This window comes from Pempheris klunzingeri, chromosome 10 (genome assembly GCF_042242105.1).
Source record: "Pempheris klunzingeri isolate RE-2024b chromosome 10, fPemKlu1.hap1, whole genome shotgun sequence".
Taxonomy (NCBI): domain Eukaryota; kingdom Metazoa; phylum Chordata; class Actinopteri; order Acropomatiformes; family Pempheridae; genus Pempheris; species Pempheris klunzingeri.
This window is the reverse complement of record NC_092021.1, coordinates 12138834-12283012: the sequence shown is the minus strand read 5'-3', so window position 1 is coordinate 12283012 and position 144179 is coordinate 12138834. Positions and strand designations below refer to the sequence as shown.

Sequence of the window (144179 nt, the reverse complement as noted above, 5' to 3'; positions counted from 1 at the left end):
ATTCTCACTACAGTAGGAATGAACCTCAGTTTTCCTGTGCTTCCCAACAAGGACCACTGAATGTACACACACCACACACACACACACACACACACACACACACACACACACACACACACACACTGCATCCAAGTGTCACAGCAAATTCACAATTCAGTAAATGACAAATATTTCTTCATTTTGTTTTAAGAGATTCAACTGTGACACATATTTTGTCATTTGTCTGAATATAATCTGAACATAATGACCTGTTGAGGCTGTGTTTGACTGTAATAATATTGTAATAATAACTACATTGATGTTATAAATTGCATCTAAGAGACATGAGCAGTTTTTCTATGAGATTTTTTTTACTCTTACTCATGTAGTTAATTTTGAGTAACTTTACTCAGTCAGTATTTATACCTGTAAAGTAAAAATACTTACTTCAGTACTGACATCACCATAGGCTGGATTAAATGATAATATGATAAAGTGAACATGACACATCATATTTTTGTGCCATAAAAATTTTACCAATCCTTAGCCAATGTAAACATTTTTGGGAAGGGTTGGGCAACTAAAAAAGTATGATGGAAACATATTGGTTATGCTTGAATAAACAACAAATAAAACTATCAGCTAAACAAATAATAATGAATTGCAGAAATCTTGATGTGAATTGGGATTGGAGCAGTTATGTTTGGAGTGTAACGTCCATCCGCCGGTACACCAACAAATCAAAGTACCACAACTACTTTGATGAGAATGTAGTAGTAGTCAGTATCAGTTGTTTTGATAATTTTTTCGAAAACAACAAAGAACCTTGGTCTTGCCATATACTCTGAATTCGTAAAGCAAGATTGTCCTTGTTTACCGACTGTACATCTTTGTATCCCTGTGGCACACCCTGTAGCTGTACTGCAGGGGTGCCCACACTTTTTCGGCTCACAAGCTACTTTTAAAATGACCAGGTCAAAATGATCTACCTACATTAAAAATGCTAAACATATATTTATTTCTATATATACTGAGTATTCTTTATATATACACAATATATGTTAGCGTACACTGCATAACTGAGACTAATGTAACCCTTGGTATTACACATACAAACTGACAGCAGTAATGCACATAGGTGGCAAACAGTAATGAAACCATCAATATTGCACACAAGTGACAAAAGTAACTGGAACAATAATACATTCATGGTCACTACCTTACTCTGATGACTTGCACTGAATGGAGTCAAATATCCCTTCCTATCCTATTTCCCATCCCAGAGTATCCCTTCTTTAGTAGATATAGATTGGAAGGCTAGCTAGTAGCTAGCGCGTTTGGCCGCACATGTCCCTTCCTGGGACCCGTAGCAGAGAAGAGATCACAGACTGACCACCCTGCACATCAATCAAGTCGCAAACGGGACTTTATTTTATTTTTTTTTAATGTCAGGCCATCTACCGGCACTACCTCCGCGATCGACCGGTCGATCGTGATCGACGTATTGGGCACCCCTGCTGTACTGTATACAGTACATTGAGTTGATATTAATGTAAAACACCAAGAGAAACGTTTCCAGTTGTGTAGCAGCAGAGCAGACTATGACCAAGTGCCACTGAAGTGCATTTGCTGAAATTAGTGTGTTACTCTGTTAAAGGTGAAGGTTAGAAAATAGCCGCTCTTACACTGAAGAATACAGTGTTCCACAAAATTTCTCAAAACAGTTGAACTCAAAAGGGATCTCAGACATCTCAGTAGAAAAGGTAACATTTCTTTAAGCAAATGTGACGTTCTTGCTTTGAATGTCACTTCGCCAGCCCCAATTTTCAGCCTAATCAAAACCAATTGAATATTTTTCAGTTATTATAAATTGATTAGTTAATGCAAAGAGAGCCTTTAGTGAAGTTGAGGTCCTCGCAGAAGGTCAAAAGAACTCTTGCAAACAGCCACCCTTATTTCAAAGAAATTAATTAAGGACTTCACTTTAACTACATTGTGTTAACTCAGTTTCTTCTGTCTTTTAGCTACAATCTGGATTTTAAGTGCTTCTTTCATATGTGTTGCTTGTAAGAAAAGAGTATTGAATGAATATTGAATGTTTTAAACTAAAACTTCAGCTTTATCTTTCACATTGCTCCCTTTGATTGATCACAAATATCTTTAAGATGCACGCTGACGCCTACTGTACAGGAGTCTGTAACATCTCAAATCCATGTACATGTAGAAACATGCACAGAAACATGCACAAGAGTAGCTGCACAAGCTAGCTTTAGCCAGCTCTCTATAACTCTGTAGCTCTGTCATGATGTGCAGCTCTGGGTATTGGGATACCAGCATTGTTAGTGTATGTTAGCATACATTATCTCACTCTGTACATTACCCTGTGATTCACATCACAACAATAAAAGAGAACTAACATGCAGTGTCTATGGAGTAATGGGTTAACAGCAAAAAGCAATGACTGCTTTCTTGTTTACAACCCGACTGTGAGAGTGTCACTATGACAATTAACATTACTGTGTAATAAAATGACCCTATGCTCTAAGCACATGATACACATTTCCTAATTAGCCCCATGAAAGCTGCTGATTGGAGGTTTGAAGTCTCATGTTGAGAGCGTCGTTGAGGGTCAGAGCCATGAAAGAATATAAACAAGTGGTGGTGGAATCGATGTGTAGGCACAGAGCAGAACCTGTTGTCCTCCCACACATTAGGTAGTACAAATCCTTATCTGCAATATTAAATCAACATAAAAACTAGAAACTGTAAAATGTGATGGATAATGTTTCAGTAATTGCTATGTTGACTTTGTCAAGATTTAGTGGGCCGACAAGCTATAGACTCACTGTCTTTGCTCTCACTTTATTGTGTTACTGTGTGATTTGGCTGTTAAATGTGACCATTATTGTGGCAACCATTGTGGATAAAAGCCTTCATGAGCCCATGTACATCTTCCTCTGTAATCTGTGCATCAATGGGCTTTACGGGACTGCAGGCTTTTACCCCAAATTCCTCAATGATCTTCTGTCTGGCATTCATGTCATCTCTCATGCTGGATGTCTTCTGCAGGGGTTTGTGTTGCACTCTGCAGCTTGTGCTGATTTTTCTATTCTTGTGCTGATGGCCTATGACAGGTATGTAGCTATATGTCGACCTCTGGTATACCACTCTGTGATGACTAAGCAAAGGGTTTATGTGCTTGTGTTTTTTGCTTGGCTTCTGCCCTTGTCCTTGATGTCCATGGGCACTATAACGACATCAAGATTCAGGTTATGCAAGTCAGACATATCGAAAATCTACTGTACTAATTTTGCGATTAGTCAACTAGCTTGTTCTCCCTCCATAGAAAGCATCATTATTCCGGCTTTTAACATTACTTTTTATTTTGGCCATTTCATTTTTGTTATTTGGTCTTATGTATATCTGATCAGGACATGTCTAACATCCAAAGAGAACAGGAGTAAATTTATGCAAACATGTCTTCCACATTTGCTCTGTTTAATTACTTTCATTGTGTGTTTGCTTTTTGATTTGTTGTACATTCGCTTTGGCTCAAAACAAATCCCACGAAGTGCCCAACATTTCATGGCAATAGAATTTATCCTTATTCCTCCGATCATTAATCCCCTGATATATGGTTTCAAATTGACACGGATGAAAAACAGAATTATACAGTTTTTGAGTAGGAAACATCTCTAGACTAGTACATCATCATCAGTTATGTGTGTTTGTCACAGTGAAGCTCATTTATGTGATCACAAATTCTATATCATGATCTTCAATACATGTAGACAAATGTATTTCAATATCAACAAATCTACCATAAAAGTTATTTTTGTAGCTTCTTATTATCTAAAACACTGAAACCTGAAAGCACAATTGCTGATTAAAAACTATTCTCTTAGTAAAGATGGTTTCAGATTAGTATCCATCAGCTATTAATGAGTTTCTTATCTACTGTGCATTTCTCAAATAACCTTACAATACAATATGATTGATTTAAGAACAAGTCTTTGAGAGTAATTATCAATGATTTATTCCTGTTTGTTAAGTGGATATTAGACTGAGGCTGGTTGGTACAGTCTGCACTCTCTCATGTATTTCTAAGGCATAATATCTGTTTGAATATTCTAACTAGCAGCAAATGAAGGGTTAAGCATTTAGTTATTTCAAACCCGGGCCTTAGTTTTTTTTTTGTTTGTTTTTTTTTAGTTTTTTGGTGTAGATGACTAGTAGGTTCAAAAACTTTTGGAATATGACCTTTTGTCTCAGATGGCAGCTGCAAAACAGGCTGCAGTGTCTGCTGCGTAATCCCTGAGGGTAACTGTGTCCATCAGAGTATGTCAACTAAAAGTGCTTGTTTTTGCCACTGACAGGCTCAGATCGTTATTCTCAGTATGGCAACATTACAGAAAGGATTCCTACAGAGAAATTTCTGTAAGAAGCTTTTTGTTTAACCAGAAACAGCCGTTATATTGCTCTCTTGAAAAGCACCAGACTTCATTAACAAAACAGTCATTTTACCACACAGGTTATTTTTACTGTTATTTGTATTTGCAATAAAATGAAATATGATATAAAACACAACTCTGTGTTCAAAGTGTTACTTCCTCACCAAGTTTGATCCTATCTCCACCCTCCGCATAATTTTGAAAAATGCAAAAAGTGGACATGAGCCTGTGGGGGAGGCGGCCACAGACTGCCCTTTTGAGGTGGAGGATGTTCCTCCTCCAGACTCCCCTGAAGCAGACATAAGTGTGGTGGAGGACCGTAGGCCCAATCCGTATCAATTTACTGTATTAATTTGAGCTGTGGTTCGAGCACCAGTAATGCCCGAAGCTAATTGGTTAAGTAGCATTGACTCCTGTTAATGATTAGTCTTGATCAGGATGTATCTGGAAATGATTCACAGTGGTGGACGCTCACATAACTTTTATGAGGTTCACAGGTAGATTCTGCCAATAATAGGCTGAGAAAAAAGGGAGATTTTCTCAGGTATCAGATCAGGAATCAGAGGGTTCAAAATATGAAGCCTCCTGTAAAAATTGGGAATGTTGGCAGGTATGATGAGAGTTTGAGGTGATCGAGTCAGGCCAGTTTTTAGTTGGATTGTAGACTTTTTATTTAAGAGAACCATTCAGGTAAAGGTAGGAAATGAAATTTCCAACAGGTATGAAGTTAAAAATTAAACACAGCAGGGCTCTGATTCTGTTCTCTATTTTGACAAATGGCATCTTCGGAAATGATATAGGGAGGTCATTATTTACATTATAATTGAATTATTTGCTTTGTGGAAAACAGGGAAAAACTTAAATCATTTAGTCAAAGAATTGCAAGAAAGGTTCCTGGTTGAAAAAACTAAAGCAATGTTCTTCTCTAGAAAGAAGATTAGATGAAATAATCATTTGAAGCTGAATGGAAATAATTAAGAGACAGCAGAGTCATGTATTTTCTAGGAGTATATTTGGATTCCAGATTGACACGGAGAGGACACACTAAAAGCACTGTGGACAAATTCAGGGATCCAGGTTCAGACTCTCAGGTTGTGTGTAGGACGGGTAAGATCGTCTCCTGTGTGCCCGACAGGGTGAGTCAGGAGAAATGCCACTGTGTTTACGTGTCTGTTAGAAACACAGATGGTAAATCTTGCTTCAAGTTAAGACAAGTGATAAAAGTGCTGATTTAGTATCTGGGTTTTATAGTTCCATATGCAGAACACAGAGGGTAAAATAAGTATTGATCACGTCACCATTTTTCTCAGTAAATATATTTATTTTAGAATTCCTTTTGTAACCAATGCCATCAGTATGTTTTGCAACAATATAAGGTTGTGAAGGTCTTGAGAGAGCTCTTTGCTTTTACCCATCATGAGATGTTTCTTGTGTGACACCTTGGTAATGAGACACCTTTTTATAGGCCATCAGTTGGGACTGAACCAGCTGATATTAATTTGCACTGACAGGGATGGCTTTCTAATTACTGACTGATTTCAGCTGGTGTCTTCGTTTCCATGCCTACCTTTCCTCATGTGTTCAATACTTCTTGTCATTTCACAGTATTACACATAACTTGATTTGTGGATGTCTGTTGTTTGATTTCTTTGCATGTGTGGGTTGCATGGGTTGTTACCAACATCTGGTGAAAATTTCATGTCAATAGCACCTTTAGAAATATATTTACTGAGAGAAATGGTGACGTGTTCAATACTTATTTTACCTGCTGTATAAATATGAGATTCGCCAAAACAGACATCAAACTTCTGAAGTATATATACGATTAAATTATACTCCATTTTGTTGGCTTTACAGTGGGTTTTCAACTGTAATGTTACCATGCACCTTGCAGGAAAAGGCCAGGGTGGGGAGGAGGAGCACAGACAAAGGCTTCACCAGTGCAGGTGTTTATGCCAGAGCATGTCAGGCTGTATTATCTGAGGGACAGTATCTAAGAAGTGCTGCTACGGTGCATTTGGGATGCACCACCACCTAGAACAGATTCGCACAGGAAAAAATGGCAGTGCTGTATGTGTTTCAGGTTACAGGGCTCACAATGGGTGGGGTGCTCTCTTTTGAACAAGAGGCTAGGTTCATAGATTAGCTGCTAAAGGCTGCACACATTTACTGTGAGGTAAACTTACATAATTGTGACAGGTCATATTCGAGCATATCAGGATTTATTGCCAAAGGCCTTTTCACACCGCTGCACATCAACCGTCCTTGACAACTGTCTATCTAAAACAGTGTTGCCCCAAACAAGGCCCAAGGCAGTGATTCTCTCCCTCTCTCCCCCTCCCTCTCCCTCCCCTCCTTTTAAAGATGCAATGTGTAGAAATTAGCCACCTCCTCTAAAAACCACAATTAAATGACAGCTGCAGCCCTTTCATGCTACACACGCATGGAACATGCTGTATATAAGATAATTAAATGTAGATTAGAATTGATCAAATGTAAAATTAATATAATAAGTGTAGTATAATGATATATGGTATAATGATAATAGTATGATAATTCTGCAGTGTATTCTTTTTGAATTTACATCTGGATGAACATAAAAACAGCAACAGGATAGTGATGATAGGGTCTTCACATTAAAACTTTGACAGCTGGTAAACATTGTCCATCAAATATGACTGTTTGAGCGCCAATTATCATCGATGCAAACACAGAGTATTGAATGAATATTGAATGTTTTAAACTAAAACTTCAGCTTTATCTTTCACATTGCTCCCTTTGATTGATCACAAATATCTTTAAGATGCACACTGACGCCTACTGTACAGGAGTCTGTAACATCTCAAATCCATGTACATGTAGAAACATGCACAGAAACATGCACAAGAGTAGCTGCGCAAGCTAGCTTTAGCCAGCTCTCTATAACTCTGTAGCTCTGTCATGATGTGCAGCTCTGGGTATTGGGATACCAGCATTGTTAGTGTATGTTAGCATACATTATCTCACTCTGTACATTACCCTGTGATTCACATCACAACAATAAAAGAGAACTGACATGCAGCGTCTATGGAGTAATGGGTTAACAGCAAAAAGCAATGACTGCTTTCTTGTTTACAACCCGACTGTGAGAGTGTCACTATGACAATTAACATTACTGTGTAATAAAATGACCCTATGCTCTAAGCACATGATACACATTTCCTAATTAGCCCCATGAAAGCTGCTGATTGGAGGTTTGAAGTCTCATGTTGAGAGCGTCGTTGAGGGTCAGAGCCATGAAAGAATATAAACAAGTGGTGGTGGAATCGATGTGTAGGCACAGAGCAGAACCTGTTGTCCTCCCACACATTAGGTAGTACAAATCCTTATCTGCAATATTAAATCAACATAAAAACTAGAAACTGTAAAATGTGATGGATAATGTTTCAATGATTGCTATGTTGACTTTGTCAAGATTTAGTGGGCCGACAAGCTATAGACTCACTGTCTTTGCTCTCACTTTATTGTGTTACTGTGCGATTTGGCTGTTAAATGTGACCATTATTGTGACAACCATTGTGGATAAAAGCCTTCATGAGCCCATGTACATCTTCCTCTGTAATCTGTGCATCAATGGGCTTTACGGGACTGCAGGCTTTTACCCCAAATTCCTCAATGATCTTCTGTCTGGCATTCATGTCATCTCTCATGCTGGATGTCTTCTGCAGGGGTTTGTGTTGCACTCTGCAGCTTGTGCTGATTTTTCTATTCTTGTGCTGATGGCCTATGACAGGTATGTAGCTATATGTCGACCTCTGGTATACCACTCTGTGATGACTAAGCAAAGGGTTTATGTGCTTGTGTTTTTTGCTTGGCTTCTGCCCTTGTCCTTGATGTCCATGGGCACTATAACGACATCAAGATTCAGGTTATGCAAGTCAGACATATCGAAAATCTACTGTACTAATTTTGCGATTAGTCAACTAGCTTGTTCTCCCTCCATAGAAAGCATCATTATTCCGGCTTTTAACATTACTTTTTATTTTGGCCATTTCATTTTTGTTATTTGGTCTTATGTATATCTGATCAGGACATGTCTAACATCCAAAGAGAACAGGAGTAAATTTATGCAAACATGTCTTCCACATTTGCTCTGTTTAATTACTTTCATTGTGTGTTTGCTTTTTGATTTGTTGTACATTCGCTTTGGTTCAAAACAAATCCCACGAAGTGCCCAACATTTCATAGCAATAGAATTTATCCTTATTCCTCCTATCATTAATCCCCTGATATATGGTTTCAAATTGACACGGATGAAAAACAGAATTATACAGTTTTTGAGTAGGAAACATCTCTAGACTAGTACATCATCATCAGTTATGTGTGTTTGTCACAGTGAAGCTCATTTATGTGATCACAAATTCTATATCATGATCTTCAATACATGTAGACAAATGTATTTCAGTATCAACAAATCTACCATAAAAGTTATTTTTGTAGCTTCTTATTATCTAAAACACTGAAACCTGAAAGCACAATTGCTGATTAAAAACTATTCTCTTAGTAAAGATGGTTTCAGATTAGTATCCATCAGCTATTAATGAGTTATATGATTGATTTAAGAACAAGTCTTTGAGAGTAATTATCAATGATTTATTCCTGTTTGTTAAGTGGATATTAGACTGAGGCTGGTTGGTACAGTCTGCACTCTCTCATGTATTTCTAAGGCTTAATATCTGTTTGAATATTCTAACTAGCAGCAAATGAAGGGTTAAGCATTTAGTTATTTCAAACCCGGGCCTTAGTTTTTTGTCTTTTTTTTTTAGTTTTTTGGTGTAGATGACTAGTAGGTTCAAAAACTTTTGGAATATGACCTGTTGTCTGATTGTCTCAGATGGCAGCTGCAAAACAGGCTGCAGTGTCTGCTGCGTAATCCCTGAGGGTAACTGTGTCCATCAGAGTATGTCAACTAAAAGTGCTTGTTTTTGCCACTGACAGGCTCAGATCGTTATTCTCAGTATGGCAACATTACAGAAAGGATTCCTACAGAGAAATTTCTGTAAGAAGCTTTTTGTTTAAACAGAAACAGCCGTTATATTGCTCTCTTGAAAAGCACCAGACTTCATTAACAAAACAGTCATTTTACCACACAGGTTATTTTTACTGTTATTTGTATTTGCAATAAAATGAAATATGATATAAAACACAACTCTGTGTTCAAAGTGTTACTTCCTCACTAAGTTTGATCCTATCTCCACCCTCCGCATAATTTTGAAAAATGCAAAAAGTGGACATGAGGCTGTGGGGGAGGCGGCCACAGACTGCCCTTTTGAGGTGGAGGATGTTCCTCCTCCAGACTCCCCTGAAGCAGACATAAGTGTGGTGGAGGACCGTAGGCCCAAGCCGTATCAATTTACTGTATTAATCTGAGCTGTGGTTCGAGCCCCAGTAATGCCCGAAGCTAATTAGTTAAGTAGCATTGACTCCTGTTAATCATTAGTCTTGATCAGGATCATTCATCATTTAGAATCATTTAGTCAAAGAATTGCAAGAAAGGTTCCTGGTTGAAAAAACTAAAGCAATGTTCTTCTCTAGAAAGAAGATTAGATGAAATAATCATTTGAAGCTGAATGGAAATAATTAAGAGACAGCAGAGTCATGTATTTTCTAGGAGTATATTTGGATTCCAGATTGACACGGAGAGGACACACTAAAAGCACTGTGGACAAATTCAGGGATCCAGGTTCAGACTCTCAGGTTGTGTGTAGGACGGGTAAGATCGTCTCCTGTGTGCCCGACAGGGTGAGTCAGGAGAAATGCCACTGTGTTTACGTGTCTGTTAGAAACACAGATGGTAAATCTTACTTCAAGTTAAGACAAGTGATAAAAGTGCTGATTTAGTATCTGGGTTTTATAGTTCCATATGCAGAACACAGAGGGTAAAATAAGTATTGATCACGTCACCATTTTTCTCAGTAAATATATTTATTTTAGAATTCCTTCTGTAACCAATGCCATCAGTATGTTTTGCAACAATATGAGGTTGTGAAGGTCTTGAGAGAGCTCTTTGCTTTTACCCATCATGAGATGTTTCTTGTGTGACACCTTGGTAATGAGACACCTTTTTATAGGCCATCAGTTGGGACTGAACCAGCTGATATTAATTTGCACTGACAGGGATGGCTTTCTAATTACTGACTGATTTCAGCCGGTGTCTTCGTTTCCATGCCTTCCTTTCCTCATGTGTTCAATACTTCTTGTCATTTCACAGTATTACACATAACTTGATTTGTGGATGTCTGTTGTTTGATTTCTTTGCATGTGTGGGTTGCATGGGTTGTTACCAACATCTGGTGAAAATTTCATGTCAGTAGCACCTTTAGAAATATATTTACTGAGAGAAATGGTGACGTGTTCAATACTTATTTTACCTGCTGTATAAATATGAGATTCGCAAAAACAGACATCAAACTTCTGAAGTATATATACGATTAAATTATACTCCATTTTGTTGGCTTTACAGTGGGTTGAACAAACTAAGTCAAACAAAGTTCTGGTGTATACTGATCCAGTGTCTTTTCTGATCAGTCTTATATCAGGGTTATCCAGGACCTACTCTTTAAAATAATGTTAATACATTCAAGAGTAATTAAACAAGGCACTGAGATCACATTCATTTGATATACTGGTCTTGTTGATGTCATTCTCAATACAGCACGCCCATCAATTGTTTTGAACAAAATAACCTCATTTAATATTAGACCAGAATTTCTCCCCTTTGTTTAGGACATTGAAATCTTCCAGGACATGTGGACTGGCACCAACAGGAACCCTGCTACAAAACTTTGGACCTGATCTGAGTCTGAAGGACTGGGAGTAGAAAACCTACTAAAACCTGACCTGCATACATTAATTAAAGAAATCAAAGACAGTCAGACTTGCCTTAAACAGAGCCAAGGATAATTAGACTGATGCAAAATGAAGCTGACCTGAACAGACTGCAACAGAGGCAGAACACGAGCACTAGCAGCAGCACGATGCCACTCAAGTTAATTAGCGTGTTTCCTTGCACTTCACAGCTGACACTGTTGCTCTCATCTTGAGAAAAAACTTTTCCTCTCCTTGGGTCAACGTCAGTCCTTAAACTTGTATACACACAGGTTTGTATGACTTTTATTAGACCAGGTAATTTGTAATGAAGCTTTAGCCGCGCTGGTGGCGTGACTCTCAGCATGGCAGTGTTGTTTGAGGTTTTGATCCAGAGTGAAATATCTTTACAACTAATTGGATGGCTTTCCATGAAATTTGGTACAAACATTTATGTTCCCCAGAGGATGAATCCTCATGACTTTGATCTTCTGATTATTCAATTTTGTTCGTTATTTAAAGCACTGACATCTCGGCTAAAATTTCCAATTGGCCATAAAGTACTTAAAAATCTGAAAAACTGTCTATGACGACAATTTCTGAATACATTCTCACTCCCCAGAGGATACATGTTGGTGATGTGCAGAGGGAGGAAACTCTCCAGAATACTTAGTCTTATCAATGTGGTTTAGTTAGTGTTAAATCCAGATTAGATCATACACTTGCATTGCATCCATCTATTAAAACAAACTTAAACCAATATAAAATTTGTCTTTTTGGGCTTGTTAATTCTTTTGTTCTGTCCCTGAAACTTAAACCAGACTCAGGATACTCACTGGGTTTAACAGTGTCGCTGTGGTGGCCCAGTGGCACCGTGAACACCCATTCAAGCTCCTTTGATGACTTGAGGTCTGTCATTGTCCTCCTGAGGTGGTTACCTTTGTTGAAGTGCACAGTAGCCGTCTCATTTGTTCTGTTAGTTTCCTTCTCCTGATAACGGCTCTGCATCCCTTTGACTTTGGCTTTCAACACCTTCATTGAATCTTCATTAAGCTCTTTTGCCTCTCGTCTCTGATTCATCATCACTTGGTCCAGCTCTTTATCTTGCTTCTCGCATATGTTCTTCAAGGCTGCTGTTTCTCGCTCTTGTTCTTTCACGTTTTCCTTCCACACCCCGTTTCTTTGCTTCGCAGCTTTAATCATATCATCTTTGAGAGCACATCTTTCAATCAGGCTTGATATCATTCTGTCTTTCTCCATGATTATTTGTTTAAGCTGGTTGTTCTCCCTCTCATACTCCACTAATCTTCTGCCAATCTCCTCTTCATAGTCTTTATTTTTCCTCTTTTCTGTCCCTCTCAGCTGTCACCTTCAGTCTGCTCGTCTTTGCCTTCATCATGTCCTCCACAGTCCTCTCTTTCTCCTCGACTGGTTGCCTCAGGAGATCATTCCTTGTCTTTGCCCTCATGAGCTGTCTTCCAATCTTTTTGGAGCTTTGATCCAGTTTCTTGTTGCATTCTTGGAGTTTTATGAAACAATGCAGTTAGTGTTATCAGCTATCATAACAGCTATCATTCGCCACCTCTGTTTCCTCAATCTTCGCCAGTAGTTCTTGAACCTGAATTCCCCCGTCCTCGTTCGAGTTATCAAAAACATGATACCTACTTCCACATTTCTCCACCAACCACCGAAGGGCAGGCCATCTCTCAATGTGCTGCTCAATGGGAGTGACTCCTAGTCTGTCTCCCCCGGTGAACAGCACGACGGTTCCTCCACTTCCAACCGGTCCGTTTCAGTGAAAGTCTCTTCGCTGCGTACCACCACCAGGACAGCATGGGGAAGGGGAGCACACAGAGATGCACTGTGGATAATCTGCTGTCGTACCTCGCATGGAGTGTCCTCTGAGCAGTATCTCCCATGCCAGCCTGGAGCGAAAACCACTGTGACTCGGTTTTTGTGAACATCACCCTGTCTCTTAGCACACTGTGATGTTGGATGCCCAGCAGGAAAGACTTCCTCACCAAGATTGGTGTTTCCAGCCGAGCTCTTCCCAACCTGCTTTGGTCTGCACATTCATGCTCCTCAGAATCGCCCTCTTTTCTACCTGTTTTTTTCCCTCTCACTTAGTCCAGACACTTCCTCATTTGCAGTCACATAACCAGCTCCTCCTGCATCTATAGTAATGAATGTATGTTTCCTGCAACCATTGCATCAATCTTCTTCAAAAGTTCTGCAACCTGTTTAACATCATCTTTTCCACAAATGCTTCTGTCTAACAGGTGATATCTATGTCCACATCTCTCCAAAACCACTTTGAGAAACCTATGTCTATGTCAATGTAGTCCCCTAATGACGACCCCCTCAGCCTCTCACATCTGGTGAATATTACCATTGTGTTGCTCCACACTGTGTCACTGAGCTGCTCGAGGGGTCCCTCTACTGTCCACTCTCTGCCTTGGTGAGAGCTGATGGGTATGACCATGAGGAAGGTGTGAAGTCTCGGCGGGCACATGGCCACGCAGGCTGCCATGTTGTTCTTCACCAGGTCGGTGTCTTGGACAGAGTACTGGATCCACCTTTCAGGGCTGTTGACAACAATAGCTCTGTGTCCATCGCCAACAACACCCTGTTTCCTCACACACATCTTCACGTCTCTGGTGATGTCAAACATCTGTCGGCCGAGGATGGTGTTTCCTGTCAAAGTCTTCTCCAGCCAGTCATGCCCCAGGAGGACAATCCTTAGCTCCTGAAGACAGCCTTTGTCCCCTGATGGCACACAAGATGATTCAGCAGGCTTTATACATGCTAATTAAAACATTACAACTAAAACACAAGCAAAATAAAGCTTATTAATAAATATACACTGAAATAAAGAGTTATTTAAATGTTATTGAAACATTTTCTGTCAAACTTAGAAGGACCTGTGTTCTCGAGACTGAAATTTCACAGACCTTGGAAACAGTAGTTGATGAGGAAGACACTGATATAAGTGAAAGCTTCACAACAGCCACTAAATGGACTCTGTTGTAAGACTATTTTATTGTTTTTTCAAGATCAACACAGATGAGAAGTCCTTAAAGAAAAAAATGTAAGTTTGGACATCAGTGACTGCATGACAACTCCATCTGCTGAGGAAGACCGTTTGGTGCAACTGAAAGCCCCAGGAGAGCCATTATATGGACCTCGTTGCGAGGTTGTTTAGGCAGATCTGCACTCTTGTTCTCTGCTCTTTGACAACAATAAATTCAATGTCATATAGTTGTCAAAAAGACACGTTACCACTCATCAGGGGCGCCCCCAGAAATTTTTCACAGGGGGGGCCAGATAGGGCCAGTGAAAATCCTGGGATGGCACACCAAAACCAAAAACAATAACAGAATTTCAAGAAGAAAAGTATTGAGGCTAGTCAAGATCAATGTCAATATGAGAGTTAAGGAATCATGTACTCATATACTTTCTAATTTTACAGTTAATGTTACTTAGATGTACATGGACTAATACAGTACAAGCCTGTTTTATTAAGTGTTGGTTTATTTATGAGTTAGGAAAGTCATTGTTCTAATATGGTAGTTGTATTATACAGCTTTACTATTAGGGAGTACATTCATGTAATGAACTAAACAGTTACAGGGACCAAGTCTACTCAAGTTTAAAAGCACCACACAGAGGCCTTTGATTGTTTTCAATACAGCTTTATTCTGCTGTAAACATGTAAACAAAGCATTGTCTTTGACAATAGACATTTTACCATAGCTCAGAGTATTCTAGCCATGCGTGCGCACTGTGCCAGTCTTTCTTGAAGCCTCGTCTTCTGTCCCCTTGAAGAGTACGAGGGAAAAACTTGAGATGCTGCTGTTTGGGCCCTCTGATCCTGACTGGGAAATATCTGTGATGAGACATGAGGAAAATAAGTTGCTCTGAATTTAAAATAGCAGCAGCAAAACCAACAATAATAACATGAGTAGCTGTCCATAGTATTCCCAGATTACAGTTGTATTATGGACCCACAGTCAGTTCTGTTCTGACTGTTCAAACTCATCTACCAGTAAACAGGAATGAGAAGCTTTCTGTTGTTGCACCAGGATTCATAACTCAGTGTTGACACCTTGTTACCACACGTTTATCCAGGTAAAGTTACTCTCTTGCCATTCATTTCCTCATGAGGGACCCTGTTCTCAGCTCACCTGCTGGTCCACCAGTAGGATGAACAGCTGTGTCCTGTCTGACCTGCTGCCTTACTTCTTCCCTGTTCTCTGGACCTGTCGCTGCCTGACCCTGCTCCTCTGCACTGCCCTGCTCTGTCTCTGTCCCTGTCTGTTCATGGGTTTGCTCGGCGGTGTTATCTTGGCCTGCATCATCACACATATGGAAGAGATGTCCGTAGACTTTCTCTTCATTGTCTGCAACTTGCCGTAGCATCACGGCACAGGTACTGGTGATCCAACACTAGCGGCCCTTAACACAAGCTAATGAGATGCTCAGTAACGGAGAGCAGCCAGCATGAGGTTCAGCACAGACACAGTTTACCAAACACATACTATTTGTTCTAAAAGTAAGTACTGTTTGACTGACTTACCTGTTGGTAGTCTGGTTGTCTCAACAGCTGCCGTTGAAAATGACTTCCACTGTCAGTCTCTGAGTTTGGGCAGCAGCTGCTGCAGTGCTGCCTTCACTTGCACTCGGACAACGTACAGGGGGGGGGGGGGGGGGGGGGGGGCAATCATTTTTCAGGGGTGGCCTCTGCCACTCATGCTCAGTTAACTGTTACAAATTTAAAGCAGATGTAGTTACCTTTCAGTGTCTGTGCTCTGCAACCCTCTGAAAGCACCTCCTCCATCTTTTATTCTGTCAAATGTTTTTTCAAAACTGAAACCACTCAGCTGTCTGTGTTACCAAAGGTCGAACTGGTCCTGCCAGTCATATAAATCCTTCCTCTATGGAGAGATTTCAGATGTAATCATCACACACAGTGAAGACATTTGTGGCAGTGTAATTACACTGTACGGCCACTGAATTTAAAGTAAGGGTCTGACATCAGTGTGTGTGTGTGTGTGTGTGTAATGTGCTGTAATGGTGCTGGTTATTAAAGACATTGAAAACACGTTTTCTCAGTCATATCCTTACTATGTGTGACATACTGCACATTACATTACATGTTTTCTGTCAAAGGCGGATCAGTTTTGGTGATTTCAGTAATTCTGTTTTTGTCTGTGCTCCTCACACTGCTCTGTTGGTATCATGTATTTCTGTGCACCAATAAGAGATGAGTATCACCACAGATGGTTTAGAAAAGAGTCTTTTCCTGTATTTCCATCATGTGGGTTATGACTTCGCCCCTCTTCAGGAGATAAGGGACAGGTCCTAAGTCTGTTCAGTCCAATGGGAGAAACAGATTATGACCAATTCTTTGCCCCAAAGTCACCAAAATAAATATTTGACAGTTTTCACAAGTCACATATCTTCAAAACAAGGATCCGAGTCTAAAAGTACATGGGTTATCCTTTATCTTTAAATGTTTCTTATTTAGCAATGAATATTTCATATTTTAAAGAAAACGAAGATATTTGAAAACTAAGTATAACTTTAAGAAGCAAGAATCACACTTATCCACCTTCCTCAGAAAGGCTTTTTATTGAGGTTCAGTTTCAGAGTTAATGCCACAGCTGTTGCATTGCCAGTCTGTAAAAGAGTCCCTGAGTCAGAATTAACTCGATTCAGTGACTGTGCAATAGTGCACATCATGCAAAAAGTAATTGACTACAGTAAGAAACCAGCATTAATTACAAAGTTGGAAAAGTTGGCTTTATAAGCATCATCTGTGACTACAGACGTCTGTCTGTGGCTTTAATTAGAGGAGAGGCATCACTGAAGGTATTTAGAGCTTCAGTTCAAACCTCAGAGGGGAGACAGTGATGAGTATAACCTTTGCGGATGAAATGCACCCCGGAGGCCAGCTCAGTTTAAATCCTCTTCAGTTGTAGCTTTTCTATCAGTGTACATGGTTGGTTGTAGCCTGAATGCATGGCCTGTCATTCAAAAGAGCTATTGCAAAGGAACAGAAGAGCACCTCTGCCATTTCTAAAAGTGAACATCATACTCAGCATTTACATTATGTACATATTTATACATATTTAAACATCCTGTCACAGGTCTTGTGACTGTATATCCAAAATGTCCTCAGGACATTTCATCAACAGTTAGCAGCTGTCATTCAAAATGTCTACTGCGAAAGAACAACTAAGTACATCTCTACAGGTTCTAAAAGTGAATGTGACATTCATCATTAACCTTATGTACATATTTTCAGGCATACTGTCACACTTGTGTGTGACGTTATACTGTATCTTCATGGGAACATGTGGATGTGTCGTGATGAATGGAGGAGGGTGGATGCAAATGTGCCTCTGTGGAAATGGGTCTGGTGGTGGAGAAAAGATGGAAGGAGGAAATGGTTGGAACATGTTTCATGTGGATTCAGCTCCCCCCTGCCCCTGCTATCATGCTGAGCTATTCTCCCTTTATCTGAACAGAGAAACTCACACAAATCCAAATAAGTCAAAAGAGTAAGAGGTGCTTTGTGATTAAATCCTTTAATATTCTCGTGTTTTAATTGAAGAAAACATAAAAATAGCCTTAGAAAACAAAACAAAAGCTGATGCAAGTGGTGGCGCTAACTGAATTGTCTTAGAGAGTTAAAAAAGTCATAAAGTGGGGTCAGTTTGTAAAGTCATTTGATTCCACTGGAGACCTCAGAAAACAAACAACCACAGGTTACAGGTATATTTCTCTACTGAATAAAAAACATCCAGTGTAAAAAGTTTTTTTTTTCTCTCAAATACTTGTTTGAATTCCTCAGCGTCCTTTCTGCTTTGGAATATGACTTTTAAATGAATGACAGGATGAGTTGGACTGCATTCGCATCTGACGTGCATGTAGGGATTAAAGGAAAAACAGAGATCTTAAAGAAAAAGATAACAAGCGAAGATACTAAAACCTTTCACAAATATTTGAGGTAAAGCAACTCAAAGTACCTTCTTGCCAAAAGAAAATGTGAAATGATGACAAACAGAACTCTTCCTACATAAGAGCACACTTAATCCATTCTCATTTCTCTTTGATTCTTCATGGTAAAACCTCAGAGCAAGCTACTTGGCAACTAATTGTAGCTGCTTGCTTGCCTGGACATTTTTTTCTGTGCTGAATCGTTCACTACCACGGGGGTTCAGTTAGCTTCTACGTTTTCACACAAAAATTAAGCAGCACTGTCTATTAAGGCTTGCATGAAATCTGCCTGGGCTGAAATGACTGAAGTACACAACATGTTGCTGCTGAGGAGTGATGATCCCAAAGAAATTAAACCAACAAAACAGAATGTATGATTAATAATACATGTGGCATGGGAGAGGAGTTGTTGCGGGGAGGGGAGGGCAGGACACGAAATATCCCCTCCCTTTTTTTGCTACCATTGTTTTCATTTGGGAACCAGGGAATGTGTCTGGTCACATCCACTCACTCTTGAACTGCAGCAGCCAACGTTTAGTTTTAGATTAGACTGATTCTGAAATGGTGAAGTAAGTGGAACTACAAGTGTCCCCGACAGCGTCTGGGACATCCAGAGAGTTGGAGCTGCCTGCACATGGTGTGTAAGCAGCTTTCTTTAACTACGAACAGTGACCCGGACGCCTTTAACAAACCAACAACTTTCTAGCTGTCCACTTTAAAGATTGAAATAAAAAAAGTTTCTAAATTACTCACTTTGGTAATCAAACCAAATGAATGCAAACTACTCCACCATGCACTGTGATGGGAGGAAGAGGATGAACATACAAACTTAACAATAGAGGTTTTTAAAGGGGTGGCGAATAAGCGATCCCTTGCCTGAGCAAGCTTGATTTAAGGCAAAGGTTGAAACATCACTACTACAGCCTATATCTGGACAGCAAAACAATATGCTAACAGCTGTGAGGCTACATGAAGACGGACGGTGACCTTTTCCTGGAGTCTGGTTCCACTGCCACTCAACAGCAGGGGAGCAGCAGTCACATTAACCCCGACAGTGTGCACTGCACTTCAGCTGACAATACTGGCATCAGAGGGGGAGGGGTGGTAGGCTGAACTGCTTCAGTGTTTTGACTGGGATTGTTGGTTGAATTAACATCACATTAAGGGTCCAGTTAAGCTTTAGAAATGAACGATAACATGTAAGCCAACTCCCATATGTGTAAATAAGTGAAAACAGGAAGAGGAACGGGCAAAACAATGAAACAAATGTGTGAGAATTCATCTGTGAGTGTTAAAAATGAGACCTGTAACAGATGGTAGGTGTCCTTGATAAGGACAGTCTTCATATTTGGAGCCCTTGCTGTAGTTTAACAGACACCAGCCTCTGAAAGCCAATAGGTTAAAGGGTCAGTTCGCAAAGATCGGGAGAAAAATCCTCTTGTGGTGTTTGGCGAGGTGGGGTTTATATTTTGAGATCTTCTGCTTCTGTTGCCAACTCAATACAACGGAGGTGAACAAGAAGCTGCTGCTTGTGCTCGAATCATTTTTAAATAATGGTTTTTAAAAAAAACTCAAGAGCCGTGCCTCTTTCCAGAGACAATGTGCCTACTTCTTGGATAAACCAATGATATAAATGGGGTCAGCTTTCATATTTTTTACATTTGACATATAAATACTGATGAAAACTGTCAGAAATGATCCAGAGTAGCAGAGACAGTGTTTCTGGAAGGACATGCGACTGCAAAGTTTTTCAAAAGGACTTCTACAGCAATTCGAGCACCACGGACAACATTTAATTCACCTAAACTGTATGAGGCTGGCAGTAGAAGTGTCCGTGCCTCAGCACGTGAAACCTCAAAATATCTGTCTGGCTAGATACTTAGGAGTTAAACAAATGTTAATGTTATGTTTTTTGGGTGAACTGACCCTTTAAGATTAAGGAAACCAGGCTGGGCCTCAAGGCACCGGTTCCCATTACAAGTCCCACTTAGTGAAAGAAAAAAAAGACAAAGGGAGGGAGATGTCCTGCATGTTACAGACTGCTGTTGCAGAGATGCACTGCCCCTGGATGAAGGTTTGGATTAAAAAGATCAGATACGGATCGGCATGTGTTCTGTGGGCAAAAAGAATGAGCGCGTCACCACTCCCTGAGTGGCTGATAACTGTGACAGGAAGTGGAGGGAGGTAGAGCAGAACAGGAAATGGGCTGACTCGCTGTCCATGTGACCTCAGACGGGTTAGGAGCTTAGCCTTGGGTGTTACCGGGATTTAATGAGACTTGGATGGGGACAGTGGGTGGCTAGCTGGATTAGAGAGATGCAGCAGAATACAGAAGTGCATCTTCCCCTCCTTATGTTCTGTGTTACACCACAGAGCTTGAACCCCAGACCTTCTGTGCTCGCTCTCTCTCTCTGTCGCTCTCTAGTGCCATTAGTATTTCTAACTCTGGTCTGTATTATGTTTTGACAGCTGGGTCTCCTCCCCGGCCTGCCAACGGACTCAACAGTAGGAGGAGAATGGAGTTGGGTAAGGGTGACACACCGCAGGGTGACTGTACAGGCCGTACACGGAGGGGGGTGACACACTTTAGTTTTGTTTCTTGGCCTCCGGGTTGCCGTAACTGGAGCCTGTTTTCTTCACCTCGGTGACCCCTATGAGGCGGCGGATAGCTATAGAGGCTGTGGACAGAACAAAGGAAAGAAGAAAGATGGGAGTGAATGAGGACAAACATTTTACAACTATCAGCCTTCAACAATTTCAAGAGCTTCAAATTGCAGTACTTTTCTTCCCCCGGGTAGAATCACAAACCCGAATCCTCCGGGTCCATCTCGGAGAGGAAGAGACTGCATAATTGTTTCGTTCTAAGGGCCACTGCTGCAGAGATTACCTACCTATGATGAGGAAGATGATAAAGCCAATGATGAGGAGGGGGGAGCCACTGACAGCCACTCCACAAGCAAAGTTGATGAGAGGCGAAAGCAGCAGCGTGGCCCAAAACAAAAAGTTCAGCAACGTCCATAGCCTGCGTCGGGGGATTATTACGGGTCCGGGGAACTTGCCCTCCTTGTTGTAGCTTTCCTGTAAGGCGTCCTGAGCAGCACAGAAGGAAGACTTGGTTTGCATGGTATTTATTGGTCATGTATAACATTTACCTCATGTGATCTGAGACAACAGTAACCTGCAATGAACATACTGCACAGACCACAATAAGTGATGAAGTGATGCATCAAATCAGAGGATAAACCCCTCAAACAAGGTCTGGCGGACCATTAAGGAAGTTTGGACTTTCATATTATAAAACGATCCAATGCATGCAACAGTTAAGAACACATGACTTAATGTGTCTGATAATCTGTGTTCCCCAAGTTTAATGGAGCAACGACTACTCCATCACTGTAAGAGACATAGAGGTTCCAATCTTGTGTCTTTCTCAATGATTTCTTGTGGTGGGTCCTGTTTTAAATGTTGAGTAGAGATTTAATGTCTGCTTTCCTCAGTTTACCTTCTCCTGGTAGAGCTTGTGCAGCCAATTAGCACACTCTTGCTCATCATCTGGAATATCCTCCACAGGGAAGCGCCTGGTGGGGAAGGAGTAAAAAAACGACTTTAAAATGAAATTAAATAATATCTATTTGTAAGCAAACTACAAATATTAGACACATGACATAACTATTTCAACATACACTGATCTTTTTGTCTTGTCAGTCAGATATGAGCACAAAATGAACTGAGAAAAGACAAAAAAGGACAACATACTGGATGAAGGGTCGTTGTATTGCCAAGCAACAACCAAAATCCTGTGTGAATTTCTTAATCCAATAAAATAGAAATGGATGTCCATCAAAATTATTTGACTTAAGGATTTGTGCTGCATTTTGTGCAGAAACGGTAAAGAAATGAAAAAAAATGCTAAATTTTGATGGTGGAGATGGTGGGCACAGAGAAGCAGGGGATTTCTATTATGCACAGACAGCTGAAGGTGAGCGACCTTCAAAGAAAATGATGTGAACTTCAGGTGAAACCCAAAGATAAAAAAATACATTTTATTCGTGGCACAAGACACAATTTTGCCAGGTTCTCCCCCGTCATCATCTCTCCTGCTCACACGTTATTGTCCGTGGTCATGAGTCCAATTGTTCAAACATCATTTACAGGCACTATAACCTAATATAATCTAACCTAATTAAAAGACTTATGTGTAGGCGACAATATTGTACATTCAGACGTAACCAATGTGGAGACACAGCTTCCTCTGTATGATAGTTTATGACTCTCAAATCATAATAAAATGTACAGTAAGATGACACACAGCTACTTTAAAATTTCCTCTGGTCCTCTCAGAGTACAACAGAAAAGGTTTCATCATTAACTACAGTTCATAATGTACATCACTGAAGGCCTGTTGTGGCGGTTTCCCACCACCAGGGGTCTCCCTCACCTCGCACTCACTGCACCATGACTTCTTGTGCTGAGGGATTTCAGTCTGTAAACCTGCTGGTATGTTTAACCGACTCCTGTCTAATCAAACACATCGTAAAAAAGTGTCCCACAGTGTTCTCCTTTTCCTAGTTTTATTTAAGTAAAATTAATAAAGATCTTTTCTCTAATTCAGTTGTGCTGCCAGGACAGAAAACATGCTTTCACCCATTCTGTTTCCATGTCATGGCCACGGTCCTTCACTCAGTAGGACGGCCCCGGCCATCACAGTTATTGCTCTGAAACCATAAACGTACCGGGAAACCAGCCAACATTTTGAGCGCTCTAACCTTCGCTTTCATTGTTATGGGACAAAAATGCAGTTGGTAGGAGGCCAAAAGGTTTCAAATACATTCATCATTTTCCACTTGAAGCAGCTCAGTGCAGCTGGCAGTGTAATGCATTATGACTGCAATAACTGATGAGTCGAACATAAATGGAGGGTATCAGTGGCACTCACCTTACGCTCATGTCGGCTTTGTATTTCTTGCCGTTGACGATGCCCAGGAGGGTAGGAGTTTGGTTGTCTTGGAAGTTGAGAGTCACATCGTACACAGCAGTTACTGCAAGAGAAAAATGCAGATTAAGCATAAAAGACTCTTATGTGTTTCGAGGATGAGGAACTCTGTGTTTGTAGACACAACCTGTGCCCTTCAGACACTGCAGTGTGGTGGTGAATCCTTTGGTTCGGGGTAGCAGGTGGTATTTGAGCTTGGGCAGGCCTTTACTCTCTGCAACCTGCATACTGATTTGGTGCTTCGTCTCTGTGAAGCGGGTGCCCTCGCAATACAGCAGAAACTGTGGAGGGAGAAGAGTACACACAACACACACCTATTAAAAAAAAAAAGAATCGCACAGACTTGAGGTGACCTCCTTTCTCTTGTCCCATCCACTACCCTACTTCTGCTTGGTTGAATTACAGATCAAGTTTACCTCACTGTAACTCTGGATGACAACTCTAAGAGTGTTAGTTGGTTTGTCTGAACACATAAAAATGCCATTAGCAGTGGCCTGACGCTTGACTTAAGGTGTAATTAGATCAGCTGCTGATCTGGCTAATCTCAGCTAGTAAACTGGTTAACTTATGGTGAAAATCTGTGACACAATGTACTTTACACCTTCAGTAAAGGTGGACAGCAGGACGACATGAATGTTAGCTGCTTGTTTGTTTTAAACAGAAAAGAGCCGTTTTGCCTCTGAGAGCAGCGTAAAAGCCTCCTCAGGCTGTTTATGCACAGTGGAAAGTCCAGTTCATGAGGTTACATTAAGAAAAGAGAAACACCCTCCCGATGAGAGACTGAAATACAGCTGGTGCACTCAAAGAACTTGTGTGTGTATCACTACTGAGACTGATCAACGTAAGAGAGACTGGGTCAAAGGGCAGCATCTGAGTTTCCTCGTATCTTTTCCTCTAAATAACTGATATTAGATGATTAAATAGTTCCTGTTTATCACAATTTGGGTCATCATTTTGTAGTTTTAGCCATTGCTTCTATTGTTAGTAATAAGATCGTCTTCACCAGGATAACAGCTGAGATGAAAACATGAGCTGTCACACAGTCAGACGGGTTTTTAAATCAAACACCCAGGTGAGGAGAGCTTATCTAGAAAAAAAAATGAGGGCAAACAGTAACTTCTCTACCGAAACGGCTCGATGGAAGTAGCTTACAGGCCAACCTCCTTCTTGATCTTTCACCTACTGTACTTGTGCTCACAGCTTTCCTGTGCAAAGAGGAATTATTACTCAACTTCTGGGTGCGCACACATTTGATTTTATCTCAGAATAAATTGGTCTGATAGTCTCACTGCTTGTCTCTTGCCCTGTAGAGCTGCTTTATTAGCAACTGCTCTGTGATCTCTGAGATCTCAGCAATTGACAGGGTGTGCACAGCTTTTTAGGAGTATAATTCAAGCACTTTTCAAGTATTTTCAAGGTTCCTAAACCAAAAACATCCAGACCTTATCATCACATCTAATTTTGAAGAACTGCATTTGTGAAAAATAAAAAAATCCTTTATACCCGCAGTAATCAACGTATTTGTCACTTTGTTTATGGTACCGGCTTTTCATATTAACTTTGACTGTTGATATTTTGATCGTTTTAATCAGGATTATTCTATGCTTTCTGGGGCTCACATGAGTGAGTGTGTCGGTGAAACGAAATAAAAATCAAGCACTTTTCCAAAAATTGAAAACCTGATGGCTAAAAAAAAAATAAATAAAAATAAAAAAATAAAAAAAATAAAAAATCAAGCAAGACCTTGTACAAGCCACGAGTTGACTGGTGAGTAAAGTGATCATAACCAGTAAAAATGATAGACAGACTACAAAAATTAGACTCAAGTTGTGATAAACCAGAATGTTCCTTTAAATAAGCAAATGACTTTATCCACATTATGCATTTATGACCCTGAATGGAAACAGGCACACCTACATTTCACTGACATTTCACAATCTTGATTGTGCAACTGGGCTACAGTTGATGGGCTGCGAAAACACACTATAAAGTATTTGTAAGAGGATATGCAATAGTATGAATATGAAGCAAACTGCTCTATCTCACACACAGCTCACTACTACACTTGTACACTCAGAAGACAGACAGACACAGTATGTGTGACGTGTACCTACCCACATACATTCAGGATAGTCTTTGAGCCTGGTCAGCCCTCTGAAGACAGTCTTTCGGTCCTCCTCCCACTTTCTTTTGCAGAAGACTATTTCTAGGAAATACCAGGTCCAGCCAATCAGAGGAACCTTCAGTAGCTCATGTTTGGCTAGCACTTTTGAACTCTAGAGAGGGAGGACAGGTATATATTTTTAACGATGAAGCTTGGATTTCTCACCATCAGGACTGAAGACCAACCTGGTCATTAAGAGCAGGATGTGATGCTGACAAGCATTCAGTCAAATATGTAAAAGTGACGGGTTGAGCGTTTTGTGAGCCACAAGATTTACAAAGAATCATTGTTTTATTACATTACTGACCCCTAAGATGCCAAATCTTTCACACATGGTCCAGCCACAGAGGAAATCGATCTCAAAGTTGTGGTTGAGGATGACGACGACATGTTCTTTGCCAAACTTGTCCACCGTAGCCTGGTCGGTGTATAGGGTGCATTCTGTGCCCGACCACCACTCCAGCAGCATCACCAGCTCTGCACAGAGACGGAGATGCTGAAAACACTTCATTTATTGTATTGAAAATAAGAACTACCAGTTCAATGCATTTTGCTCTGAATACATTTCTGGTTTGTTACTTAGTTTTGCTGATTAATAGCAATTCACGCTACAAAAAAGACTTGTAGTGACAACAGGCAATTATTAGCAAACCGTATAGCAGCTGTATGTAGTGTTTCAGCTTATTCTACGTGAGTATTTTGGTATAAATGTAATTTGCTCTCATTTACCCACGTAGGCAGCCATTTGAGCAAAGTGCTCTAATAAACCTACTGAAGACTACCTGCCCAGCACCAAACGGCTGACAGACAGAGTTAGTGGGAGGATGGTGACATTGTAGAGGATCTAGCAGCTATCGTCTCAGATTTTTATCTCAGAGCTAAAAGGAGATTGAATATGACACATTATTCAGCAGGTCAAAGTGTGATGGCACACACCCTTGTGCCCGATCTTATTTACGTTTTTTGACATATGAAACTTGGTGTTTGCATTAACAATACAGGAGTATCATCTACTCACGACTCCAGAGGGAGTAGGAGAGCCGGCAGTTGATTCTTCGATACAGCTGCTTGTTGATCGGCCAGAGGATGCAGGTGCAGAGCTGAATGAAGTTTATGATGAGGCCGCTCACCACGAACACAAAGCCCATCAGCAACTGCAGGATGAACAGGCTCTTCAGGTAGGCCAGCAGAGCCATGGCTGAGGAGCCTGGAGAGCTGAGTCGGCTCCTCTCTATACACTACGACCAACCTGGGGGAGGCCGAACACAGAGGAGGCAGCGCCACAGCAAAGAAAACAACTTCAGTGAGAATGAATAAAAATGAATGAAATAAAATTTTTTTTAAAAAGAAAGCAGTGTTTCTTACCACGGTGGATCCGTTTACAAGCCGCGTTTACACGGTCCTTCGGCCAATACTACAGACCTGATGAAGACAGCAGAACGGAGGTTAAGGTAACGGTGGCAGAACTGACATAAAACAAGACTACAGTTATGTGCCATTACAGTTCAATTTAATAAAGTGCCCTGTGCATGTTTTAATTGAAACAGAATTGTGTTCGCTAATGACACAGGAAGGTCAGAGGCTATCACTCTAGTTTTCATTGTCTTATCAACAAGGATGTCCCATGACACAGGGAAGAGACCACAGTAGACCTGTGCTTTTCTTACGTGATCAGTACCAGCAAAATAAAGTCAGATCCATTTCTGATGGTCTCAGCTTCTAAAGTGTGGGAACTTTCTGCTTTTCTCTGTTTAATATCTTTTAGACTGTCGGTTGGTCGAAACAAGCAACACGAGGACGTCACCTTGGAAATTATGATCAGTATTTATTACTGATTACTGGACTAAATGATAAAACTGTATAAATAATTGACTGGTTACTTAATCACACAAATGATCGTTAGGTGCAGCCATAGTGTACCAAACTCCAATGACACTGCCCACAATGATCTGTTGCCGACGTAGAGTTTAAGGCCGCAACAGACTGGGGACCTGTCCCAGGTTGTTTTCGTACAAAGCATGCTGGGATAGGCTCACACTTCCCGTATGCTCAATAAAAATGACCCGGTAATGAGAATGAATGGATGGAAATTAGATTGGCCATAGGCCCCTGCCAAAGACATGTTTTTACACTTTCCGTATGCTGTCAGTGCACAACCAGAAGCCCCTTACATGTTGTTTTGTTAAACAACATCTTACATTACATGATGGACTGGCCAGAGAGCCTTTGCTTGTTTGATCACTGTCACCTTGTTCTCAAAAACAAAGCATTTTTGCTGTGATCATTACTATCAGTAGGTACCCATAAGGATGACCATAGGCTGCCCGGCCTCAGGCTATGGACTGACCCCACATCTGCCCCAAAGCCCATTAAAGTGTGGGTCAAGCCAGCTTAAAGCTGTTCTGAGAACATTTCTAATCTGAGTTGCGCTCTTACAGATCCACTTGAGGCCTGTTGACTAGGCATCCACCTGTTTTGTTATACATGGTAACTTTTTCTCTTTTTTAACTGTTAACATCGGAGTCTATGGCTACAAATCATAGTTAAATACCTGAAATTGCCTGAGCTTGATGTAAAATATAAGAAATAAAATAAATCTAAATATTATTAAACCAAGTCATGAGATCACTGTCTTCTTACCCATCAAATATAAAATAAATGAGTAAAATCAAACTTTTTATTTAACTTTACTGTATATTTGGAGCACCTGGTTTGATTCACCAAAACAATCACTTCAAAAGTAAAGTTTGCTCACGATTATTATACAATTAAATGTACAGCGAGTGCCTGGAACATCAACATATGTACAGTCACCTGCTTTCACTGCTACAACTGTGTCAGCAAACCAGCAAAAAAGAGGCCGTCTGGTGTTTGCTTTATAGAACAACAGCCTGCATGCTAGACAACAAGGGACAGACCAACGCATTGTGTGCCTGCATGTCACTCTGACATAACAGTCTTCAACCACAGACACTACCTTGTTCTCTGGTGCCTGTAATGACTACTTTCTTGTTTTTCCACATATTATTGTCTCTAATATTTCTTTCACATAAAAACAAAACTGGGTGGCAATGAGTAAATTCCAAACGCAGCCAAAAACATGGTAACTTGGGTTGTTTTATCTATCCATCCTGATAAATAAATATTCTTTGAATATAGATAACCAGAAATCCAAGGTGCCTTCATTTGCAAAGCAATCAAAGCATATTTACAGCCATCTTTTACCCCAAGTCTACATCACACTCCATTCAGTACCATCCCCGTGAAGGGCAAATCAAGAAACCTTAAATTAAGCCACATATTTGACATAAGGCCAGTTAATTATGAGCAAATCTAATCCAGTGCAATCAATCTCTCTCAAACACTGTAACACAATACACAGAATAAGAAATGGCCTGAATGTGAAGGAAATTAAATCTTACGTGCACATCCACACGACCTCAGCTCAGTATCTCAGGCAAATGAATATAAAAACGTTTGTACATGTCTGTGACGTGTGTGTGTGTCATCCATCGCCTGATGGATCTGACTATCAGTCCAAACATTGACAGCCGTCTCCACATTATGTTACAGATATAACCTTTGTTCCTACTAGGAGACACTGACTGCGAGGGGCAAAGGTCCACGACTGCACATTTCACTATGGCTCATGTAACATATTTTGGTAGGGTGGTGGGCTAAAACAGGTCAAAAAAGGCAGCAAGTACTAGATCGATGTCAACTGGTTCGTGTGGTTTTGTTTTAGTCAGCATTAAATGATTACCAGAGGTAGGCAAGTGTGTTATGGACAATAACAGTTACTGGACCTGATTGTTCATCTAGATTTGCTGATAATAGCACTTCACATCAAATCAGGCAAAGTTTTGTCACATTCATACACAGATTAATGTATAGTGAAATTCTTAGATGTCTGTTCTAACAACAACCCACAACCTCGCTATAAGTTAAATAAAATAGAATAAAAAGGTGAATCTAACCATAGAAAAAACAAAACAATAAATAATATGATCTGTATGATTTTCAGTGTTGAATATAATCAATATTTATAGATGAACTAGCAGTATAATCTACAGTATAGGCTTAAATCTTTGCCCCAGGAGTACATCACAAGGGGACTCTTCAGAAATGCTCACATCGCCCATACAACTTCAAATTGGACTGCCAAGGTTGCCCCTTGTCATTGATTCTGTTTGTGATATTCATGAACAGCATCTTAAAGGTGCAGCCGAGGTGAGGAGAGCGCCCGGTTTGGGAACCTCAGAATTATGTTTCTGCTCTCTGCTCTTTGTCCTACTGTGACTTCCAGCATGTACTGGGGCAGTTTGAAGTGGAGTGAGGAACAGTAGGGAGGAGAGTCAGCACCTCCAAGTGCGAAGCCAGGGTTCTTTGTTGGAAAACCATGGATTGCTCCCTGCAGGTTATGAGTGAGCTGCTGCCACAAGCGTAGCGGGATGAAGCAGGATCAGCAGTAATGCGGACACTGCACAAGACTGTTGTGATGAAGAGGGAAGGCAAAGCTCTCGATTTACCAGTCAACCATGTTCCACCCCTCATCTGTGGTCATGAGCTTTGGATAGTGACCAAAAGAAAGAGCTCGCAGATACAAGCGGCTGAAATGAGTTTCCTCTGCAGGGACTCAGTCTTAAAGATAGGGTGAGGAGCCTAGCCTTCCGGAGAGAGCTCGGGGTAGAGCTGCTGCTCTTTCGTGTTGAAAGGAGCCAGTTGAGGTGGTTTGGGTATCAGGTCAGGAGGCCTTCTGGACACGTCCCACTGGGGGGCGATCCCAAGGCAGACCCAAAACTCACTGGAAGGATTACATGCCTCATCTGTCCTGGGAACACCTGGGAATCCCCCAGGAGGGACTGGGAAGCGATGCTCAGGAGAAGGACATATAGAGTGCACTGCTTAGCCTGCTATCAATGCAACCCAACTGTTAACGCATTTTCAACAGAGAATTACTGATAAATGTTATAGTAAATGTTACCATTAGCGTTTATTAAAATGTTGTCCCAAAGATGAGGTGAAATTGGTGAATGCTTGGGGTTATTGATTGATTTCAAGTAGTTCTTGGTGACAACAAAAACAAACTTCGATACTTTCATCACACTATTCCCATCAATTATCATTTCACTGGTGTTTTGTTTGCATTTGTTACATTTATGAATTTACTCCAAAAATATTAACCAGATTTGGGAGATCAAAGATATTGCTTCAAGCCAAGTAAGTACCGATTTGGTCAGTATTTTTAGGGCTTATTATTCCCTTTAAAACCTGCTGCTGCTTTCAATTAATACGTCAGTACTGCATGAAAATCGACTTGTGGAGACTTTAAACCTGCTGGACACTGAAAATATTCAACTTTCAGTCTGTTATGAAAATTGTTTGCCATCCAACTTTTGCTGTGGCAACAGGCAGCTTCCCAAACATGCCATGAACTTTCTCTCATTTTCTTCCATATTCTCTTCTTTCTGCCGTCATCACAGGACATTCAGGGAGTCACTGAAGTTGAAACAACCATAAAGTTTCTCTCAACTTGAAATTCAAGTTCACAGTGCCTGGAGCAAAGTATGTCTTACCACGAACTTTGTGTGCAGTTATGTTGCCTCTAACTATATCCAGCTTCACTTTTCAAAATGCAGCTACTTTGCAAAAGTCAACAGACTTGCTAGAAAGAACGTTAATCCAGCCAAATTTTTCTTCACCTTTATGATAACATTCTTATATTCATGCTTTATTCTTCTTTTTTTAAGGGAGCTAAAGATCTGCTTATAAAACACTGACATGTATACAATTTAGAGCTGCCCTTTAAAAGTTGATGATTTGAATGAGTGGTCTTGCTTTTCTTCCCAAATGACTGCTTTTTTCAAAAGTTATCTATCTTAAACATACGAAGGTTTAGAGCAAGATGATACTGTACTTTTGGACCATTATGTTGCGTACATTCATAAAATAAACACATTCAATGAGGCTCCCTTAAATTCAGTTGTGACCAAGATATGCGCTTAGTGGGACAGTTGAAAAACAAACTCGTCAGCGTTCCCTTGTGAGCAAACTATTTAGGGGTGACACTGTTTCTAAATTTTCTCAACATGTTTGACATTTCTGTTCAGCAACTTATTGTTATTATTCAGCTGACATATATACCACGATACTGACGTCACTGCAATAAGCAAATTACCTGCTGATAACAGTGGCCTGTGGTACTAAGTTTGTGCCAGATGGGATCGCTATATGTGAGCATTATGAAAAAAAAAAAAAGGTTTATATTTTGAGTACTATAATGAATACATGCATACAAATAACCAAAGAACCACACCAATGTAAAACCTTCCCTATATCTGACGCCATGTGCAACTGAACGGACCTGTGCTCCATTTGGCTACTGATTAAAACCTATTCTGATCAAAATGTTCACACTTAAACCAAACTCCAGATGTCACCACATTATTGCACTCAAACAAGCAACCCTATCCCTGCATTGTGGTAGTTTAACCAAACTTAAGGTGTTCTCCTGTTAAAATCATAGCCCATTTGTCCTGCATTAAACAGCCCCATTTAGCAAAGATGGCATAAAAGAGGTTCAGAGACACAAACATTTAGTTTGACCATGAAAACATCCAGTGGAGGTCCATCTCCCTGTGGGCGCAGGGGCACACCTGTGAACCCACTCAGCTTGGGGGATAGATTAGAGTCGCTGACTGGGTTAAAGCTGCTTATGGCCGGACAGCTGCTTCTGCTCTGCATCACCTGAATACAGCTTCTTTCTATGACCACAAATGACCACTGTTTGCAAGTCTCTGTTTTGAGAAGACTGTTGAAAAGTACAGTTTAAGACATCAACTACCCTAAATACTGGCAAACTGCAGCACCATTTTGGCAACTAAAGCACCTTTGCCAAGTCAATTTAAACTCTAAAAACTTAATTTGCCTTGCAAAGGTCTACACTCCACCGATGTGTACAGCTGGGTTACGCCCTGAAGTACTACTTATCTCTCTTAAAGCTTCTAATAAATCAATACATCTGGTAGGGCCCAGCCTAGCCTAGCCTAGCCAAACCCCATCTCACTCTTCACTTACCAGTAGACATAGTAGGCCATGGCCATGATCACCAATGCCCCACAGATCCCAGTGAAGATCATCACAGCGCTCTGGTTCAGCATTTTGGCTCCTGATATCTCACCAAATCACAGCCAGAATAAAAATATGTAAAGAAAAGGCCTGCAGAGAGCAGTGTACAGTCACAGGCTGCCCTGCTTCATAGCCATCATAATCCCACAGAAGGAAAGAGGGAGATTATGATGATGACAGCAAGAACGCAGCAAGATCCGAGATCCTGTTGGAAGAACTGACTAATCAGCACAAGAGGAGGCCTGAGGACCAAAGAGTTTCCTTTCACAGAAAAATTACCAAAAACAATGGATCTCCAGTGAGAGCAAGTGCCAAAAAGAGACCCCAAAAACTCCCAAAGGCCCCTTGGGATTCTTATTAGAGTCCACTAATGAATGTCAGAAGACTGAGAGATGGCTCACTTCTGGATGGAGGGAGGCACACGTACTGTAAGCAGAGTCTTACATGCATTCCCATCCTCTAATCCAGTGGATCAGATTAGTGCTGATTAGCAGGCTATGGGCACCCTGGATATGTCACATTTCATTAACATTAACAAAGTAGATGTGTGGGCTCTCCCCAACCAGGGTGGAGTTAGCAGAATGGCATCTGTTACGTTAAAGGAACCAATCACAATGTGAAACTCTCACCTCGCTTTGCCATTGGCCACCTGTTAGTAACACCTAGCATGAGGCAGCCCTGGGAGGAGGAGGAGTGCGTCAATAGCTTTTAAATTGAAGTGTGATTAGGGATGAATTAACCCACAGCCTAGAAATCGGTGATGTCACCCCCCCCATCCTCGCTCTCTCTGCCTTCTTGACAGTACACCTACTGAAAGTTGTTTACAAAGTTATCGGTTTTGCTCAGACACACATAGACAACAAAAGGGACTCGTGGGCAAGCCAACAAAAGCCTTTGGGTTCCTACACAGAGCTAATGTCAAATGTGGTTCAGACAAGCTGGCAGAGAGATGCAGAAATAAACTCAAGCATTTACTGAAGCAAATAGGTCAAAGGTTAGAGTACAGTCCTGAGGCCTTGCCACTGGATGTTAAGCTAAATATAAATAGAGATAAAAATACATTGTGATAGCTGGACAACGAAGGTCATCCATGTTTCAAAGTGCTCTCAATCCAACACATGCTCCTGCACTGCTGAACACCCAATCGTGACTTCAGTTATACAGCTGTTTGATAGGCCAATGTTTGATTGTTTTTAAGCCACACCACTTACTTCTACTACTATAACTAAACGTTACAACATATTGGAAATGCATTCAGTTCCTTAGATAATGAACATGCGCACATGGCCAGAAAGGAAATGGTTAAAAAAAAAAACATGAGCGATTTAATGTGCACTTGACCAGGCTGAATCCCAGTTTTGGCAATATTGATAAGATAAACTAAAAGCCTAAACTGTCATGGCAAAGCCACCACACAAGGTGATGACGGGTGAGACTCAAGGATACATTTTCTCAGCAAAATAAAGGAACTAATGGCAAACCATTGCCAGACTGCTTCAGTATGAACATTAGAAGTTACCAGTTGCAGTTAATCTGATTGTCACAAACATGACCAGAGGGTAATAAAACAATATATTGCTGATGTGGGATTACAGTCCATCAGATAAAGGCTTATCTTTATATATGTGTCTTTAAGTCCTATAGGGCAACACTTTGCCTTGATTAGCTGATAAAGAGTTCAATAGCTTACTACGTGCAAACAGTGTCACTGGACTTTGAGCAATTTCTTCAATTAACATGTGCATTTGTATGATCTCCATGACTCAGTTATACCAACTGCTAAGTTTTGAGGCAGATGCTTCAATTTGGCCAACATTGCAACATGTCTTCTTATACAGTACATTATTTTTTGAACACTCTATTTATGGGGAATCTGTCCATTTATCAGGAAAGACATTATTACCTCAAAGCACATGTAAAGGATCGCATATTAATTCTGCTTGCACTTATGTTATTGAGCCTAAAGGGGTTGCAGGACATTTTAATTAGTTTGAGATTTATGCACAGTCCTGTCTCACACAGACTTTTACAATACTGTGGACTGTGGACTGTGAAGGGATTGTTAAAAAATATTCTCAAGGAGAAACTGAGTCAATGCAGCACAAATACATGTGTGTATACATATAAATGTAAAGTAAATAGATAATGACCCGTGTTGGACAGAAAGATTTCTCACGAGGTCGAAAGCTGAAACTTTTAGCATTTGCAGTTTTCTGTACATTATGGTCATAACTAGAGTTTGATACAAATGCTGTCTGATGTTTTTGAGAAATGGCTATAAGGAGTCACTAAGCAGGATAAAATCATGATTAGCAGCAATAGTGAGAGGATTAGACAGTCGAATGGCAAATCTCTCAACACAAAATTAACAGATTGCAATTTAGATAAGTGGTCATTTATCAGATTTATCAGACCTGAAAGACCTGAAAGACACACACACAAATTCTAACAATAATTACTAGTATTGACCATAGAGCTGAAACAATTAATTGGTTAATTAATTTAGTTATCAACTATTAAATTAATCACCAGCTACTTTTAGTAGTTAGTTTCTTAAGTCGTCTGTGGCAGTAAATTAAATATATTGTGTTACGGACAAAGGAAGACATTTGAGGACGTCAAAACGACACTTGGGCTTTAGGAAAAACACATTTTTAACGTTTTCTGACATTTTCTAGACCAAACCATCAATTAATCAGGAAAATAATCAAGAATGACAACAATCTTTAGTTACCCTGCACTAAAACAGTGCACACATCTCCCTGTCGAGGTCTGTTGCACACAGGAACACCTAACAAGAGGCTCTACTAGAGCTCATGAGTCAATATACCCATCTTATATTCAGTATGTCTGTCAGTGAACTACAGCACCGTACAGTACAGCTGCCTCTTACACAAAGCATCAACAGTCAGTCAACAGCATCACTGTGATCACGGGTAAACATCAAAACATCCCTGAAAAACACTGCTAGCAAAGACTGTCAGGAAATGATCGCGGTAACACTTGCCTGTCCCGTACTGCTCGATCTCTCGTTGGTTTAAATTAAGGCTCAAGCCTAAAGTTAGCGCTGGCTTAAAAAGACCCGCAGACTTGAATGAACTCCAGTAACCTCACGTCTGATGTGTGGTACGACATCAGCACGCAGGTCAACTTGGAGCCAGGCGGCTCACATGACGTGCAGCTTGCAGTAGTTTTTCTATGAACCCACAGACACTTCGCTATCTACCCTGGCATGCCTCTCTGTGTGCTCCCTCGGTGTGTACCCGGCTTAGTTTCGCAACTCCATGGCCCCTGAATACAAAGCACAAGTGAACTATACAATGTGCTGTAGTGCGGCGTGGCTAGCTTAAAATGCTAAACAACCAACTAGCCAGCATGCACCGAGTGTCCAACCAGTCACCGGGCTGATCGTTTGACACATGTCTCGACTGCGGCCGGGGGCGTAAATTAAGCTAGCACCGCGGTGGAGCCAAAGTTACAAACACAGATCAATATATGCATGAGGACATGGGATAAAGCTGTCGTGTGTCGTGCTACTGCCATGACTCACTGCTGTTAAGTTGAGGCTAGCTGACCCGAGTCTAAACCTGACTGCTGGTGGGCAGCACAAGGACAGAGTGAGCAGCTAGCGGCACAGGCTAGCATGCTAAGTTACAACAAAACCGGCGTAGCTGGGGTAATAATTATAAATAGGCAGAGTGATGGAGTCTGGTATTTGGATTGTTCACTTGCTATTCAGAGAAACGTTTCCCACATAGTTTTCAGTAAATAGCCCACTGACCTGTGTCGCTCCCTGCCGTCATGCTAAGCTAGTCAGCAGCAGCTAATGCTAGCAGCCAGTGTCAGTAACGGCACTCTGGGCTCACCTGAAAATGATTCACTTGGGAGTCGGGCGAGTCGCCGGATTTTCTTCTGCTGTTTCGCTGCTTTCTGGCATTCAGGGGCGTAAAGTAACTCTAGTAACCATTGCTTATCACTTCGTCCGCTTCAGGAAACGCTTCTGAAATAAAAATGACTTGAGCTAATGCGATTTGCAGGAGCGCTATTGTTTGTGGTTAAAGCCCCACATTTCCTCAAAGCCCATCTGAAGGTAGCATGCCCTACATCCGGTCCGCCCCCCACTCACCCTCACAGGAATCATTAAAACACACTATCTTTTTAAACTACAGGCCGCTGCAGACACACCGACACCGACCCAACTACTACAGGCTCAAATACAGATAGAAGTAGCAGAAGTGTGTTCACTGTAATGGGCTGTGGCTCTTATAACACATCAGTGTGTAGAGCAGGCTACTGCTTCAACCCCTCAGAATGAATTAAATGATTAAGATTGTAATGGATATCCAGTGTCTAAAACATGTCCAAATACATAATGCACAAGTCACATTTTTTGTATTATCTGAGATATCAGAATCAGCTTTATTATTAAATATGTGAACACATATAAGGAATTTGACTTTTCCACTGATCTCCTGTATTTACACAGAAACAAGACCAACAAAGTTAACACACATTTAACATAAGCAAAGAAATAAACACTTAAGGTCTATGTGCAATGCAAATATGTAAATATATATGTTTATGTATGGATGTAAAAAAAACTATGACAAAGAGTGTAAAGAAGACAGTAGTGTAAAGGATGATGGAATAAATATGGAATGACTGTGTACAGGTTCCCTTATTTACATGAGGTAGGTAGGATATGTGTGTGTGTGTGTGTGTGTGTGTGTGTGTACAGTATAGTATTGGTGTGCTGGACTGCAAAGAATATACTTTAGAGAGAGTAGGTACAGTGTAACAGGGTTATTGCACATGATATGCAATAAGATATGACAGTCACCCATAGTGGCACCTCACAGGAAGTTAGTGGTATGTAGTGACACCTAAACCTAAACCTTACGCTGCTTTTTCCTTCATGCATTTTATGTAATTAATTTTTTGTCCATTTTAAATCAAAACAGAACGGAAATACTTTACTATTATATTATTATATTATAACAATCAACGACAATCATGAAAAATAAATCCTCTGTTTTATAATAGTGGGATTGTGTTTTGTAAACATAAACACAGGTTTAAATATAGGCTAAATGTACTCTTTATCGTATTTTGTGTATTCTTATTTAATTCCTATCCGTCATCTTGTTGACACACATTTAGTACCAGCAGTAATGTTGAGTTGATATTCTGTGACCCTGTGCGAAGTATTCCAGGTTCATGGGGTAGTCATGGTGGTTCAACCCCGAACTGATTTATTCCTTATTGTCCCACAATCAAGTCCTTTACATTATTTGACAAAATCTATAAATAATATTCAACATACATAATAAATAAAAAATGAAATTGTAACAATTGTGAAAATCAAAATGTTTCACGTTTTTATTTTTGTTTTTACGCAGCAGTAAAGTAACAGCTGGCACAGACAGTCAGGTGCTGTAAGTTTTAAAACTGTGAAACTGTAGAAATATATTTACTCTCTCAGTGATGGAGGAAGTATTCTGGTCCTCTACTTAAATAACTGTATTAATGCCACACTGTGAAAACCTTCCACTGCACTAAAAGTAAAAATCGTTCATTTAAGCTATTCTAAAACATTTACCCTTTAATTGCACTTTTCATTTAGTAACCAAAGTCTGAAATCCATTTTTTCCTGACCTTACATGTGTAATGGTGAGTAGGACATAATCTTTTTATACGATGGTTTTCTCTTAAATCTCATTCTGTACACAGCTAGTGTCATTAAAGTAATTTCATGCCCTGAATACTGTGCACTCTGGATCAACTGTAGACCTCTTTAGCCCTCTGCTGGTGTTTTTGCAAAGCTGCAACATAAACTGGGAGTGCAACGAGCTGGGGGATCAGAAACTTGTTGTACACATAAGCCCCGTGACCTTTTGTGCGACGAATCTGCTATGTCTGTTACTAACATATGGCATTTTATCTCGCTGAAGCAGTCACTGTAACAAATGCAGCCCTTCTCTTTTACAGCGAAACGTGGAGTTTCTCATGCAGCTTACTGTGTGGTTAGTGCCCACAGCTATGAGGTCCTAACTTTGCTCACTGTATTCAGGTTGCAGTCGGGTAGACATATTGGCCTGGCTGGTTATTTGGGTTAATGCTGGCTATTCATACCGTGGATTAGTGTTAGAGCTGTCACCTGGCCCTAATCACACAATATAGTAAGTGCTTGGCAGCCGACTTGTTTGTCTCTCCTTTAATTCTTGCTTTTATTTCTGTACTCTTGTCACTTAAAAGCTCCTGATTTCTTAACGATATATGAATGAGATCAAACGTAATCGTATGGATTTTTTGAGATATTCATTAGTATTTATTTTGTATACCTTTTTTAATGAGCCACTTATCCCGTCAACTGCATTCCTGAACTTCATTTCATATTTACAAGAGAATAAAAAGAGAGCTGACATTTTTAGACATAGTAAAATAAACAATTATGTCCTTTATGTGAACTTCCTGTAGATCACTGGCTCTAGTACGCTCAGACTTTATAGAAACCTAAAAGAAAAATGGGATCAGCAAAAAGAAATATCGCATGCTTGGAAGACTTATCTTGAAACCAAGCAATCAATCAATCAAACAATCAATAAATCAAAATCAAAACACAGTTTCAGTAAAAGATAAATAATTTATTATCTCTGTTCCTATATTGCTCTACATCAGAGCAGCAGCTCAAGGTTTGGCACTTGACGTTCTAACATTATGTGTGAGGACATTGGTACGCAAAAACATTCACAACCAATGTTTTTCTTTCTAACCGTGTTAAGGCTATTATACAGCATGGTCTCTCGTACCGACTCTTTTCTTGAGATATGACAACAGTCAAAAATGAAAACAATGATCATTAGTAAATATAATAAAGATTATCTGTGCAAATACCTCAATTTGAGATGTTTAAGACATGGATCTATCATGTTATACATCAGCTAGTTCAAGAAATTGATGCGGAATTAAAAAAAAAAAAAGAGGTGAAAAACATTTTCAGAAAACTGACTAAAAGAACAATTTTAGACATCAACTATTATCATAATTATAATCAAAGTTACAATTTGTTTAAAGGAAAATAGAGTAATGAAATGTTACAGCTAACATATAAATTGCATAAGGCGTTCAACATTTTGTGGGAGTTACAATACACATCTCAGCACTTACGATGCATCCAGTCAGCATTTACAAGGTGTTAGCACTTTACTTAAAAAACACCCAAGTACATTATAAGCACACTGCGTGCATTTAAACATCTTTATTACTATTAACGGTTTCTGAAAACTTTCAATGCAACAACCTGCTTGTGAATAGACATTTTTAGATATATTCCCACCTGAAGCTGTTACTTCTGCTTTATGTTTTAATTCTAGTATACTGCTGTGCTTATAATGCCTCGAGGGTGTAACACACTTACAGTACACATGACTAGTCCTTAGTTACTATCGCAGCCAAAACAAGTAGACGCATGGTCATGCATGCGCCACTGGTTTTGTGTATTTTCTACTCAGCTTAATTGAGATGAGTTGTTTTGTAGTAACATATCATTTTCAGCATGTTAAGGATGATTCAAGTACACTTAAACTACCTGTAAACCTAAACATAGTTGGCTAATACCTTTTTTTTTTCCTCTCTTGAAGGGCAGATGATGTCTACACAGGCCATAGTACAGACACATATGGCAGTGATTCCAGTGTGTGTGTGTGTGTGTGTGTGTGTGTGTGTGTGTGAGCAGAATGTACAAACAAATCCTACTGACCCCTCTCATGAAAACACAGTTGTATTCCCTCAGAGATTCTGTAAGGCAGAGACATGTGACAGTCTTTGATGTGAAAATCCTACATGTGTCTGGCAGGCCGTCCAGATCTGATGCTCATTTGTACCAGCACGATGTGAATGCTCACGAAAACGTTACCGTCTTCAGTGTGAAGACTTGTGTAAAACCTTAGCTTCCAATACAATGGCAGGATTCTCTATGTCGGCTTTGCTCTGGACCATCCTCAGCTCCAGCTGTGCAGGACTAGGCCTTTTCCCAGGGCCAGCCATCTCTGAAAGACAGAGGAGATGGAGAGCAGTTGAAAGACAACACCAGGTTTTTGGACACTGGCTCACCGGTCAGCCCAGCAGTCGAAGGGTCATTATTGTCTCTGTAAACACAAAGGCTGTTAATCCTCTAGTGGCTTTTCACATGTAGTTATAAGAGAACAGTTATGACATTAAGTCGTGTGACTCCTACAGTAACTTACTTTTACTCAACACTTAGCTATGTGTGTGTGTCTCAACAATGGTTATGATAGATAGATAGATTCAGATGCATATATTCCTTTTTACTTACTGTGTACTTATTTTATTTATGCTGCTGTAATGATGCAATTTCCATTTCCAAATTTCCAAAACATACATCTTCTACTAACACATATACACAACAGAAAAAAGGATTACCACATGATTCAAATAACATTTGACATTTTCAAATTCTATTTGAATAGTACTATCGATTGTGTAAATATGGCGTTAACAATAGAAGAGAGCCCACAGTGTTCCTTTATTATGTCCACAAGGCGGCTTCAAGATAAAGAGACCACATGACAAACGGACACAAACCTACCACTGGCATAAGTAATGGTCCTCTTAATGACATGGTGCATGACTGACGCAGTCTTTTCACAGGCGGCCTGTGACAAACAGAAGAGAGTTGGGATTCATTTATCAGATTGTATTACTGTAATTACACAAGAGTTCATCAGCTTTTTGATTGAGAGGTCATGTGCGTTACTGACCTTCAGGTCTTTGGGGTGATGGTGAGTCCAGGCTAACAACATGGCAGCAAACAGGTCTCCTGTCCCCACAAATACAGCATCAACTTTGGGGATGTCCATACAGATTTTCTGACTGCTGTTGGTCCCATCTGGTTTCACTACAGTGAGGACACACAGGTGGAGGTAGTGATGCCAAAACTGCACTAAACAGGAGCATCAAATCATTTGTCAACATGACATGGTGTAATTTTGTGCTTGTCCCCCCATATCAAGTACTGATAGAAAAGTTATGCCAACGGAAAAGACTTAAATGTCTCTTAAACAGCTGGAATTAGACATTCTGTCTGAAGAAAGTTGGTCTGGTACCTATTTTTTGGCTCCCAAGTGCCACCAGGAACTGGCCCCCGAGTTTTGAGGGCAGGTTTGTACTAGTGAGGACGACGGTCTCTGGACCCATTTTATGAAGCAAGTCCATCACCTGGAGAATAGGAAAGGTCCCATTTCCTCAAGCTTCGTACTTTTAGGCGGCATAAATTAAATCAGATTCAGCACAAAGAGAAATATGAAGGATACTCACCTCAACAGCATCTTCCTCTGTGTTGATTTTCCTACCAGTTAATATCCTGTGTAAAATATGGGCAGCAGTCATGGATTTGTCAATTAGAAAAAAGTTAAACACACTCTCTCCATCACTCACATTTATTCAGGGCTTTTATACACATTATGAGGTGCAGCAAATGAAGTTACAGTATTTATCGGCACCAGGTGATGATCCAGGACATGTCTTTAATGTATTGTCCTTATAATGTCAAATCAGTACCATCCCCAATTCATTTTAGTGTTTAATTTTAGTTTTAGTGAACTATTAATTGTGTTTATAATGACTGGAAGTGAACTCACTCTGCTTCAAACTGGTTTGGGGTGAGAATGTCAGCCAAAGGCACCACTTTGTCCCTGTAGACTGGCAGCAGGTTCTCTGGAACGTACTGAAACAGACAGAAAAAACAACTTCTGATCTGATTTCCATGCAGTTGTTAATCTCCTTATATAAGTGATGCCTATTTTTTCCAAATGATGGATTTCCCACAGTGAATACAGATGACAAAAAAGAAGATGCCTTTGCCCTAATTAGCCCTATAGACTGAAAATTATATAAATTAAAGTGTGTTACTGTAGAGTCTTCATCAGTGTGGAAGAAAAACAAGGGGAACTGACTGTAAGAAGCTTACCATAGCACCGTGGTCTCCCATAACAGGATCACAAACTGTGGAAAAGAAAAAGAAACAAAGCTACACTCGCTGAAACCACTGATTATTTTCAATACAGATTAATCTGCTGATTCTTTTATTGATTAACTGTTTGGTCTGTAAGACATCAGAAATTAGTGAAAAGCATCTTCATCATTATCATCCCAAAGCCCAAGGTGATGTAATCCCTTTGTTCATTTGGTCCAACTAACAGTGGAAAACACATCAAGTTCACTGTCACTTAATACAAGAACAGGCGGCTAATTATCTCAACTGAGACGCAGCAACTAGAAAATCTTTGGCATTTTAGCTTGAAACGACTGTTTGACTGTTAAAAAAGCTGCCAATTATTTAATTTTGTCCATTGACTAATCAATTCATCAGAAAACCAATATTGGTGATTCCACTCTGAAATGTGAACAGTGTAACAATGTAGACTCACCATACACCAGGCTGGGATTGGCCTTCTTAAGCTCCTGAATGATGTCAACCACCATTTCCAGGAAGGACGTGTCCCTGCTGTACCCTTAAAGAGGGAAGAGCAATGAAGAGCAAATTACCTCCTTCTGTTTTACTTTACTTTTTCCTCTCCAAGTGCTTTAATAACTAATCAAAGTCTATCACTCCATCTATGGCAGCTCATAGAACCGAAATGGTCAAATTTAGTTGTCAGTTAAAGAAATGCAAATACACGTTCTGGTGTCAACACATCAATGACTTCATTAATTAATTAACAATGACTTCACTACATTAAACTTCTGTTCAGGAGAGTTCAGTATCTCTTCTAGCATAAGGCAAAACAAAGCCATCAAACAACGCAGCTGCTCAGGATCCATGCTTCCAAGACTGGCTTTCATTACTCAATAAGGACACTTAGACTCACCGGTGAGGATGTAGTCATAGTGGTTCACATTATTGAGCTTAATGCCCTCATATAGCACATTCAGTTCCTCTGCTGTCAGCACTTGCCCTTTCCAGTGGGCGTAGCCTAGGATTCAGGTTGGAGAAAGGAGAATAAAATTACATGACATTTTAAAGACACTGACTTTGAGTTAAGAAAAACACTGTAATATTGTCTTAGCCCTGCTGTGAATTGATGTAAAGAATAGACATGGAGGAGTTCTTCTCCCATTGCTCTGTCCTCCCATCCCCCGCTCCCTCCGCTGAGGTCCCCCTCCTCTGTGAGGTGCCCAGGGCCAAACGGGCCTCCACACTCACTGAATGGGATGCCTGTATCCTGGCTGCCAGCTTCCCCCTTTCTTTGTCCCTCCTTTCACCATTAACCTAGAATAAACCCTCAAAAGCTGTTCTGACTGCAAATGATCGGACATGCATTGACACACACACACAAACACACACACACACACACACACACACACACACACACACACAAACACACTTTGGTATATTCTTCACAATGAAGCACAGAGTTCACATGGAGCCCAAACCTGGCTGTGAGCCAGTGAGAGCAGCTCCTGCAGTGAGGACTGAACTCAATGCTGAAGGCAAAGTACAGGCATGCTCAGTGGTTAGAGGGGCAAGTGTTTTTAATTTCTGAATATTAACATTGTTCACTTACTACTAGTATAGACTAAAGTAGGATTATCCATCCATCCATCCATTTGCTCAACACAGACCAGTTTCCTCTAACAGAGGCAAAGATGTTTATGTTGTGGTTTCTGTGAAAAGTCTCCTGCCCCTGTGGTGAAATGACATTCTTCACATACTTTGGCATTTGAAGCCAAATTATAATCCTATTCTGCCTGCAGGTGTTTGAGCCTTAGTTTCATGGTCTTTTCTTTAATGGCTAATAATGGAGCAACATTTTACTGCCCCGCTGGACAAAATAACAATAATGAAGCAAAGGATAATGATAAAGACGTTGATTTGTTTATTAAAAAGAAGACCATTTTTTTGGTTTTTATCAACCTGCTAAATGTGAGCAACAGTAAGAGAAATTACTTCCTCCTACCCAAATGCCACCATTTTCTCCTTACTGACGCTGTGTCTCAAATTCAGGCTACCATACAAATGAAAACAACGCCATAAGTACTGTGAACTAATCTTCATAGTCGAGGAACTGTTATTGATACGGATATGTGTATGTATACACTCCAAATCTGTTCAATTGTTGTGTTCAGTTTTCTAAATGCAACAAGTTATATCTCCAATATTCTAAAACCTGGTTCAAAGCCACCAGACTCCATTGACAAATAGAGGAATTTTAAACAAGAGTTGCTGGTCTACCGCTGTCTTGGTTGGTAAATTTATTTGTGTTGTTGTGTGACTTTGTTGTTTTAAAGGGTTAATTTAGATCCAACATAATATTTGTGTAACAAACAATAAAAAAAAATAACCGATCGAGGGTTAATTTAGACCAGCATCTCCGATGCTCTGTGAGGTAAAAATACTGTTTTTGTCAATGGAGTCTGGTGGGTATGAATAGGGCTATACAACAGCTGTTTTATGGTTAAACAAACCATTATCTGTTGGGATCCTTTCTGTAATGTTGTCAGACACTTTGAATGACAATCTGAGCCTGTGAGTAGCAAAGACTGCACACTTTTAGTGGACATTCTTTGATCTAGTGCCCCAAAGGATTACATTGCAGCCATTGTAGCCCATTCTTGGCAGCAGTTTGAGTTGATCTACTGGACAAGTTGCAAAGGTTTTTGTGCCCACGAGTCATTTAAAACCCTAAATATGCAAAAAGTAGGGCCAAGGTTTACAATACAAAGAAACAAATGAAATGATCTGAATCTTGTATGTTTCTATGCGTCTGTATTATCTGTGTAAGGTTTTATTAGTTTATGCGCTACATATTTATGGATTTCCTTTTGTCAGACTCTGCATGCTGTCATTTATTATTTATGGATTTGGTTGGAAGGTTAATTGTCATTGATTATAATTCATTAAAGCCCCAGTGTGCAGGATGTTTATATGGTTGTTGCACTTTTTAAATGATTCTAATAGCTGACTCTGCATTAATGGAAAAAGATTAAGTACAGTAAAATACAGTATTCCTACTAGGCAATGCACTCCAAGAGATATACCCAATGTAAATGTGGAGTTAACTGAATCAAAGCTAAATTGACTGAAGGTAAATGGTTCTTAGAAAACATTAACTTTTTAACTGAGTTCTGTCCTCTAAACCCGACTGATTACCAAAATGATTGTATTTCACTGAGTCAGATAAGCATGCAGCATCCAAAGGTCTCCACATTAGCAAAGCAAAGTCCAAAAACTCTGGACAGTGATTAACTCCCCACATCACACCTTTGACCCCCAACCTGAGCCACCAGTGGACTGTCTGTCCCCATTTCACATGCTAATTTTTAAATGTTTTGAAACTAGCACGGTCTTTATGGGCTATAGCTTCTGGAGAAAGTCTACACAAAGAACCTTCCAGACATTGTATGACAAAAAAAGAAAAAAAAATTAAAGTTTCATATTTGAATAGAAAGGATGAAAGGACAGAGTTGTAAAGAAAATGGAAAATGACTCAATCTGCTTGATGAAACTGAATTAAAATCACTCGGCCAACCTGTGTGATTGGAGAACTGCACAGAGTTGATTGAGTCCACTTCAAAGCCCAGCACCTGAGAAAAGAGTCACGAAGCAGCTGTTAAAACAGAGCCATGACGGCCGTACACTGAGCTGTGGGAGCAGCACTGTGAACTCAGTAATGTGTCCCACTGTCTCCTGTGATCCCTAAAACGACCAGACCTCAGTTTTGGCCTATTTTAGTACACATTATAATCAGCTTATATTTTTGTTACATACCAGTGTATAATGCTTTAGCTACTGAATGCTCTCTTCTGTACTTAAAACAGCCATTTCTGTGAACTGGCTGGAAATTAACCTGCACAGCTCTGGCTGGAAACTATTTTGAGATGAGGACCATAAAACAAATCATCCTGTCAACTCTTTGCTGTCCCTGCGTGGTTATGGGCCATCGGGGCCCTTCGACTTTGGACAGAGGTGCCTGAGGAGATAAAGCTCACAGAAACAGTGACTTCTTTTAATTCTACTCTTTAAACCCAGTTTTAGAGACTTGCTGTTGTGTGATGTCGCCTTTTATTGCTTAGTTACTTTTTAGTGTGTTTTTATTGCTTTTCTTTTTTTAATGTATACATTTCTATTCACATTTTTTCTTGTATTGTATTTTATCTCTGTTGCTGTTCTTATCTTTCATCATCCTTCAGTCCTCTCTTTAATGTGTTTAATTATATCTTAACTTCTCCTTTATTCTGCCTTGCTTTTGTTTGGCTTCACTATCTGGCTTTCTGCTGTAATGACACTCCCTGAGTATCGAGCTTTGCTTTGTCTATCAAAGCACTTAGTGAGCTCTATTTTTAAAAGGTACTATACAAATAAAGTTTTTAGCATTGTTATTATTATTATCATTAGTAATAGTAATGATAGTATACAGTGCAAATCAATCAGCTCCATGGATGGTGGTGACATAACTTAAATGACACTACACAATGGTTTGCATAACTCGTTAAGCTTGTTGTAGATCTCAGCTGTATGATTTATGTGGAAATGAAAAGACACCAATGGCTGGAGTGGGAAATCAAATCTAAATAATCTTAAAGACTTATTAAAAAAAAAAAAAAATGCAATTTATGAAACGTTGGTATTGTGCTTTAAATGTTTCTTCTGTCTGTGGAAAAACTGCTGGCTTGCAGAACATGACTTCAGATATAATTAAATGACATTAAATGAAATGCACCCAGCAGCAGCACACTTTAACTAGGCTCCGACTACTGCAGCTGGTTTGACCTGCTTGTTGCTTCCTGTGACATTATGGAGTTAAATAACTGGCTACAGGACGGCAAATCATTCTCACATTACAGATGTGAGAGCGGTCGTATTACAGCACAGTGTTCACGGCTACTTTAATGTATTTTAATATGACAGTCCTCGGTTATTAAGCTAGCTTTGGTAAACTGTATAACTGGTGAACGGCCTGTGATGAGCTTCATGGTTCACCGTCACAATGAATGGTCCTCTCATGCACCAGGAGGTCTCGCTCTGTGCCAGTCATGTTTTTCTCAAATATTTCTTCATCTGTTTCTTGCTGTTTTTCTTTTCGCCTTAGCAGGAGACACCTGGTTGTGTTGCACAGTTCTTACCTGCAGCGGGAACGTTGCCGACTTGTTCCCGACGTATCCCCTGACAACATGACTCTGAATGGACAACACACGACACTCCATTACGGCAAGGACACCGGACAGACACAGCAGACGAGAGCAGTCCTACAGCTGCATTAAAGACGTGTCCAGGCTCTGACAGGCGGAAACTTAGCATGTGAGGAGTAACTCCTGCATTGAAGGGCAGATGCGGCTCTGCTGCTAGTGACATTTACAAATTTCCTTCAGGCAACTGTAAGGACACCTAAACTGGTACGTTCAGGGGCTCACTAGGAACGTGGGAGACACCAGTTAACTGCCAGAAAAAAAACAACAAAAACGTTCGCTTCAGCCTTCAGTTAACTAAAGGATAAGTTCACATGTTGTAAAGTTTGTTTTAAAACAGTATTCAGGTGTCTATAAAAACATACGGTCAGTAGTAATAATCATACAACTACTACATAGTTTAGATATCTTAGTAAAAATACAAGCCACCGAAGGAGATGAACTACTTCAGAGCCAGAAAGAACAAAAGGAAAACAGCAAGACTCATGACCCCTGACCATCTGACTTTACAGGTGAAGTGTCGCAGTGTAGCAGTACACCTCTGCACATGTAAATACGTCACAAATAGTAAAATAGTCACATTTTAAGAATTTAGCATTTGATTATGAGAAGATAAAATGTTGTGTCTTGGTTTGTAACAGCTGAAACCAGTTACATCACCTCTAGACTTTTTCACCAACAAATAAAATACTACACTACTACTACTACTACTATTACTAATGAGAATAATATTACACTTAATAATACAGAGTAAGAATAATACTGATGATGATGATACAATCCACATATTGATTTAAATGTATGAAGCCAAATAAAGTACCGCTAAGTCATGTAACCCCTGATCTTTGATCATATTTCAGCCATTGAATAACCTGTTTATCATCCAAATTCAGACTAACTGTGGTAAGTATTTCACTTACCAGCAGAGGGCACAAGAGGGCAGACATTTGATTTGTTCCTGACCAAGTGAAAAAAAAAGAATAACAGGATGAAAAGCACAGTCACGATATATTCCAACAGAGGACAGTCTATACTTATATTTTAAATATAAATCACACAAAATAAGCATATGAAGAAGAACATGTACTCACTTATAAATAGGCCTGTGGGCCTTCGTCCATCTGTATATTGTTGCCCACACAAACCAGCTCAGGAACCAATGTAGAATCATCTCAGGCTTTTAACCCTCAATTCACTCATACAGCAGGAATGGGAAGTCAACATTAAAAACACCCCAACGTTGTACCTGTACTACTCTGCAGACCTGTAAGTGAACAAACAGAGTTTTTTATTCTGCTGCTGATGCTGCTGCCCAGGCCGCATGGGTCAGGGGCTCAGGGGGGTGATGGAGGTCTGAGTGTGATGGGTGAGATCGGGGGCGGCGGGTTTCTGGTGAGGGCTCAAAAAGTTGCAGCTGAAGTATTATCTGAGCAGAGTACAAAGCACAGCGCCCCTGACATCTGGGCGAGGAACACAGAGGCCAGATAGAGAAGAGGCAGAACCAGGTGGACGAGCCGAGAGCTGAGCTCATCATCACCGACACACTCATGAAGCAGCTGCAGACAGACGCAGATGGATTACTATCAATAAAGATGCTTTTTCAGAAGTTTGGTTGAGGTAAAAGTCAATGCACCACTGTGCTTACTTAGATGAATCCTTGAAAAAGTAATGAGGTATGGGTAGGGAAAAAAAAACTTGTAAGATTTTAATCTTACAGGGTTGTAAGATTTGTGATTACATCCAAGCTGTTTCACAAGCCCAAATTGTTTTTACCATCTCCTCTCTTCCAGCTCAAAGCAGACCTGACTGCCAACAAGAGCAAAACAAGGGACCTGAAAAAAAACTTTGATACCTTAAATTATACATGCACTGAAATCATACAATCATACAAAATGTATTTGAACAGACAGAATGGACGTGCGCCTTGTGAGCATACACGAGATGTCTGTATTATTAACACCATTGCTTTCTATAAAACAAGTTAATCCAGAGAGAAATGTTTGTTCCAAAGGTACTCAGTACACATATTATACAGTCTATATAATATAATTATACTCAGTGCGTACATGTTAGAATAAAATAGAACAGAACATGTGTTTATATATGAGTGCAGGATGATAAGAAGTGTCACTGTCAGTGAGTGGACGTGCACCTTTGTGGAGTCACTCTGCTGATGAAGGTGTTCATCCAGAAAGCCATGAAGGTGCACACACGTCAGCCCCACTGTGGCGGAGGAAGTACTCATGTCATTTACATTAGCAGCAAAACAAAATACTCTGTTCACAAGTAAAAGTCCTGCACTGAAAATATTACTTCAAACATTTAAGAAAAAGTGATTTAAGTATCCAAAGTAAAATCACTCAGAGTGTTACTTTTATTTTTAAGTGATTATTACTGATGCATGAATGTGTAACTAGAATAATACTAGTAGTTGGTCAAAGTGGAGCTTTCAAATAAAAGCAGTGGAGTAAAGAGTAGTTTACTAGAAGTAGTGGAAGAGGAACTATTGAGTAAAGTAACATTGTTCGCTCACTAATTTGATGCTTTAATAACTTTTATTCTGATGCAGTGTATTTATTGTCAGCTTTATGTTAGAGTCTGCAAAGGCCAACAGCTGTTTGTGATTTCAGCTTTAGTCCAAATAAAAGAGAGCAGATGATGGAGACCTGACCCATCACAGTCCGGTAGACATGACAGTGCGGATGGGGACAGGTGAAGACACTCAGAGGCACTGCGGTCCTGCTCCAGTCCACATTTCCCAGTCCGTCCTGGAGTGTATCCCTCCGCCCTGCGCAGCAGCACACGGTCTGGAAGTAGACCCTCCTCTGATGCTACGGTGTGGCCGCCGGGGAGGAGCCAGGTAGCTGCTATACTGACACGTAACGATCCGGCGTAAATTTAACTTCATCTTTTCCGTGAAGTTGAGTGTCTGCGCGGCCTCTTGGATGTGTCGCTGACCTGTCCCGGACCACAGGCCTGTTAGTGAGCGCGGAGCGGGGCTGACTGACTCGGCAGCCGACCCGCAAGATGAGATTTCCAGCGTTTATTTCCGTCCTGCGGTCGGTCGGCCCGGTGGTAATCGGTATTTCTTTAGGGTTCACGCTGAGTTTACTGAGCGTGAACTGGACGGAGGAAGCGTGCTACCTGGACGGTAAGGAGGGCGAGGATGTGACCGTGGGACAGGACGGACTGCTGAAAGGCGCCCGAAAGCCCAACTCCATTTCCACCGTCAACGATGTGGAGTCCGAGGAGGACTTTGAGCCAAGAATAGTCCCTTACAAACAAGTCCAGCAGAGTGCCCCGAAGAAAGTTTTCAGGTGAGCTTTACAGGGCCGGTCCCTCTGCCTCAGTGTGTGAGAGGGCTGCTGCTAACTAATGGTGACTAATGGTGACTAATGCCTGTGTTTAGTAAAAACCACATCTTTATTGGCCACAGCAGAGCAGGCCTCAGTGTAGATCTCCCTCTGTGAGAGGTTGATGGGCTGCTTGGTCCACATCATGCTGGGCGGGCAGGTGTTGGTGGTTGTCATGTGGGGCTGAGATTATACAACAACATCATGATGAAGACCAATAAAACACAATCTAAAGGCAGACACAACTATTTCTCCCTGATGTTATTTGTCACACAGAGGCTGATGAACTGTAAAGTCCACAGCTCTGCTTCCTCTGCTGCTCTCCACCCACCATACTGCTCAGATGGAGTATTTCTGCCCCACATTTTCTTTGTAAACATTTCCTGGATGGAGACCTTGTGTGAATGTCAGCCTTCACACCCAAAGTGGCTGCACTGCATCGCAATTCTGAGAAAGAAAGAATTCAGTGGAAAAAGGCTCAGAGCTGTGAGCGTGTAAACATCCAGGTCGCTCAGGCAACTTGTAATCCAGTGGTTTGTTCATTAAGTGGAAGAGCTGCAACTAATTATTATGCTCATTATTGATTAATGCTGATTGTTGCAGTGTTGTTGTTTAGTTCATGGAAAGTTTAAAAAGTAGTGGAAAATCACAGACAATCCAAAGTGACGTGTTTGGGGCTTGTTCTGAGTGACCAAACACCCAAAATCCACATTTTGTTTTTACCTATAACTTTCTGTCAGACTAAAGTAGCATTTGTGATGCACTAACCAGCAAATGTTTGCATTTTAGCTTAAAAGAGCAAAAGGAGGTTCCATGAGTTTGTCCACAATTGGTTGCAGCTCTAATAAGAGTCATAATCGATGCCATGCACAGTATAACAGACATAAACGACAGGTTAGGTCATGGTCGCAGTGATGAATCACAGTTCAGGTTCTCATGTGTGTGGTTTTCCAAACAGCTTGTGGTTTTTCTTGTTAGTCTGAGTTTTGTTTGTCTTTCGACATCCAGAATTTCCACGAAATTTGGTGCAACAGAGTCACAGATTTAATCTGGATCCAAACTGATCGAAACTTCTCTCAGCTACTGTTTTCAGTCATTATTATTCACCCTCCTTTCAGGGTCCATTAATAAACTAAACATGGAAGTTCTAGAAACAAAATGGTCAAATGATGTCATGACAGTAAGTTAGAGAATTTCTCCCAGTGTGTTTTCATTCATCAAAGCAGTGTTGATTCAGTATCTGTCTGGTGTCTTTTTCAGGGCTAAATACATAAGCACAGAGTTGGGGATGCGAGAGCGTCTGTTCGTCGGGGTCCTGACCTCCAAGAACACCATAAACACGCTGGGCGTGGCTGTTAATCGCACCGTTAGCCATCACCTGGACACCGTGATCTTCTTCACCGGCATGCGCAACCGCAAAGTCCCTCACGGCATGTTCGTTGTCTCTCATGGAGATGAGAGACTGATATGGAACATGTTTCAGAATATCAAATACATCTTAGACCATTACATCAATGAGTACGACTGGTTTTTCTTTGTCCAAGATGACACCTACACAGAAGCTGACAGGATCAAATCCCTGGTGGATCACCTGAGTATGGACCGAGAGCTTTACATTGGCAGTCCTGAGGAGTTCATAGGTGGCGAGATGGAGGGGAAGTACTGCTACGGAGGGTTTGGGTACCTCCTGTCGCGTACCTTGCTCCTCCGGCTCCAGCCGTTCCTGGAAAACTGTAGGAACGACATCCTGAGCGCACGGCCTGACGAGTGGCTCGGAAGATGCATCATCGATTACACAAACACAAACTGCGTCAGTGAATATGAGGTAGGTTGATCCTAGACGGGGCACACGGTCACCAGTGTACTTATTGAACACCATAAATCTCTCTTTTCAATAATAAGTAAACTTTTTAAATCTATAAAACAGGTTGGCGGCTTCTCAATGTTTGATGTTTGAAGGGACCAGAATGAGGGAGCTCATTGTTAAAATGAATGAGGAGCCACAGGGGGAAAAATGTTCCAAGACTGACATTCAGAACAGTTGTGAGACAGGTTACAGCAGGGGCTCACCTCGACACAAAAACAAAACTGTCACTGCAGAAATCATGCTTCGCCTCTGGGACAGCACTTAAAACTGACAGACAGCTATATAAAACTGTAATTACCATGCTAGCACAGGCAGAGGTGGTATTTATATTACAGAGTAGATTGCTAATACCCTTTAGCCTTTCATTTTTTTCCTCCTCCACAGCTCTGGCAGCAACGTGGAATAGGTAAACAGGCAGGCAGAGCACAGCTGAGTGCAGCCTTGCTTAGGTTCAATGGTGTGAAAATCCCCTGTGGGTCAACATGCTTTGCTCCTGTAATGTCATTAGCATTTAAGGTCAAACAAGCTCTGTGGAGCCTTGATCTGCCCCAGTGCCCTTCCAGGCGATTGTTTGTTGCGTTCAGCACACTTTGCTTCATCCATGCCAAAGTTTGTGGTCTTTCTAAACATATTAAAATGCACGGTTAGGAATTTAACAGTGTAAATGTGTCCTTACAATATCCCATGTATGCCAGTATTCTGTATACTTCACTTATTCCACTGTCTTTTGCTGCCATTTTCTTCTCCTTGGCAATGACCCAGTGCAGGAAACCATCTTGTTCCACAGTTGAGAGTGAGTTGCATGGATAACTAAAGCGCCCTGAGCTAGAAGAGCTCCAGCAGAGCCCCCTAGATAAGGGAGAGAAGCAGGGGGAAAGCCGAAAGGCACGGTATGGGTGAAGAATTCAGCTTTAACACAGAGCCAGACATCAATTTATCTGTTAAGAGAGAACATTGATGACAATTAGGCACGGACAATGCTTCGTTAAGTGTGCCACTACAGGCTGTGAGCTGTTGGCAAACATTTGCAACAGAGTCACCTCGCTGCTCGGTTAAGCAGCGTCTCCATTCTTTGTTCTTTTAATAGCTTGATCAGATTGGATTCACTTTTTTTAATCACTCAAGCTCCTTAGGTGGCTACTCTGTTTTCAGCTTAATTGACTGTGTCTATAAGTAGGATTCTGGTGCCGGTGTCGCCACCATTAGGTTCACCTTTAAATTCTTAACTGTTGCTTTTTAACCTGGTGCCTCAGTGAGTCAATATATTAAAATAAAAAAGCAGCAGAGTTAATTAAAATAAAGAATCTCTTCAACTTCATATACCCACAACTAATTTTATCCCGGAAATGACAGAAACTTACAGGAAGTTTCTATTCATACAAAATGAATCTCCGCCTTCCCCTCAGTGTGCTATAATGGTTGAAACCAGCCTGTTTGCTGTTTGTGGACTGGAGCCTAAAATGCTGCCTAGATAGCTTGTAATGTTTGTTTGAATGGAAGTAGCACAGTGACATTAGGCATGTTTCTGTCATGCTCAAACCAAAACACCTTTGAAATCTCAATTAAGAAGATCAATCCATCAATCTATTGGCCAAAAATTGTGACATTTCCTTTCTTTGTGACAACATTCGCAGTGTATCCATCGACCAACAAATTCTAATGTGTCAGAATTAGTCAGTGATCTATCGTATATTCTTCATCTTGTTTCCACAGAACAGAAATGCTGTTATTTAATGGGTGATTTTGATATCAATGTTATCAACTCTAAGAATAATAATCTGGCCACAGATTTCTTTATTCTCTCATCCTTTATTTGACGTCTTTTGACTGAAAGACCAGCTGCACTGATCTATAATTTTGTTACTAATGTTCTTAATACAACTTAGAAATCTGGAGTCTTGTCCATGGATGTCGATCATTGTCTGTTTTTTTTTTTTGCAGCATCCTAAGAAAATAAATGTAAACAGATGGACAGATATCTGATGATAATCTGATGATCCTCAAAGGGCTTGCACCTTGTTTTCTGGCATTACCTCTTGATGTTACAAGAAAGCTTTTCTCCTTACTCTTATTTCTACTAAATCTCACTGTAGATCAGCTAATCCCTGGATAACTTCTGCTATAATGACTTCGGTAAAAACTGAACATAGACTGAATAAAACATACCTACAGAGTCTTACTCCATTACCAATTACAGAAACAAATTAAATCATGTTATCCAAAAAACAAAGAAAACTACTTTAATACCAAAACTAATATGGCTTATCTTTGGCAAACCATTAACTTTATTGTTACCAAAGACAAATGAGACTATCAAGACAGATTATAGTCTCATAAGTGAGCCTTGAGAAATTGCCTATAAATTCAATAACTTCCTTTAAAAAAAAAAAAATTTAAAAAAATCCTTTAAAGTTAATGAAAACTCCTTTGTAAGCGGAGGTCCGCATGGCCTCATACAATCTAAATAATTCATCTCCTGGTTTTGACAATTTCCGTGGTAGTCTGTCTAAATCAGCTCAGGATCTAATGCTAAAGCCTTTAGATCTCACTCTCAATCTTTCTCTGGGAAAGGTGTTGTCCCTCATGAAATGAAAATCATTACAGACTGATTTAAATTTTACCTGTAAGGGAAAAGTGTTGGAAAAACTTGTTTATCGAATCACCTGGGTTGGTATAATATTTTATATACACATCAATATGAGTTTAGAAAGAACCACTGTACTTCTATGTCTGTCTCTTATCTTAATGAAATCTGTAAAGGTAGAGATAGAGAAGAAGGCACCATTGGAGTCTTGTTAGACTCGTCTAAGGCTGTCCTTACTGTAAGCCATCCCATTCCTCTTCATAAACTTTCCCATCTCGGACTACAAAAATCTGTGTTGCTCTGGTAATTAACTTACATTAAAGATGGAAAACAGTTTCCCCTACAATAATATTATTTAGATTTTTTCTTATATCACTTATTGTGTACCTCAAGGATTGGTCCTTGGGCCATCATTATTTTTAATTTATATTAAACATTTATGTAATGTTTCTATGTATTAACCGCTGATCATGTAGCTGCTTTATTTCACATAAAGATGTTGACATAATAGCTTAAGTATTAAAACAAGAGCTCATGAAGATACGTGCTTGGTTTAACTGTAACAAATTATCTGTCAGTATTAAGAAACTATGTTGTGTTACTTTTTGTATTCAGCCCGCAAATGATGACCAGTACTTGTATATAAAGATTAGTAGTACTATTATAGATAAAGTGTATTCAGTCTGGGTGCGTACTCATCCCACTAAACTGTGTTTATCAAGTCAACAAACTACAGATCGCTTTGTTTTTATACAGCTCTTTGAACAGGACCGTTCCCTCCTATTTTCATGAATCCTATTCCTACCATCAATTCCACAATTATTCCACTAAAATTAACAACAAATTCAGGCCTCCTCCATTTTATATTTTAAACATTGCATCTGCATAATTTAACAAAGCCATTAAAGGTTTGTTTTTATTTCCGCAATGTTGTCCATATGCATTATCTTTGTCCGCCAATTACTAGTCATTTTAATTTTATGTAATTACTTGCTGTGCACTTATTGATGGCTGCTAGTGTGTTCAGTCTTATATTTTGTCATTTTTCCTTTTTCTCTCTGTCTTTCCCATCTTTTTAAATAAAGAAAAAGGTTTTTTTCCTTTATGTATATATAAGTTTTGTATCTTTTGCATATGTGTAGAAAAATTAGAAATGTAAGATGCCTCATGAAAAAACCTTTCACCCTCTCAACCCTCTCTCTCTCTCCACAGGGGCTTCAGTATCACCATTATGAGTTGGGGAAAAACTCTGACCCCAGTAAGGAGCAGAGTGAAGACTTCAAGAAAGCACTGACCGTCCATCCAGTGTCCGACCCTGAACACATGTACCGGCTGCACAGATACTTCACTGAGATTGAACTCCAGAAGACTTACGATGAGATTGCTAAACTGCAGGTAAACTGATTTTCAAGTGTCAAAGATGCCCCGTGGTTCAGTAAAAAAATAAAACCTGGCTTCTCTTAACGTACCTCTATTGTACGTTCATAATACCACAATTTTAGTGTAGTATTAGTTGTGTAAATGGCATGTCGGCAACATGTCGACATGTCGGCAACTCGAATTCGATCTTAACACCTCTTGTGTTTCCACAGGCTGAAATAAAGAATGTGAGTGTGGTTGCTTTTGAGGGCAACCGAAGCGCTCAGTGGCCTGTGGGAATCAATCCACCTTTTGAGCCAAAGTCTCGGTTTGAAGTTCTGAAGTGGGAATATTTTACAGAGGAGGAGATTTATTCGTGCATCGATGGCTCTCCAAAGTGTGAACTGCGTGGCATTGATAGCGTGGATGTGGCTGATGTCATTGACATAGCCATGGGAGAGCTGAACAAGAAGTACAAGCCTGTCCTGCACCTCAAGAAGCAGCAGCTGATTAACGGCTACAGGCGCTTTGACCCCATCAGGGGCATGGAGTACACCTTGGACCTTCAGCTGGAGGTTGTTAACCAAAAAGGTCACAGTCGTTCCATCACCAAGCGGGTTCATCTTGTACGACCTTTGAGCCGAATTGAGATCATTCCCATGCCCTATGTGACTGAAGCTACAAGGGTTCACATCATTATCCCTCTTACTCTGCAGGACCGGAGCTATGTTGACCATTTCCTGGAGGTCTTTGCCTCAAATGCTTTTGAGACCAGCGAAAATGCCATCCTAACATTCTTGTTCATTTATGACCCAGTGGAGGCACAGCAAGTTAACCAGAATGATATATTTGCCAGCGTGAAGACTCAGATAAATGCTTATGAACGAAAATACCCCACAGTAAAAATCCCATGGATAAGTGTCAAGACTGAAACGCCATCCCAGATCAAATTTATGGATATCATCTCGAAGAAGCATCCAGTTGACACGCTGTTCTTCTTGGCTAACGCCAACACACGCGTGAATTCAGAATTTCTGAACCGCTGCCGCATGAATTCAATAAACAACTGGCAGGTGTTCTTCCCCATCCATTTCCAGGACTACAACCCCGATGTGGCCTATCACAACCAGGAGCATCCGGTCACAGTTGATCTGGTCAAGGATGCAGGCCGTTTTGACCGCACTTCATTTGAAGAAGCATGTTTTTACAATTCGGACTACATGGCGACACGCACACGTATGGTGGCCGACGTTCAAGAGAACGAGGAGATCCTAGAGACCCTGGACATCTACGAAATGTTCGTGAAGTATTCAGGTCTTCACGTATTCAGGGCAGTGGAGCCAGCATTGCACCAGCAGTATCGCTACCAAGCCTGCAACCCGCGACTTAGTGAAGACATCTATCATAGATGCGTTCAGAGCAACTTGGAAGGCCTTGGTTCTCGCACCCAGCTCGCCATGCTGCTGTCTGAGCAAGAACAAGGAAACAGCACATGAAAACGACAGCGAAATTCTGCTCCTGCAAGTGTTTAAATCAACGTTTAAAGCTTTGTATCTGTTGTAATAGCGTCTTTATGCAAGCTAGAATTTGGGTTGAACAGGAACAACACACTTAGTACCACCCGTAAGTTAACTCTTAACTTTACCCCAAACCCAAAACATGTCTTTCAGTGTGCATCAAGGGTTATTCGGTTTGTTTTTAGCTAGTCTGGAAAAATGAATGCAGTACATACCTAATGAAACCTTTTCTTAAATGTTTACAGTACTTGTCCATACAGATGAGTTGCTAGAACCAAATGTTTTTGCTTCTCTGACGATTCTGAAAGCTGCGTCGAGCAATTTCTGACCACTAGGTGGCCAAAACTCACACTAGAATAGACTTGATGTAGGGCTGGTTCATCCAGTGGTTATGTTAAAGGTATTCTCTACACATCCAGTGGATAGAGGGCTGCATAGATAATTGAAGTCTTTATCTCTCGGTGTCTAGTGATGCCACTAGGATTGTCACTAGTGTTGTCATTGGGATTATATCCTGTTTGGTCCATTATCTCCTTGAAAATACCTTCTTTTCTTTTGTGTTGGAGAGGTAACACACTGTAGACTTATTTCAGATGATGTGCAGGGTTCAGCGGCTTATAGTTTTGTTCAGGAGGTTTGAATCAGTTTAACCAAAAGTTGGCATGAAGTTGCAGTGATTTGTTGCTTTTCAGTGGAATCGGAAAAACTAGCAGCAACGCTCTCACATTTATAATGTTATTTGATTTAATGTTAATATCAAAGATATTGTTTAATGGAGCTTCAATGTATAGCTATGTGTAGATATACATGAGTATAATGGACCACGGGTTGTGTGCCCTTTCACATGAGGGCATTAAAACATTGAGCTTTTCATATCTACTGATTTTAGTAGTTACAAAAGCAAATTTTTGTGTATGTGCCTTGACACTGACTTTTCATATGTTGACTGTTTGGAAATGATCTTTATGTTACACAGTTGTGCAGTTTACCCCTTCAGGTAATTATTGGTATTGTTACGACATGAAATTATAGCTTTGAAGGGCTGGGAGATATTATCTTTATCTGTTGATAAAACCTGTTACATAGCTGGGACAATTCAATGGATTGTCAGTTAACCTTAAATCTTTTAAAGGTGACTTGGAAATCACGGCCCCAACCATCCACAGGTTGTCAGTGTGCCTCAAAGCAGTAAAGAAGTTTCTAGAAAGTATCTTACGTTGGTCTTGAGAGGTCATAGATGAAGATTAATGTACTCCAGTAGGTCAGTGGTGTGTATTTGAGCAGAATTGTTGATGTGGCAAGAACATTTGCATGCAGGAGGCAAAGGAGAATTATGTACAATGGGAGGAAAGATCACCTCAGTAAATGAAGTGATCGCCCAGGTGTGTCATTTTTTTCCCCCAAGAGCCCTCATTGAAGTAAGTGGTACTTTAAAACAGAATTTAATTAGTTTAGAAATGATTGAAATTAAGAATGTATGAAACATTTTTCCATGTCAACAAGTACAGGGGTCTTGAATAAGATATTTAATTGTTCCAAAGTGTTTGGGACGGCATTGTTAAAGATTTTGTAAGTTATTGAATGATGTCATTGTCCTCCATTTGCTTTCTCCCAACCGCAGCACAGTCCAATGGGAGGCCTTTTCTCCATTAGTGGGTGGCGGTGGAGGCAGCGGTACTGGACACCAGAAAGTTATTAGTGTATTATAATGTGCAATATTACAGAAAACACAACTGGACAGGTGTCCGGTGGAGGGCAGGACTTTTAATTTAATTTGCTGCAAGTACGGCAGTGTAAATATCACAATGCTGTTCGTGACATTACGTTAAGTCAGACTCCTGCTTCCTGTTCAATGTTTGGTGAATACACTGTAATTTGTTCTGACAAGACCTTTAATGTATTTTGCTGACACTAGAGACACTTTTCATCATCAAATTTACTTTGAAATACACCAAATTAAGACAAGTCCTTGTTATTTAACTTGAATTGGATTAAAGTATATGTTGGAAAGGCTACATCCACAGTGGTGGTCCTCAGCAGTGTTTGCTGTATATTCTGCCACGTGAACACAGATAGTTGAGGTCAGTTCTTTCTGACTGTTTGCTTTCATTTTATAACGCATCTCTTTCTTGATGAGAGCAGTCTTTGACGGTGACAGCACTCCTGCTGACGTAGTATGAATGTTCTTGAATCTTTGAAGAGTACGACACTTATAATGTGCGGAATCGGAAACTGAATCGTCCAAAAACCACTGTGAAAGACGGAGGGCTGAGATTACAACATGAAGTTAATGTGGTGCGTCATCTTTGCCTTCTGTAGACGTGAGCAGCTCAAAATTAAGTGAGCGTGGCAGATTAATCACCCCGTGTTGTTAACACGGACGCCATCGCTCATCGTTAAGTATTTTTTTTCCATAAGTTATTTATCTCTCGTTTCTCTGCAGATTCTTAATACTTCCGCACTAACAGAAGCTTTCACGACATTCTCTGTGTATGTATGAATATTTTATAGACTCTATTTTTAAGCATTTTTAGCTTTATTTACACACCAATTGACATTTTATTATTTGTGGTGACAAAATGAATCACAAACTGTATTTTACTTTGTGCTTTGAAAATCATTTGACCACAAAGACAATTTAAAGTGTGTGTATTTCACTTATGATCAAGCAAAAGCAGGTAAACACTTAGGCTCATTTTTTAATTTCCATTGATGTTTGGACCTGATTTTCAATATTTTATGCGTATGGGTACTAGAATAACCAAAGCAATATATTTTAATAAATGCTCATCACATTTAATTGTGTGCGGTAATTCCCAATGAACTGTGAATTATTGTAATTTCTAATAAAGAATATTTGAATATAATTGTTTTCTCTGTCATTTTTCTTTTTTTGTTTTTTGAAGATAAGAAAATAGCAATTTTTGTATTGCAGCTACAAAATCCAGTCTGTCCTTTAGGTGTCAGCAGAAGAGCACGTTTCCCCGTTCTTAGACCAGCGCTGGCTGCCAGTCGCTGAGGTGAGCGGCGCTACAGAACATCATTTTAGGAATCACATTTTCTAATCCAAACATGTATGGTTTTCTCATTCATGTTCCCAGCGTGTGCTCAGTGTGCGCAGTTAACATTCTTGCCATGTCAGACCCGAGGTATTCCTTATGTCTGGGTCGGGTAAAAACAGGGAAAATGTTGCAGCCTTAATTATAGCTTTAGTTATTTCAAGGGTCCATATGCAGTACCCTGAGGCACGCTGTAAAACCACATAACTACAGAGCAGCTGGGAGTTAATTGTAAGTCATTATTTTGTACTTTGCTTTACATTCGATCCCAGGACTTTCTCCTCCCACACAGGGACACAGTTGTTTCAAGTCCTCTAGAACATGTTCACCATGGATTCTGCTGGAGGGTATTTTAACACGCAGAAACACACAAGAAATTACTTATCTTAATTAGATGGTGAAACTTCTTTACAAAGAACTTCTATTTTCCCTCCAAACTTACCTCTGAGATGCCTTCAGTCTTCTTTTTTTATATGGCTTTGTCATAGTAAGTGGCTTTGAAACAGCTGGAAAATAGAAGTAAAAAAGTTGACAACATGGAGTTAAAAAGTGAATTGGACTCTGGATTTAGGAGGCACTGGTTTTACCAATCTAAACTTTAATAGTTATCGTATTTACCATATTCAATATTTATAAAATGTGTTCTAACAGAGGAAATAATCACAAGATCACACTTATGTACAAAATGTAAGCGTTCATTTCCATTTCTGTCAGATATGCGATGAAATTTTTACTCCTGTGAATTCCTGACAGCTGCTCGCATCACCCTGCACTCTTATTTTTCTCTTCTCAGATGACCTCTTAGACCTAAGCAGCTGAAAAAGAAGGACATAACAGCAGATATTCAAGACTTAACATGAGAGGCTGGCCGGATCAAATTGATTTTTATGGAAAATGTAATAAGCACATACAGGCTGAATGTCATGGAGCTATAAAAAGGTAGGCCCGAAGAGCTGTGCAAGAGGGGAGCTCAGAGGGGAGGACTGAGGAATTCAAGGAATGTGAGCTACATGTTGTCAGGGAGGTTTTCCCATCTGCTACAGTGCAGGTCTGCCACCCATCGCTCAGCCCTGTGGCACCTCTCACACACCGCATGCTGTTGTAAAATTGAGTCTTTGTAATCGACTCATCTGTGTTTTTTAAATGCTTTTGTATGCAGAATGAATCCGGTTGTGTTCCGGTGCAGCTAAACACAGCATCTCAAGGATAAAAAAGAAAAATGAAAAAAACCTTTCCACGTCGACTCCAGGCGCCATTTGAACAAAACTCTACAGTGATAATAATGCAGCCCTGTATTCATCTCAGGACACCAGCCCCTGTGTGACTTGTCTGAGGATCGCTACAATTATTGATGACAGAGGAGAAGATTGTTATGCATAGCCTGTACAGGATGCCATCAGAGACTGTGATTGGGAACCTTTTGAAAATGTCAAAGTGACACATGATTATGAATATTAAACAGCCATGTATAGCCCATGATTACTTGATGGGAGGAGGGGATTTGACAGACAGAGAACTGTGGAATCTCATTGTGAGCTTAAGTGATGTATGGCGATGTTGCAGCGACAGAATGCTCCGATCACATTAACAGAAAAATTATGTCGTCATTTGTAAACATGGTATCCTGTGATGTGAAGTATTTCATATATTTCCCAGTCATGAATTACACCATCAGTGTGTATTGTCAAAGGCCGGTCTAATCTGGGGGGTTTTAAACTGGCTTGATTTTATGCAGGTGTGGATTAGACTAGAAAATTAAGTCCAATGTGCTTATAATTTGCAGCAAAACAGGTCTCGGCATGGAGAAGCTTCTGTGTCTGAAAGTGAAGTCAATGTGGAAGTACTTTAAACCTGCATTCTTTCTAACGGCCAGCAGAGGGCGACTACAGTGGGTGTCCAACTGTACCAGTGCCTCAGTAAACATTTGTAATGAGTTTATGGTCTCAGTCACCACTTTTAAGTCTTAAAATGGCCCCATTTGGGATTCAATAGATAAGGCAGTCCCGCCTTAAAGCACAGCCTTTTTCATTGTGACCAACCAATCAGAGGTGGTCTTTGAGGAACGTCACTTCTGGCTCCAAAACCAAGATGGTGGCGCCCAGAATGCCAAACTTGAAGCTTCAAAATGAACAAACCACAGGCCTAAACTGCATGACAGGGAATAAGCTGTTTACCTGCCATGAGGGAAACACGATCAACTCAAAACACCAAATCTCCACCAAGATCAAAACAGTTGTTGGCTCAGCTTTGTCCAGTATATAAAAGGACGAGGGGTCAACACCAGAAATTATGGTGCACAAATAAAGTCATGTGTTGAATTTGTTGTAGTTAATGGCATCATTTCTGAATTCCCTTTCCTGAATGCTTCTTTACATGGATTTCAATGGAGGTGAAAACCGAGTTAAACAAATAATGGCAAAAGATGACGTGTTCCTGTACAGTCAGTGCCGTCAGCGATGAAGCCCAGCGATGAAGGCAGAAAGTTAAGAGCAGAATAAAATATCCTATGAAGCCAAACTACAGCAACTCTTTCTACTGACACAATCAACAGTGTCAAGACACAGCAGTTAGTTTTGTCTCAGAAATTGCCTGTAGTTACAACCTTTAAAGTTATTTTCCATGATTGGATCTTGATGTAACTTAACATGTAGACGTCATCACGGGTTCTGCTTCCAACCACTCGCTTTGCAGATGAGCTCCTGGAGCAACAGGTGACACTAATATTTGATGCCAATTGCAGGTATTGATTAAGCAAATGTGTCGTCACATCACAATAAAAATGACAACAACAAACACAACAGCAACGGCCATTTTACTACTGCATCTGCATTGTGCAGGCCAAACAATACGAAACAAAAAATCTTTGTTAACTGTATAGAAATAAAGTATTGAATCTTGAGTGTTTATTGGCATCCAGAAATGACACACAGGAAATCTGCTTCTGCTCTACTTCTTCCAAATGCTTATTTAACTCTCCAACCATAAAAACTACGTAGTAAAGCAACATGACGCAGTGTAGTTGGTGCCACTGTTTCCCTTTTATATCTGCAGCATCTGAATTTGTAAAGGATAATGTAAGAAGAACGTCACGAGTTCTTAAAAGGTTTTGCCAGAGGCTACAGGTTGTTTAGTTCCTACAGTGTATGAGGTCGAGACCTGCCCCAATAATGACAAACATGATTATGAATGAATCACTTTAAGAGTCTCCAGTTTTACTTTGCTAACTTGTGCTCTTTAAAACTCCTGTGTCTTTGTCCCGCCCACTGAGGATTAAGTTAACCAATAGGAATATTTCAGCCTCCAGAGCAAGTTTTAAATTAAACTCCTCTTTACAGTTTTGGAACTGAAGAGCTTAGAGCTGCTCTGGTTCTACATTTATTAGATAAGAACCACACTGCTGCAATAAAACTCCTAGCTTTCAGGCTAACTATTCTGATTTTCAAACTTTTGCTTTTTTTCATGGATCAGCTCAGCTGAGTCCCATCGGTCTAATGTGCTCAGTCATGTGTGCAAAATATGTGTGTGTTTGTTTGCATGTGCAGCTGCTCTGTACAAACACACACACACACACACACACACACACACACACACACGCACTGATGCCAGGTCTACACTGTAAATAGCTGCTACACTTTCACATCGGTGCAGGCCCACAAAGCTGAAGCAGATGACTTGGCAAAAAATTAAATTCAGTTCCTTATTGCTTATGTCAGCTGAAAGTTATGATGCTAACCAGAGTGAAGAGTAGACGGTGGGCAGAAATGAACCAAATAAGAGGAATAATTCAAGTTCAACCATGTCATAACTGAAAACATCGTCCATATGCAAAGGATTTGTGTGACGAAATCAGGACATATAAAAGGAAATGATGGAGATAATAGCCACAATCCATACAGTCCTTTTTTTTTTTGTAACTGGACAAATGTATTGATGTTTGGCAGTCTAATATATCTGCAGATTGTAAGTGTACAGTAATTGCTACAATTGTGATCAATTGTCATATAAAAGTATTTTCTAAAATGTATAAATAACTAAAATTGATATTACATAAGTTATATAGTAACTGAATATAAACAACAACCATTGAAACAGAAGTTTAGAACTTTCTCATTTTAAAGTTGGACTTTATGTACAAGTACAATGCTACTCTCTAACACCTTAACCACAAACCAGACAAAGTGTATCATGTGGAAAGATGCTGCTAGATCTTCTAAGCCAAGGTCATACAGTCCAGTCTACATAACTCCCCTCATATTTTGGACCAATGTAACACGTGTAAGCTTTGCTTACTGAAGTATTCTCATCTTGTATACAATATAGAACATATAGATAATAGTATCTCTTTAAATAATGACATAATTTATGATGTGTGTAATGGCTCGATATGGTACAGTGAGTTTTCCAGGAAGTAGGAGGAATAGTTTGAGGAGACATACATGGAGGGTTACAGACAGAAAAAAATCAGAGATGCTAGCAGAGTAAATTAATCATACTTTTCCTCTTTTGGAGTATAAACTAGATCAAGGTGACATGCAGTCCTCCTCTTGTTCCTTTATTGTGATCATGTACCAGAAATTGTTCCTGAAAATAAAAGTGCCTGACTTCTCGTGTGAAATTGGACGAAGTTGAGAGGGGTCCCATCCAGAGAGAGAAAAAAAAACGTAAAAGCAGTGTCCAATTTGTGCCTACATACTGTACGTACAAGTGCTTTGTTAGCAGCACGGGTTTGGTGTTCGACTTTGGCTGTAGCTTTTCACTGGTGACAGCAAAGGACCAATGGAAACGCCAGGGCCCTGTTATTGATCTCAACACAGACAGCTCTTATCTTTTGGTGTCACCAGGACCGGAATCGATGGTTGGTTCTAGCAAGCGAAGTCCTCAAACACCCCGTGGTGTCCGGCGTGATGGTGGTGAGGGTGTGGGTGGTGGTGGTTGGGGAGGATCGTGTTGGCGTACGCCCCCTCTGGGTGACTCCGTGTCATGTCATTGGGCTCCTGTTGAAGGCAGAGCACATCATGGTTGAAAGATCATGTGTGATGTCATATGTGCTGATATGGAGATGATAAATGTACAGTGACAGGACACTGATTCAGTCTAATCTCTTAACATGGGTCACTGAAAACCCCGACATACTGTTAGTGACTTGATCATTCTATTAAAGGTCATCTGACTCATAGTACTTTTACACTGTAAATTAAAGGACTAGTTCTACAACAGCAGGGGTTAGGAAGTGGCCGGCCTAGCTTAGCATAAAGAATGGAAGTAAGGGACAGTTATCCTGGCTCTGTCAAAGTTTTTAAAAATGCTCTTCAGATATTTAATTTACATATAAAACAAAGATTTATGGTTTTAGGGGAGTCGTGTGCTGTAACTATTTTGTGACAGCTTAGCTGACTGCACCTGGCTGGTGTTTGTTAAAGGTTTTACGTTACATCTCTTAAAAGAACAAATCATCTTTACACTGTGTTAATGTGAGATGTTTACTCCTGCTTCCAGTCTTTATGCTAAGCTAAGTTGTCCACATCGTTACTTCTGCTCCGTACATAATAAGATTAATATTGATCTTGTCCTGTGTGTGTGTTTCCAAAAATGTCCCTACATTTCCCATAGATACTGAGGTATGCTGTCCATATTCTACACTACTTTGGTGTCTGCATCTACAAAGTACTGATAGTAAAATCCGATGTCACATCACCCAAACCTAATCAAATTCAAATACTGAGTGGTAACAAAATAAATCGTTATGGGTTTCTCTGGCTCATTTAAAATTGATAGCCCTGTTTTTTGAAATTGAGACACAGCTGTGGTTACATATAGGACAAGAAGTCTATTGTTCAGCTATAAACAACTTCAGAATAAGGTTGTGCAATAACACATCCAAGCTCCAGGGGAGGATGCTTTGCACAGTGGTTAAGGCTAATTATGCACAATACATTCTCCATTATATTAGAAGTGGAAAATTATTAATTTGCTTCCTTCTAAATTATTCCCTTGTTGTGTCCTAATGCAGTTACAGTGCTGCAGGGAATGTGGTACACTTAGTATGAAACCAGTGCAACTGCCATTTGTTAGAAAACAGCATGTGCTCTACCTTTGCTTTCATTTCCTCTAGACCCACTGTTGCAACAGTGCTGGTCTGCTGCTTGTTCTTCTTCTCCTCTTTCTGCGGCCTCAGCAGACGTTGTAGCCGGTGCTTGATCACCTGGTTTCACCCAAAGCACGGCAGCAGGGAGGGTGAAAGAGCAGAGACGAGCGAGGGGGACAAGAGACGCAGCAGAGTGAAGAGTTCATTCACTGTGATGTCTGCATTACAGTCCCTCCCTCTGCTTTTGCTTTATTCATACATGTTTGGCAGTCAGGAGGCAGCTGGCTAGAAATGCTTAAATAAATACAGCTGAGACTGGAGTTCATTTCATGATCAGCGTTAGTAGCATATCCTCAGCTCAGACCTGAGAGGAAATTAGTTCCTTCGGCCTGGAAATCAAATAAAACTCCTCACTTGCATAGTAAGTGATAACATTTACATTGCCAGTCCTTGGACTTTCTAATGATCGTTTTTTGAAGAACAGTGATGATCACCAACACGCATAACACAAAAAAGGCAAACAATAATAACAACAATAATAGAAATAAACTGCCAATATTAAGGAAAATGAAAATACGGGACAAAAGCTGCTGATTAGAGATAATTACTGAATAGTTAGTTCTGTTCCTACTGCTGTGATTGGGTTTGCAGAGGCACTGTACCTCGTAGATGTAATCCAGTATTTCTAAGATTGTCAGGATGCTGGCTCCAATGAATAAGCCCATCTGTCCACCGATGTCACCTGAAATGAAAGAGTACTTAAAGAGAAGCACAGCGGACATAATGCCAAAGCAGTTGTTTGCTACTCATGGTAATTGTGCACAGGACGCAAGTGCAGCTAGTATAACAACAGCTTCCACTCTGCGCCCAGAAAATCTATTTAAATGTTCAGAAAAGGGAGAAAAAGGTGATAGTGGAAAGGTGGAATCTTACCTAATAGACCTGCAACATCATAGGCTTTCTTTTGCTCAATTGTTTCATAGTTCAGAGCTTCAAAGAAGATATCTAGAACCAGGAAGTTGTCTCTGAAAAAAAAAACAAGTGGAGTGGGAACGTCAAACAAAGTGAGGACACACTTGTGTTGTTTTTATAACTCGCTACAAATCATTACATAATTCAGAAAAGCACCATTGCAAGTCGTCTTTATGCTCACTGTAAATTGCCATGATGGGATTGTCAGGCCGACAGCGCTGTACGCAGATCTCACCAGCGATTGTGAGATAATGAGGTGTTTCAGGGTTTAACTGAGATGAGCAGAACGAGCGCTGACAGCATGCTCAGCCACCGCCACGACTCTGATCTCTCCGGATTTAGTAAGTCTGGTAATGTTTAGTGTTTTGAGGCATCATGAGCTCTTTGGTTTAGTTCTGCTTACCTTCTAGCACATCCCTGACTATTAGGCAATGGGAGGGATTACAGTACAAACATACTGGAAGTACAAGTTCATTACAATCTGAACATCAATAAAAGTGCCATAAAACACACTGTAGAGCAGGTGGAGGAAAAGTTACAGCCCTGCTTGTCGTCCATAGAAGTTACGATGTTCATTACACCTCACAACATTAACGTGCTGGAAGGAACAAACAATATAATGATGTCTGACAAATGACTCTTAACACGAGGTCCACTTTATGGCTTTTTTTCTGGTGTTTTAAAGCACATCTCACAGTCATCAACAGATTACTGTTGTACTGAGTAGTCTTAAGTTGATGCAAACATCATCCGAGCAAAGACCTTGAGATGGGGCTGAACGCTGCGGACCTTGTGTTTGTTGTTTGTTTATTTACAGAACACAAAAATAAAGTAAAAGCATCCTGACAGGTTAAAACACAAGGGAGAAATGATACAATAACAGCAGATGTGCAGACAGAGGACATAAGACACAAGGCAAAATATCAAAATTTAGGAGCAAAATAACTACAGACAACAATCATGAAATCATCTGTGCAAACTGATTCTACAATATTCTTATATTTAAAATAAACACATTTTCAAATTGCTCTGAGGAAATGTTTCCAAAAAAGGGGGAGCTGAATTTCATTTCATTCGTTTGTAGCTTGGTTTTATATTCAGTGCTAAATGTTCCTAAGTAACATTTTTGAAATAAGGACGTATGAACTGAACACTCTGTAGTTTGTTCATTTTGAAAACATTAAGAATAGCAGAAATTATAAAAAGGAAATTTGTGTAGTGTGTTGTAAATCTTTGAGTAATATACACATAAAGAATATTAAGTCAAGCTTGTATTTGAAAATGCCAAGTTAGTGTTGTGATGATTATGCTGTTTTCTTTTTCCTGATGGTGGCACCACAGGAAAGGCCACAGGTTTGCGTTTAAAGTCAGACACGTTTATTCCCCAATGGTCCTGGAGTCTACCTATTAGCCACATATGAGATGTCACGTCTCCTGATATTTTGGTGGCACTACAGAGCTGCACAAACTTGAAAGGTTTTATCCTCTAAAGATCACAATTGCTTATTTAATTACATGAGAATTCTTTTGAATTCATGTAGAAATGTTGCCTCGAAAGTGATGCTGGAGAGAAAGACAAGGAGTCATCTGAAACATATTCTCTGTTCTGTAGGAAATCAAACACAAATTTACTTCAGCCTGAAAACATCTTGATCAAGTGTTAGTCAGAGGGTTAGAGTCTGGTAGAGCCAGACAGGACATCGGGTCAAAACCATAGGAAACAATCTACAGTACTTTATTATTTTATCCATTTAATAGAATATTTATATATACATATTTTTTATTTCACGGCCATCTGACTTATCATTGTCCAAATATTTTGTTTTGTGCTTGACCTTCAGACAGAGTGACTCTAACGCAGTTTAATAAATATATTATTTTCAGAAATTTAATTACACAAATATACTTGTAATGACCTCATGGTGCTTGACAATCAAGTTGCTATCACCAGACGTTCTTACTCCAAGAAGATTTACTATTCACATGAACACAAAATATAAGTTGATGCTCATATGAAAATAATTGATTTTTATTTATGGTTGTCTGTTAGTGATCACATACGGGGGTCACAGTTTATGGCCCTTTTTATTGAGCACCACATCACCGCTCAGATGAGACTTTAGTGCTGATGACGGTTCCTGTTGTACCTGATGTAGTCCTCCGACTTGTCGTATTTCCTGGAGAGATAGCGAGCGGAGCCCTTACTGGGGATTTTGACCATGGAGAGCTCTTTACCGTAGCGGGTGAGATTACAGGGCGTCTCGCATGGACAGGCATCCCCACTGTTCTTCTGTAGCTGCGCTGCAACACAATGGAACAGCCGTTTAACAGATATGGATTGGGTCAGTTTCAGCGCTGACTTGCTGATAATCACTCTACCAGAGAAACATTACACAGAAACTAGAGGCAAAAACACAACAAAGGAAGAAGTGTGGAGATAGACGTCCTTTTGTCCACTTGGAGGCAACAGAACAAGCTGTGAACATAACATTTACATATCATCACCTTACAAAGCTGTTATGGCTAGCTTGTTAGCAAATGGTTGCTGATATCCAGCAAATATGAAGCAGCATTAGTATTCATTTGGAGTTGTTTTTCTGACCACCTGGAGAATTTAAGTCCACATTCACTCTTTTTTTAAGCTCCATTTTGGTCTCCACCACCAACATATGGCTCTCTAGCTGTGCTCCACTATGCTCACAAGCTGGCTGTTAACTAGTGTGTGTGGTTTAATGCTGGGCAGGTAGCAGGCAGTGGTCTTATCAGTTCTTCTTATCTGAAAACAACTGTCTGCTACGGTCCGATTTCAGGTCGACTTTTGGTAAGAGTGAAGCAAAACACGTTGCTAAAAGGTGCAAAAATGCCCCACATAGCTGAGGGGAACAGCAGGGAGAGGTGATAATTATCATTGTGTTATGAACAAACCCTTTCATATTATACATAATCATTTGCTCCATTGTGAAAATAAAACTATTGATTAGTGCAGCTTTAACGTTGCCTTTTAATATACTTAAGACTATAGACTATGACCACAGACATTACATGTTTCTGACTGGGTGGAAGCTTTCCATCAAAAGAACTAAAAAACACATCAGGATACTTCGATTATACATCTGATCAACAATTCAAGTCTCGTGTTTTAGACTTACAGGTAACCATAGCAACTGTAGCTATGGAACACACTACCTGTTTGCGAAGGTGACAACTTAAACACAAATACCTTGTTTTCTTTAGAAAGTGTCCATGGTGTTAAGTACCAATAAGTACAATTGTGTGCTGATGTAGCTGCTGTAGATGATTAGGCCTTACCTCCGTGTGGCTTTTTTTTTCAGTGCAGTTTGTAATGAAGGTAAATGCTTTTTTTAGTGAGGAGAAGATAGGAAATATTTTGCGCCAGCACTCAGCATCATTAAATTATATTACTTTCATGCCCAGAAAATTACTAGTAGTTAGTGTTTCTCCCAGTTGAATAGGTAATTTGAGGCTGAATGAATTCTTCATTACAGCCTTTAAATCAGGAAATAACAGTTTACAAAATCATTAAGTGGATAAAATGTGCAACAAAATGTCAGGTCATATCAGGTTTTATAGACATCTTTAGCAGTGGTCTCTGCCATATTGAAAAACTGACTTTATACTATTCACACACCAATATTTCTCATGGAGATATTATCAAAATAATAGTTTAGTCCAACTGTATTTGTGTAATAGAAAGCAACTGTTGTGGTGGTTTTAACAGTAATTCAGTCAAAGCAGAGAATAAATGATGATTTACAGTAAATGCTACTAAGGGCTCTGCAAAACACACCTAAACTTACACCCAATCAATATGCAAGCATGAATATCTCACAGATTAATAAATACATATGTACAGCTCTAACTCTACAACAATAGCCTTTTGCAAATTCTAAATGCATTCAGTCGAAACAAAAATGCGCGAGTGGGAGCACTGTGAGCAGTAATTATGATTTGTTGATTTATGTATTTTATGACTCTCACAATCAGATTATTTGTATGCAGGAGCACGATGGTATACATTCTTGATTTGATGGGATATCCTGATATGGGAACAAAACAAGTTGACAATAGAGATATATGAATTATATTCTAATTTATTACCTTTCATGAGGGGTGAATTTATTCACACTGCTAGATTCAGGAATATGACCCATATGAATATGGGCTATTCTTGTAAGATATATCTAAGATTTCATTCAACCTTATTTCAAATAGGGTTTGAATTCAGTGAAAAGAGACATAATTAAATTTCTGGCTTATTTGGCTGAGAAATGATAATTGTACTTGTGTGTCTGCCATGACCAAAAAAAAAAAAGAAAAAAAAATCAATTTTAATGCAGATGCATTGCCTTTGAAACCAAGGCACCTTTGTTTCGTCACAATGTCGGCTGTAGGAGAGGTCAGAGTCCCATCTGAGGGTGGGGGGGTGCACATATGCAGGAATGGTGGCTGGTTTAATATTAACAGTTCAACAATGGAGGCAGCACAGCCATCAACCTTTAAAGTGACTAAATCACAATGAGGAAAAGTCATTTCAAAATATCAAGTCTACCTCCAGGTATTTGTATCATAGAAAAAAAAAATCCTTATCATATTTACTGATTGTGTTTCCATTTCCCTTTGGGGGAATCTATTGTAATGAGAAAAGAAATGAAGGAGGATTGTTTCTTACCGAGTGCTTTGTCAACACAGTTGATTTTACTGGGAGGGCAGATATCTGCAGTTCCTGGAGAGGAGAAACAGAAAATGAGTCTGATCAATCAGAAACAAAATGATCGGTGACCCGTGTCTGCTGCAATGAGGAGCCGTGGCTGTGAACAACACTCCGCAGCTTATTATTCATCTCCAAATGAAGGCAGGCACATAGAGGATGACTTCCATCCACCGAGCCTGGGCCATCTTGGACGTCTGTCCTTGATTGCACTGAGAAATGGAGCATGCTGGCTTCACCCGGGAGGCATATTTAGAAAGTCTTTAAAAAACAATCAATGAGTCACCTCCTCGCAGACAAATGCAGGCCAGGCCATTAATGACAGGTATTCATCAGAAGCACAATTAATTGGCAAAGGTGTGTTTGTCTGTCTGCTAAATTCATGGGTTTAATGTTTTGTGGAAGTTATCAGAAATGTTAATTGATAGAAAGGTAAATGATGATCTGCGGGTGCTGCATAGAGTCGTTCTGTCTTTGAGATGAGACTGTGGACATACTGTGTTTTTCTCAACGAGTAGACATACCCTGCCAATGAGTCGACAACTAATAAACCGCTGATTGAAGAAGAAGAAAAAACAACATTTAATCATTGTGTGGATTTTATTTTCAGACGTTTTGAGTGTGGGGGCAAAAGTAGAGCAGTGTCTCTGTATGCTGTCCACACATTAGGAACAAGAACTTAAAAGCTTTTTTGGGGTGGTCATCCAAATATAGAAATACGCAGACATGCTGAAATATTCATCTTGAAAGAATCCAGGAAAACACAATTTTGCTTCTATGCCCCGCAGTTCAGGAGTCATGAGCAAAAACATTAAAGGCTTTATAAATAACCACCTCATAATCTAATCACTTCTCCGATTGAATTTTAGAACTCTTTTAGAAGAGTCGCTCTCATGATATCCTGCTAACAGATACATGAAGAAAAATAAACAACAACATAACTCAGTGCCCTAAAATGACAAGAAACATAAACACACAAACTATAAAAAGATGCTAAAATTTGTACAAAAGACTGCAAAGACTAGAGGCAACAGGCTGTGGACAAATGTGGGATTATGTAAACAAATGCTGATGACAATTTGCTGGCATGTTAAGTAGACTGTAAACAGTTGCTGGATTATATAAGTGAGTACGAGAGATTACAAATATTTGTGCTGTTCTCTCAAAAGCAAATAATTAGAATGACTAAAAATTGGAACAACATAGAACAGTAGCGGCAAACTGTAACGCAGCTGCTGTGGCTGCAGAGGACTGCTGGAGAAAAAAAAAAAAGAGGATACTCTGAACTGTATAAGGCACAGCGCTCCTACATTTCATTGATACAGTGCTGTGGTGTCACATCGAGGCTGTAAAAAGATTTTCAATTCACAAGTTGGCCTCATGCTCCCTTGTCGAGCTGCTGGACCAATTACTCAGTGGAACCTTACGAAGGAATTTCAGCAAACTTAATATGCAACAATAAATTTCTCTCTCTATTGATAAGTGGAGTGAGCTAATGCGAGCCCTCCACTAACGTCGGACTGGGCAAATGGCCCGGAAAAGCTTCCACATTTATTATATTTGATTTAATAAACATCATATCTGATGCGATACATCATCATGTGAAGCAGAGTGGCTCTGCTGGTCTCTAAGTACATCTGATCTGTGAATAGCCCTCACTATCTATTAATTCAAAAGTTTCCCACTCTGTGGTCTCGTTTTTTTCTTCACTTGTCTCATTTATTTGAAACATTGTTACAGTAAAGACTATTTCTAAAGGAGGTGCGGCTTCTCCACACAGCTGAGCAGTGAGAATGAGGACTTTTTATAGGTTTGGTTGGATCTGATATCTGAGGCATTAAACGTGTTCGCAGGTGTGGGAGACAAAAAAAAAACAAACCAACGGGGATAAGTACAGTGAAGGCAGTGATGCGTTACCACGTAGTAACCAGTTTGATGTGGGAGGCAACGGCCACCAACAGCTAGTTTTACCAAAATCATGAGCTCATGATGAGGTTATTATGACACAATAACGATCCTGCGCGGTACACAAGCTGATTAGAAATGTGTTCGCCTCACAGCCTGCTGACATCAAAAGATTAGCTGTGATTTTTTCTCTATAGATCAGGCCACAACTTTGGTCAAGTCATTACAGCCTGCAAATAGAAGTTAAGGAAGAACTGTGTGAAAGGTAAAAATGTGTGACTGATATGTAAGTGTGTAACTTGAGTGTTTGTAGCCTGCTGAAGTGAATCAAACGTTGTGTTGTTGATTCACATCAATCGATTTTCTCACATTCTAAGTCGGCTGTCAGCTGTCAGCTGCACAGCGTAAATATGGAAGTGATTCTTGCCTTTAAACTTTAAATGCGACCACCTCTGACGTGCCCACTTGACTTATCAGGTACATCAGCCAAACAGCATTCAGTGACTCAGCTCTTTGACTTCATGCACCCTGACCAAGATGACGCACGCACTGAGCACATCCATAATATCTTGCTTTGTGTTTGTCTGACCCACGGACTCTCTATGGGAAACACATTTCCACCACTGTGATGAAAAAAGGTTCCTGTAAGTCATTATAATGAGAAAGTTTCTCATTATTGTGAGATACTAGGATATTATTTTGAGAAATGGGCTTCCATAGTAACTTATCCCCAAGCTCAACAGAGACACTGCATAAATGGTGGGACTACAGTGACGAGTGTCCTAATAGAGAGTGTATCTCCCTGACGCACATAACTTGATGCCGTGGCTGCTCTGTGCTGTCTGCTTGATAATCTCTCTGCTCTGCTCATATTATCACATATCTGCAGCTCATTCACCAAAGTTCAACCATAGATTTGCCTTTATTGATGACATACTTTGTTTGACACTGTTCGATTAATTCAGTGATCTTCAAGTTACTAAATAAATTGACGTTCCATAAAGTCATTTTCTGCTCAATCTGAATTCAAGTGAGATTGAGTCCAATCGCCCATTCATGCAATCAATATCTATTGTGCTAATGTTTAATGGTTATTTGAGTTATTACTGAATTAGTTTTAGTTATCAAATAATATAATCATTGTATAATATAAAGCCTGCAAACCATCGACCAGTGGAAGCTAAACATGAGAAAAAAACAGTTATAATAATCGATCTTTCATGCAGTCTGAAGAGTCACTGGCCACAGAGCTGGCAGCGCTGCAGACGAGCGCTCCACGCCACATATCAAGTGTCGTGGTCATACACGTTGCAGCTCAAATTATTCAGTGCTGGAATTATTCATGTGGACCAAAAAAGGGGATTTGTTTTGCACAATGGGTCGTCTGATACCATGCAAATACTGGGCTCCTGTTTTTTCTAATTACGCTCGACCAAACCAGAGGGAAATGTTTAAAAATATTAAAACTGTTTGAGAAATTTATAATTTTGATTTTCCCAGTGTGAATTTTATTACTCTCTGTCTGCTATTTGATGACCTTGGAGTTGCCACAAAACATAAAAGTGTGTTCGTGTGTTTCTAAGTTCCAACCGCACACACATTTTGTTATAAATATAAAGATAAATGACTTCTATGTGTGCATTTATGATTCATGCAAACAAATGTTTTTTTTTTCCCGTGACACCTGCTGAGCTCAGTGTAAATGTGTGGTACGGGGTCATCCTACCTGGCATGTGCACCATCCTGCAGTTGCACACTCGCATGACCTCGTTGGTCTCGCAGAGCAAGCGACAGGCACTGATGCTGTATTTGTCGTATCCTGGGAACTTCTCTTTGCTGGTGGAGCGGCAGTTCCCCCAGGGCTGGGGCAGGTAGGTCAGCTAAGCACACAGAGATTTATTAGACCCCCGTCTGAACCACCAGAGGTGAATGATTGCAGGGAGAATAGTAATCTGGTGGTGGTGGTGAAGGTGGTGGGGGTGCGGTGATGAAGAAGACCTACCCTCTGCTCCTGACATGAAACAAAGGTCTGGAAGCCCGGAGAGACGCCAAAGCCCAGCTGGTGGATGTAGGGAGGCTCGTCCTGACTGTGGATCTGAACTCGGATGCCGGCCTCCAGGGACGTCTCATCTTGAGGATGGAACAGAGCAAGAGCACGGAGCGTTGCAAAAGGGAGACTACAAGGGAATTTCAGATGACTGCCTCCTCTGACAGCTTGGACCCAGTTTGACGCTAACTGCGAACCATATTTCAGTCATCTTTGAAAAATAAGCCAGCAGGGATTAATATTATGTGACAACTACAATGCAAGCACAAATCTGAGGTAGTGCATTTCGTTCAGGAATTTCCTTTTACAAATCACATTTTCCAGGTTGCAGGGATGCAATCAGAAAATGCATTATTTACAGTACGTGACCCAGAGATATTGATGCAGGTTATTTTTTATTTAAAACCCAGCTGAGGGATCTAATGCTGTAGCACAGGATGGGATTACATTGGACAAATAGTTTTGAGGCTTACTTGTCTCTCTCCAGATGGGCAGATACTCATCCTGCTGGATATCCAGCATGATCTCCAGCCCGTTTCCCATTCCGCCCTGCTTGGTTTTCCTGGATGTGGTCTTGTTACCATTGAAAGTGTAGCATTTCCCATATCTGGTGTAAACCTGGAAGAGAATAGATTCCTATCATGAACATCATCATAAACAGACAGTCCACATGCTGGTTGTGACAAAGCCATGCTAGTGGTGCATTTAAATGAAGACAGAGACATGGGGGAAAAAATAAATAAACAAGCTGTGTGTCTCCCTGAGCAAGTTACTGAAAATTACCCACAAACACCCACCACACAATGCCGCACAATGCTGCTCAATAGTACTAACATTGCACTGAAATATCAAATAGCGCAAGAGATTCTTTTATCTTCCTTCAAAAGGAAACAAAAGACAATAAGAGAGAGGGCGCTTTAAATGAGCTATCACGTCACCAGCTATCAGAGGAGCTGTCTCTGTGGGGGACACAGCATCTCTTTGTTTATGCTTCTCATCTCAACTGCTGCACTGCAGAAAATATCCATCTTACAAGTCAGTTATCTCCTGTGAGTTGAAATGGACAATCCGTGATCTACATGCATGGACGCTGGAAGTAGGAGTGCCGAGAGAGCTGCAGCAGCCTGTAAAATCAGTCATGATAAAAACCATCAGTTCATCACTTTAAAATTATAACAACTTTCTGTTTTTTACCGGGATTTCAACGCATAATACACTAGCATTTATGGTACGGAGTAGATTTGCTATAAACACACTGAGGTGTTTTAGAGTCATTTCAAGTGTCCCACTGTATCAAAGTAACCAAAGACATCGGGGCACTGGTCACTTCAGGTTTTAGCTGTTTTTTTAGGAAAATAGACTTTTGAGAATGAAATGTTGATGATGTAAACCTGCTGCACACAACAATCCCTCTACCAACGGTGGGAATAGATTTCTCCTCTGAATGACACATTGTCATAATACATTATAATAAATCTTACCAAAGAGCAAAAAAAGTAATCTACTGGCCTCGTGTTGTCCAAACATCATATAGACGACAGTGATGAAAGTATTGAAGACGAGGAAATCACATGGCAGGGGAGGTCAAGTGAAAAGTCGCTGGAGAAAAGACGGCAAAATAACAACTGAGCTGAGAAGACGGCAGCCATATCATTAAAGAGACACTGTGACAGACACAGCATTCTCCAAAACATTGACGTCTGTGTTCTGACTTTGATATCAGCTTGATTCACCTAATGAGTGCTATGATGTCTAAATAAGGGATGCTGGTGGAACAACACAAGCTCTCATTTACAGACCACAGGGTGTATTCACGTCTGAGGTGGTTGAAGAAAAAAATCAAAGCCACGGTTGTGGGGTCCAGTCAAGTAATTCCCTGGAACAGTGGGCAATTTCACAATATCCACAACAGTGATTAGAGCAAGAAATGAGTACCGTTTACCAAAGCTTGTGTTTAGAAAGACAGCTTATTCAGTCATAGACCTTGAGCCCTTTGATCTGGGCGTGTGTCCATGCGTGTTTCCATTGAGTGTGGGTGTGTTTTTGAGGGCATCACAGACAGTAACCTTAGCTGAGGATACAGAGAAATGATGGGCACAATTACAGATCTAAGTCCAGGCTCTGATGTAGCACAAAGGGGTTTTCATGGTGAACATTTGTTCAGTTCGCTCTAAAAGCCACTTAGCAGTTTTTTGCAAATTGCAGCATCTTTTCAGCCAATGTGATTAGAGGATGGGGGTTGGAAAAGCTGGGGACAGGGGCCCATTGAGAGGGGGTTCGAGTATTCAAGTGTGACGTTTGACTGACATGTGCTATTAGGCTGAAATGGTTTAATCTCTATTTGGCTGGTGCGGAGCAGTTGAGGAGGTAAGCTGAATTTATCAATGATCCTCCCCCCGTTCATTGACACACTTAAGCCTCAGCAGGCAGACATTATCTGATGGAGCAGGCAACAGAGGCAAGAGAGGATTTCACTTTAGAAACGCTCAAAACAGCCTGACCAAGTGCCAGGGTTCCGCTCTAAAACTTTGGGCTCCGGAGGATGCCGGTGTTTTCACAAATGATGTCCCCGGAGAGTACGGCGAAGTTTTCCCATCATCTCACCCAGGAAATGGTTGTTGGCAGAGCTTCCACTGGTTTATTTCTCTGCCTCTGAACCTCCCACTGCTCTCTTCCTGCATCTGCAACATGATTGATGGAGCATTTTTCTCTTGTTACATCTTGCACCAAATTTAGCAAAGGTAACAGGGCTGACTTGGGCAATTCCCAAGTGGGGACTTGGCACTGCTGTTGACAAGCTGAAACAGAGCAGCAGTGTGGCAGTTATAAACCAAATGAAAAGAGGTTTTGTACTCCTGAGTAACTCAAGTTGTTTACAAGAGGTAATTATTGCAGCACTTAATGTAGCATTGTTCACTTTGTTGTCATTTAGAGGTCTAAAACAATATCACTCCATGTGACAGACTTTTAGATGGATATGGAAAAAAGATCAAAACACGTGTTTCAGCTCTGTATTATTCTATTAGTTCACTCTGAACATACAAACCTTAAACTCTTTCACTTATTATGCTTAAAGCTAAGTAATATTATACATCCTGGTAGTGGGCAGCATTTATATAATTATTGTTATTATTATTATTCTGTTTGCTACTATTCTAGGCTGAATTATCACCTGGCCATAAAAACCTCCCACTGGCCCTGGTTCATTGTGTAGCAATAGGCTCCAATAATTGCTAATTTGTTTGGTATAATGTATAATGTGTATGAATCACTCAGACACAATATAAACTGAAAACCAGTTCACCAATTATTTTGAAAAAAACCTCTTCACTTGCTATGACCAGATAAAATGTTGTATTTTACTCAATGTTACTTTCATTCTATTGTCTTGATTGTTCAGTGGGTTTTGTTTTCCATCTTATGTTTGTGTGTTCTTGTATATTTTCATCTTTATCTTTATATTATCTTTATTATCATGGTGGATTTACAGTAATTATGGAGGTCTTTTTATGTTCATTCTGTGTCTACTTTTAGTGAAAATGTGTATTATACTTTTAATGTAATGCACTTTAAAACCCTTTAGCCTCCTCACCAAGAAAAAAGCAATGAAAACATTTATTCTTTATATATTTTATTTCCTTGGGGCACTAATTACAAAAATCAATGTTTTTTTATGAACAGACCCCACATTTTTTGAAATATTGGCCTCTACCAAACGGTTGAGATGTCGTAAGTAAAACATGTTTTCAATAAGATATAGTGAGTCAAAATGTGCTCTACCATATCATTGAGCAGAAGGTTAAAGGGTTAAGCTGTGTTTCTTATATGATGATGATTATTATTGTTATTATTGTCATTATTATAAGGTACTGAATATACTCTATTTACTCTACCTGTGTAATTTAGAATTAATTTTATAATCATTTCAGCTGAACACCTAGATGGTCACATTCATAAAGAAATCTTAATCAGGTGACCACACTATATTACACAGCAAACCTGGAGAGGGACGGCATTTCAGAATATTGGTTGGTTTAAACATACATAATGCAAAGACACTGGGGGGGATAGGTAGGTAGGGGGGGCGTATTTTACCTGAGGCTTTTTCTCTCATTAATCAGGCACTACGACTGCTGCTCTGTATGTACAACATCTATTGAATGTCTGTCCATCCTGGAACAGGATCCCTGTTTCGTTCCTTGTCATAAGATTTCTCACTTTTTGGTTTTTTTCCCCCATTTTTTGTTTATTTGTGTGGACTGTTCTTTTGTTAATCAAATGTGTTACTTAAGGATAGAGGATGTGTTATGTGCACACTATCAAGCTTACTGCGACAAATCTGTGATTCTGGGGAAAAATAATTAAGTTGGCACAACTTGACTAGATTAGACAGTAAAAGTGTAAATGCAATAAGATGAAACTCTTATCTATAGTGGAAACATACTTTGGAGGATGCCTGACTTCATGTCATTTGCATATGCTGTATCTCACCGATTACAACTGCCCTAAATGTCCATTCATTATGTGTCTCATGCCAGTGTTGTTTCCTCCAAAGTATTTTGGTTCATATTCTATGTCTCTCTGTGCTAAATACATGGAGGCACATAGAATGACACAAAACCAAGCCCATACCATGTAATTCAGACACCCTCATAGGGTAAACCCTTAAACACCGTCTTTATGACCGTGATCTGACAGTCCCATGGGACTTTTCCCTTTAAATAACCTGCAGGAATCGCTTCAGGAGGACATTCATTTCCAGGCAGGTTGCGTGTCATCGGGTAGCACTCCAAGTATGAGGAAGGAGGATTTGAATTCATTTACGGAGGGTGGTAGGATACGACAGAGCGCTGATTGGCAGCTGAAAACCATTATGGCTGGCTCATGCAGGTTTGAGGTTGAGACAGAGCATTCTTTGATTTAACGCCTTCATTACAACCTCCCGACTGGATGACTCAAATCACAAGGTGACATGAACTGAATATTTACACGGCCTTTCTGAGTGTTTTCTGAGGACCAATGGTGTATGCTCAAATGCTCAAATGCCCCTGTTAAGCAACCAAACAAATAAATAAATCAGCATTGCCATGACAACACATAAATCTTATATAATGCATCTGAGACAGTGTCATCATTTCTGCACAGCCTTCACTGGAGGACAAAGAGGACACACTGTAACAACAGAAAGCCAAGTAGTTGCTTTGATAAGAACTTAGGGAGACACCTCACTTTGGTCAAAACAGGTGTTGCCAACAGCCGTTGGAAGGTAAACACATCAAGGATGTGATGTCTCAATCTTAAAGGTCCTTCTAAACAGAAAAACAGAAAGAATGTGAGAAAAACTACATTTAGTGAGTTACATTTACAACTCGAATCAGAGAGCACATATTTCCTGCATTTGTTTTTTCTTTTTCTTTTCTTTTACCCATGGACTCGACATTCCCATTTGTGTCCCTTTACAAAACTGTGCTCCATCAAGTCACTGTTTCACTCTCAATACAGACAGACAGCACCAAACTTGGGCTTAGAAATAGCTGAAAAACAAACAATACGGGGTGATAAGGGAACACCAGACTACATGTGATCTACTGTTACACGACAAAAAAGGCCACTCTTTGTTGCTGGAATTCATGCTGCTGTGCCAACAACTCCTGATAAAAATGAAAGGAAAAGTTCAGGGTAGGGAAAGAGGACATGTGGAAAAATAGTCATTTCGTTCCATCCAAGACTTAAATGAGTGGTAGAGGAAAATACAATTTGTATTGAGTTACTCGTTTACCTGCAGTATGATACAGTGCACTGCATTAGATTTTACATAAAGTAACTAATAAACTGCTAACCAAATACTTATTAAATTTATGTGCAACTCAACACAAAAACCTGTTTAACAATCTGCCATTGGACCTCATCATGGGACACACCATCCCTGTATACTGTGAAAAAACCTCCAGGACCCTTCAAATGGCAGTGAGGTTGCAGAGATTTCAAACATTTTTAGCTTAAGGTTGAGAAAAAAATAGTAGAAATTATAGTGATGTGTGAACTCAGCACACATGCCTTAAAAACTGGCAAGAAGTGATAAGAACTCTATACTAAAGCTCTTTCCTTCTCATACACCCCAGTTAAGCTGCATAATTCATAAATAATCCTCAATCAAATGTCAGGCACTTTTATCGTGGGTCAGCGCTTTGAGATCATGCATACATTCAGTGGGGGGTAAATACAAATCTGGATAACATCATAACCTCCCTAACACCCTATCAGATTTATTCACAAAGTAACAGTTTGGCTAAACAGAGCAGCGGCTCAGACATGAAGCCTAAACAGAGCAGACTGGAATGTGAGGGCTACAAGTTATGCACCATTAACCTCCATGTCAATGTCGGCACCAAAAACGTAAGCTTTGGATTGCAGTTTAACACATTACAGCCATTGTGTTTGAATTCCAGCCTTCATTACGCAACTGAGTGCCGAGATCTCAATAGCAGTTTAATACAGTCACTCAAGTGAGGTAAATACTGTGTAATCGGTGGGCTGCCATCATGGTCGACCGAACTCTGCTGCTGGGCAGAATAACATCTTTAAGAAACGTGGTAATTTCCTCAAATTGTCATCAGAAATGTAAACAAATGCTGAATGTAATGAGTGTTCCCAGCAGACCCTCTGAGTGTTAATAAGAACATTTTTGTACTGACCCACTGTGTTCATGATAATACACTGAGGTAGGCTTACACTTCAAGGTGGTGAACTTACTTGATCATTGTCAGTAGTATGTATACACACTTTGCTCTCCTGTTTGACTAAATACCATACATTAAAATGATAAACCTGCTAGGCTTGTTTCAGTCATTAGTGTAGGAGTTCTGACTCATCTCTTCTCTGCCTTTGCTGCCCTCTTTCTGGTTTCCTCCGACAGAGCATCACAAATAAGTGGAGCACCGAAGTCAGAACAGTGCACTCAGCAAACCTCTCTCTCTTCAAATGTTAGTATTTCAATTTTTTTTTCTATGCCCCCCCCCACTCGCTGCTATTTCCCGCATATCCGAGCATGCTCGGCTAATGGAGCAGTGAGAGATGCTCTCGAAAAAGAGGGTGAAAATGGACAGGCTCTCCAGCACAATACAGCAACTCACAAATAGAATAGTCCACTACATTCAGCACTTTCAGAGGTGTGAAAGCTTCCTCTGAGTACAGTCTGCACTAACATCACAGCCATAAAGCCCATAAAGGTGCTGTTTTATAAATGTGATTAGAAACTGCTGTCATAATGGGGATAATTCATTTCGATCACCACGGTGAGACAGGTCCCTCATCAGTCTTTATGTGTAATTGAGATGAATCATTTCCTGCAGCTAGAGCTCGCGCCTGCGTCCAACCAAAATGGGAAGTAATTCCTGACCTTAAAAGTCGAACAGAACTGCGCCTATTAATTGTGCTCCACATGGAACAACCGTTGTAATAATACAGTTTTCTACTTTAAAATGAGTCAGCCTGGTTGGTGAGTCTCATGTCAGAGTATCTTTAACATACTAGAAACATTGAGCCCCCCGATAATAGCTCAAAAGCCACTCTGAAACCATAAATGTGTATAATCCGTGACATGTTGGAGGAGTCCTGTCAAACTCTGGGTCATCTGACTCATTCGGGATCCTGCTCATCAAACCCTTAAAGCGCCTCTGGTTAAGCTATGGTTATATTTTGCTCTACGGTGGTTTAGGAACAAGTTCAGGCTATTTATTCCACTTCAGAGCTTGAGGTCATGGCTTAGAAGAGAGGGGTACAGTACAGTCATGCTGAATGTATGAGCTAATGGAGCTCTCAAGATAGCAAAGGAGCATATTGCCTGCTATACATGAGCCAAGTATGCTCGACCGGTCCAATTCACCTCGTTCTACCCACAGTTCTGATCAGCGCGGCACACACTCATGTTGTGGAGGAGAAATCTGCCCTCAGCACTGCACCTGCACTGGTTCCGCCTTAGGCATTTGTCTAACTGTCGACTGTTTTTCTGCAGTCATTTAGATATTCAGGTTTAATTAAGGTACCTCTGTCATTAACACAGGATTTCATTTCCTAAGCACTCAATCTCGCGGCCCTCTCTGCTTCTCTCAGACTCTGGCACCCACTCCAAAACACAAACACTCCCACCCAACTGCCACCGAAGAAACGCCGTCACAGTTCCCTGGCCAAACTTTTATTTAGTATTCATCATAACCAAGACACCTGCTTGGTTGTTTTTCTTTTCCAGGGAACTCTGGGGAAATGATATCTACTGGATTGGAGCCACATGCTAGGGTTGATGAAACTACCGGAGAGGAAAAGCAGGATCTACTATCTCTTGACATGAATCATCAATATAAAATATGGTGTCCCTTCAGGGATATGAGGGAGATACAGATGCAAATAAATATCAGCTGCTACCTGCAACCTGCTACCTAAGTTATTCATAACTGAGCACATGTATCAACATATACAAATGCTTGTGATTGCAAGTATTTTGCGAATGCAGCTGGGGCATGAGATAATAAATAAATGTTTTTTTGCTCCTCTTGTACCCCGTCCAGTGTCCCGGGACTCCTAATGACATGTAACACTTGCTTTATTCACAAGATGGTGCAATAAGTGCAGTTACTTACCCACTTACTGACTCACTTATCCAAACCTCCCCCCTTTTGGTGAGCGCAACAGTGAAACAATATTTGCCTCTCAACCGTGTAACATTTATGAGCATGGGGATTCGTGTTTTTCATGCTACATAAATCATCCAAGTAAACAAGTCTGATTAGTGTTTTTGCTCAGGCGAAAGAGCTTGTTTTGAGTCAAAAGCAGATCTCACAGTCCATTAGACTAAGCTGGATCTAAAGCCAGAGCCCAAGGAAGTTTGGCAGACACAGAGGTTTAAACTGCACACCTAAACACGCCCAGTTTAATTTGGCCTCTAATCAGAGTCCTCTCATATGGCTGAGTTAAAGAAGGAGATAATGCAGCAATGGAACAAAGGACAGCCAGATTGAACAGGAATTGAAAACCTCAGACCACTGATGCTGTCCTTGACCGTCTCTGACCAAAGTCACAGTAAGAACATTTTTCACAGGACAAAAAAATGACCATGTTTCAGCACAGAGTATCTGTGGGAGACTGATAGAGTTCATGATTAATTTCACTGACTACAATTCAGGTGGTGACATTTCTGGCATTATAAACCACCTTTCTAAGGATTATTCCATTTTGGAAAACTCCACAAACACACACACACACACGTATGCATATATACACACTCATCCTTGCATCAATGACATACAAATGAGTGACCGATATAACATTTCAGCTACACAGCAATGCAAAATGCTAAGGTATAATTATTCAGTATAATCATTAATATCTGGCATAGTGACATATCACTTCTTCACTAGACATTCTGTTGTGTCTCTCATGAGTTAGTTCACATGCCTCTTGCCTCTCTCCCTGTGCCTGAGGCTCATCTATCACTGTTGTTGCAACTCCTACTGTTTGCCAATGGGGGTCGATAGAGATTATAGATGATTTGATGCTCCTTTAATACCAGGTTATTAAGAGAGAGAGCATAGGACCACTGTAATCCCTGTCTGCACATCAAAGACAGGCCAGATATCTGGCCTGCAATTAGCCGAGTGGCTGCATGCCACCTGCCCAGATGTTTGGCATGTGGACTCCAGTTCTGCCAAATGGGGATCGTGAGACCACAGGATGCCTTCCAGGAGGCATCTGAAGCTCCCAAGCTTCAAGGACAAAAATGCTCTCAAAAAATGTCGCATATTTTCCCCATCCTTTTATACTTGCCACATGTGTATGCTCTTCAGCATCCATTTACAGCTTTTAGAAAATATTTTTCAAAAGTTCAATTTCACACCTTGCTAACAAGGTTATTGCATTTGCTCCACATACCTTTAGAAGTTGATGACACAGCTGCCTCACTTTTAAATTCTATTTTCTATGAACATAACAGGCACGTTTGATATCCTGCATCACAGGCCACAAAGCTTAGAAAGAGTTGATGTTGGGCTCTGTACATCCCACAGTCGTGACAATCCCAGGCCTGTTGCCTGGACTCTGACTGTCAGTTAAAGAACTTGCTTGTGATAGGGCCTCAAAATATTGGAAGGCTTCCTGTGGTTACAGCCCTGACTGTCAATGTGCATTTGATCACACTGAAGTTGTTTGTTATTTACAGCCAAAGCCTCAGAGTGAGTCTGGGCCATTGTACACTCAGCTAAGCTGTGGTGGAGGTTGGGATGATTGTTACCATTATGTGTCCCATTACTGAAAGATATCACTCTCTGTCATAATTAGAGCAGAGACAAAGGCCAACATGAATGTCACACTCGACCACACACTCACATTTTGTCACATGACCTCAACAGCTCTTTTGTGACAAATGTGACACTGTAGTCCAAATCACACGCAGAAGGTAAATGCATACAAATGTCTGCCATATGTGTTAGAAAATGATGAAACCTAGGCATGTGAATATCAAAACCTTTCAAAGAATTGCCATAAAATTTAGCACAGACATTTATGGTCCCCGGAGGATGAATCCTAGTGAATCTCTGACTCTAGCAGGTCAAAAGTCTCACTCATCCAGTAAAATATCTAAACAGATGATAACACTGGTAAACATCGATGGAAACACTGATGATAATTAAATTGTACAGAAGTGTACAGAAGACGTTAAATATTCTAAAAGGATTTCATTTCGTAGATCTTTCTCTCCATGTCATTTTCAAATCTTTGCTCAGCAACATCAACACTTGATATATCGTAAAAAAAAAAAAAAGACTCAACATGATGACCTTTCTGCTAACACCATCCTCACACAAATGAACCATGTAACACGATAATGATAAAACCTTGTGATTTAAAAAGCTTGAGACCTTTATTCTGACACCAACCTCTGGCCAATTAAACGTGTGTGAAGTGAGATCATGAAACCCAAAGAGTTATTGTGAGAAAGCATCGCTACTTCTTCACACAGTAAATAAAACATTTCAAAGTTAATACTTTATGTTACCACTTGCGTTACACACAAGCTAGACACCCAATTTTATGATCTACTAAATATAAATGGTGTATATAAAATCTTTATATTTTCAACATTTGCAGAAATTGGAGAAAAGGCAAGCTGGCTTTTGCAGACTGAAAACAGAAAAAGTTATATTGCTTTCTTCCATCCATAACACAACAGATAAGATATTTTTTCCCACTATATACAGATAAAGAATTTCATTTGTCATCTGTAATGCAGATGGAGGTATTTATACTTTATTTCTATCTATGACACAAGACAGCCGAAAAGATATTCATTCTTCCCCTCTCTGTGTCACAGGTGAATATAGCTTCAACATTTCTAATATGAAAATATCAAGCAACATGCATTTTTTAACACACATTTGCTCCATGTGGATCAATCTGTGTCAAATCAATTTCAGAGGTGGTGGCCTCGACTTTGACCTTGTCGCTAGCCGCTCAGATTGTGGTTGTGAGTCCCATTAATACAACTCAGAGCAATTTCATCGCATTTAGCAGACACAAAGCCAACCTCGATGATCCAGGTGACAATCACTTGTGCTGGCAGTCATGAGATGATGGTGCTTTACATATCTATCATATTGAAAAATCATCACATTTCAAATAATTATCAGACCATTTGAATTTCAAGGCTTTAATAGATTTTAGGGTTAGGAGTGAGGTGAAATTTATCTTTTACATTTTTATGTTAGATCATCAAGTATGCAGGATTATCTATCTCGCTACAAGGTCATTTGCACACACACACACATGTACAAAATCAGCTCCATTACCTGAAGGTGGGAAGCAGCTGCAGTGTGTTTCTTTTGTATTCTGCCTCGTGTCGTATCAGTCAGATTCCAGTCAGGCACTAAAAATGCATGACTTATTATAACAAACAACAAAAATGTAAGCCAAGAACAAGAACTGTAACTTCTGCAACTCTTCTCGAGATCTATAATTCACTTTGACAGATGTCAGAAACAGAGCATGTTTATTTTAGCCGCTCTGTGACAACAAGCAAAATATACCTCTGAAGACATCAGACGCCTGAACATCCTGCAGTCTCTGAATTCTGTGCTGTGCATGACTTATCACAAGTGATGACACCATTGAGATGACTAAATTATGATTACAAAGCCTCGTGCACCAGAGACTCTTCACTGTGACGAAAGAGGGAAGGCCCACCTGACTCCAAACGGGGCTTTCTATGCGTGCCTTTACCCTTCAGAGAGCCCATAGACGTTTTAAACACGAGTAGCTGACTGCAAGTGAATGACAGTAAGTGCAACAGAGAAAAGCAGGCCTTACTGTTTGCACTCAGACACCCCTCAGCATAATCACATTGGTTGTCATCATAGCTTGAACAGTAAGTCGAGACTTCTTTTCTGAACTGACTGCGGCAACATTTCACCGACAAAAACAGTCAAAGTACATTTTTTTTCCCTCTGAAAGCAGCAGAAAGAGAAAACAGTGTTGCAGTGAAATGAGTATGGCCTCTGACTTGGTGGCTTAGTCTGATAAAATTCTGTTCAGTGTCTTTCAGCTCCACCAAATAGTGGCAAACACAAGGTCTCTAACTGATCAACACGGCAGTCGATACATCAGCGTGTGCATTCGGATGAAGAAATCAATGTCAGTGCATTCCCATGTCTCCTCCATCTCTGCCAGCAAGCCCTCATACAGGGACGGAAAGCCATCAACTGAACCTACCCAAAGGGAATAGCACACACCCGATATTGATGTTTGAAGGGTTGCCTTGGTGCCAAGAAAGGCCCTTGTAAAAGCCATGGTAAAGGATTACCCAAGCAAGCATGTCCTCCTTCAGCGCAGCCGAGAACACTAGTTTCCACCCTTGGTGCCGTTTTGAAGGGTCATTTTTAAACACAGCGAGGGATGAAACAAACAACAAGAGAAGCTAGGAGGGACCATCCATCACTCCTACTTGGCTCTACCCTGCTGTTTGTTGAGCTGGAGATAAAGTTGGCCTTATCTTAAATTAAACTTGATCGAACATCGTTAAGGCCCAATCTGTAATGTTAAACATAACAAACAAAGAGGCTTGCCTGGGACACAGGGCATTTTTTACCATCAAATTGACTGATAGAAAATTGCAGCTTTATTATGCAGCGATAGCAGGTGAGACTCTGCCTCACCTGCTATCATGAGAAGAAAAAAGAAATAAAATAATAAAATAAAATAGTTATTAATATTTTTCCTCTGGCCTATGCTTTAATGCATTTTCGGTGTGGTTCCCACAAGTTTTGATCATTTTTATAGTCAAAATCGCTGAAATCCTGTATTTCCTGTTCACATACAGTGCAGAGACAAAAGGAGAGGCAGCGCGGAGCCGTGCCTCCCCCCACCTGGCTCAATCCCTCACAAGGTGGATTGAGCGCGTGCACTTGGGGTGTGCTTGTTGCCATTTCTCTGTATGTTTCCAATATCCTGCTTGAAGACACTTTGGTTATACGTCTTAATTGCCATAGTGTTCGGTAATGTATTTCACGCATGTGTGTAATATTTAAGTCTTGTTGATCGGACAAAAATCCACAAGCAAAAGCTTGCTGTGAGGCAGCCAGTACCTCTGCCTCACAGAGGGGGGCGATAGTGAGCCTGGAGTTCAATAATTTAAGTTAAAACAACAATGTTTTTTTCACTAGCTGGAAATGGAGGATTTGATTTCAAAGCTAAGGAAATGTTCAAAACTTGACTTTCAAGCAAAGTAAGAATTAATAAAAACTGAGAGACCGACGCCGGACATACGAGGTCTGCTTCAAACAGCGGGAGGAACGCGCTCTTTTCAAACGGAGTGGTAGAACAGAAAAGATCGGCTTTGTGGCTGTGCTGCAAAAAAAACACCTTTTTGCTTTCCTTAGCAATCTTAGCAGTCTGGACCAAAACTGGATTCTGTGATTTGAAAAACTTGCAGAGAAGTCTCCAAAGTCAGATTTCTTTAAAGACTTTGGGAACATCACGGATCGATCTGGCTATGAATGAACAATGGAGACTTAATATCAGCATCCACAGTGCTAAGGTAAAAGAAAACCGTGAGATTTTGAGATGAGATTCTTTTTTTCCTTTATTCATAAAAAAATCAAAAAGGGTAAAAAGGGTAAAAAAAAACACAAATATGCTTCCTCCGAGCTGCTATAAATTTAAAATTCTTCGACTGAATTGTGAATTTATGCTATTTTATTAGAATATATGTTTGTAAATCTGACTTTGAAAGTCAGTGCCTCCCCAACCACAAACCTCACCGCATGTCACTGGTCTGCACTACTGTGTCAATTATACTGATAAAAAGTGCACTGAAGGGTATTATGGCTGTGAGTGATTAGTATTAGCCATTGTATTATTGCTGCAGCACGTCAAGTTCCACATGTGAATCAATATAGTTTCATCTCGCCTCATCTTCTCTTATCTACCTATGAAACTCTAAAACTATAAATCAAGATAATGCAAAAACAATTCACATAATGTCAGCGCACTGTGTGAGGTTTCATTTTCTACATCGGCTCTCGCTAAAGTCAGTTGTGAGCATTTCTACATGTCTGATATAACAGATGTTTGATCAATTCAGATTAGACCGGGGCTGAAATGATGAAATGATTAAAAAACAAGACAGAACGACAAAACAGAGAGCAGAATATCTGCTGTGGGTCCCGTGTCAGCTGGGAGGCTTTTGTAGAGGTTTGAGGGTTGTTGCATGCAGCTGTGCAGATAAGATTGATGTCTCGCTGCTCTGCCAAACAGACAATGTAATTAAAGTCATGCAACCATGGTCCGCACCATAACTGAGGCACATGTAGCCCCGTCTCCAAGAGGACACTTAATGTTTGAAATTGACGGTCGGGTTTTATCTGGGAACACATATCTGTTTTATCAACATTTACAGCCACACATCTTATTAAGTGCATAAGTGGGGTCATTGAATCAGTTGTTTAGTTTAGTCTTTTGAGGTGGAAGGCTCAGGTGCCAGGTGTCAGGTGCCAAAATTTGTGCTACACACTTTCTGATACATCAGAAAATCTACAAAACCAGACTCAATAAAACCAGTAGAGGGGTAACACTGTGTTATTATGGGAGGGGATGGTAACAGGAAATTACTGATTGGATCACTAGTTGTAATTGTGATGTAAAACAAAGCCTCGTGTTGTAAACCCTGCCAGCAAATGTTTTTTCATTCAGAGTAAACAGCAAATAACACGACACACAGACAAAGCTGACAGATGTGTTATCTTTCTTGAACACTTACCACACTATATTTGTCACAATAACAATGCACAATTTATAGAACCATGAATCTAATTGTTAATCCTTTATTATTCGATTCTGTCTGGCCACTTAACATCAGCGCAGGAAGCTGTAAAAGCTGTGATCATTGAAGGTTTATCACCTTGTAAAGTTGTCATGGCAAACTTTATATGAACACCCAGGAGATTCGGAACATTAACGTTTATTTGGGGACGTTTTCCCAACAACTTGATGAATGTAAGGATGATATTCACTCCCAGAAGAGGGAGGTGCTAGAGGAGAGGAGAGGTAGTCTGTGATTTCTGTAAACGTATACATTTTGATTTGATGGTGGTCCCACAGGAGACGTCAGGGAAACAGCACAGGTGTTACGTTTTAACGTCTGAATGCCGTGATCACGTGGTTCTTTAGTTTTTAGTGGTCAAGAGGAATTTTGACCTGACAGTGCAGCTACCTAAATCATTTGGAGGCATCCTATGGTACCACAAAATATCTCATCTCTGTATTCATCTTTCAACACAAGTGGGACAAAAACCTATAACCAAAACATGCAGCTGTTTTCCTTGAAACACAAAGTGTATATTATTGGTCCACAGACCACAGACCAGTTTCAGATCCACACACAGAGTCAAGGCTGCAAACAACAGACGCAAGTTTAGTATCTAGAATAGAAATAGACAGACAGGTCTGCTGTGGTAGGACAGTAAATTCTTATTTGACTTTATTTTGGTCAAACTGCAGGCAGTTGATGAATGATCGTTTGTAGATTAGTACAGCAGATTTGTACTGGTGAAGGTCATTTTACAGGGCAAGAAAATCCTTGTTGAAACAGACTGCACACCCTCTTAAAAGGTTAATCTGACAAATGAGGTGATGGCATTAAAATCTGATAATTAAGGAGCAAACAGCACAATTTTCCACAGTGAAAGGTCCCTTGATGACATTTCAAAGAAGAAAAATAATGGAAAAGTGAACTTTTTCAGATCTTCCCTACCCCTGTGAACTGCAACACGTTTTTGTCACCTTATGATTTTAGTTTATTGTAACACATAAATCATCTCTGTATCATCCACACACGTTTGTTTTACCCATGAGCTGTGACCTCAATACACCAGTCTTTACAGAGGACCAAACCATGGGTATAAACAGATAAATATGAGAAGTTGACCCTACTGAAATCCCCAGTTTAATTAATGCCAGGTCCCCTCTCTGTAATTTGAAGTCTCCTTTATTAGAAATTTTAAAAGTGCTCTCCCCAGGGGCGCTCTGAGTCACAGGGAAATTGTGGCACAATATGTTTTTAATTTCCCAGGAGGTCCTTGCACAGCAACTATTTAACGATGGAGCAGCTTTGCTGAATGAAACTAAAAGGTATGCTTTTTTTCTTTTGTCACTATGACTGGCTCTAACATGAAATATTCTGCCTGTTTGCATGCTCCCCTCTCCCTCTTATTCAAAGCTGTGCACTACTTACTCCTATGTGCCCTCCACTGGGACATGTGCTATAGTTCTGCTGCATCAGACCACAACACCTCAACTTCAACCAAATGGAAATCACATTAAATCTGCAATGCTTTAATCTGTTTTAGTCTCTGAAATGCTGATAATTCAATTCTCAACTTGTTGTCGTTTAATTATGCCTTAACTAGGTTTTCTAATTTAAAAACACAATTGACATGAAAGATTAAAATGATTTGATAACGTCGTGTTGACGTTATGAGATGGAGGACCTTAAATAAAGAAAAATTACAAACATGTCAGGGGTCATACAATAACTTCCTATACACTAATTTCTATTGTTGTCCTTTGTGTGAAGATAGCAGAGACACAGGATTAGGTTGCACCAGTTAAATCCATTATTCGAACTAAAACATAAAACAAACAGATGCATCAAGTATCTTCCTCTCTCTTAAAGAGACACCTCAGATTGTTTGTCTTTAAAATCTTTGATGGTGGGGTGACCCCAGCTTTCTGTTCTTCACATTGAATCTGTTTCTGCTACATTTTGATTTAGGTCAAAGCTGAAAAAGTCACTTCACACAGGAACTTACATCCAAAGGATAAGTGATCATTAGGGCCATATTTCCCCAAGTCTGGACACCGTGACACTGTCTTGTGTGTAAGTTTGATCTTTAGCCCACCATCTGAGGACACATCCATCAACTGTTCCTGCAGTCTGGGAAGCCTGCTGCTCGCAGTCCGTCTGAGAGGGTTCCTCACCTGGTCCAGTTTAACAGATGTCCTGTCAATATTACTCAAATAAGAGTTCAACTCACTGCAGAGGTGGGAGACACACGTTCATACCGTTTTCACTGCGGGAGTCTGCTGGTGTCAAGCACGAAGAAACAGCTCACATTTCCATCCTCACATCTGCTCTCCCACCGCCTGACCTCGCTTATGAAACTATTAACCTTGTAGGATTTCTGTTTCTTTACCTTGCAGTGATAAGTTCACTTTGTTCTCTTTGGACGATTCAGGTGCTCATTTAAAAAAAATGCATACTTCAGCATGAGGTTGAAACAGGCTTTCAACTCTTTTGCCACCAGATGAAGCAGGTTAAGAACAGTTGTGATTCACCGTCTTGACAATGACTTTGAATCAGTCTGTGATTCACAGAGCAGAACTGGATGATGTCTGTCTTTTCATTGTATTGCTCACAACAGGACCTGAGGATGGAGGTGAATAATGCAGCGATTCCTTTCTACAAATGCCCCAGAAGGCCGTGAACTCTTATCATTCACGCTGCCGCTCAGTTGGCATCTGTATAACTGTATGATTTCAACGTTAAGGACTGTAGCCCTTTAAACGCCTTTTTTTTAGTTTCAAAACAAAGACATTCCAAGACATGCGGTGTGTGGACTTTTTTGTGGTCTCTTCTTATTTCAGTATATTCTGCGTTCTCTGAATCCATACTGTTACTACCACTGCGGCAGCAGCATGTCAATCATGACTTTGCATATGAATGAACACTAGCATGAGCATGTGATTTGGTTTGTAATTGGTACTGGTTGCGAGGTGTGTGCTTATGGTCAGCTGTGGTAGTGTTACGAATCTCACAAGCCACTGGGAAACTATCTGAAGTGTGCGAGCAGTGTATCAGCGCTGGGGAGTGAGTTTTATTACAAACAGACTGATGATAAACCTCTGACAATTTAGTTACGTGTGAGATTTTCCTTCACTCCCACACACAGTTCCAAAAACATATAGTATCTATTTTTACATCAACTTGTTTCTTCCGCTTTTTAACTTTTGCTGTTGAATCCACTGGTGTGTGCTGTGATAGTGCTCATTAAAAATCCTTTAAGCTGTAGATATGCTGGGATAAGGAGAGAAGTTATTTAGCTTTGCTGGACATTGACTGTGCCATGGTTTGCTATTTTTGCTCCAGTTCAGCATCTGTGCTGGTGTGACATACAGGACAGTGTCAACACTTTGCAGAGTCAACACACTGTCAGGTCTTGTGGTTTTTACTCCCCAGTGGGAGACTTTAAGCAGACAAAGCACTGAGGACTGCTCTAGGTAGAGCACTGGTCACTGCCTCTTCCTTCACCCCACATGCTGTTTTTGAAGTTGCATTAAATTTTGTAATCTTGAGCTTTATAAAGTTTCTTCCTGCACACAGAAGTGAAGTCATCAGCCCTAGCTACTACTGTAGATGAGGAGGTTTTTTTGTTTGCAGCTTTGATGTTGGAGCTCTAATGAGAACATATTACGACATACCTGTTGGGAAGAAACGCACTCAGCAAATCAGTAAGCTGCTAAGAAGCTGTTTGAAGTGCCCTTGCCCATTCCCCTTACATTTTAATGTGGAGAGATACTGTCTTCTAATGTGCTTGTAATATACTGCGTGTTCCTCACGATGACACAAATCAATAGATATACTAATCCTGGTGTATCCAGTGGGGCATTCTCTTATCCTGCTGGATTTCCACACACTAACTTTAAAATCCGTTGAGTGGTCTTTAGGGCAAGTTTCTTATTCCTGTCAGAAGCAAGAGGGATTATGTACGATACTTAAAGCTTCTCCCACTTAGAGTTGAACTTTTTTCCACATGAGACGAAAAGAGAAACTGAAAAAAACCCACTGCACATTTGCTGACACTGAGGGACGTGATAAACAAACCCTTAAAAACAGGGGTTGTGCAAAGATTGCCCCATCAAACTGGCAGATAAAATGCCTTCTGTTTTCTTTGGTTGTTGACATTTTCCAAACTCAAATTCTGAGCAAATTCTTTGAATGTGAAACCGAGTCCACAACAGCACATTTATGCCACAGGAAAAAAGGGCGAGTGGGGTGCAGTGGTGTCGGGTGAAGGGAGCAGGGCGATGGGGGTTTGATTTCAACCACACAGCTATGCGCTCTTCATTGTATGAACAGGTTAAAACACCATCTGCTGCCGTGAGAGTGGCAGACTGCTGTGCGCTGGTTTTAAAATCATATTTCAGCCGTTCATTAGTGAGCAGTCTCGGCCCACCTGGGTGGTAGCACGCCACAGCCAATCATTGAGCTCAAATAGGTTTAGAAGGCTGCGGCTATTCCCTGTTTGATTACTGAGAAAAGCATAATGTGCCAACCACTGAGTAGGTGAGTTCAAATTACAACTTCCCCATGAGTTTGACAGGCTACTATTTTTGTCATTGTGAGTGACCAGTGTTCATTTTCTTGTCCAAATAGCAGAAATGTCATCTAAAATTTCCAACAGTGCTACTACTCTCGGTCAAGCACTGCTTTTTAGACAGACGAGTGATTAGACTTATAACAGAATATATTTGACTTTAATCCTCTCCTGTGTTTGCTTCTGTGATCCTCTTACCAGAACTTATTCCACATTAAGGGTGTTTAGAGTTGACATATTCCTGCCTGCTCCCTCCTTCCATCAATCTACAACTCCAACGCTGCTGTTTGTTGCTATTTTGAGAGAATCCAAAGAGGATAAAACAAGGCACCTGACTGATGGTAAATTATTCCCCCCAATCCTTGAACTGTGCATCAAAGCTTAGATTTATGACTCAACTCACATCTAAGAGAGCTTGATATCCGACATTGTCACCAAGTAAAGAGTTGGCATGTAATTGAATTGAAAAGCACAAAGCCAGTGGTAGATCGCACTGGAAATTCCCGAAGCCTGCAGATTTGAAACCAAGTCACGACCCTGGTAGCCATAAGTGCCATCCAAGTCAAATCCCAGTTGCTTGCATGCGTCTCTCTGTCACATGGAATCCAAACTCCCCCATCAATCGTGGCGGTGGGCGACACGATCCCTGACAACTTTTCACATCAGTCTGGGGATTAGAGGCATAAGGTTTACGCTGGCCTTGCCAGAATCCAGGATAACATTTTTTGATTCAGCAATTTAAACTAATTTCAAGGCTGGCTCTGCAGCAATTTTCTGGATCAATGGAATGTCATAGCTCACTTGGTCACTAGCCCTCTTATCACAGGTACCTAACATAGGGGGATGCTATGCTAATTGCCTGGTTTGGAGAGCTAGGGATCTTAATTTCCGGCATCTTAGCCTGATATCTGATGGCCACAACCAAACATTCGATATGACTGATTATTGTTGTTACCTGTCACACAAAAGCCTACAAAAGATAAAAATATCTTGTGAATTATATTTCAAGTAAATAGCCAGGCGCTACATTATGATGCTGCAGCAAATTCCAATCATCTGATCAGAAAATGCAACAATAAAAATTAATCTAGTGTAACAATAACAAAACTATGGTGTTCCAAATGTATTTTCTATATAATTGCAACATAAGCCTTGGGCAAAGACAATTGAAATGCATTGACTTCTGAATGGATATTTACTGAGGCAACATTGTGCCATACAATTTATGTAAATATATACCACTGCATTTTAGCAGACCTGTTAAACATATATATTTTTGACTGCCATCCAATAACCATGAAATCCACGAAGTGAACATGCATTGCTGTAAGTGTGGCTGGAGCCCTGAACACTGGGGCATGAAATAAATAAATATCTGCAAATCATTTCTGTAGTATGGCTTCAGGGCGGCACAGCTGAGGACATTATCTCTTCGACTATATATTGGGGCTTCTGGCTCCTTTTATTCCTTTGAACATGAATAACTCAAATGTTGCCACTGAATCTTCAAGTTATCAAATCTGGCAAGCGCAAAGAAAAGAAGTAGAAAAATTGACAAAATGACCAAATTCACAGTAATCGGTGAAATATTCAGCAGGGTTTCCTTTTCTCCTTACTTCTGCAGACATGCTATTTCAAGCCTTGGGACCAGACCAGAAAGCATTTTGGGGAAAACAGTTGTGTGTTTCTCTTTCCTGGCAGGGCCTGTTTCATTTTCTCATGTTTCAATTGCCAAGGACAGAGCGAAGCCACATAGGGTTAAAAAGCAATTTCCCACATCATGACAACTGTACAAATGTATGGTGGCAAATGTTGGAGGAGAAAAGGGGGAGGTGGGGGTAGATAAGGGGGTGAAAGACACCATGGTGGCAGTGGTGGAGTAGAGAGGTTAATCCTGCTGTTTAATCTGTGGAGGTATGGGGGGCCTTATCTCTGCCGCCTGCTGCCGTTGCGCTCTCCTTCAGCATCCAGCATCCACGGCTGTCTGACATCACTCAGCGCTTGGTGGTGGTGGTGGTGGTGTGGGGGTGGGGGTCAGGGTGGGCAGGGAGGAGGGAGAGGCAGTGGCTGGGGTGAAGGGGGAGAGGAAAGACAAGCTAACTGCAGCTGCACTAAGTGCCAGTGCTACCCCAGGCACATGCAGCACACATACCCTGTCGGAGGGATTTGTCGCGACCACAGAGAGTCAGATGCCGCTGATTCTGTTCAACATCCTGTGGGACTGAGCCCTGGCAACCTGCATTTCCATATTTGTTTTGGTTTAACTGCGATGAGGAAAGAAATCAGCAAAGAAACACTGGAACTCATTGGCCAGCTATCTGACAAGACTGTTGGCAAACCGAACAGCTGTCAACTACCCTCAGGCAGCAAAGAAACAAGAAAGATCCCACAGGGACATACATTTTAGCTTGCATGCCTGTTTGGAAAAACTGAAACATGGATATTCATATTACACAGCAACTTTGCTCATGGCTCTGATTAGTAGATGACAGTGTGATATGCACAAGGGCAGCCAGTACCACAGGCCTGCAGCAAGCTCAGCTCGACTGTTAGCACAAAGCAGCACAAAACAACTGACCCGTCTTCAGTAAGAGAAAAAAGACCACAGGTCTCAAAATCTTTTGATAATGTCTTCCACTTGACCTTACAACCACCATTTAGGTTTCAGCCTTGAACCTAACAAGCTTTTCTGGAGGGCTCGATGTAACAACTGCAGCCTTGATGACTGGAGAAATAGAGAGATGTATTATTGGAGTCACTGATTCAGAGCAGCAGTAATTATAAAAATCAGCACAAAGAGGGAGACAGCATCAAGTGACTTCTTCCTTCATTTGATTTCCATCTCACTGCCTGTACCTGTATATCCACCTTCTTAAGAAACCATACAATTCATGGAAAAAATAAAATGGTCTTTTTTATGTTTTGCAATCCTTTTTATGTTTTTTTTTTTTTGTGTTTAGCTCCCAGAAATTACATTTATATACACTTCTTTATGATTTCTAAGAGCATAAAGAGGAAATGTTGTTAATTAACGTACAGAAAAATTCTGAATGTATCAGTAAAACAAACAACATATTTCATTTGTTTCATTTGATTTCATATAAACTTCATTTGTTTTCTGCAAAAATAACTGAAGTGAGGCTCTTTTCCTAACCTTAACCAAAGCACTTTTACTGCCTAAACTAAACCGCTGAGTAGAGAACTGACTCCACTCTGGACTCTGGTGTGACAGTCCTACATCCCAAGTAGGACCATCCCAGTACATAGATGCAGTGTTTCAATTCAAAACGGAATTATGTAATTAGAAAAGATCATTTATTGTATATAAATATACTCTCTTGGTTGTTCTATTGACACTTTCACATCCGTGAAATTTTTCCACTCCTCTATTTACTACTGTACATTTACTCCTGCACTGTTTTGCACTTTCATCAATCTGTCAAATCTGTATCACTCAGTGAATCCTTTCCTAACTGCAACACTAATGTAAGAGCATATCTAATATAATTTATTTCATATCTAAAAAGCTAAATATTATGCAACGACTTACACACAAAGACGTGTCACATTTAGGTAGAGAGAATCTTTAATAATAACGGTGCCAGAAGCAATTGGAGAACTATAATTCCCTCCCTCTTGTCAAGGTGATTTTGTATTTACAATACTAAAATCTAATTTTGCACATCGATTTCTGAAGAGAAAGAGTTGCAAGTGTTGCCATGAAAGATGCACCATTTTGGACTTTTGGACCTGATTAAAATGACCTGGCATCAGTGCTTTTCAAACAGTATATTCAAGCAGAATGAGCTACCCTTTGCTATGATACTGAAAGAAATAAACAGAACAACAAAACAAATCCGCATCACAAGCCTCGGGCTACAAAAACAATTACCAGAAAATCCATTTATACATATACAGCTTGCTATTCTTTTAATGACTCTATTAATGATGACATTCCATTGACTGGCCAAGGTCCCAACTCTTTTGTCCATTGTGTTTATCTTTTTAAGGCCAACCGAGAGAAAATGTTCTGACAGAAATTGCTTCATGTCTTTACAGAGCAAATCTGAAAAAAACAACAACAGGAGTTACACATGAGAATGCCTGAGAGTTTGGACAGCCCAGTCCATACTATGTTTTTTTTAACGCAGACAACTTCATCCAAATATCAGGAGGAGGAGAACCAAGTTTGTACTCTGTCAGTGAGTCACCTCGAGAAATTTTAGTGGTATCCAAGCACAAATTTTGGTTTGGTAGATTTAACAGCCTCAGAGTCTCATGAAAATGAGATTTGCACATATGGAAATATTTCCTCAGTCCTGGAAAATCCCCTTCAGTACTGTCTGTGTCCACAAATCGGCATTTTCAACCAAACATTTCCAGAACTATAAGCCCTAGGAACAAAACGTAGGACCAAATGCTCCTTTAGTGCACTGGCTTTTTGTGTTTCCACTGCATCAGAAAAAGAGTGAAGATCGAGCAAATGAAATGGCTCTCAGATTAAAAAGGAACTGGATGTTTTTGGATGTTTTCACTGTAGCAGACAACACACAGTCATCAAGGCGGTCTCTGGATTGGATATCTGCAAAGGTGGAAAGAGAGATTAAAAACTGCAGAAAGCCAAGACAGCTGTCTCCAAAGGGGACTGTCCTTATCAGAAAAGTGACACCATCGGCCACTTTAAAGCAGGAAAGGCAGAAGTGGTGTGATGTATTCAGACTGCCGCAAAACATCTTAGGCGGGAGGTCAAGGTGGATGATTGGGTGTTCAAAGCCTGCGACACTGACACCAGACTTGGCAGTGTCTGATCTTCTACTACTGTTTGTTTCTTTAAGCCATCAATATAATGTTTCCCTAAGCCTCACAATCACTTCACTGTTTTTCAAACCCTCACTTTACAAAAATAACAAAATGCTCAAATTTTTGGTAGTCATGTTGGTCTTATGCAAATTATATTTAGACATTAATATCATGAAGAATTCCGTCGATATTCCTAAAACTGATACTAGTAATATACAGTGGTGCAGCCTGAATGAATGCACTTTGCAGCAGTGGTGAGGTCGACAAATTCATACATTAAGTGTACTGAACATATACAGATTATATGATCACAACACTTGATTCAAGTCATTGTGGTGGGTTGTCACTTTTTTTTTTTTAACTTTCTTGAGAGCAATTCTTTCATTGAGGCAATACTGTATTTCTCCCTCTGTGGTAAGCCCTAGCTAGCAGCGTTAATGCACAGTTGATGGCTAATGACAGGTGTATTAAGTGATCATGGGATTTTAATGGCCACTTATCCCTGGCTGTCAAAGGCAGTCTACAGAAAGCTGCTGGGAGCTGCTACAGCAGCTGTCTGTCTGCCAAATGTGCAGCTTTCTGCTCACAGCCTCTCAGTGTCTCCCAAGTTTCTTTTGGACTTTGTTGTCTTCACCCAATTAAAGGAAAATCATTTAACTCCACAGAACTTCACCGTCACTGTTCATGGGGGTCTTTTTTTTTTTTTAATAAATCAAAGTACTTTCACCAAACCTGTCATTCCTTACTTCTTAAACCCTCATTCAAAAAGCAGTGGATGTAGAAATATTTATAACAATGCCTATTCTAATCATTAAGCTACTAAAATCCATTAATCCCTCTTTTTGCTCTTATCAAGGGTTATCTGATTCAGAACCTGCTGATAATAGCAGTTTTTAATTATAGAGCGACTGCTAATATAATCAGCCATCCGCATATTTACATTTCTATAACAGAAGTACTGTCAGAGCAAAGCAAAGCTTTGCTGTTATATCTATTAGTGCTGTTACATTCAGGCACTGTACTTAAAATTGGGAATTCAAAAAACAAAAACTGATGCAAGTATGACTGGCTCAGTGTCATGCATCGGCAGAGGTCTTTGTATTGTACTGTACTGTATGCATGTAAATCATTGGCTTTTCATTAGACAAACAAAAAAGATGCAAGTAGTAAAACGCTTGATTTTTGTGCTTTGACTCAGCAAGAATTCCTATTTGTTCAGGAATAATAAGAAGGTGAGTTGAGGAGGCTGGCGCTCCACCTTTGAACTGAGTATCTTAGAGAAAAGAAGTAAGACTGCATTTTCTCTCTCCCTTTCCTTCGGCAAAGAACATTTCTCACCACGATTCTCGTGGGGAACCTTCTATAACACATCCAACACCCACATAACTTCAATCTAAGATCTGTACTTCTGCTGGAAATATCAGAGCCTAACATTTCACAGAATCTTGCGCTGATGCGTTACTTTGCGTTTCCGCTGGTACCAGTGATTATCCCGGAGGCATCCGCCCTCTGAGGGCTCTTGGCTGGAGTAACTAACCACAATATTTAACACTGGTTCTTAATGAGATAATGGTGATGGGACAACGGTTAGCTACCGGTCACTCAGGCCACGTTTGGCCCACATCCACTCCCTCTGAGAAACATTACACAATACCAGTGAGCAGTGCCTATAGGCTCAGCCACTAATCAATTTATTTTTTTTGGATCAGTTTATCCCTTTGCTCTTGGTAACTTCTAACACACTTCTAATCAAGCCACATTTGAAATGCCAATGGTTTCACTGATTTCCATTAACACAGTTCACATCCCTCAGGTGAGGCCACAGCCACGTCAGTCAGATTGTTTTAATGTTCAGTGTGTTTAACACACTTGAATCCATTTAGAGATCACTGTGACCAGATTGTCTTACGGTGCACTTCAGTGACCCTTTCTTCGACTGAGCAATGGTATACTGCACGTAGATCTGATGTTAAAAAACAACACTTCATGACGTGCATTTCTTCCCCTCAGTGACATTCATTCACCCTTATCCACCTACCTGACCACCTGAGGAGCAGCTCTATAGTGTTGCTCTTGCTGCCTCAGTGCAAAGCCTCAGGTCCATTTGGAAAACAAGGGATGATCGGTTCATTCCCTATAGGATAGTAGAGGGAACCAGAGAGCGGGGCCTCTTCTGAAGGCACACAGCACTAAGAGCCATTCAGTGGTCCAGGGGACATGCTTGAATGTCATTCTGGATCACATCACACATACTGGGAATAAGGTCAGCTCTGAAAAGAGTAGAAGACCTCAGTGGCTACAAGGACGAAGCTGAGTCGAGATGGGGGGGTTATTAGACAAGCACAGCTGCCTCCAAGGATGGACAGTACTTAAAAAGGAAATGTCTTTATTTTCAATGGAGCCACCATAAAACAAAGGCCCAGGACACGAGCCTTTGTTGCATTTGTAACATTGAATGTTACAAAACCTAAAGTGAAGTGCCTTTCCCTACCACTTATCTCCATGGCAACAGCCAAACAGGACAATATTATCAATTCTGTGTTGGGTTTAAAATTGGATCAATATAACCAGTGGATATACTGGTATTAAAACCCCAGCTGAAAGTCCACAGATTATTATTTCATAATAATGTAGCTGGCTAAAAAATATACATATATATATCTAAACAAGTTATAATTTAATTAAAATATCTGCACTTTTTAGCACACTTTCATGATTAACTGCTTATTGTCCCATAAAGAGTAATAATTCTAAATAATGATGTAAAAATAATTAATGTCACAACAATTCATTAGTTCAGTGTTGATTTATAAGGACTTTGTCAAATGAAAATGCACAACTTGATTGTTTTTTTTCACTCACAATTTAGAGCAGTTTAATAGGAAAGCATATTACTTATTATCATTTATTTTTTACCTATTACCTATACTTTATCATAACATGGTTATTAAATTATGGTCACGTATCAATTGTAGGAAAATCCTGGGATACATTTGGCCTTTAAATGCCAAATCAACTTATAAAAGCACATTATTAGTATATGGATAAACAGTTTGCAATAACAATGAGGAATTTGGTCAAGTGGAATCTCTCTGTCTTCTCTTCACTTTTTTCAGCTTTATCCATCCTGCCATTAAGCAGGACCATTAAAATCATTCATGAAACTGCTAAATCAACACAAAATCCCAGCTGGATATTTCTGCGTAACCTGGTTTGTTCTCCTGACCGCTTGTGTGATGATCTTGCCTCTGAGCTGCCAGGATCAAGCACAGAGCTATACGTGCCTCACCTAGCAAGAGCATTACTGGGAATGCTTTTGTCAGCAACATGTGAGCGCCTTCACTAAATGTCAGCTAACAAGGCTAAAGGAAAAAGGAGAGCATGCATACTCAAGCTCATTAAGGTGCACGGTGATCTCCCTGGCCCCAAGCGGCACCACTCGGTAGTTGTAAAGAAAATTTAGCCGTGGAGAAAGTCAATGAAGTGATGATGAAAATGAGCCCCCCTGATGCAGCTGATTGATTTTTTTCAGTGAAAAATTGCAGGTGCGTAGGGAGTACTTGTCGGCACTACACAAATCGCAGTTAAAGGGTATGGGGAATCATTTTCACTTGGTATTCTCATGCTATCTGAATTTATCTTGGAGAGTGAGGGAACACTGTTTGCAGTGTTAAAGAAGGGACTTGACTTTGGCTGGAAATATCTGAGCCAATAATACATTAGAAAACTTTAAACTCTGTTTACCTTTAAATAAAAAACAAAAATGTCAGAAAATCTTTTTGGTGTGACAGATTCAGAGCCCAGCAAATATTTACACCCTGAATCGATAGTGATACTACAACCCGTGTAAGGGTTAAGAGAGGCCTGAGTAAATACGGCAGCGAAACAGCACTGAGGTGATGTGTGTAGTCATCCAAAACTTCCACCTGCACGACTCCGTAACATCAGGACCTAAACATAGCAAGTTCCAGCTGCATCCAGTGCAGAGCAAAGTTAAGGGGGAAAAGGACTGGAATACATGCATTGATCACTGTGAAAATGCACAGCGGCATAAGAAAAAAATTGTTTTAAATAATTCCTGATCTTTTAATTTATTTTTGCTCTGCCAGCAGCAAGGCCTAAAGGACAACATATACTGGGAATGTCACGCATTGTTGCTTTATTTCACATCTGCACATGAAACACTAGACACACCATACAAGACATTAAAGAAGTAGTCAAAGGGATAATTTAGCTATTTACTATTACACTTCCATCTAGTTGGGGGCCTAAAAAAGAATGATTGAAAGTAAAAGGGACTGAGGCTGAGATAGATTTAGTCCAAACACACTGGATCCCAATTCATCAATCCCACACCGACAGTTTTGAACACAGACTTGCCATCGAGTCTCAAGTCCAGCCATGTCAACGTAACCCTGATGACGTCTAAGTGATGTCATCAGGGCTTTGTCTGTTGGATGGTCCCACGGCTTTGGAAGCCCCCTTCCTCCATACTCTTGTGACATCACATTGGCGAGGCTGTGTCCAACCATGTCTGTAACTTTCCAGAAGACAATCTGCCATTCTCAGTCACTTCACTCCCTGATTGGCCAGCGTTGTGGAGGTGAAAAAAAAGGAGCCAGGCTTTGATCTTCGCTCACTAGCTCTCACAATACTGTCAAAATGAAACACTATAAATGTCTCTCAGGATAGGCAGTCTGAAAATGTCCACCTTTACCCTCATATTTAAACAATACTGCATCTCCCCCCTTCCATTTTCCATTTTCAGTCAGACAACACGTCATTCGAACCACTTTTTTTCCTAGTTTAACAGCTTATTCCACCTAAACCTGTTTGAACTTACCCACTTCTTAAGTGTCTTTAAGTGCTTGCTGCGAGCTATCAGTCTGCTATGTGAAAATATGTGAGTATGGAGTGAAAAGATTAAATGTAATAAGAAAGAGAAAGTATCTCTAATAGCAGCATCTACGAGCGCTGCTCCCGCTGTTTTGGAGTGGATGACGAGAAGGAGGTGAGTGGTTAGAGGAGGGGGGCGGAGTGGGAGACGAGTACCGAGGAGGGCGAACAGATGAACTGATGGCCTTTTGCTGTGTTTTACAGGATTCCAGCCTGGCCAGGATTGTTCTCTGCTTCCCAGAAGACAGCAGTCATCTGCTAGAGGCTAATGTTAATTAGAGCCTGTCAGCAGAGCAGCCTTTAAAAAAGGGTCAGAGAAAAGGTCAGTGTGCTATATTGTAATTATTTTACATGTTTAAACCAGAGCCCGCTTTCCTCTCAGAAATCTGACTCCAACATGATCTAATGATCTTCTTTCCAGAGTGGTATTTGTGTGTCTATATAATACAAAAGGGACCATAACCCACTTTCACTGTTGATAAAACTATGTGATCCATCTATCTATCTATCTAGAACTGAAGAGTCTGAAAAGCAATTTAACTGTTGTTGACTGACTGTTGACTTACATAGCCTTTGTGATGGATGATTTTTAAAAAAAGTCAAATGTTATTGTGCACCGACAGTGATGGAATTCATCATTTATTATTTCACTGATAAAAAAATGTTTTTTTTCTCACAAAACTGTCCTTTCAAGATAAATGACAGCATTTGTCATTTGTTCATTTGCTCTAAAACCTGATGCGACCTGAGTTAACTAGACCTCTAGCTGCCATGTGAAGTATGACCCCTGTCCCTCTGGTGTAAAGGCTGAAGAGTGGCGGGAGTATAGAGTATAGAGATGCAAAACATCATAGAGTCAATGTGAGTCCAAACCTATGTTTTAACCTCATGATGATCTTGGATGATTCTAAATAACTCTGGAATACGTTCAGTGTCGAGCTTTTAAAAAGCTTCTCTTCCTAGAATATGGCAACAACACCATGGTTAAAGTTAGGGAAAGATTTTGATTAAGGTAAATAAACTATGATTAAGGTGTGATTAACCTTTCGGAGTCTAGGACCGCCACACGGTGTCAAAGTCACATGTCGCACGTTTGAAAACGTAAAGCTGTGACACAAGCACGCAGGTGCTCAATTCAAAGACTGTTGGAAAGCGGACACTTGAATTTTGTCGATCGGCCTATTAAGACTAAATTTATGAAGAGCCGAAGTCGCGCACTACAGCTCTTCTACGAGTTAGAAGATGCTGAATCTGGGGAAGAACGTTCTGATTCTGAGGAAGACTCCTTTCAGAGGATGAAGTGGATGCTGCGCGTGAAGACGAACGAGAGGAGGTGTCCGCGCAGACCCCCGCTCCTCCAAAGATCCAACTAGTTCCTACTCGGATTTTGTGTTTCTTTTGCACTTTTACATACAGTGTGTCCATATATTATGTCAAAATAAATAAATACTTGTAGAATCACATAGGTGAGGTTGTGCTGAAAAGAAAGACACAAAGAAAGGCAAGCTAAGCAGTTTTAATGGGAAACACAAAGGTAAAATGAAGTAAAGTAGTAAAAAACGCCGTTTTACCCCAGACTCTGAAGGGTTAAGCAACTAAAACACTTGGTTAAGGATGAATAATTTTGGGGAAATTTGCTTATTGTCTGTCTTGCTGAGAATTAGGTGGGAGGATCGATTTCACTCATGTTTTGATGTTCAATATGAAGCCACAGCTGACAGCTGGCTCGCTTAGCTTAAACTGGGGTTATGTACTTTTTCTTGTCTGGAAGCAGTGAACTCTTATCATCACCATCAGGCTACTAGGCAACCAGGTACTTCCCAAAATGTTGAGCTGTTGTAAGGTTAGAAAATTATCGTGTTGGTGATTGGTTAAAAAAAAAGGAAGGAAGGGGAGACTGTTGGGAGGAAATGGTGAACAAACAATTTTGTGCCACAAACATTACTGAATTAGCTCGTTGTACCTCCTGTTTGTGGCTTAAAGTAACCTTAACAAAGTCATTTTTGTAGCTTAACCTGACCAAACATTAAACATGGAGGTAGCATGTCTGAAATATGAATAATTGCAGTGGATGCAGTGGCAATGGAAATTAAAGGTAAAAAAATGGGTTCATGTCGGTCATTTTGGAAAGCTGACAAACATTGTTTTGTTTTGTTTGGAGAACCTATTGTTCTGTAATTTACAAAACTAAGGATTTTATCATCTAGATAACAAAATATATCATATTCATGATAATCAGATTAAGTCGTTTCCATTACTTATGATTTAGATTTAACGTTGATCAACAAAATACAGAAATTCATTCAGACAGGATTTGCCAGAATCAGTTGTGTAACATCAGAGGCAAGCAGACAAGAGGAAGGAATTCGCTCTTGTCTTATGGATGTCTGTGTTGTGGGCTGAGCCGACGGCAACATCATTCGGAGGCTGTTAACCCACAATACATCAGGTGACACCTGCCTGTCCTGTTCTGACCTTCCCATTTTGTTGTCGACCCGCTCCTGTGTATCCTCCCTGGCAGTGTCAGACAGAAATCTCCCAGGGCCAAACTGTGCCATGTCCATTCACTACTTCCACCCCGTCAACCAGCAAACATCTTCGGATTGGATTGCCTGACCCAATCCCCACCCCCCCGGCTAAATAGATTGCCCCCCTCTCCCTCACACACAGGTGGAGACAGGTAGAAATGTGTGTCTGTCTCTGCTGGACATTCATCACACCTGCTTCCCCTCTTGTATCCACTAAACAATGTAGCAGAGATAATACAGCATTAGAGTCCTCACCTTCATCATGGTGACATTTGTTACGCCTCAGCAGAGGCGCCGTTTGATCCAGCACATGTTTCAACATCACATCTTTAATCTGTGTAAACAAGTCAAAGGCCAGCGTGGCTTAGGAGGCAGAGGACGGAGAAACATTATTCAGACCGGAGCATGAAGCACGGTGGGTGAACCCTAACGGAGATTAGAGCGTATAGTCATGTCATGAGGAGTCAAGGCAGTCACGTCCTGCCTGTGTGTGTGCACATGAATGTGGCTCTAGCAGGTGTTTTCTCTGTGACATTCGAGTGGAGAGTTCTTGTTCAGATTTCCTGTATGCATTCCCAACCCCGGGGCTCTATATCATACAACAAAATGTGATGTCTGAAATTGACATTTTTAATCTGCAGTGCTTCTCCCCATGATGCTATCTACTGCTCTGTCAACAAGGACTGAGAGGAGGGGGAGACATTAATCTAAGAAACACATTTATTTCAAAAACATCATGTTTTCTTTTGTAATTCATGTAACAGATGATAAATATGAGATAAATCGCTACCTCTATGAGGAAAAGACAGCAGATAATTACATGCCAAAAATAATAAAACATTTTGGTTTAATATGCCAAACGCATGTTAAACCATATTTATACATGGGAATCCATAATTAAAATCACTTTTTCATGTCAATTAAGTACTTAAGAAATTAGGCAAGGAAAGTGTTACAAAAATGGGTTTTGTTGGAAGAATAACATGGATAATACATTCTGCAACACACTGCTGTCCTTCATCTCTCCAGTGCATCTGTTGCCAACAACAGTGAGCATTTGTCTACGATGACTAATCACTGGGATGTTGATAACAGGCATCATAACAACCCATGATGCATGTGGACTATTATGCTGTATTATTGCATTTGTTCTTTAGGCAATTTTATTTGTTACGCTAAGCATTTGGAAATCCGTTTACAAGATGATGTAATGCTGATTGTTATTCTCAAAAGCTTAAAGAGTAACCACAGAGCCGAGTGGCCACAATGAGATATTTCATTGGAAGATTAGTTCATGACTATACTTAATTCTGCATTCTTTCTTAATGTTGCTGTGTTGACTCATGGCATATGTCTTCTTAAATCAGATGTAGGGCTTTGGGACAACCTTGTATTTTCACCAGCAAAGGAAACACAGTGCAGATGAGGTACAAAATAAAATGCATAAAATCACACACACCCTGAAAACGAAAGCCACCAGATCAGTCTGAATCAGCCTAAGCCCTGCTGAGACTTGACAGTACATACAAGTTGGCAACAGCACTTGACAATTTTTCATTGACCAGAGACAGAGTGTGTACCTCTCATTGATCAGCACGACGAGATGAGGACATCAGTCAGAACAGAGCTGTTATTTGAGGCTGTCAATTTGGACAAAGTAAATAACAGTCTTGCACTGGCAGTTCCACCATGTAATGTGCTGCAGGTTCATTGCAAGGTAGATCCTTCCCCATATTGAACATGGGAGCATTTACAATAAATGAAAAGATATATCATAGACTCTCACTGAAAGTGAAATAAATCTTTTAAAACTGCCTTATTTTAGAAATGGTAGGTCTGTCCGCCACTTATATTGAAAAAGAAATAGATAGTGAATAGATAGCAATGAGAATGAGAAGAACTAGAAGCGTTTACATGGACATTACTCTGAGCGATTTTTTGCATAGCTAGTTATTTTCTCAGTTGCTCCATTAAACCCTTTTTAATCTTACTAGTTTGCACTTTTTTGTTGTTTAAACGACATGTGATTTGAAAACATTAAATGGCAAATTAAGTCAGAGTAAATTTTACAGTCTTTCTTCATATAATTGAAGGGTTTGACTTTTATATTCTATATATATATATATATATATATATATATATACATACATACATACAGTATATATATACACACACACACACACACACACACACACACACACATACATACAGTATATATATATATATATATACATACATACATACATACAGTATATATGTGTATATATATATATATATATAAAAAAACGTGATTTGCATTTTGTGTGATTCTAGGCTAGTTTATAGTTTAAATATTGCACTGATTTACTTCAATACAATGAAAAATCATTGTTTATTGTTAGTCCTGATATTAAAAGACCTGTGTTATTTGAAAATGATATTGGGGTTTCAAAGTGACTTTGATTTCGGTTGTAGTGGTACCCCTTTTTGTTCAGATTTTGTTAAATTGCACTTTGAAATTGCTTGCAAAGAAACACAACGTCAGGACAGGATGTTAAGAACAAAAACTGTGTGGAAACTTCATCATTTGATACGAATGCTTAATGTAACAGTGTCCCGAGAGCATGAACATCAAGCCAGAGCATGGCAGTTTTATGCTTTGTTAGTAAAGGTCAGACCGGCACATTGATGATGTGCCTATTATCTGTCTCAGTGGCAATCTGTTTAAAATTACCTCATTATGTTGATGACCAAATCAAGTGCACCCCTGGGCCCCATGCACTCCTCCTCAGATACTGCTTATGCCAAGTCACGGGCTACCAGTGCTGTCATGTTAGACCTGATGAGAGCTGTAGGGCCTCTAATACTACATGTATGCCAGCTAAGCCATGACATGTTATTAATTAAGTCAAAGCCCTTCTTGTCAGGCAGCCTGATCTAATTATTAGGATCACAAACAGGTGAAGCTTCAGGCTCCTTCACCCATTCAGAGCGTGATGAGTGTGCAATGAGCTAAGGAATTACACGACATCCATATGATTCCTTTGTGCAGTCAGGACATATGGTGAAAACAGACTTGAAGGATAAAGATATGCCAATGGAAACTTCAAGCAGCACCTGACAACATTCAGGATCTGGCAAGCTTACACATTTCACTGTTTAGCAGATGCACCAAACCTTGATGATGAAATTCGTGGCGAAGTGTAGAAAAGACGTTTCCATAGTAATTAGTTCTAGTGTATGAATGTTGGAATTACAGCATAAACATGTTGAATTAATAACATAAAGGATGGAAAATCTCATTTGTGGTTTATTTAAACTGTTTTCTGTTGTCTATTATTGAGATGTGTATGCACTACAATCTGGATCTGGTCTACATTAATTAGTGGTGTCTTTTAAGCTCAGGCAGCTTTGTTATATTTATAAGTGACAGAGTAATGAAAACTTCTCCATTATCATCACCATTATGTCTTGTATTACTTTGTCCAACATGCAGACGCATCTCTCCACAGAGCTTAATGCTGAGGAAGAAGATCCAACCAGCTAATTTACCTGACACCAGACTATGGAAACATGAATGTAAAGACGGCTCATATGATTTACAATAATACTGTATGAGGAGCACTTCATGTCTCTACTTACCTCCCTCGTAGTGTAGCCTGGAGAAAAACTAAAAAAAATCACGCAAAGGCTTTCAAGTATTGAATACATTTTTTTTTCATGTACAGATGCTGGATTGGCTTTCCACTATTCATTTCACTCCATTTCTTTGGTGCTTTGTTTGTGAGGAAAGGTGCCTGAGCGAATGCTTTCATGCAGAACATGTAAGTGGCCACCCAAGCTCTTATTGATTAGGCTATAGCACAATGAAAGATCAGACATTTACAATCCTTTGACAGAAATCAAAAGCAGTCAGACCTTGACACTTAGCCAACTGGGATCTGTACTACTAATTTACTATTATTTAAACATTTGACAAATACCAACAGAAAAGTAAAATAACAGAAGCATTTGGCAGTGGGCCTAAGCATATTACTGGTGTTCCATGTTTGTGGATGGATCACGAAAATGAATAAAAAAGGACATCCACAAGGTGGGCAAGCTATAATCACCCAGCAGCCACATTAAATGCAGGTTTTTGAAAAGGCCGAGTTGAGAAGCATCCAGATAATTCTGACCGTCATTAACCTCTGGCTGACCTTAATTCAGCTTCACAATCCCCTGGATTCTGAGGATTAATGCTACATTTAAATAATTAGGGTCAGCAATTGACAAACACCACATATATAAAACTTAAACTTAAGACATGACTGCTATTGGATTAAATAAGACTGTGCAGCTACAATGAGCTGTCATCCTATATGGAACTGGTGGATAAAAATGTGGTAGGAAATAAAATTATCATCTCCATGTGCTCAATCACACTCAAATACAAATGTGTTAAAAGGAGCACAGTTTTAAAGACAGTAGTTGGAATGCATTATGACTATAATTCTCCATGTAGTGGTTCTCATTTATCATTTATCAGGTCTTTTGAGAAGCAAAGCATCTCACTGCCTGTCATAACAATGTGCACAAGTCGAAATTTTTGAACATTTTAATGTAGAATGTAGGTTAGACATTTTGGTGGACAAGACTTTGTTGATCTATCAACCGTTTTACAAAACATCTGCTAAAGAAAACTGAGGAACAACCGAAAAAATGTGGAAAACTGCAAAACAACCTGCCTAACAAAGCCACCAATCTCTCAGATATATCGACGCTGATCTTACTCGACAACAGTTTTCTTTGAGGATGTGTGTTTAACTAACTGGGTTGTTTTGGTTTGTAGCTGTTGTAATCAGAATTGTTATATCATCAAACGACTATGTGTGATGTGAATGGTGTCGCCCATCCTGTAGTGAAGAACCCACAGAGAAGTGTCACCGGACTGTAGTCCCACTCAGCTCTAAGGAGTGTTTTAGCATCTTTCAGCTCATTGTCTTGCTGTTGTGTGTCTGCAGCTGTTTTCACTGAAAAAAGCTCTAAAAAGTCACTGTACACTACCTGCTCAGCACAAAATGGGAGGCAGACAAAGTTGGCAGCTAGCTGGTGAACATCGTGGAGCATGTAACAGCCACATAGACAGATATCTTTCCTAAGGAGGTGGTAGAGTGGAAAACAGATCACAAAGGATAGTGAATATTGGACATTAGCATTACAAAATATTCCTAATGTTATTATTACTGGATGTGTGAATGAGAAACTTCTTATCATACCATCTTTATAAAGTGATAATATATCAATGATGTTTTTGAAACTACTTCTGCTGAATGTAGTGACCAAAAAAATGCTGGTTAAGACTTGTTATTTGTATCCCGTGTATACACGAGATCGCCCACGTGTCCTAATAGTGGATGGTTTTGTGCTATTCTGCTGATGGCTAGTAAACAAACATGGGTATGCAGGTTTCACATTCTTCCAAAAAAATCAGCTTCGCAAATGTTTAATGTGAACGGATATCATATTTAACATGCTAATACACACAGGGACACACACAATGTTCTATAACTTCTGTTTGCCTACAACAGTGGATCCATTTATTGTCACAATAAGCAAATGAAAAACTAAGACTAAACATTTGCCTGCCATATAAGCTAAACCCCCTGTTTTGAATTTCTACAACTGGCTAATGCCCAACATGCAGCTACTGTAAGATTGAAGGTCTACAGTATCTGTGACAACTGAATATAAAATAACCCCTGAATAACACAAGGCATCATTTCCACCTTCATCAACCCACTTGCATTCCTCGCACTGAATCTCATTTAACACCTGCTGTTGGTATTTTGGATAACTGTGATGTACAGCATTTAATGCCATTTAAATGTAATTTGCTTTTCTGCTAATCTACATTACACAGTGTGAGGTGTGAGCTTTGGAGCTAAGCTGCATCTTTTAGCTCAAACTTCATGTAAAGTTACTGTACGCTGCCTTTTAAACGACTGTGGTGCAGCTCTATGTCCAAAGAAGGCAGCGAAGCCTTCTTAATCAGGCTGCATGGGTGAGAATTACTGTAGCACAAGGAAGATGGCACTTCAAACAGCTAATTGATCCATGCATTGGAAACTGTAATCAGAAAATCTGACAAACACTTTAGGCTGCTTTTGAAGTGCCAGGAATATTGATCCGATATAATAATGTTTAAAAACATAGAGCCCATCTCTCACCATGTAACCTACTGTGAGACTGAGTGTGCCAGCTCACCACTTTTATGAAGGGCATTTCTTCCTGACAGCTTTGATGGTATAACATCCGCTTTGTTTAGTTGTGTGTGTGCGTGGATTATTGGGAGGAGGGTGTGGGTAAACATGTCTCCTCTTGTCCTTTTCCTCTCTTTCTGTCAGTGCCTCTTTGGTCCCAGCAAACGTCTGTGCTACTATTAGAGGTTAAAATCAGCGTTGCCTTCGGCTCTAATGGCCGAGTGAGTGACAGGTCAGTGACAGGAAACAAATGTGAGCCTTCATCACACTGGGCATCCACATAAACACTCAGCAACCCCAGGGCCACGCTCTGAATTGCTAATTCGCTTGTGATGAGGACGACAAAGAATGTATTTTGAGTTGGGAAACCATGGGTGTCACAAAGTCTACTCCAGCTTCCATTTACAAAGTCATCAATTCAGTGTGTTTTTCACTTCCCCCACCGCTCCCAGACAGAATGGACAGTTTTCTGTTTTCAACAACATTGATCAGCCTCTGAGCTGCTGGGACTGAGGATATTAGAGGAAAAATGATCAGCTAGGCCTGGAGAAATGGCTCACTGCTGGGAGGCTTTGATTGACTTCCCTTGGGGAGGACACTGCCTTAGATCTACTTCGAGGTCTATCTTGATATACTAGTCCATAATGCAGCTGAAAGAACAGCAGGTATGTGTGTGTATGTTGAAGAACAAGAGAAACAACCAACACAGGAGAAGGTGGGATGTTTGGCCCACTCTGTGTGGGATTTTAACTACTTGTATGTTTTTTTTCTATTTTGGGTGGAGTGGAAAGCTGTTTTGTGTTTCATTTTTGAGGCCAGAGCTCCAGCGTGAGAAGCAAAAACGTTGCAGTAAAAGTGTAAAGAAAGAAGCCTGCATGGATTAAAGAGATGACTGACACCATATGGACCAAGCTTATATGATTTTACTAATCAAGATGTCACTCATCTACAAAAAAATAAGCCAAGCTACTGTATTTATTTACTCACTAAGGCATCAAAACCCTTTTTCAGTTTATTCTGTTTGTTTGAAAGTGGTCCTTAATGCAAGCACCAAGCTGCACGAGTGCTCAACTCAATTAACATAAGGAGAGGAGTGGTTTAAATTAATCTAATAATCTGTTGCTGTTTCTTAAACATAACACACATTTGCTCTTTTCGATGTCTGACCAAAAAAAAAAAAAACACCCAACAACAAAAACCCTAACTCATAGGCCTAGCATATGTCCACCTGTGCAAAACAGGAGTGTGTTTAGTTTAAATTGAACCTTTCTGTTATGATCACAAGTCATCTTAATACAACAGATACACGGTAACGATTTATACGCATTTCATATATCTATTTTATGAAATGCTCTTACAAAGAAAAATTAACGTTCGAACAGGTTAAGGTCACCATATGTTAATGCCTGACAGCCAAACCTAAGGTGGCGCGCTTTAGTATTTTAAGAAAATGTGAAATATGCCTTTACCTCCTCAACCTCCTGTTTATGTGACGGGGATACAGCTGTTTCGATCTCGGAGATACCTGGCATGGGCATGGCAAATAAATGAACATTGCTCAAATGGTATATTTGTTGCCTGATCTGTCGAGGCCACTGCGCATCTGTGTTAGTTTATGTTCCTGTCGAGCTCCGCACGGCCTTGAATGATGCTGCTAAATGTGTAGGGAGATGTAGACAGGCATGCAGCATCTTTGGGTCACCACTGCCTTCAGAGTTCTGCTGCTCCCTGCTGTCGCACTGGAACGGAGCAAAAGGAACATTTCTATGTTTTTGTCAAAATAGAAAGAGGCTTTTAAAGGATATGTTGCACTGTATTCTGCACCGCTGTGTGTAGTTCTCGGCTTACATTTTGAATCCTGTCTGAAAATATAATTTCTCAGCTGCTAGAAGTGTTACGCACAATATGACTCAACAGAATTGGTTGAAGCACCAACAGCAAATCTGTTGTATATGACTAAACTTGAAACCAAACTGCCGCATACTACCACCGAGTGAGATGCTGAATACAAAAAAAACAGCAATGAAAAAAGATCAAAGCTCATGAACACATATCTCCTTTACAGAAAATACTTGCTAAATAATTACTTCAACTTTTCTCTAACCTTCGTAGAAAATAACCATCACACACAGTATGTGCAGAGGCAGCAGAAAAGTTGATCAATAAAAATGAGTGATTCAACCACTGTTGAATTTTGTCTAATTAGGTAGCCCACTTGTGCCTATTCTGAAAATGTAAGGCTATTAGTTGATTGGAAGGATACGTGGTTGGTTGTATAAGATACGTGTCAGTGCTCCTGTATTGTTTGCTGTTATACGTCAATATGAGTCACAGATGCATTACCATCGTAAAGTACCATCGTAAGACTGAAACTGAACTGATGAAAACCCCTATTTCAAAGTGAGTCACACTGTGTCGGCTATGGGGACTCAAAATTGGTCAAATATTATAATGGTTGTGAGGTCCACATCCACATTCTATCCATGCTTACTTTCTTGATATTTGGTCAAAACATTCGATGCAATCAACAATGTGAGCGATACGACACATTTTTCTTGATCCGAAGCTCCATCATGTCTGTAAATCAGCCTATTTCCATTCTACACCAGCTCCCTCATTCTAGACTAATGGCAAAGGATCCCTTGTGGTGCAGCATCTTTTTTCCATCTCACTGCCAATTGTACAGGACATCTTTCACATTCTCTCTCTTCTTTGACATTGTCCCTTTTGGGTTGCCAAAGCAAGCAAGGAATACACAATATGTAGGTGGATCCTCGAGTCAGTGTCTGACTGAAATACTTATTAAAAGCATGGCCTACATGTCGAGTATATTTCTCTGAATTATATGACATACAATCTTGAACATTTGGGTACACCTTGAGGCCATCATACATTGTTGAAATATTGTGACATTGAAAACATTCTTGAATTCTTGAGGCACTAAACATCACCCTAAATCACTGCAAACTCATTACACGTGAGGATTACGGGGCTGTGGCCAGCCTCTGTATCAGTAGTGGAAATGCAGGTACCTGAAAATTAAGTATAATGCCATATTCTACAGACTCCAAAAGGCATTTTAAGTATCCTCATGCAGCTGCTGGCATGGTGCGGGGAACCAAACAGAATGCAAAAATAATCAAGCATCCACTCCCTCTCGCTCTAATCTCCATGACTTTCTGCACTATGGCTGATAAAGTCCATTAGAGTGAAGTTAATATATCGAGACTTGACACATTTGGCCTCTGAAGTTAAAGCACTGCATTTCACCCCACACATCATCAGTGATGTGACGGCAAGAATAATGTGCAGCACATGTGGGAGCAGTACAGCACACGACACAGCAAACAGGCTCAGTGCATGACTCTGAACAAGTGATGTCTGTGAAGGTAAAGTGCAGTCAGGATCTCATGTGAATAACTGAAATATGTTGTAGAGTGTTATTGACACAGATGTACTAAATTGACAGACTGTGTACACAACCATTTTGCTCTGTAATACGGGCAGCGGAAGATTTACATTAATTCACAATGAAGGCTGAACTGAGAGGAGCCTAGATTCTGTGGAATTCAAAAGAAGCTCCTTCCCAGTAGACTGCACCTTACATCAAGTAGAGCCCTGGTTAACATTCAAATCATGAGCCTCTTGGCTAGTTTTAAAAAAGAAATGTCAGGTCATTATAGATCGCAATTTTTGCCAGGGTAAAATGAATACATGAAACCTTTATTACCCACAAGGCAGAACAGCAACAGTGGAGAGACACCTTCAGAATAATTCCTTTCTTCTCGTGGTTTACTGGTCAGATCAGATGCTCTACCACCCCCACCCCTCACTGGGCTTCTTTTACAAGTTCCTGGGCCAGTCATGTCAGGGTCACTGCCTAATCACATTAGGGCTTGATCAAAGTTGCAAGAGCAAGAGGGAGAGCAGGAGAACCTCATTTCTCACAGTGTGGGGATTAAACTTCCAGCAACATCTCAGGATCATCGGCACCGAGCCACGTCCCACAGGCCCCACAAAAGGCTTCAGCTGAATGGTGGGCGGTGGACAGGCTGCTGAACCTGTTGTAATCTGGAAGACAGAATACGGAGGGCAAATCCAGGCTCCTTGTGCTTGGCCAAGATAGATGATCGGCTGGATAAAATATAAAATAAAATACAGGGAGTAAATCACTGCTGCAGATGTCTCTGAGGTGGGTGATCAAATGATCTTAACTTTCCAGCACGGGAAGACGGTTGGAGTAGTGGTTCCCAGACACACTTATCAATATTTCACACGAGGAGCTACAAGCTTTAAGATTGTTTAAATCACATCTTACATTGCCCGCAGCAACCCAAATCCCCGCATTTGCAGTCATGCATACATTTCTATATATGCATTTTCCCATGATCAGATTGACAAACAAGAAATCCTGCTGTATAACATGCCTGGTGAAGAGATACAATTCCCATTTAACAGCAAATACTGTCAAATAAAACTTTAATTAAAATTTAGGTGGATACAGATATTCATATGTTTTATATATTCCATGTAACTAGCTTCCACCCGTAGAGTTTATCAATTAAATACTCTTCATAAATGATTCATGACGACACATCCCACTTTTTTAAGTCTCCATCAGGTGAGCTCAAATTAATTGAATTTAAATACAGAAAAAATCCACTTTCACATTTCACCTACTTCTATTGATAACATTTCTAAACACCTTTATTGTTGCATTTTTATTTAAAACAGAAGTCCATTCAAAATTTGTAAATTGTTATTTTCAAACACAAAAAAAACTGTAATTGGAGTACATGCATATTACTGTCAGGTACTAAGTATAGGAACATTTGAATGCATTGCTTCTCACACTTTGTTCCTGTTGGCCTCCACACACGGACAGCCAGTTGCATCAAAGCAAAACAATGGCTCTGACTAACTCTTCATTATTCAGTCTACACAAAGCCATAGCATTTATACTTTTGTTTTTGCACTGCCTGAAGGTGCTGAGCAACTACTGCTTTTGGTTTCAGTTCTGCTCTGTTTGATCATTTTTCTCTGTGCCTGTGAATCTAAAAAAGAAATTACATGACTGGCCTTGGGAGAGGAGGATAGTGCCTCCCACCACTTTTCCATTATATGATCATGCCCTTTCTCTTTCCTCTTAAATTATGACATTAATACACTTCCCTGCTAACATGATCTTTATTAATGCTAACATTGTAAATCAGCAAACTCATCTCCACGCATCTGATGATAAAAATATTAGCTGATAAATTGGCTTAGTTTGAATAAGGAGGCTGGTAACTTCCTAGATATCTATCTGAGATGGCAGTTACCTCCATTTTTGCACACTGATGGATCTACTCCTTGATGAGTCTTCCTGCCACAAACACAGCAGTAAATGATGGGTCTTCCTCTGGGATTTTCTGCATAGAGAATTTCAAAGATGGGACATTGTTCAAATTCTGTGTCACTTTTTGGCGAAATCGAGACAGTGTTTACAATAATAAAACTTATCTCAGGAGCATTGCTGTGAATGCATCACTGTCAACAGTAATAACATCAGTGCAAACTTTGCTGGGTTGTGCTATTGTCGGTGAGTAGCAGGATGACACTCTAGATAATTAGGGTCGGTCATTTAAAGCTGCAGTTGAGAAGATTGAGAAGAGAGCGGACCTTGCTTGGCTATAGGTCCTCATTTCATATTTCAAATAAAGCGTTTCACTTTGTGAGAACAGCAACGTTACGGTGTTTCTGAACATACAGTAACATACAGGACAAATGCTGGTGGGGTCCTGCACAGATGGCCGAGTGGACTGTCAACATATCCATAAGGTCTTTACCAGCCATCCGCCCCGTCTGTCTCTTTCCCAGCCTCTCAATGTGCTTGTCATGTGCTTTGCATTTCAGGCATTTTAGGCATTTCCATTGCAAATGGCATTAGAATTTTTCACAGATTACCTGTCTCTTGTACAGTTTCAACAAATATTATAAAAAGCTTTTTTTAAAAAAAAGAAAAAGTTACTTACTACACCTGTAAAGCCTAATTTTTGCCAAATTACTAATAAGATGCATAAATGAGTCAGGGAGTCAGTGAGAATGCAGGGCAACAGCTGAGGACCAGTGATGGGATGAATTAGTATGCTGACGATAGATCAAATTTCTTCCCCGTTAACTGGTGACTTTTACCTGAATGTGTCATGGGTTGTTTAGTGAGGGCAATTATTAAAAATATGAGGCAGTCCGCACCATTTTGTGTCATTCTTAATGAATTATTTGTTGAAACAATCAGTGGTGCCCCAAAGCATTTTTCATAGGGGTGGCCAGATGGGGCCACAGAAAAGGTGGCACACCGAAATGATTTGTAAACCGAATTGTAAATTGCATTTCCCCCCGGAGAAGGGGAGATAGTTAACATTTTGAGATTAAAAGCTCCACACAGAGGCCTCCAATTATGTCCCTCCTAATTATTTTCTGCTGGGCTAGCAGGGAGGCCAGCAGGTCTGGCCCCCCCACCCCACCCTTGGTGGCAACACTGGAAACAGTACACAGTGTAGAAACAATCAATGGCAAAGATGAAGGTGCAGTATTCTCACATTATACCACTGTCAAGTCTCAGGTAGGGGTGACTGGTTAGACTGTGTAGCCAAGTCACTTTAATGACTAAACTAAACGATGTCTAAACCGTTTGGGGCAGCACATCACAAAATGCACCTGTTGGTTTGGGCAGCGTTTCTTTAACACTACATCACAGATTATGTTGTTTGTCAGAGTAAATAAGTATTGATTAAGAGTGAGCAAAACTTAAACTAAGTCACACCAGCAGTGATTTATCCCTTATAATGTTACAGTCAGACATGTAGTTTCTGTCCTTCATGTTTAACTGTCTGTCATTATCCCTGACGCATGAAGTCCAGTTGTAGTCTCCATTAATAACACTTATGACCAACTATTTCTTTTTGAGCTCTATTGTGACACCATAGGAGATGAATAAAGCCATTGAGAAAAGTGACTTGCAGCACAACCTTCAATCAGTCACAAAAATAACCCTTTTTTTGATTTTCCCTGCAAGTCCATGTGGTGCTGATGATGCAGTCACCACAACTGTCCAATGAAAGAGTTACATGTCAAGTCCATGTGACTTCATCTTTACCTCACTTGTTTTCTAACAAGTCACTGTGGCCCCAAAATGGACAAGGACTCAAGGACAACAATGCATCATTTTTTGTCATCATTTCAGAGTAAAGGAACCAAACATGAGTGATAATTCAAGTCATAGCTGGTGCCTCCTGTACTGTAGACTCGCTGATGTGGTGCTCACATCATCTTAGAACCTGGTACATGTTTAAACCTATCAAAATATACAAAATAATATATAACATAGTGTTGTACAGGTCTACACACACACACACACACACACACACACACACACACACACAGACCAGAGTTTCTCAATGGTAGATATATATATATATATATATATATATATATATATTTAGAGAGAGAGAGAGACATGGTTTTATCAACAGACACCATTGTGCACATACTGCAGTCCATTGCTGCTACAGTTGTTTTTAGTGTTTTTGCTTGTGTCTAAGCTATGATTGCCATTTTGTATCAGCTGCAAAAAAAACTTTAATGGACTGTTCACTATGAGCCCGAACAAAACCCGTTCTAACCTATCAGCAGGAACAGAGGCACAATATTTCTTGCAATGAAACCAACTTGTGATTTTTAGCAAATCAGAACATCTGTTTGAGTACTACTTTAAATTTATTATCAATGTCACGTGTAGCTTGACCCCCTCCACTGTGTTTATACTGCACATATTGCATCAGGTCTGAAGCAGACAGTATGGCAGCATAAGTGAGTGAGCAAGTGAAAATGTGAGTGAGTATTAAAACTTACCCGCATAGAGTATGTGTCTCGAAAAGGGCTCTGAATGTGTAGTGTGACGTATTAAATGAATTATTTTGGCTGATAAGGGGACGTATCCTTGGCAGGTAATTTTTAAGTTTACAGCCCTTGGCAGCATTGAGCTACAAAGTTAATTTCAGACACTGCCTACGTGTCAAGATGACAAGGCAAAGCAAGGCAGTTTAACTTTAGTAAAATTCACGGTATGATTTCTTACTCAGCTCATAGTGACACGAAGATTTTTATGATAGTGTTGCACACTAACAAGGAAGAGTTCTCAGAGTTGGAAAGACATTATGGTGCTATCAACAGCCAGAAGTAAACACACCACTGGCATTTCAATCAACATCCAGCCTCCATATATATTTATATACATTTATTTATATGTATGTATGTGTATATATATCATTTCACCTTGCATAAAGAAATACGTGTTTGACAGTACATATGGGAATAAAAACTATCTAATTCAATGTGTCACACACACCTGGGAATGCCATTAACATACCAACATTAACCTTCTCTTTCAACTTTGTTCCATGCAAGGCTGCAACATTAACCTAGCCATCCAATGCTGCCAAGTGCTGTTTGTACGGCTAAATTGAGGTGGTGGTGAGGGATATACCGCGCTGTCCGGGCATTTCATATTTCATTTATATCTGTCAGTTATAGTTCATCTCCCAGAGACATCTAGGAAATCAGTGAAGATATAAAAGGTTCTTTGCTTCGTATTTTGGAGTCATGCAGGAAGAGCAAACTGACATCCAAGTTTTATCTTAATAAATGGATACTCCAAGAAAAAAACCCACCACATGTTTACTGCAGGGTTATAATCTGAATATCTAAAATCTTCAGAAGCATTGTGAATTAGGGTTTGGATTTGTCTCTTCAGGCAGATTATTACCACTGTCTTTTGGGCTCTTGTCTTTTGTAGTTTACTGCTCTGCTGAATGTGTTTACTTATCCGTGGGGAGCACAATGAAGGGGAAATTGCATGTTCATGGCACAGATAACACAGACTGGCCACCAGCAGGAGACACTTTTGCTGAGGCCAATTTATCTCAGAAGCAAACTGTCACCAAGTTTTCAGTGCAAGTATTCTCTAGATTACACAGTCTTTCTGAGTGCATGGATTTTTGCAATAACCTTACACTTTAAGAAAATATCAGATGGGTGAATTTTGTCTCTGTACGCTTGTCAGTACATCCAGCCAACATATCTGCCACAGTATTCTGTAATGATGCAGCTAGTGTAACGGAGCAGTTGATTGTGCCTCATAATAAGCTCACAGTATCCACAAAAAAGGAGGTATTCTCCAACAAAAAAAGGCAGCACTATCCACATTTATGAAAATGAACTCTCCAGGGAAGGCAAAACCCTAAATCTCTTCCACATAGAGGGAAAGGACCTCAAACAGCCCCTCTTTTGCTTGGTTTCTCACTCCTTTGTCCACAAACCACCAGTGCAAGTACTGTCTAATGAGATGCTAATCCTGGCATCTTACGCTGGTGTTTGGAGGGGTGAGGGTTTTATTTATTCAGTGGCATCTACTCTGTATACAAGTGATGTCTAGTGAGATCAGGCCATAGTCTTGCATAACCTGCATCACAAAGAGGCACGGTTAAAGGTGGCGTCTTTCGAGTATCATCATAAGCTCTGTGAGGATCATTTCTGATTTATTTTTCACATCATAACTGAATTCTAAGAGTGGTAAGTTCAATTATTCAGAGGCGTACGAATGAAAACCTCTTTGTTGTGGGCATATTTTAAAGGATATTTGAAGAGTAAAATTCATGTTGACACTTTGCTCTTAGTCTTATGCTGGTAAAAAAAATCCATCTCATACTAATTACTGTATGGGATGTACTGGCTGAATTAATATAAATGAAACTCTCTGAGCTCTTACCATTACATTTCTTTAAGACATTTTTGTGAGCAGGGAGATGTCATGCTATAGAGGAGAGCAGCTGACTGACTTGCAAGCTGAGTCAGTCAGCAAGGAAATGAAGCAAATAATGGCTTGATTTGGAACACTTGAGCAGCATAAGGCAGGTGGAAACAAGGGGGAGGCTCTCGAGCCAGCTGGTCCTGAAGCAGGGCTGCATCCAATCTCACTGACCGCTCTGTTTCCCGCTGAGCTTTCTGAGCCAAAGGAACTGTGCCAAGAGGTGTGGCACCTCTCTTCAAATCACCTTTCTCTGGGCTTTACAAGGCTCTCTCCGGTGTATAATCATAACATAATCATGCCCACTACATCTATTGATCTGCTCACAGAACACTTCCACTGGAGCAGCCAAATGGTATCCTTAGGCGAAGCTCTTGCCAAAAGAGATATGATGACACCAATTAGATTACATTGATATTTAAATACACAATGGATTTATGTGGCATGGGCTACAATTCTCAGACTTACTCAGCTTATGGTGAAGCTTAGTAATTTATCCAGTTGTCGCACTGTCCCAGAAGTCCCTCAATGTCATACTAATTAATTATTTATCATCACCTAAATGCACTAATTAATTGTCAGTTTAAGGGCATGCTTTTATGGAAGACATATTCAATCTGTCTCTAGGGATCACTTTCATCATAGTATACACACCAATTATTTATTAATATCCTGCTAATTCTCTTTATAGTAGATATAGTGAAGGTCAGAGAAGAAGAAAAAGGCACAGTGATTTGTGAGTGAAGCCCACTGACATTTATCCCTTCCCATGGACTTCCAAGATCTGTTTAGAAGGATGCCATTACCTCCTTTCTTTATTTTCAAAGTGAATGTCAAGGACACGCGTAAACAGCGATGCCATAGCTCATTACTGGCCATATTTATTCTAAGGAGATGCCCTTATCACAGTGTTTATAATTAAATGGATGAGACCACAATTTTGAAAAGATCTGTCATTTTCTCTCTCCAAGTTCCTGGGGGGTTGTTTAATGGATGAGCTATTTGTCTTTTCCAGCCATGATGCATGTTATATGCCTTTCATCTTGTTGTAAGATCAGACAATCACATTTTGAGTGGGTCTAATTATAGCAACCACCCATGAGTTGGCATTAAACTACAGCAGCACGCAGACATCTGGTATTCAAATAATTGGCACACTTAGAAAGGGTCCATGGCATTTTACAGATGTTCTTGTGCACTGTTAAAAATGTGTCAAAACACCCATTAACTGGTTCTGAAATGACATCCAGAGTGCAAGAAACTGTAACCAGAAAATCAAACCTCCTAACTTCAAATGCTCAATCTTGTGTTAAGCGGACAATAAATGCCACATCTTCAAAATTTTGAAAAACAGCTAAAAAGCAACAACCAAAAAAGGATCAAAGTCTAATGTGACTTTACTTATTATCATGTATTATCATGTCATTTGACACCCAGTGACAAAGATAGTACAAGTTATAACTCATCCCAGTGTTCTAGAAATTACGCACATATGAATTTTGTTTTGCCAAAATACATTTCAAAAGAAACCTAATAACTGCCTGTATTGTGTTGAGGGCTGGAAGCACTACCTCTGTGGGGTGGATGGTGGGAGCAGGACCTTTGACACTGGAGACCAGGGTTTATATCCTCAGTCCCACATGTTGTTACATTTAAGCATCGTGGTCTTTAAATATTAATACCAACTCAAACTCAAAAGTGACTTCAAGCATGAGGCGTGAAGCTCTCTTTATTAACATTTAACCAAAACCACAGTTTTTCCCTAACCTTAACCAAAGTGCTTTTTTTGCTAAATGTCACAATGAAAAAAGGCTGTAAATCACGCTTTAGATGTTACGAGCAGACATTGTATTGCACAGTACATGAGAGGATAGTGAAATACGCTGTCAGTGAATGTTTCTATGACACTTTCAGCATGAACATCTGTCGAATATGTCGACTAAAAACGTAATTTCAGGAGCATTGTGTCTCTCAAAACTCTCAAAGTTTGCTTTTGCACATTTGTAGTACACACTAGGAATGGGTCAGTCTCTGGTTTTGCCAGTCTGATCTGGTGTACAAGCTTATCCTGGTTTGAATTTATACGCACTGGCTGAACAGACATTTGTCTTTATGAGATGTTCTGGCAAATTAAGAAGTAGCCTACATCAGCAACCTGTGTTGACGGCACTAAATCCAGCTTGTTTGCAATAGTAATGAACAATATGACATCGTGATTAACATAACATGCATGCATGTACAATGCTGCATTATAGTCTGCTGCACCAACCACCACCACCACCTGTGCACTTTACTATAACATAAACTGTACAATAATTCTCACATATCACTATTGTGTACATAGGTTTTTACCACTGTATATATTATATTATATTCTGCTATTAAATTTTTCTAATTCTATTATATTCTGCTATTTAATTTTTCAAATTCTTAACTGTGTGCTTTTATTCTTTTTGTCTGTCCCTTTGAGCTGCTGTAACAGCAAAGTTTCCCCACTGAGGGATCAATAAATAAATATCTTATCTTATCTTATCTTATTATGTTTGTTTAAGCTATAAACGATACCAGTGTCTGAGTAAAGTTACTGATTTTTAGTGTCTTAGGCTTAATATCAAGCTGGTTTGAAAATGTTTACATCATCCCAGCCCTAATATACATGTATTTGTATTGTACACATTTAACTTCCTGATAATTTTGTGTAATATTGCCTAAACATTCATAACTGCTAGCTTTACGTTAATATCTATGAGAACTGATTTCTAACCATAAATATTTCATAGTTCAAGTTTAGATGTATCCATGCACACTACAGTAGTGTTTACAGCATAGTACAATCATCATAGGCAAGAATATTACCTGGAAAATGGCACACTTGGATCAACAGCACAGCTCCCACAGATAGTTAGAAAGGTTGGTACTCTCCTACCATGTCCATGATGCTTTACCCCTGTGTGTCTCATAAATAAAAGCATTTTATGTGGCCTAAGTAAAATCTAGGACAGTGGGCTATTAATGGCCAAGGGACTCCTCTCCTGGGGCAACAGTGTTAATCGGAGCAATAGGTCTCCTTCCTGCTGGATCAATGTCAGCACAAATTTCAGATTGCTTTCCTGATGCGCGCCAAGTTATCTGTGATTCAACTTTAATAGGTTATTGAACGGATACAGCATTTAGGGAGCAGGGCTGTATTTCACGTTATTGACAATCAAATGCACACAACTTTCTCATTAGCATGCATTAGGAAAACACAGAATTAATCTTGACAACACCATTGGGCAACACGACTACAGTTACACGCTTGTTTAAACAAACACGCTTGACAGTGGTGTCACGTGAGGAGGGGACATGAGGAATGTAGGTAAATATTGCTTGGCAGACATTACACTGGACAAAGACATCCTGTGCTAACTGAACGAGAAGCATGAATTAAGAAATAAAAGGGCATGAGCAGAGAAAACTGTGTGTTTTCTAAATATGAATTCAACATCGCATTATATATGTATATAGAAATCCACAATATTATCTTTAATGTTGCAAGACCTAAGGGCATCATGGCTTCACTCTCTGCCGTTTTCAATAAAATCAAGGTTTACACCATGAATGCAATGTCAAATATTTGTAGTGCATGAAGCTAAAGAATGCCATTTAATGGAAATACATCTGAGTTCATATTCTTTACAATTACACTGAAGCACGCACACACATGCTGTCTATGCAAATTCTATGTCAGTTCCTAACCAACGTCCAACTGATATTAGGACTTATGATGCGCATGATCCTCCCGCTTTGAGCTCATTACACTGTAATGTATTTGCTGTGACAATTCCTAACCAAAATATAGCGCTTGGATTACAACATGAGTGGTGGCGGTTCAAACTGGGTGTGCTAAATCAGGTGACATTTTGCTGCACCTGAAGGTCAAGTGTTGTCAACATGGAGAGATACTGCCGACAAAGCCACAAACATCAGATAAAAGATTTACACTGCACATTACCCAAAAAAGACGTCGACATGATGTGTCTCAGAGGAATGGAAAAGAGGAATGGGAGGTTATTGCATGGTGAAGGTATGAAAGTATGGATGTAAAGAGATACAATATCCATGCGTCCAGAGAGTGTAATGCACTGCGTTTCAGGCTTGAATCAGTCTGTAAAGTGTGAAACAATAAAGCTAAAACCAATTCATTATTGTAAAGATAGGAAGAAAGTAGAGAGAAAAAGGAGGGACAAACCAGAATAGGATGCAACAACAATTAATCATTTTTACATTGAAATGGTAATTTCAATAAGTGCAATTTTAAAATTGCTATTTTAATCATAACTTACATAATTACATGTCTAAACAAGCTGTAGCAAGTGAAAATTGCAAGCACTTCTCTGGCTGTCATCAGAACATTTACTCAACTGAAGTTAATTAACATTAGTCTAATTCTGAGTGTTAGCAAAACAACAAAAAAGTAATCTAAAGAAAAAAAACTTTCTGTACACCGCAGGCTGTTATATTAACACAGACGGCTCTATCGAACAAGTCAACATATAATATGTATAAAGATTAAAAGAGAGAGGGCTGTGTCTTTACGATGTTAAAAAGAGAGCTACAGCTACGTGTAATGTAATGACTACTTAAATCTACATTGTTTATGTAGGTCTCATGTCAATATTAGAGGAGTAGCTCGCAGTTTGCTAGCATTGTTAAGCATAAGCTGGTGAACAAGCTTCAGTAAACTTTTAATGTGCATTATGTCGATGATTTAAATATATAATTATTATATTATCATTATATTATATATAAGATCTACATCTATGAGGCAGCTCCATCTGTCAGCTTGTAAAGCTAACTATAGCTGAAGCATGTGCAGCACAGAGCTGCAGACACAGTTATCAGCTCATATCAAAACACTGTCAGATGTGACTTAGCAGCATTTTGTCACTTTTGAATAACATGAGCATATCTGAATATTTTAATAATAATATAATATTGTTTAACACTATGTAGACCAGAAACACAGATCAGTTACTTTATAGAAAAGAATTATAAAATACAAGTCAGAAAAATCACAATTGAAATTTTTTTTTCCTGTTCATTTTGTTTTGTTCAGCCCACATAAGATATCCGAGTCAGGAAAATTCTTCTTGTTTTGTTGGCTATTGTGATTCAAGTGGCTCTGACTTTTACATCTCACATCTGTGAGAGTGTAGTTGCTCAGTTGAACAGAAATAGTCTCGTAAAAAAAAGACATTTGATGAAAACAATTAATCATTAAGTCATTAATTCCTTTTATCACAACAGTATAAAGACATAATCAGAGTGCCTCAATAGCAAATAGCCTCAGCGATGGCCAGTGGGAGCTACTGGCATCAGGAAGGTATTAACCTGAATTATTCAGCATTTTCTATTGTGGTGTATTGTTCCATAAATTTGGTGTACGTTATTAAGTAATGAAGAATGTCAGGGATTTTCAGTCGGTGTGAACATTACACAGGAGGGGAAAAAAGTATTTGGTGCATTTGCTGCTGATCCAACCTTGAAGCCAAATCAGCATCTCCCAAGAGGAAGCTCCAAGGTATGCCAAATACCATCATACAGGGAGGCCCGTTGAGGTGGTTTACACCACAAAGTCATATACATTCAGACAAAATAATAACACCTGTCACGACACCTTAGTGTTAATGTACAATACTTCAAACCACGTTTGCATAACTGAAGCCAACAGTAATGTATCCAGCGCTGGAAAAACAGAGAGAAAAGGTTGTGTTAAAAAGGATGTTTGTGGAGACATCGATATGCACAATGTGTGTGGTCAACTCAGAGAAACAGCAAAGGGGCCCATGCAACTGTGTGACATTAGACATAATTCAGAATAAGGGCCAAGTGTCCAGCCAAGCGGACAGACGATGTTCAGACTATGCCAGGGGTAAATATTCACTGTGACATTTGTGCTGTATGCTATTTCCATTGGCTGAAATGTAGCTGACTGACATTTTCATCCAAGTCACACTGGCCATCATTTCTACATTTCATATCTATTTGAAATATCAAATATACATGGGGTGCCCACAATGAGAGGGAACACCGAACGATAGATTGCAAGGTGGTCGTGATGTTCTTACAATGCAAGTACATCATCAGAAATATCCACACAGCTGATTCACCACCTGTCTGTTTTCTGAGCTTTTAGCAGCGCCTATTTTAGTTTCTCTGGCTTATTTGAATGCACTTTCATTTAGAAAAAATATTTCAGTTCAGTTTTGCCTCAGTTAAATAAATAACAATAAACTGGCACACCAGTCGGCATTATAAACTTTGAAGAGCTCTTCACATAATCATAGAACATATAAGGTCACCACAGCTGCTTCTCCTTCTTGTATTCTGCAGACTGCTTAAGTGCTTCACTGAAACATGACGTTACACTGTCGGCTAACCGCTTTTGTCTTGTTAATGCTAGCTCTGATATTGTTAGCTCTCTTTCTGGCATTTCTTCAATTAAACTTGTTTTAACACGTCTTTATTGTAAGAGCTGAGGTGTGTTTTGAGATTATTTTGGTTTTCTTTTTTGTTTAAATTCTCAACCATCCAGAAGATATTATGCACTGATGCGTATGCAGTTCACAGTGCTCTCTCATTGAAAACCTTTAATTTGGTGGCCGAAGTCTATGATCACAAATGTACACTGAAAGCATTTAAATTAGATAAATTATAGAAACATGTAAAAATAAAATACTGAACAAAAATAAACAGAGAGGTGAATAACGGAAGCAGTGTTGTGACAGTCCTGAACATGGATGTAAATAACATTATTGCATTGAACTGATTTACATTAAAAGGTGTCTATATTTTTTTGTCCATCTCCTGCATGTGCTATCTCTCGCAAAGTAATTAAACTGTACGAGCGAGGGAAATGAAGAAGCACGAACCCATTATGTGGCGGTGGCCTAAAAGCAAGCTTGGTTAATTTTTCAGAGGAATTTCCACTAATGTATTCAGAGACTGGGAGACATGACAAAATAAAAAGCTCACATTGGCAGCTAAGAAGACAAGTGTGCATTTAAAGTGTGCTTGGCCAAAGACTTTCATAATCATAGTTATCTGCCCATTGAATGTTATTCATCATCCCTGTAAATTATAAAAAAAGGAGGAAAAAAAGCCTTATTATGACAGAGTGCTGGAATACTTCATTAGTGACGCTGGTGTTTAAGTCAACTATATTTTTAAGAAAAATGCACACTCACTGCTAAAATAATTTATTATCTTCATTCAAACAGTTGTTAATGAGTTCTTTTTAAAGCAATCCTATCGTGGGAAGTGCTGTGAGTCAGGTTGAGGGTCACTGAAGCAGAGCAGCCGTGAATGAAACCTTTCAATATAATATATTATAGATAGACAGGCCAAACTTCCAAATGTCACAACAATTTATTAGCACTGGTAATGTGCAGAACGTCTGCAGTATAGAAATTATGAAGAAAGGATATACCTTCATATGTCATCACCCCAACAACCCCTGCAACATGTAGACACATGCTTTTTATTTGCAAAAACTAATTCAAATTCAGTTAGGTTAAATTTCTGAGTAATCTAATCTGGCCCAAGGGCGCAATCTCCATCAAAATAGCCTCTTTCTTTTTATTAGCTGGATCTAATCCAGACTGAGTTGTTTTGCGGAATACGAAACTACACAAGAAAAACTTCTAATCAGACTTTTGGATTTGACTTTAAATTGTATTTTTCTTTATCAAAACGCTCATTCCTACACATCCCCACACAGTCCAAGCTGTGAGTCATTTCGCATTGCTCGATAACTTCAGCGCTCTTTAGGGAAAAGGTAGACAGTGTATATTGATTGATTTGGGCTGGATATACGCTAAAACAAACAGATATCTTGTTCTAAAGATCAAATTCTTCACTAACTCTGGCAGCATTAACAAATGCAGCCGAGACTGGGCCCGAAACACAGGCACAAGATAATTAGTCACACCAGGCTTGGAGTAGGAAGGGCAGGGAAGCAATCTGACTGAAGGATGTATTGATCCTCCAGAGAAGGAGGGGCACCCAGTCAGGAGTCATGATCAATCTTGCAAGCCAACTCTCTCAATCTGTGATGAAACCTGTGTGTGTTTGTATGGGAAGCATTCTATCTACACTATACACACTCTGAATACACGTTTTGTGTGTGTGTCTGTGTGTGTGAGTGTGTGTGCACACCCACATTAACACTACCAACAGCCTGGTGTATGACTTGTCAGAAAGAGACAAATGTCTGTGTGAGTAAAAGACTCAAGGGGTTGGGGGGGGTTTAGCGGTACCACAACATCGGAAGCCTTTATCGTTGAGTTAAAAGCCGTCCCTGAGCCGCAGATTCTCCTCATCAAACCGAGCGCTCCAAACCGTGGCACAGTGAGAGGTCTTAAAACCGGCTCAGGGAGTGATAGAAAAGGTAAATCTCCCCAAACATAAACTGTTTGCATATTGGTGTTATCCAGTGGCTGGTCACAGGTGGGCTTCATCTGATTAGACAGTGGTGATGCATATCAGGAGGAGCAGCCGACCAATTGCACTGTAATTCATCTTCCTCTGATATGCTGGAGGAGGAGAAGGTGGGGAAGGAGTGCAGAGGACTGAAGTGGGTCGCAAAAGCAGCCAGATCAGTGTCTCTTTTTGCATTTTGCAGTTAAAAAAAAAAAAGACAAGGAAGGACGGTGTGTGCATTTGTTCATGGATTGTGGGGGGTGTAATAATGCTCAGCGCTGGCCTCCAGGGTTGGATGTGTGGATCAGATATCAGACAGCATGCTAAGCTGCCGGGACACCCACAGCAGTGGAACTGTAGACGGCTAATTGACAGGCTGTTGGAGATGAAGCCGGTCCAGATAGCCAGTCACTTTCACGCTCCCACACTCCTCGCTTTCCACCAGGGGGAAGGCGGGTGGCTCGGCGAGACGTGTCAGTGGGTGGATGGGTGGGTATACTGTTAAGGGGTGTGCAGACTTTGGACCCACTAGGGAAGTGGATGTCAATCTCACAGTCATCTGCACATTGACAGAACATTTTTTAAACCTATACACACACACACACACACACACACACACACACACACACACACACACACACACACACACACACACACACACACACACACACACACACACACACACACACACACACACACACACACACACACACACACACACACACACACACAAATACAGAGATTGAAAGCCAGTGCATGAGAGTAGAGAATTGTGGTAACAGGGACGCTCAAACTTGTGTAACTTGCTACTGATACATCAGCTCAAAAAAACCACATCGTATACACCACATCAGGTCAGAGTAAAACACTGACAAGTGGTGCGACCTTGCACCTAAAAGTTTAAAGTAATATATGTGCATGTCTCTGCATTTCAACGGGGCCGGAAAATGTACAAGTTGTTTCACAACAGAACTAAAGCCGGATCGCTGTACCAGGCATGTTGGAGTTTGAGACTTCTCTGTCTAGTCACACGGTTGAGTCAGAAATGCTGCTTTACTCTTCTAGGTTTAAGCAGGTTCTGTACCCTCAGCAATTTATTATCAAGATGGACATAGTTTTGTTTTTCCTAGTTAAGCTGTAAATATGTTTTTCCTTTGCTTGCATTACTTCTATACTGATAAATCACACAAAGGCAACGCACTTATTGAAATCTATTTACAATAATGTCTCTTTTGAGCCATTTGTTCATAGTATTGATTTACATTAATGTGGCTGAAGGATAGGATGAGGGAGGGGTTGAATGTGATCTGTGGCTTATACTATTAAACATTCAATTATCTATAAAACACACAATAGGGGCTTCAGTCAGTGTAATGACAAATTGAAGGGAGAAGGCTCTTCAGTGTTGTCCTCGTTAACCCAGGTTTTTATAGATCACCTTGCCTGCCACCCTATAGCTGTTTAGTTATCTCCATGAATATATGCAGAAGGGATCTGTCCTTGCTGAGAGCAAAATCTGATAATGCAGCAGCAAACACAGCTGAGAGTCAGAGCAAACCAATTCAGAGCTCTGTTTAAAAAAAGCCAAAGGGCTCGCTGCTCGTCTCTGCGACAGCGCCACACAATAGATGAACAATTATTCAGAGTTAGACTGGGAGAAAAATAATCTATTTATTCATGGCTTGTTGAATCAGCTTTATCTTCTGTGATTAATCCCAGTCAATAATGTAATCTTTAATTATAAAGAATGGCCTTATTACCTACGTCAAACAATCAGGCTGGTCCACGATGCTGGAAAAACGAATTCTCTGCTGCATGATTATGTATTTTCCTGCCATAAATTAGAGCAGCCAGACAGTTGCACTTACTTTACTCTCTTGTACAGAGTATGTATTGAAGGAAATTCTGAATTTTCAGTAATAACTTAAAATGTAAGAAAAAAAACGACCATTATATCCAGCAGAGATCTATTGCACATAACATGGTCTGTTTATAGAGGAGCTGAAATGTCTAAAAATATCATAATTATGTTTCATCTTGCAATTTTCCCAAGAGCCCCAGATCCATATAGCTATTACCAAAATAAAACATCTGGAGCTCCTGAAATGATCAATGGAAAGAAAATGCATTTCAAGAAGCCGATCCTGAGGGAGGGCTCCTACGAGAGGAAGAATAATGGCCAATTTGCGCTGGAGATTTCGTATGTGGGTTTGTACATGCTTGCATGTGATTAATAGCACATCACCGATAATAATGGCTTGTTTGCTGTAACAAATGATTTGTGATTTCTTATTAGAAAATACAATCAAGCAAACACAGAGGACTGCATGCATGTTTCATTTGCACTCCGTTAGTGTTACATTTTGTTCTTCTGCCTGATTCCACAACTCCCAGTCCTTCTTTGCTCCCTCCCCATGCACTCCCAGTTATGTTCCCCACCAGGACTTGGAGTAAGTGATTTGTCATGCATGGAGGCAGCAAGTAGCCTGAAACAAATCTAACTGACAGCCCCCCAAAATGCAGATCACATAGCCGACAGAGAGGAAACAGCAGCTTAGGGAACTTTCAATGGGATCTTAATCTGTGATGAAGTCATCCAGTGTCCAGTGAGAGCTACAGGACGTTTTATAGACTGACACGGGACAGACATTTCCTGGATGTCAGAATTGTCTGCTAATTAATGTACTCAGGGAGGACTGAGTGTCAAAGTGTCAGAGGACATCGCCGTCAAATGTGCTAGAAGCATATTATAAACTTTTAGAGTCATGTTGTTGCTTCAGACTAAATTTCATCAAACTTTTCAGATCCCCTGAGGAGCATGACATTTTCTTTTGCCTGACAAAATTTCTTGGAGGGGGATCCATTCTCACGTCACAGGTAATTTTACGTCTCCATGTGAGGGGCTGCCGTAAACATAACAAAGAAAAATAAATACCTCGCCGCTAGAGAAACCAAACGAAAGGCAATGAAATGCCATTATTTCTTTGCTGCAATTTGGCACATCAGAGGTAATGTAGTGCTATCAATGTGATAAGACAGAATCTTTGGGTCTCAGGAAGGTGAGCATATCAATGTTCAACATACCCTATTAAGACTTGACACCCGCACTTTATCATCACTAAAGCAATTGCATATTCCTATTCCTGCAGGAGAGATGGGGAAATCCATCTCCTGCAAGGACAGTGCCTTTAATAAATAGTGCACAGAACACAGGCGCAAACTCTCGCTCTTTCACCTGATCCATCTCTCTCTCTCTCTCTCTCTCTCTCTCTCTCTCTCTCTCTCTCTCACACACACACACACACACACACACAAAAACACATGCACGCGCAAACACACACATACACACACAATCCCTCTCTCATGGAAATTGTTTCATTCCTTTTAGTCAATCTGGCTAATGCAAAAATCATGTATGTCTGTCTTTAAATATTTAATCTTAACAGCAGCAAGATTGAAATACAACGTTGAAGAAGCATTACTCCTTCCCTTCTGAAAGGTACAAGAGCTCAGAGAGAGAGGGAGAGGGAGAGAGAGAGAGAGAGAGAGAGAGAGAGGGGCAGCTGTTCTGCAATGTCAGATAGATAGAGAGGGGGAGCGACAGGGAGAGATGGAAAGGAGAGGAAGAAGAGACTGTTATTTTCGATGACAATTTGGTTGCCATGCACTCTGAGCGACTGGAGTTGGCGGCAGCATTAAAGCATAGTTTGCCTTGGAAAAGTATACAACCACATACGACAGCTCTGTTTTTCTTCTTCAGGTGCAGCCTTTGTTCCTTGACATAATAGATTCTGGTACAGGCTGAAACACACGGCTGGAGAGAAACACTGTTGCTGCTTAGAACTTAGTGAGGAGAAATACAGCTCGATGACTGAGCCAAAGCCATGAATCTTGCATGCAGAAATGTATCGTGGGAACCACATGGCCCATGGAGATGAGTGCAAGCACAAAGAGAATTTCAATTCCACTTGCCTGAAAGTGTTCATTTTACTTTCATGTTTATTGGTAGTTTTGTATGAACAATATGAGCCTGGTAAAGTAACACATGTATGATTCCTCAGAATGTTTAAAATGTGAAAGTTTTAGTGTTACTGAACTTGTTTTATACAAAAACTTTTGATAAAACATGATGAAGTGACTGCCATCGAATTAGGCAAAGACAGAACTTTGAGAAACTTTTTCACTCACCACAGAGAAGTCCTCGACCGAACAGTTCTGTCCACTGAAATTGCAGCTCATGAGCATCTCTTCTAACTGATGTCCTGTCCTGTTGAAGATGTCCTGCATGTCAGGGGCAGGATACATTAAATCAGTAGGCTTGTGCCCATCCTTGTTTTTGGGGGGCAGACCTGTCAAGTTTGCCAGGTGGTAGATGTCGGCATCAGTGAGAGCGGAGAAGCGAAAGCGGTTGATGTTGCAGATGGTCACAGCAGGGAAAACCATCTCTGGGCTTGCCTCTTCATTCAGAGCCGTGACATGAGGGTGCTCCAGGTAAGAGATGGCACACTTAGCCGCTTGGTACAGAAACAGCGCCAGTGAAGTCAAAAAGGCAAGAGCCCAGAGAGCCTGCCGGATGCCCAGGCGACCAGAGACAAGGATGTGGTTAATCCCATGAAGGGAGCAGGAGTTAGCAAACCCAGCCAAGTCCTTAGCCGGAGGTGTGCAGCTCTCCTCGATCAGGCTCTCCTTGTCCCCATCCTGCTTGCTTTTCTGCTTCTCATCCTCCTCTGCAAATTTGATTTTGCAAACAAATTCGATAGGCATGGGGGCAGCCAGGTCTGCGTTTTGGTTTTGTTTTTGATGGCAGCTATCAGCCCTGGATCACTTCCCTCCTACTTCCTTGGCTTTTGTCCTCTGAGCAGGAAACAACTCCAGAAAGAAGAGAAAAAGACAGGAGAGAGTTTGTTGTTGCTGCTGCTGCTGCTGCCTCTGCTGTGACTGATAGTGCTGCTGCTGCTTCTGCCGCCACGGCTCCTAGTGACTACAGCGCTGCTGCTGCTGTGCTGCTACTGCTCTGAACGCTTGTCTCACTACTTGATCTGCTCACACAGTCTCGGTTATCAGCAGTAATACAGCTGTCAAAAAAAAAAACACTCATGCACACTGCCTCATACCCTCAAATGAAAATGCAGCATTTTGAGTCGGGCTAAAATAGGCACAGGGTACTTAATAATTCATGAGAAGGTAACATTGTGATTATTTCCTCCTCACTGGCGCGAGTCGCAACTTCCCCCGGTCATCCCTGCGCTTCAGCCCCCCTCCTGCTTAATCCACTTGTTTGGATGGCGCTTCCACTTCTTGACCTGAATACAGTCGGTGTCAAAGGTTGTTCTGCCTAACATCCGTTGTTGATGTAAATCACAGGGGGTCACCACTTTTTCATGCTACCCCAAACAAGGTCTCTAGAGAACGCCTAATTGAAACAATAATGAGGAGTGCGAGAAGTGGAATTGAGCACAAGCAACTCCTGGCAATCAATCTTGTCTTTGTAACAAAAAAGTAAAAGACTATTGATTGAGCGAACGTGTCTGTCAGAGATTAAGAGAGGCAGTACAACAGTGTTTTCTTATCAGGAACTAATGGTAGCATCACAAGACTCCTGCACGAATTTGAATTAGTAAATGCCTCCTGATCTGGACCCCGATGCTGCTAAAGATGTTGAAATGAAGTATTGATCTGCCTCCATCCCTATCCTTTACAGTGTGTGTCTTAGTGCTGTTAATGGCCATTTTCCAAGTTGCCAAACAAAATTATGCAAATGAAAGGCAGAAAAGTGAGAGCCCTAATGCATGTTATTCCCCTTTAAATGGAATTAGTCATGCGGGTCACATCACGAGGGGCTGAGCCCTCCAGAGAAAGGCATATTTAAAAGTGAATTCAACCGCTCCAAACACACGTGCCAAGTCAAATCTGAGGGAGCATCAGATATGAGAGATTACACAAAACTGTAACACAAAACACATAAGAATACATAAAAACCTGCTTTTTCTTGTCCACCAAAAACATGTCGACCAATGAAACCATCGTCATTTTGGCTCTAAGTAAAGTAAACTAACCAAGGAAAGGAAACTAAACACCAAATGCTAAGAATGATAAGATCTAAATGAATTTCTTTGGTGGATTAAAAGACATCATCTCCTTTTGGAACAAAGTAACGTAAAGACAAAAATACCTCAACTCTGCATTTTTTTTTGCGTTATTTTGTCTAGTTATTGCAGTCACTCAGACATTTACTTTTTTCATAGTCTTGTTTTTTCAAAAGACTTTTTTTTTCATGGTCTTTTGATGGTTTGTTCTTCTGCTAGATAAACAGAGATATCTAGGATATTGCCTTCACTTGATAGAAGTGAAGTGTCCGTGGTTTAGCTATGCCTCTGGCAGGCACTGAGGTCTGCTAACCACAGAGTGTTTTATGTAGTCACTCCCAGAGGATGCTGGGCTTATTTACAGTCTCACAGAGGAAATGAAAGCTCACAGTCCACGCCATGACTAAATACCAAATGTGAATAAAAACACGCAGGCACATCTGGCACATGAAAACCATTTAAGGAGTGGATGGCATTATGTTTATTTTTCAGAGCCAGTAACAGTCCAAACCCCGAGCCTGTTTTCTGTTTGATGCCCTAAAAATGAGATACAGATTAAATGTTGCTGACCTTCATGTTAGTTTTGTCACTGTCAATAATGTCTCACTTTGCAGGATCATTTAAATACATTAGCAGGGGCTTCGAAGGTCACTTCTAACACCACAATAAATAGCATGAATTACAACTTACTTACAACATACAATTTATGAATGCCATGACCCAGGGGCTCTTCTCTTTTTTAAACACAAGGCTCAGCTGTGAATAAAAATGCCACAAAAAATGGTTGAGAACATTTAAAATTGGTTTGGTCTGTTTATTGAGAGATAAAAGTAATTCATAGAACTGTAGGATGAATGGATGATGTCCTCCCTGAGAGCACAGGCTGATAGTTTTATCATCTCGTCCAAAAGCTCCATCTATTGGACGTCTCTGTGGTCGTCTCTGCAGTGGAGGAAATATCCAGACCATTTACCTAAGAGTTCTAATACCACTCTAATACCACTTCTAATACCAGTCCTGCATTGAAAATATTCTTTAACTACATTTTACTTCATGATGCTAACATTAATTTACTTAAAGTATTAAAAGTAAATGTAAATGGTGCAGAAAAATGTACCCTGTGACTGCTATACTATTACATATTCTACCATTAAATTATTATTCCTCATTAATTAATGGGATTTTACTGATGGAGTTGGTTGAGGTGGAGTTCATTTAGAACCATTTTATATCAGATTGCAACTAATAATTATTTATATTAGGGACTAATCTTCTGATTACTTTCTCCATTAATCATTTAGTTGGTCTGTGAAAATTGTGAAGCCTAAGTGACACCTTCACAATGCTTGTGAATGTGACAGTTCAAACCTCAAAGTTACTGAAAATAGTTCATTAACAATTCGAAGGAAAAGCAGCAAATGTTCATATCTGAAAAGCCAAAACCATTCGAAGTTTTTACATAAAAAAATTAACAACAATTATCAAACAATTTTATGTTAATCAACAAATTAATTAATACAATAATTGTTTCAGTCATACTTGGGTAGTTTAATTTGTAGCAAAACATCATCTATTAACAATAAAGGAAGGATTTTCAAGGACTATTTCATGAACCGCTCATCTGATCAAACACACTTGGCAGGTGCATTGAAGACCCAAGGGAGTGATATAATTTGGCCAGATGGTGGCGCTGTAACGACGAACTTTACATTTTGGCCTGTAACGTTTGAACCAAAGGTCTCAGAGACAAAATTCTCCCTTTTTTCTTAATTCTGTGGGCACAGACAAGTCTGTCCAAATAAGTCACACTAATTTGTGTCTAGATTGATTTTCTGCCATTCTGAATTTTGTCAACAATCATCACCAAATTCAGGACAGGACATCTCTGAACAAAGCCAGAAAAAGTTTTTTTGATTTGTGGTATCCCAAACAGTTTTGCTATAGTAGGCCCTCAAAGTTTGCTGAAATGTCATTTCTCCTGTCCACATTTGGTGGACATGTAGATATAATGTCTGAGTAACCATGGCAAATATGTTGCAAATTGGCCAATATGTGGCGCTATAGCGGGATTATCTAATATAATGTACGGAATCCGTATCTTTTTTTCTGCCCGTCTGTATATATGTGTGTATGACTGTCCTTCACCAATCTTGAGAAATGTTTATCTGATTGACCTGGTGGGTGTAGCTGAGGACCTAAGAGACCACAAGTTGATGCATGTGCAGGTCTTGATAATGCTTGGAGCAGCCATGCAGAGGTTCTCCCCAACATTGCAAGCAGCACTTCCGGAGGCCAAGCAAGCAGCCCCTACCAAACAGCTCCAAACGGGCACGTGCCTCGAATGGCCACGCCCTAAACAGGCACTGCGCTAGTATTATATAAACTCTTCAGATGTTTTGTTTGTAAAAATCTTAATTTGTAAAGTTACGGAAGGTGTCATATAAATGTAGTGGAGCAAAAAAATACAGTATTCCCCTCTGCTGCTCCTGTCATAACCAAAAGGAATTAAGTAGACCTATAATTAATTAGTTTGCTTGGTTTGTAAATATTTTCACATATAAAATGTAGCATATTTTAAAGCTGATTCTGAGAGTCTCTTGGTGAGGGGTTATGGTCATAATATCTTTGTTGACAATCGAGTATTTTAGTTAAAACGTGGTTTGGACCCGAGAGTGTCCCTGAGGAACCTGGTCCTCGAGAGGCAGCCAGCAGCTGGACCAGTGCAGCGTCAATGATCTAGAGAAACATGGAGAGTCTAGTTCTGACATTTACTGCCTATAAAGTATAACTCTTACATTTTGCGTGGGAGCAGCAGAGGTACCTAAACATAATGATCCATAAAATGTGTACACAGTGTCTAGATTAAATTGAATTAAGTGAGAAACATTACGTTAAACGAGGAGAATTAAGTTTTCATCCTTCAGTTTCCTTGGCAATGACTGACAGTTGACAGTGCTCTCCATATCTATCAATTAAGAGTCAAAGCTGTATTTCCTGTGGGTTAGACCAACATTTTTAGAGAAAGGAAGCTCGTGGCAGCATTTTGATGTATGTTATGAGAATGTGTATGCTGTAGGACTGAGAACAGTTTCCATTTTTTCTAGTCATAAAAAACACACAAAGTCTACATCATCGCTAGTGGCACCTAAGGGCCACGGCGTTCATTTAACCCATGTATCCTGTAGTTTGTTGCTAAAGGAAAGGGGTCCTTAAAATAAAATAGGTTTATGCGCCACCCAAGGTTTATTCTTCCTCCTGTTAATTTTTTTCCTAATACGTTTTTTTTTAGGTTTTTGTTGCCTTCTCTGAGATCTGACTTTTGATTGGAGGATAAAACCAACATTCAATACTTGGGTCTGTCTTCCCATACGCTAAAGTGCCTTACGTTTTGCCTCCTTGCTGGCTTATTTTTTTGTATGTGTATAATATTGTACTATGCACCAAAGTAGGCTGATTGGTTAGATGGGTTGTTTTGATAAAATGCAATATAAATAATCTTGAATCAGTTAAGCATGAAAACACATAAAAACAAAACAAACTTATCTCAGCGTTTATTTACAAGCTACAATTCTCCAGAGCTTTAAACAGAATCTACTGAGGCAGACTGTGACTTGCAGCTGAAAGCTCTGGATAGAACTAGTGAAGATGTTTTTGTCAAACCTGAATTAAATTGAATGTACAGAATGTAAGAGAATTAGATTTTGTGCCAACAAGCTTTGCTGTAGGTTTGCAGACAAATATGAAAGACAAAACATACATTTGGAGGTAAATCTCACCTGAACCTGAACCAGCGTGGTGGATTTATAGTGCTGAACGTGTTGAAAAACCATAAATGATGTAAAAGTGCACATCTAAATGAAAATAATGTTGACGGTGTTCCGATGATAGAAATGTCTTTAATCGTCTTCAAAGTGTCTGTCCTGCTAAAGGCAGTTTTGAAAATGTATTTGAAAATGTATTCATTGTCAAAGAAACATTGTAACTCACTCACAGATAAAGCACTGTCAGTGCAACCCATTGTCATTCCCAGGTGGTCAGATACTGCTGCTTTGTCACGCCCCTCGTGCGTCCAATAGCAGCGCACATGGCTCAGAGGAACCACTCCGGCTGTCCCTTCACGCCAAATGGTTCTCATTCCCACGTTGTCAAATACCGGTAGCAAACCAAAGCTACTT

General features: G+C 40.1%; 6 protein-coding genes and 1 pseudogene across 7 annotated transcripts; 3 read left to right on the top strand and 4 right to left on the bottom strand.

Annotated features, from left to right (window-relative positions):
- Nucleotides 1-2754: 2754 nt before the first annotated feature.
- LOC139208779 (olfactory receptor 2AT4-like) lies at nt 2755-3678 on the top strand. The gene has a single exon (XM_070838519.1). The coding sequence runs from the start codon at nt 2755-2757 to the stop codon at nt 3676-3678; it is 924 nt and encodes a 307-aa protein (XP_070694620.1).
- Nucleotides 3679-7843: 4165 nt separating this feature from the next.
- LOC139208778 (olfactory receptor 2AT4-like) lies at nt 7844-8767 on the top strand. The gene has a single exon (XM_070838518.1). The coding sequence runs from the start codon at nt 7844-7846 to the stop codon at nt 8765-8767; it is 924 nt and encodes a 307-aa protein (XP_070694619.1).
- An 867-nt stretch (nt 8768-9634) lies between these two features.
- LOC139208627 (GTPase IMAP family member 8-like) lies at nt 9635-16113 on the bottom strand (annotated as a pseudogene).
- Nucleotides 16114-17850: 1737 nt separating this feature from the next.
- On the bottom strand, nt 17851-36702 carry agpat3 (1-acylglycerol-3-phosphate O-acyltransferase 3). Of its 2 annotated transcripts, none has more exons than XM_070837859.1 (10): nt 36430-36702; nt 26801-26857; nt 26454-26684; nt 25743-25912; nt 25386-25547; nt 23399-23552; nt 23215-23317; nt 21781-21856; nt 21170-21368; nt 17851-20956 (listed from the first exon to the last, which is right to left on the bottom strand). In XM_070837859.1, the coding sequence occupies exons 3-10, from the start codon at nt 26629-26631 to the stop codon at nt 20865-20867; spliced, it is 1134 nt and encodes a 377-aa protein (XP_070693960.1). In that variant the 5' UTR covers nt 26632-26684; nt 26801-26857; nt 36430-36702; the 3' UTR covers nt 17851-20864. The 2 variants fall into 2 exon arrangements, with proteins under 2 accessions (XP_070693960.1, XP_070693961.1); XM_070837860.1 differs by lacking the exon at nt 36430-36702 and adding an exon at nt 36345-36423.
- A 3507-nt stretch (nt 36703-40209) lies between these two features.
- Nucleotides 40210-47919, bottom strand: LOC139208383 (pyridoxal kinase-like). The gene is made up of 11 exons (XM_070838048.1): nt 47708-47919; nt 46114-46168; nt 43453-43557; nt 43012-43095; nt 42552-42586; nt 42223-42308; nt 41900-41945; nt 41689-41800; nt 41344-41480; nt 41172-41238; nt 40210-40611 (listed from the first exon to the last, which is right to left on the bottom strand). Exons 1-11 carry the CDS (start codon nt 47786-47788, stop codon nt 40484-40486), a joined length of 936 nt encoding a protein of 311 aa, XP_070694149.1. The 5' UTR covers nt 47789-47919; the 3' UTR covers nt 40210-40483.
- Nucleotides 47920-50797: 2878 nt separating this feature from the next.
- On the top strand, nt 50798-58531 carry LOC139208724 (chondroitin sulfate synthase 2-like). Its single transcript, XM_070838454.1, has 4 exons — nt 50798-51087; nt 52384-52948; nt 56787-56969; nt 57167-58531. The coding sequence occupies exons 1-4, from the start codon at nt 50798-50800 to the stop codon at nt 58427-58429; spliced, it is 2301 nt and encodes a 766-aa protein (XP_070694555.1). The 3' UTR covers nt 58430-58531.
- Nucleotides 58532-66371: 7840 nt separating this feature from the next.
- Nucleotides 66372-138682, bottom strand: LOC139208443 (acid-sensing ion channel 4-A). Its single transcript, XM_070838129.1, has 10 exons — nt 138107-138682; nt 77721-77865; nt 77203-77330; nt 76927-77080; nt 73257-73310; nt 70714-70867; nt 68528-68619; nt 68257-68336; nt 67601-67711; nt 66372-66503 (listed from the first exon to the last, which is right to left on the bottom strand). The coding sequence occupies exons 1-10, from the start codon at nt 138680-138682 to the stop codon at nt 66372-66374; spliced, it is 1626 nt and encodes a 541-aa protein (XP_070694230.1).
- Between the last annotated feature and the right edge of the window lie 5497 nt (nt 138683-144179).

Bases quoted from the DNA above. Each gene is read 5' to 3' on its own strand.
- LOC139208779 (XM_070838519.1), top strand. From the start codon at position 2,755: ATGGATAATGTTTCAGTAATTGCTATGTTGACTTTGTCAAGATTTAGT.
- LOC139208778 (XM_070838518.1), top strand. From the start codon at position 7,844: ATGGATAATGTTTCAATGATTGCTATGTTGACTTTGTCAAGATTTAGT.
- agpat3 (XM_070837859.1), bottom strand. From the start codon at position 26,631: ATGGCTCTGCTGGCCTACCTGAAGAGCCTGTTCATCCTGCAGTTGCTG. The intron at 21,369-21,780 runs GTAAACTGAGGA...TGTGCTGCTCAG, and splicing joins ACAAGCTCTACCAGGAGAAG to GACGCCTTACAGGAAAGCTA. The intron at 20,957-21,169 runs GTAGGTAATCTC...TTCTGTCCACAG, and splicing joins TATCATCTTCCTCATCATAG to CCTCTATAGCTATCCGCCGC.
- LOC139208383 (XM_070838048.1), bottom strand. From the start codon at position 47,788: ATGGAGTGTCGTGTGTTGTCCATTCAGAGTCATGTTGTCAGGGGATAC. The intron at 43,096-43,452 runs GTGAGTCTAAGT...TCCCTCTTTAAG, and splicing joins CTATGACTACATCCTCACCG to GGTACAGCAGGGACACGTCC. The intron at 41,946-42,222 runs GTGAGTTCACTT...TATTTTACACAG, and splicing joins CCAAACCAGTTTGAAGCAGA to GATATTAACTGGTAGGAAAA.
- LOC139208724 (XM_070838454.1), top strand. From the start codon at position 50,798: ATGAGATTTCCAGCGTTTATTTCCGTCCTGCGGTCGGTCGGCCCGGTG. The intron at 51,088-52,383 runs GTGAGCTTTACA...TGTCTTTTTCAG, and splicing joins GCCCCGAAGAAAGTTTTCAG to GGCTAAATACATAAGCACAG. The intron at 56,970-57,166 runs GTAAACTGATTT...GTGTTTCCACAG, and splicing joins ATGAGATTGCTAAACTGCAG to GCTGAAATAAAGAATGTGAG.
- LOC139208443 (XM_070838129.1), bottom strand. From the start codon at position 138,682: ATGCCTATCGAATTTGTTTGCAAAATCAAATTTGCAGAGGAGGATGAG. The intron at 77,866-138,106 runs GTGAGTGAAAAA...ATTCTCTTCCAG, and splicing joins CGGTCGAGGACTTCTCTGTG to GTTTACACCAGATATGGGAA. The intron at 68,337-68,527 runs GTAAGATTCCAC...CTTTCATTTCAG, and splicing joins TGATGTTGCAGGTCTATTAG to GTGACATCGGTGGACAGATG.